Here is a 111,827-nt window from a genome sequence, read left to right on the forward strand (position 1 = left end):
GTGGGAATCAGATGCTGAATTTTTGGTTTCTGATACAATAATGTCAGCAGCATGGGTTCAGTTCCTGCACCAGCTGAGGCTACTGTGAAGTTCCTGCCTTCTTAACCTGGCTTTTGGACAGAGGCATGGTGACCCTTACAGCATCTCTCTCTCTTTCTCTAATGGGAGAGCAGCCCTATGATCCTCTGGGACTATCACAACATTTGCTTTACTGGCTTCAGACCCTGATTCCCAAAATTCATTTTGTAGCACATGAAGTTCTGATTGAGTAATCTGAATTAATAAGATTCACCCTTATGTTATGGAAAAAGAAGAAATCCTTCAACAGTGTATTTTGTATCATAAATTTCAGAATGCATGCGAATACAGACTGTCAAACAATTTTAAAAATGACCAGTTTAGAAAAACATAATTCCACTTCTGTATTTATTAGGTTCTTTGGGAATCATTTAGAATTTGGAAACATTTTTCAATTTTGACTGCAAATCGAATTACCTATGCTAATTAATTTAGGCAGAGCATTGAATGAAACATTTTCCCGGGGTAAAAGCATTCTCTGTAAGCTTTAATTTGAGGATTCCAGAATCCTGAAATCTAAGAAATGCATCCAGAATATCACGGCACCATCTCTAACTTCAGTCCTTTCACATCCAACTGCCCTTTCTGCAATGCAGATTAACCATCGCCACTCGATATTGAGATTTACATTCAGCCAGCTAAAGGTGTTAACATTTTAGTACCCCTTTCAATTTCAATTAATAAATTAATTATCAAGGTGGTGCATAACTGACACTGCTTGGAACATCATTTTGTTCAAAAAAAAGACACACGTATTGTTTAATCTGCTTAGTTGCACAACTGAGAGGAGTTTCAGCATTATTATTCAAAACAAATCAATTCAGTTATCAAAAATACATTTTCTTAAGCTAATACAGCTTTTGGATTTGAATGAATAAAGGCTTCCTAAATATTATGTTTAGTATGTTTAGTTTTTGAAAAATCTTATCAGAATTTGTACATTAGAATTGGAAACATTTTATAATAGCCAAAGGCCACTCCCAAAGAAGGCAAGGCAAATTTGACCACAAGAAACTCCCTAACCTGACATAACATTTTGATGTTTTAAAAAGTTCAGACTGCATAATTAATGCTTTCATTTTAAAAGGAGGAGCCATAGAACTTGCAGATATCTATAGAATCTCCTCTATATAAATACAGCTGTACTCATCACTGGAAAGCAAGTACTGTATCCCACTGCCATACTCTACACCAATTCAGAGGTAATCTGTTGAGGAATCTTTACGGAAGGAAGGTCCTGAAAGCAACATATACTGGTATGTTCCATTTAAAATTGTGTTAGCATATGAAAGAACAAGGATATCAGAAGAAGCATTCACTGATTCTGCTAGCAATAACATTGTTTTGTAATTTTGTTAGAAGTGATCACATTTGTCATAACCAGGAATTGCAAACTTCCTTTGTAAGCATGGAATCGTGTTATTTAGCAAGATGCAATTTGAAAAACTCATGAACAAGTTTTAAAACTAATCTCACTTAACACTTTTCAGCTACAATCATGAATAATATTTTAAATTTAAGAACACCACACTTTGACCGAAAACATTTATGCAAGTTTTACGTTCAAAAATTTGAAGGGGACCACCTGGAATGTTCTTGTCTTGTCAAAGATGTTAAGGGAAAATATCACTGTAACCTTGATACAGAAAACTTATTATCATAACAATTTTTGCGAATGGAAACGTGGACAAAAACAGTCTCCCCATTGCTGCACCTTTTAACATCTAATTTTTATCTAATTTGTGTCAAAATCAAAGGCTTTGAATCCTGTTTTACATTGGTACTTATACAATTGCTTTTTTTTACATTTTAGTTGCAACATGGTTTCTAAGGGAATTGGGGCACTTATACTATCGCTGTCTTTGAACCTGGTTTACGGAACAGACTTTATCAGATATGTCTATCCAGCCTATAATATAAAAAGTTACGGAGGTAAGTTCATATTTTGTTCTGAAATATTTAAACAAGATGGCTGCAGCTTATTCAACATGAGATAACACCAACAGATGATGGTGACGATTCACTTCAGTCCAACGTGATCATGCGCCAAAATGAAGCGTGATTAAACTTTGTGCTAAAGTTTTGAAAACTGTTGAAAATTTTTCAAAGAGATGACAAAATTCGTCCAGCTTGAAAGTGGAAAACAGAACTAAAACTTCATTCTGAACTAGTTCATATGAAAGCATATGCACCATATGCACCATTGGTTATCAAGGTCTCCAACATTCATTATTGTAGAAGTATTTTGAGAGATCTCTGGACAGGTTCCTTGTGTGGGAAATCATCAAACACCATCTAAGCCTAAACACCTCAAAGCACATTGTCTCATTGTATGAGCATTTGCACTAAAATGATAATTCTACACCAGACATTTATTTATGACATGCACAATGCCTCTAATTGATAAAAGGCAGTCCAACAATACTGTCAATCTTGCTGAAGGGTATCATTCACCTCAAAGTCAAAGGGGTATCAGTTCAAATGTCACCTCAGCAATTGCATATTTGAGTAAACAGTGTAGCACTGTGTAAATGTTACATTGCCAACAGTTTTGCTTTTTTGGATAACCTGTTAAAACTAGGCTCCAGCTGTCAATGGAGATGGATATGAAATAAGAGTCGGGGTAGTCGATACTACCAAAACAGATAAATTGTTCATCCCCACTTGGCAAATTGGTTCCTACAGTTACCTACAAAACAACACTTTAGAAGCAAAATCTGTGTGATATGCTTTAGGACATCTTGAAGATATGAAAGATGTTATTTTAACTTTAATCAACTGGGTTTGCATAATTCCCAATCAAAAAAACAAACTGCCATCAGATTACTTTGTTCAGATGTTGCATGTTAGCACGCAGGCTCTAAAATGCACTAGAATTTCTAGTTTGCTTAGATGATATGCACATAAAATGGACTAAATACAAAAATATCCAAGAATTCTTGATCTAGAATTTGGGAGCTATTTGCTGTTGGAGTTTTTCATTATTACGCCCAGTGAATCTGACAGCAATTTCAACATTGAGTGCAAATTCAGATTAACAATAACGCTGGACCATATGCTGTGCCATTAACTTCCATTCACCCCAGTTCGAGCAATCAGCAAAATCACTTTATCAGGCAGAAATTCCCCTCACCCACCCCCAAAACTGTTAGTTCTATATAAAGTAAAATCTTCTTCGAAGAGATGTAACTGAGTTTTTAAAAAGATCAGTTCAGTAATAGTTACTACTAATGAGCTGATGTGGCCCTGAAAATTACAGATCAAAATCACATATCGTATGTTACACGTTGAATGATGTTACATATCTCCATCATAACTAACAACTAGTTTAACTTTTTTTAAAATTCAAAAAAAGGCATAACGCCTGGACAAACTGATTTCCTTGCAGACAGCAGATTCCTGCCTGTGAATAAGTGTAGCTTCCAGCAGGCATAAGTAAGTAACAATAGTTCCTTGGCAGATTGTCTTTGGAAAATCATGACCAGATTGTCATTTGCAAGGAAATCCGAGCACTCTTTTCATGCAATATAAATTGTTGCCCCCTTTGAAATTTGGCATTCCTATGTCTGAGTTGCAAACAATGTCCATTTGGTTTGTGAGGTATTGCTGAATAATTCTGTATGTTTCAGGCACGTAACAACTTGGTTATTGCAAAATGGAATACAACATGCGTTAAAAATCCATCACTTCTGCATAATTCTATGATCTTCAGAATGAAAAGTATTAATGCTTGAAATGGAACTTTCCCATTTCAGGCATCCTTCTCTGCCAACACACAAATAGAAACACTACATTGAGATGCGGAGCAAGGTTCCTTCTACGTTGCCCAACAATTCAACTCAGAACAACACTGCTCACTAAATCTATTTTGCCCTGATTATACAAATCACTGGAACAAGATTGACAACTTAATGCCTCAAAATTGCCTGGACTCATTTCACATTGGCTCCAAAAGCCAAACAAAAGAAAATCCAATATTTTAGAATAGGCTGGATCTGAATCCAGGTCCAACAGGTGAAGGACTAGTGTGCTATATAAAGAAAGCATTGCATGACTGCAAAATAGCGTTCTGAACCAGAAATACAAGTTAAAATCTGATGTTCAACACAAAACGAGATATGTCGTACAGAATCTAATTATCAATATTTCTTTTGAACATTGCAACAAAATGATGTTGTAATGTTGTCTTACAGTGGGTGTTTGGTAACTTTCACATGTCCAATTGAGCAGTGGTTGGAACGCACAGCTTGCCACAATTGGATAAACTGCTACAGAAATTTGAAAATATTCTGGCAGGAAACCTTTTCTAGAAAGGAAAAATGTTTCTTTAAGAAAACAATTCTCAAGGTAATTGCAGCAAAAGTAATATCACTGAGACTCACACTCTAATTAAGAAGAGAACAGTTAAGCAGCAGCAAAGAATAAATCGTACAAGTCAGAAAAAAGAACAGGAACCTACAAAATCTACAGTAATGTTTGTGTCTGTTACTGATTAATGCATAGTTTTTCTATTTCTCAATCAATTCATTATTCAACTTACAACTAGTTCACTGGTGCAAATGCTACAAGTTGAAGGATTATAATCAACAACTTCTAGCCAAGTAAAATGGCATTACTTTCAACTGTAAATTGAAGCTTCAGTCTGATATTTTCCATATTTAAAGTTAAGATGCAACTTCTAACTTACATGAAAGGTGAAAATCCAAAATCAATTTAAATGAGTTCAATTTAATTAAATTTGTCAAAGTACAAATTTTCAACAATTTAGATTCAGCCTTATGGACCTTACTTTTAAAACAAAGTGTTCTACTGGTCAAATTAAGACCTTTTCAATTTTTTTTTAAATGAGTGGAATAAAAATGTAGCACTCCAACTCAAAGATTGATGCCCTTTCATTTGAAAGGAGTTGCAAAGCATTTGATTTCTGGGAATTTCTGAATTTTCCAACGACAATTTTGCTGGTGCAATATGAAAGTATTACCCTTGCAGTGTGACAGCAGGAAAGGATAATTAATCACGGGAAGGGAAATTTATTATCCAGCTGTTACCTCAAACGTAACGATGACAAATTAGCCAGTTCTATAAAGAGCAAAAATGTATTTCTAAGGCAAACAAATGAGTATATACTCAATTCTGCAGTATTGTTGTTTTGAGTTTTACGAGTACATGTGCCTTCACTGATGATCTAGAGATTCACTGCAGTCTCTTACAATGAAGATTTTAAGATTTACCATAATCACTAACCATTTTCAGCCAAATTCAAATCCAAACTAAAATAATCTTGACAAGTAAAGATTACACCTCACTTCTGTGACACAGAATACTGGATGTAGATTTTTCTTTATCTCAACATCAGTGCGAAAACACCCAGCATAAATCAATTAAAATATTTTGTTTGTTAGATTAGTCCAGTCTTTGCAGGAAAAATAAGTCCGACTTCATATCATTCACCATTATCACCCATGCTCACCCAAATATGCAACTGCCCTTTCCCAACAGTCTCGATTTTAAAATTCTTATTCTTGCTTTGAAATCTCTCCATTATTTCAGTTTTATAGATCTTTGTAAACATCTCCAGCTACACATTTCTCCACTTTTCTTCTATTCATCTAATCCTTGCATATTGATCAGCCTAAATTTTAATCACTCAATCACGTGAGGGTGCCCTCAATTTCCTGGCCACTAAACTTAGGAAAGTGCTCCCTATAATGCTTTATTTCCTAATTCACCTTTCTCCTTTAAAATGCTCCTTTAAACACACGTCTTTAACCAAGCTTCTGGTTAAGCTTGGTAATCTGACGTAATACCTCTTTATGAGGCTTGGGGCCCTAAATGCCCATGTGAAGCAAGCTGGGACACTTAAGTTGAATAAATTAACCCTGCTCAGGTGTTGTCAGCAATTTTGAGAGACTAGGATACGCCCGAGTTGCCAGTGGCTTCACTGTGAACCTTCCCATGAATGTCAAGAAACTGATGGTTTTGTGCCCTGAATACAAATTAACAGTGACACAGTTATTTCAGGCTGCTTTTACACAGCACAAATCCCTGACATGGTTTTGAATCTTGGAGGCCTAGGTAAGGAATAACTGAAACCATGGAGGCTCACTATGCTCATCAGATCACAAATGGCTCATGCAAACTCAAGAACAAAACCTCACCTTCCCTTCTGTCTCTTTGTACTAATCCATTAATTTTCCTTCCCTTTCTTAAATTGATTTTTCTATATCTCATTTAATTCAAATTCACTCTCTCTTCCTCTGTCATTCAGTCCATTTCTTTCCTTTCTTTCAATTTCATTGGCAAGGAGTTAGAATGTTTGTCATGATGTTTGAGCTTCCAGATGCACCACTGACCTCAGACTATTGTTACCAGTTCACATCTTCAAAATTTTATGGTGCAATGTTTAAAACATAAAAGTAATCTGAGGAACGATGAGGGGGGCAATGGAATGATGTATTTTTTTTTCCCCAAATGCACTAATCAAAACAACACCAATGCATAAAAAAAAATCAGATGAACCAGAATTTGCAACATGATTTGGTAAAATTTGCTTATGAATGGACAACCCATCATATGTAACTTTCTGCTTTGTTATACAGAAACTAATTTCAATTATAATTAAATTTAAAAGATAATAATTTTAATTTCAAGTTTTTGTTACTAGTAGGAAACCACAGCAAACAGTTACAGAGGTACAAGATCATGAGAATTACACGTGCAGACATGTAGATGATATTGGCACTTCAATGTCATTAGTTTTTACATGATTCTGTTGATTATCAGTTGCAGCCCCAGAGATGCTAGCATTAACGCCACTTCTCTAAGAATTCTATTAATCTTCCTAAATTACGATGGACAATCAAAGGAAGCCCACCTCCTGCAGAATTTCAACCCTATCTATCTTTAAGAATTTGTCTAAGGATCTTTGAAGTTTACATCAGTCTTATGATATCAAAATGTCTTTTCTTACTCTTGCAAGTTAAGTTGTTCAAAGGATTGAGCGCGGTTTTCACTTACTTGATTCGTTTCAGTAATCCTGCACATCAAATTGAATCACTTATTTTCATCCTGACTTCTTGTGAGCAAAACATGTGGGAGAAGGGGCTAATGAAAGGTGACACTTTCAGTCCAATCTGGTATGAGTTGACTTTCAACAGGTTATTTTTTACCTGATGCAGCGATGCTTATATTATCTAATGAAATATAGGAACCAGTGTTGATATTGTGATACTGAAGTATCCAACAGACATTTATTTCAGATAATTGCGTACAAACATTATATCCACAGGAAGAATGTCTGAGCTACAATTAAACTAATAGTTACAATATAGCAGCATGGTTTCAATAGCACTATGCATCAAGTGATCCAAGATAAGATCGACTATGAGATATTCAAAGCCTCAGATTACATGCTAAAATAGTGATGTCATCTCTTCAAAATTCCCCCCTCAATCATAACACAACATAACCAATGCAACTTATGCTGAAATAATCTGATAACTGTGACAAGCTGACCTTTCACATTTCGACGATCAACCAAAGAGAGGAAATGTTGGAAAACTGGTAAAGGAAGCATTTCCTTTGTACATCTGGATGTCACCAACTTCAGTCTCAAGCTGCACCTGAAGGCCCATCTGACATTCCTCAGAGTTCAGCCAGCTCTATCAAGAGTGGTACCTCTGAGTCAATTGCGGGGATAAACACTGAAGTATCCCACCCAAAGTATATTCTATCCCCTGTTGCCCTTCATACTCCTTCCAGTGGTGTTTATTATGGAGGAATAAAATTGTTACCTGTTTGTTTAGTGTGTTACTTGGAACAGGAGATGCAAATTACAGTTTAAATTTACAGCAACTGAAATGCTCTGAAATTTCTACTGTTTGTTGGACAATCTACAAGCCACATTCATATTGCTAAATGCTTGTTCCTGGATTTTGAAGTTAAGTTTCTGTAAAACTCACTTAAGAACTATTTCCAATCTGTATTACGCTATAACTCAGTTTTTGCCACACTTTAACTGAATCAAATAATTCTACTAGCATAATCTGTTTTACCACACTCTCAATGTTAAACTGAGAAACTCAAAGAACAATGGCATTCCTTCCAATGCTTTTGATGATCATTACTGTACTTCTACAAGGAAAAAAATGCAGATTTAGACATTAACTCATTTTGTTTTTCCTAAACTAGGTAATGAAGTAAACTTCCCTCATTCATTGAGCAATGAAGACAGTGAACACAACAGCAACTCAAAATCTGCAAGTAAGCTATACTCAGTATTTTGACATAGGGCAGTATTGCTTTTTAAAACAGACACAAGCTGAAGTGAACAATGCAAACTTACACTAAATGTCACGGGCATCTTGTTGTTATTGACTGCTCATGTTTTAGACAGTGAAGAACTGAAGAACTATGCACGTGATTCTAATATTTCCTCATATCTGTAAGATCTACTTCCATTCCTAATTCATATTTTCATATCTGAAATGAAAATTCAAATATCAAGGCCATTATAAAACATAAAGCAAATGCCTGTTGTTCACACAAAGCACAAAATCATTTTCATGTTTGATCAATCTTAAAAGAAAATAGAGACCAATTAGGAACCAATGAAGGGCCCAATTGTCAGTATCTAGCTCTGTTCTTAGATGTGTCTATTTGTCAACATATGCCTTTAATAAAAATGCTCTTTATGCCATCATTGCTAACATTAGTGGTCTCAAAATAAAGTTACATGCCCATGACCTTTTGTAGAACAGAGAAGCAGATTTCTAGTTATTTTTTCCAATCCTCCTTAATTATACAAATTATACTACGGGACATGAGTAGTTACTATAATACATTTGCTCTTTTGGAAGAGTTCAATCCTTTGAGGTGTCAATAATAGTTCTATTGGTACACTTGATGATCTCAAAATCCATAATGTATCGGCATGTGAATATCCATTTCAGTCATTTTAAGTCAAGATTTTCAGATCTTTGCAAAATAGGAGTCTCGTACAAGTACGGACATGATAGAATAGGCTTGTGCACACCCCGCACCCACCCAGGTCTTAATCAATCATGTTCCAGTAATCATAACTCTTCGTTGAGTGCATACACTTTCACAGTTTAATTTGTGTTCACCTTTTAATTTCCCAACAGTCTGGCCACTGAATCTATTTTATGTCTGCCACACTAATTAGTCTAGCCTAATTGAGGGAAAACTCCCAGAATCTATAATTCAATGTAAATTAGTAGACACTGAGAAGCACAACTTTGTTTAATCTTCGTTTACTTCTAAAAATGTAGAGGTAGAGGCGCTGCTTCGGTTAAGGGAAAATTAAAGAAACATTTCAAGCAGCCAAAGACTTAGGGGCAGTGGGGTTAGTTTTGGATTACTGTAGCATAGAGCATTACAGACATCAGTCAACGGTTTCAAAATTTTATCGTTTTATGAATCCATCGTCAGGGGTCCGGAAAAAAAATGAAGTAAAATCACCTTACGTTGAAAGTGATGCTCTGATCTATATTGTCAGGACTTTTATGTACTGCAAATGGCTTATTGCTCATTAAAGCCATGGACAAGACAGAATTTGAAGATTTATATCTGAAAGACTGAATCCATCCTGTTTGATGCTTGCTCAAAACTTAATGCTTTCACCTTTGCCTTTCCTACTCCTAACTGAAACTGACAATATGTAGAGTCCCTTGATCCTCAGACCTTCTCCATATTATGGAGAGGCAATGTCCTAGTAATTTTATTGCTAGACTATTAATCCAGAAACTCACCTAATATTTTGGGGAAACGAGTTCAAAACCTGCCATGGCAGATGTTGACATTTGAATTCAATAAAGGGTCTAATGATGATTAAACCATTGTCGATTGTTGGACAAAACCCATCTGGCTCACTACTGTCCTTTAGGGAAAGAAACTCCTATCCTTACCTCGTCTGACCTACGTGTGACTCCAGACTTCAGCAATGTGGTTGATTCTTAATTGCTGCCTGGGCAATTCAGGATGGGCAACAAATACTAGCTTAGCCAAAGGCACCCACATCCCGGGAGTAATTAAAAATTCACTAAAATAATCTGTGACCTTATCACTACCATGACTGAAAAACATTTATGCCTTTGACCTCTTAGATCCAACTTTCCAAGGATATTAGAGGATTAGCAAACTAATAGTAGACAGAGTTTGGATGAGGGGATATTTACAGGATGGCAACCTGTAACCAGAAGAATGCCACAAGGATTAGTGCTGAATAACATTATGGAGAGGAAGAACAGAGGAGCTGAATATTATTTAAATGGATAAAGACTGCAGAAAAATACAGCAAAGGGGAATTTGGGAGTCCTTGTACGTAATTCATGAAAAGCTAACATACAAGTTCAGCAGCTAATAGGGAATGCAAATTAAATCTTGGCCTTTATTTCAAAGGCAATGAATTACACAAATAGACAAGTCATGCTAAAACAAGTCACAGGCTGGATCACACCTAGAATACAATCAACAGTTTGGCTCTCCTTATCCAAAGAAAGATACAATAGCATTAGAGGCAGTCCCGACAAGGTTCATTAGGTTAATCATGGGTATGCAGGGATTGTCTTATGAAGGGCCTGTATTTATTGTAGTTTAGATGAATGAGAGGCAACAAGATTCTCATGGATAACAGTGTGGAGCTGGAGGAGCACAGCAGGGTAGGCAGCATCAGAGGAGCAGGATGGTTGAAGTTTCAGGTCAGGACCCAAACGTCAACTATCCTGTTCCTCTGATGCTGCCTGGCCTGTTGTGCTCCTCCAGCTCCACACTGTGTTATCTCGGACTCCAGCATCGGCAGTTCCTACTATCTTCAAGATTCTTATGGGACTTGACTGGGTCGGTACTCCCCTGTGGAAGAGTCTAGGGCCAGAGTTCAGAGTTAAGGGTCACCCATTTAAGTTAGAGAGGAGGAGGCATTTTTTCTCTCAGATGGCAGCAAATTTATGGAATTCTTTACTGCAGAGTGCTGTAGAGACTGAGTCATTAGGGATCTTCAAAGCTGGGATAGACAGACTTCTACTCAATAAGGGAATTGATGGTTACAGGGAAAATACAGAAGAGTGAAGTTGAGCATTCAGATCAGCCATGATCTCACTAAATAACAAAGTAGGGTCAATGGAATGATAGGCCTATTTCTGCTCCTACATCTTATGGTCTTTTTTTCACTTGACCCCTAAGATCCATCCAACTCATAATGCTCAACCACCTACATCCATGTTGCCCAAATTCCTGCTCACTTGATTTTCACCTACTCACTTTTTTGCAGCCTCTCTTCAAGTTTCCAAACATATCCTCCACACTGTTAAACTTCATGGTCCTGCATGTTTGCCCTTTGCCTGATCTACTATAGTTAATACAGCCTCCGGTCAACTTTACCGCATATTCTGAAAATATATCTTTAGATCCTTCCCTCATGTTACATCTATTACCTCCCTAAAAACCTTATTTTTCAACAGTCGACCTTCCAACTGTTCTTCATATTCGCCACAGTCCTACCAGACCATCAGACTGCTCTCTCTCTCTCTCTCTCTCTCTCTCATTAGAGACGATTGGTGGTGGTTTAACTTGAAGGTCACCACACCTCAGCCAAGGGGAGAGGTTGAGACAGGGATCCTCACATTTTGTTAACTTGGGTGATGCATACTGTAAAACACCTTGGTATACTTGTTATGTTAAAGATTTGTCATTGGTATTAGCTGCTGCTGTTGTTGTTGCCATTTGCTGGCAAGAGTCATACATGGAGTAAAATGATTTCAGCAAGAAATTGGTGGGTGGCAGAGCTCCAGCAACTAATGTCAAAAAATGCTTTTGTAGGTGGAAGAAAATTGGCAAAGAAAAGATTAATCATTAAAACAGTGTCACGTACCTTTAGAAATGATGAATGGATTGATTTGTCAAAATAAGATAAAAACACCATTTAAGAACAACAACTGGATCCAGTTTCAACAAACTAAATTAACAATGCAGGTTTCTTTTTACATAACTGCGCTGCTGTAAATGTCTGTATTATGGGGAAATATTAAGTACTAAAATATTTTTTATTTTTGTAACAAGTCAGGTCAACAGGTTTAATTTTGTAAACAGTGGTCAACAAGATCTTGATTTATACAACATCTATGTTATATACACTGGTGGTTAATGTTTGATAGAGCAAGTCTCCATTGACCACCATAAGAACACACTTTCCCCTACCTAAACTGTCAGAAAAGATGTGCTTTCTTCAGAAATTTTCAGTTCCTGATGTTTTTTGTACATCTTGAAATATTTAATTTAAAAATATGCAATTTAGAGTATAATTGAATTGTTTGTGCTTTTTAATGTTGGTTTTAAGGTACATTGAGAGAAGAAACTATGTATGTATTTAGGCTATCTAAAAATGGAATGCTTTTCATACTCAAAGTTACTGTACAAACAGAACACAAGTTGGGAGGTGATAGTTATTCCCTATCTCAAAGCCAATATAAATAATACCTGTGGTGTTTTACATCCAACCACTGTCTTTCACTCCTTTTTGAAAACCATTGGGGAGTTTAACACGACACACTACTGCAGCAGAATCTGAGCTCGTTACATTGGGTTTCGCAACAGATACTATAACAAAACTCAACCTACTATGGGATGTTGGGGAAAGTCAAAATAAATCAATCACCACTATTTTGCACCCTATTGTTAAAGAGCAATACAAGAGTATTGTAATAGCATGTCAGCTGTCTTGGTAAGACCTAACTCTACCCTGCAGCACCATGAGTAGCTTGAGCTGTTGCCGACTGCTGGTATAGTAAAATATTCTGATCAGACAAGAATTTTTTGAGACGGAAACCATCTTATTTGGCTGTCCGTAGTCACGCCTATATACCCCTGACTCAGACCCCTTCTATCTAATTTGCTCCTTACTTTGATTTGATTTAACTTTGACGTAACCTCAGTTCCTGTCCAAACCTCATTGAGTCTTAAGCCTTATTTGAGGTTCAATGCAAAAGTCACCTTCTTCCACATACAAAATAGTGCTGACTGCAAAAGAAAAATCACACAAAAGCTTTTATCAACTCCAGGATCGATTTACCATGAGAAATAGGAGCATTAGGCCATTCAGCTCATCAGTTCTGCTCCACCATTCAATGAGATCAAGGCTGATCTGATAATCCTCAATTCCACTTTACTGCCTTTTCCCCATAACCCTTGAATCCTGACTCATTTCCCTTTGACAGCTTCACTTTTTTCAAAAGTTCAACTTATCAAGAACTCTGAAGACTGAGACATTTCGGACACAAAGTACTAGCAGAAATCCCCCGTCAACTTCACTTGCTTCGGTGCCACAGAAAATTGTTTCTCGGATCCTCGTCTAAGCTTACAAACTACTCAATAAGCTCATACAAGCCTCTTCAGCCCAATGTGTTCTGTTCTAATGAGCCAATGTCTCTTACAGCCCCAAGTTAACAAAACTGAAAATACCTCCTATAACTTGTGGTTGCAGCCAATAGGGCCAGAATGGAAGATGATTTTCACTTCCCTAAATATTTGGGATAGGTTCAACGGATTTTAAACAAACAGAAGTTCTGACACATGCTCGGCTTGATTTGAGAAGTTTAGCAGAATTGTTTTTCTCAGATTGAACAATCCATCTTCCTTAGAAATTTTTCCACCATAGGATGTCTACCTCCAGTTCTTATTCTCAGCCCATTATAAAAGGTCTTTGGAACAAGTTTTATTTCATTATATCCATCCCTTCAAACAAACCAATTCTTTGACTATGCCATTAATTTGCTTCCCATAACAAATTCATCCATTCTCTCTATATTTCGGGTGATATTTTTCCTTCAATCCCATCTAAACTTCCGACGTCTTACCGTAAATCTATGCCCCCTCGTTACCTAACACCCCCACCAAAGGGAAAAGATTCGTCCTATCTAGACCCAGCATAGTTTTGTACACTTCAAACAGGTCCTCACTCAGGATTCTCTTCTCTGAGGAAAATACTCTCAGCCTATCTAGTCTCTCTGCATAGTTAAAATGCTCCAACCCAGGCAACATCCTGGTGAATAGTCTCTTCTGCAGTCTTTCTAATGCAATAAATTCCTTCTCAATGTGACAACCAGATCTGCACACAGTACTCCGGTTGTCACCCAGCTAATGTCTTGTACAATTCCATCATAACCACTCAGCTCTTGTACTCAATACCTTAACTATTAAGAGCAAGTATCTCATATGCCTTCTTAACCATATTATCTATCTGTCCCATGCTTTCAAGGATCTACGAACATACTCACCAAGGTCTCTCTGATCCTCTGTACATTCTAGCGTCTTATGGTTCATCATGTACTCCCTTGCCTGTAAGGCCTCCTGAAATGTATTACCTCTCACTTTTCAGGATTAAACTTCATCTGCCACTGTCCTGGCCATCTGACCAACCCCTCTTTATTGTCTAAGGTTTTCCTCCTTGCTATGTATTAGTGTGGGTTCTGAGTTTCTTTTGGGCCTGATTATTTAGGCTGCATTATGATCATTTTGTCAGCACATTCTAGCAAGATTAGGAGGATACTTTGATCCAATATCTGTGTTATACCCAAAGAAGAAGCCGAAGCCAGAAATTTTTTTTAACCTAATTCTTTACCCCGATAAAATTTCCACAACTACTTCAATTTCTGCAATACTCTTAGCTTAATTCAAACTGTGCACAAATCAAGACATTATGCGAATTGAGATCATAACTTCTTGTCCTACTAAGTCTGATGCCTGAAGCAATACTGCAAATTAGGTGGACTTGTATTACTATTTTATAACCGTGCTCAAAACTTCTTTTCTAAAAAAAATGATCTGACGAAGATTAGAATGGACAGAACCACTCCCTCTAAAGTACTTCTTTTAATAATATTGTGAAAAATTGTAGATATTCACATATATGCAATCTTTTTCTTTCCCTAAAATAGGCAATGAATTCAAAGGGAATAGTGGACCAAGCGATGAAAACAATAGTGACTCTAATTCAGCAAGTATGTTCTTTTTAATAATAAGTTTCATTCAATATTTACATTAATTACGGTTATGTGAGCTATACAAAATACTTTATTGCTGCTCCTTAAGTTCAAAAATTCAAGTTACAGTCATTGAAGATGGCTTAAAATCTTTATATCAAAATTTTGCATAAAACACAAAAACGTCAGAGCGACAATAATGTTTATTATTATTTTCCAAAATAGGCTATCAAATAAAAGGGAAATACTCATGGAGGATTGATGACAATGGGCAAAATAGCGACTCAAATTCCGCAAGTATGCAAGATTTAAGCTTAATATGCATGACAGGTTTAGTTATCCAAGAAATAAGCACCCTTACACTCACTGATAAAAGCTCCAATTATCAAAGTTTGATAATGAAATCAGAAGAGCTAACTCGAGAAACCCACAACATATTGTCACTCTTGCCATAAATATGACAGTAGCATAGTAGAAGTAATGAAAAATAAGTCAGATCTTTCTTGTTACAGGTCCATAAACCACAACATATAGAAGCAGAATCAGGCCATTCGACTCATCAAGTCTGCTCTGCCATTTGATCAAAGCTAATATGTTTCTTAACCCCATTCTCCTGCCTTCTCCCTGTAACCTTTGATCCCCTTACTGATCAAGAACTTCCGTTTCTGTCTTAAAAATACTCAGTTACTTGCCTCCACAGCTTTTTGTGGCAATGAGTTCCACAAATTCACCAGTTTCTGGCTGAAAAAAAATCATTCTTATATCATCCCAGCATTTCTAGCCACAGGGAGCTGTGGGGGCAGAGTTCATATATAAGGCTAACAGAGATAGATTCTTGATCAGGAGGAGAATCAAGGGTTACAGGCAAGAGCAGGAAAGGAGGCATGAAGATTGTTGGATCAGCCATGATCTTAATAAATGGTGAAGCAGATTTGACGGGTCAAATGGCCTACTCTAGATCCTATTTCTTCTGGTCTCTGGGTGGATTTGTTTGCAGTGAAATGTTACCAAGTATTTTGATGCTTGATTTGCAGTGCCAAAATTCAGGTCCAAACCTGGGTCCTTGCATTTACTCTTCAAATAACATGACCCAATGGAGTCTACGTATACATTTAGAGTTAGGCTGCTAGAAGCAACAGTTGTTCAGATAAAACTGGCTAGCATTGTTTTTCCTGATTCCTTCAGATTTTATTTACCAGGGAGGCAGTAGCCTATTATAGCTGGACTTCTAATCTAGAGACTCAGGTAAAGTTCTGGGGACCAGTGTTCAAATCCCCAATAGCAGATGGTGGAATTTGAATTCAACAAAGGCAATCTGGAATTAAGACTCTATTGGTGACCATGAGACCAATGACAACTGTCAGAAGGAATCCATCGGGTTCACTAACATCCTTTCGGGAAGGAAAATGCTATCCTTTTCTGATCTGGCCTAAACGTGACTATAGACCTGCAGCATTGACTCTTAACTATCCTCTGGGCAATAAATAATTGCCTAGCCAGCGATGTTCACATTCTATCAATGAATCACTGAAAAGGTTTGCAACTGATTGGATTATTTAGAGCAGATGAGCTTGAAGAACCCCTAGATATGTCACGGTAGATGTTAGATGCATTACTCAATTCACCAAAGCATTCACGACACAGGAATTGTATCTTCTGGTGACGTAAATAATAGAATTGAAAAATTACAATAGAGATGGAGAAACAATTCAGGTACTTACACATTACCAATTTAACATACAATGTAAACAAGTTGCTGGAAACTAATCAGTGACACAGCAATTAAATACTTGGACAAATGTCAGTGAATGGTAGATCAAAGTCTGATTGACTGTTTTTAGTGATGTTAAGAGCACGGTGGATTAGGAGATACGATGATGCAAACAGATCAATAAGAAATGACAGAACAGAATCAGAAATAGCTACGTGTTCAGTGTCAGCAACTAGCTGAGAGATAGAAGACAGAGATCAAGGAAATCAGCTCTGTAGCACCACTGATATCAGCAAGTTGGAACGTGGAGGCCATGAATTCACCTATGAGAAACCTAGGCCATGCGTGCCCGCTCAACAAACTTGCTTGTGACTCATCAAAAAATGAATTCTACTGAAAAAAAGTACAACACAAGTACTATTTAAAAGTCCAGACACCTAACATAAAAGTAACCTAGATGACAATTTCCATACAGATTTTCTTGAAGTACAGTCCAGTATTTTTGGAGATGTGGGTGCTGAGTTATCTAACAGGGCAGCAAGTGTTGCTGTATCTTCACAAGGGAGGTGGACAATTTTGTGATCTGTTTCCACAAGGGTGCAACAGGGAGGTTTTGGAGGAGGTGGGGGGGGTGGTGAAGAGAGAGGGAGAGAGGAATCTACAGTGCAGTACTTTTGGGTGTGAAGAGGGGATGGAAATAATCGTATATTGGTTATAGCACAAGTGACCATTCAGGCCATCATCTTTGCAGCAGCAACCGAGACCCATTTCCCCGCCTTTATCTCCAAATATTTCCCCTTCAGGTAATGATCCAATTCATTTTAAAGTCATATTTGAATCTGACTATATAATAATTTCAGATCCCAATGAATTGATCGCAAATTGTTTCTTCTGCTGTTATCACTCCCCTTAAATCAGTGTCCTCTGGTTATCGATCCGTCACCAACGAGAAGCGTTTTTGTCCAGAAACCTCAGCTTCATTAATCTACCTGCCAATACACCAGTAACAGCCCAGTCAATGTTTTGTACATGCTTAACATCCTTGCTGCAAGTATGAAAGCTCTGTACAATGCCAACAATCAAACTGGAGCTCGATTCATCCATACTCCTTGTTAGTGACAGGAGACTGTCTAGAATGTAAGTCAATGCATCCAGCAGCTTGGTAAACGTTATCAATTTTCTCCTGCTAACCACCTCATTGAGGTCCTCTGTGATTGTGCGTTGGCTCTATCTATTCTTTCCTCAGGCCTGGCAGCAGCTCACACAGGCTTAGTGACTCAAACTGCTTTGATCCTAACTCCTCACTAGCCCCTAAAATGCATTCAATGCTGATATCTGAGCAGGTAGCTTCCAGTGTCAGATCAAGTGATGAGGCCTTTTATCAGCATTGTGGCATTACTATTTCTCTTCCTGCTGGGCAGGTGGTAGTTCCTGGATTTCTGAAAACAGAAAATCAAAGAAAAGGGCTGAGTGGAAAACAACAGATCCATGGTCACTCAATAACTACTTATACATCATGCCAGATTTGAACTGGGAGCTCAGAAATAAATGAATATACTGTCATCTTAATATCCATTTGTAGCACAGTCAAGACACAAAGGACACAGATTTAAGGTAATTAGCAAAAGAAACTGAAGTTGCATGAGGAAATCATTGTTTGAAAACTGAATTCGTGATTAAAATTGGAATGCACTACCTGAAAAAGGGAGGTGAACTAGATTCAATTGTGTTGTTCAAAAGAATGTTGTTTAGCACCTGAAGGCAAAGGAATTGCAGGGACGTAGAACACTGTACTAGTTAAGTGAGGCTAGGTAAATTTTTATTCCAGAGAACCAGCTAGGACTCTTTTGATTCTATAATTCTACATGAAAAATTAATAAAAGGTTTCGCTGAATAACTTGCAAAGAAAACAGGGAAGAATAACCATGCTATCCACATGCTCCCTCTGGTTAGCAAAATTCAAGCCACAGTACAAAATAACTTTACACCATAATTTTTACTACTCCCTTTAACCAATCACTTAATAAGCAGTTAACTTCGCCTTGGACCAATATATAAAAACTAATAAACGTGGATAGCAAAGGCTAGAAAGGCGGCATGGTGGTTTGCACTGCTGTCTCACAGCGCCAGGGACCCGGGTTTGATTCCAGCCTCGGGCGACTGTGTAGAGTTTGCACATTCTCCCCGTCTGCATGGGTTTCCTCCCACAATCCAAAGAGGTGCAGGTTAGGTGGACTGGCTATGCTAAATTGCCCATAGCGTCTAGGATGGGAAATGCAGGGATAGGGTAGGGGGTGGGTCTAGGTGGAATGCTCTTCGAAAGGTCAGTGTAGGCCAAATGGCCTGCTTCCACACTGTAAGGGATTCTACGAACACTAAACATAGTATGGCAAAAGCTCATTCCAAATACTTTAAATCATATTTTCTAAGGTTTTGGAGTAGATTTGTAGCTTGGGTTGTGGATGTTGAGGTTGGTTGGCTCGCCGAGAACATCAACGAACCAGCTCAGCAAGCCAACCAACCTCAATCATATTTATATGTCACATTCATTACAATGTAATGAAACAAAATGTTACTTACTTCTAAGATCCTGATTAATACAAGAAATCGTGCATAGGCTAATAGCTTGCAACATCCCTATTTTCAGGACTTGTAATTCCCTGCAGTTTTCTGAAAGTATTTTTCAGCTTCATATCAATTGCTGGTTCTTGACTATGTTCTATCAGGCTTAAATGTTTATACATTACCAACTTTAGTTAAAACTCTTTAAATCTATTTTGTATGTATGGAAAACCTAAACAGAGAGCTAATCCTAGCAACTAAATAAGTTATTTAAATTTAACCCACTTTGTAAACAGAAAATCTATCAACAAAAGGAATGGTTAATAGAGAATAAATTGTTGTGGTACATCTGGCATGAATCAAACATGTTCTCAGTAGTGAAGTCTTCTCTACTCAATAGCTTACTTCGTACAAATTGTCAACATGAATCTGCTATAAATTGTTATCTATCAATTCTCTCAGAGGAATGTCTCATGATCAACTACACGTCTTTCTAATGTCCTTTAATGCCTCCCATCTTCCTGCTCTTATATCTGTACATTTCATGCTTGAACACTTCCAGTCTACTTTCTTCACTTTCACATCCAGCAAACAGCCTTTTTTCAAAATCCTCTCTGGTGTCATCTATGATGATGACCAGTAATACTTTCTTTCCTTGTCCACTTTTGTGACATCCTCCTTCAATGAACTGTGGCATCTAAGAAATAACTTGCATTGATTTGACATTTTGTCAGAGCCTCGGGACATCCGAATGCTCTTCACACCCACTGAAGAACACTTGATGTGTTATCACTTAGATAAATTAGAGGAAAGCTGTAGCCAAGTTGATTTCAGCAAAGTCCCATACAGTGTGAAAAAAAAAATCACAATCTGTTCTCCTCATATTTGTCAAATTGATACAAAAAAAGTCCATGAAATTGCGAAAACTCGAATTCTTGTTTCTCAGAAAGCTTTAGTATAATGTTCGTCTAAAAGGCGTCATCTCCAGCCTCATCATTATGCTTGTAAGGCACAACAATTTCCAGTAGATGTCAGTGTCTAGCAATGGGAACACTGCACAATGTTCTCGCTTTGCCTGCAGGACAAACTAACAACTATTTTTCTATTTGGAATGGGAATTTACTAATTTAGCAGAATTAGTTGCTGACCCCTATCAAGGAGGTATATTTACTCAATTTAATTGCCTATAATTTTGTTCTTAAAAGTTAGTTTGAAGATTGATATGCGAGATCAATCTAATTTCATTTTTAGTTTCTTTTCCTACAATACTAAATAAAGCTTGGTATCCATAGCAATTTCTCAATTCATTCCAATATCTGCTCAGAAATACTTTTTATACCAGTTCAAGTTTCAAAATAAGCCATTTCAAAATCCATGTTGCATTAGCTTTTCTGTGCATACAGTTGCTGCCCTTGAGTTTCTTTGCACCAGTCCTGAGCAGCATAGAGCTTCAAAACAGGTGTCAAAAACATTGAATATAAGTTCACTTGAGATAATGTTGGCACAGGGGGAATTTTTTTTCCATTTTGTTTCAACTCCAGTTATGGAATCTTATGTACCTACAGCACACAAACATTCAGAGATACATTTCCTGTTATTTTTAAAAGATCAGAAAAATAGACATATCTAAACAAACAGAGGCAAAAAAAAATTTGAAATGCTCTACGCTGCCAAGGGAAAAGTATTTTTTTATCGCAACATCTATACACCTAAATTGTCAATAATAACACAAGCACAAAATAGAATCAGCACGTTTACAAAAGGTACTTTATTACCCAGATTAAACACATGGCTATTTATGAACAGTCAGTTGCACACAGTTCACATATAAGTTGATAACTTCTGAGTTTTGAATTCAGCCTATTGAGTGATATGAAAGATTGTACTTGACTAGCATAATTTTCTGTACAATAAACCCATCTCAGAAAGTCATGATGTGTGAAAATACACATTTGTTTACTTTGGCAGGAAAAATAGAAAATCTTAATACTATTCACATGGAGAGTTTGCAGGACTTGGTGGTACAGAGGGATTTCCAGAAAACCAATCATGATAAAAATTAGTATACAGGTATATAGCAAGTGTTCAAAGGCAATAAGAACGTCGGTGCCAATCGAAAGAAGAACCGAATATAGAAATAGGGAAATTTTTTTTACAGTTGTGCAGGGCCTTCAGACCACATCTGCAGTACTGCATACATTTCTGGTTTTCTTCTTTGAAAAGGGTTATAATCGCTTTCATAGTGGTTCTGAAAAGGTTCATTCAACATATTTGAGACGAAGGACCTTTCCTAGGAAGAAAACTTGAACAGACTGGGGTTAAATTCACTTCTAGTTTAAAGGAATGAGAGGTGAACTTATTGAATCATTTACAATCCTGAGGGGAGTCTATCGGGAAGATAGAGAGGATAATCCCTCTTCCAGGGGGAGGCTAGAATCAGAGGACACAGTTTAAGAACAGGAGATCCCCTTTAAGACAGTGACGAGTAAGGAACATTTTCTCTAAGAAGTTTGTTAGTCTATGGAAGACTCCTCCCTAAAAGTAGTAGCAGCTTGGTCACGGAATTTATTCAAAGCTGAGTTAGATGGATTTATGATAGACAAGGAAGTCAAGGGTTTTAGGAACAGACAGGAAACTGGAATTGTAACCACATGAAAACCAGCCACGATTTCGTAAAATGGTGAAGGCGGCCCAAACGGCCAAATAGCCTCTGAATAAAAGGAAAATTGCAAATTGACTCAGCAAAAATCACTGGTGCACATCTTAGTGTTTGGTCATAATCACAAAGGAGCAAAACAAGAATCCTTGAAGAAGCTTGTTTACTCAATGTCACCAATAGGAAAGGGCATGGCTGGACGAGATCTCAGAAGAGACCAATACAGCCTACGAAGCACTAAAATAACCAAAACAGAAATTATACTTGTTTCCTGCTCATCAAAAGCAATCGGTAAATCATTTTGATTAACAGGAACCACCAACGCGTTTCCAACCACACATAAGCAAAAAGCTATTCAATTTTAATAATTTAAAGCTATCATTCACAAAGAAACAAGCTTTTGTTGTCTATATATAATAGACCTGACAATTAAAAGTGTTGCTGGGGTTTATAATTTATAACCATTTTTAAAAACTTATGAAAGTGTTTATTTCAGGTTTTATCTGTTGATTGCAATGTACTTTAAGCAAAAGTGCTTGAAAAAATTCAATGAGGTTAATTTTATCTTTCTATAAACAGGTCATGAAACAAAAGGACAATATTCACAAAGGTCTTCTGAAGAAAATGAACAGAATGGTCATTCCAATTCTGGTACTAAGTAACAAGTCATTTTATTTGTTCTTTCGTAATACAGGCACACTTCAAATTTAGCAATGGGACAAAGACATTTTCTTTGTAATAGTAGTGAATTTGTGCATAATAAATGCAGAATTAAGGGCCATGCACTGTTAACATAAATGCTGAGCATTCAAAACTCAAGGCAAACTGTGAAACTGGACTGAGTTAACCCAGATTGTGAAAAACTAAATGGGTCATTATATTGAGTTCGGAACAGGAGACTACCATCCTTTATCAGTCTGGCATACAGGTGTATCCAGTTGTTATATTACATGGTTGACTTTTAAGTTTCAGTGAAGTGGTCAAGCACGTCAGCCACTCAGTTATAAATGAGTATTTGCTACAGAAATTAGCAATAATATTGGATGGACAGATGAACACCAGCCTTGTCACCATAATAAAGAACTGTAGGTGCTGGGAATCTGAAACAAAAACAAACTCAGGTCTGGCAGCATCTGTGGAGAGAAAGCAGACTTAATGCTAACTCAGTTTTCTCTGCACAGATGCTGCCAGATCTGCTGTGTTTCGCCAGCAATGTCTACCTTGTCACCACAACAGAGAGTGCAGCAATCTCACAGCAGTCAGCCTGGAAAAAGTCTGAGAGCTGGTAACCCGGTTGGGAGACTAGCACACCAGGGTTACAAAAACTAATTCAATGCCTAGTTTAAATCTATTAATTGGAGTAGATAGACAATAGTTACAAGTATATTTAAAATTTCCAAGTGTAAAAATTCATGATAAATTATGCTTCATCAGCAATTTTATGTTTTAATTTAAGGATCTTACTTTTAAGTAGTGCACATTAACAAATACCAAAACTGAAAAGCGAATACATCATTTATTTTGTGTACTTCCCAAACAGGTCAACAGGAGAAGGGACAATACCCAAGAAGATCATCTTCTGAAGAAAATCAACAGAATGGTCAATCTAATTCTGGCAGTGAGCAAAAAATCCTTTTATTTCTGTAGAATAAAGCTGTTCCTTACTGGCTCTTGCAAATTACAAGTTCATCAATGGTGTGAAGAAGTTTTCACTTAATTGCATGGAATAAACATGGAGTTGTGCTAATCAAAGTGTTGACTTCAAATCCTCTTTGGAAGAGTTGCTCTTCAGAAATGCATATTGAAAATAATTCAATGTCTAGCTTAAAATCTATTAATTAGAATAGACAGACAACAGTTACAACATGTATTTAAAATTCCCTTCTGTAAAATCCACAATAGAGACAATTAGTTCCGGGTGAAAGTTTTATTTTCAATTAGAATTATTACTTTTATCATGCAATATTAATAAATGATCAAACTAAAAAAAGGATTCATCATGTTTGATTTTATTGTATATTCAAAATAGGCCAACAGATCAAGGGACAGTATTCAAGGAGATCATCTTCTGAAGAAAATCAACAGAATAGCGATGCCAATTCTACCAGTAAGCTGTGTACTTTTATGCACGAGGCAAATTTATCCTTGTGTTGCATGAAACAAACATGTCAATCAAAATTAATTGACATACCATTTCTGTTATTGACTAACCTCAGGTGATATCATAGAAAACAGGGGCAAAAGTAGGCCCCATGACCTTTCAAGCTTGCGCTGCAATTCATTATGATCAGAGTTGATCCAACTCAGTACGCTGGTCCTGATTTATCTCCACATCTTTTGATCCCTTTAGCCCTGAGAACTATGTCTAATTACTTCTTGAAAAATTCAAAGGTGGAGATTTTAAAACTGCACTCATAACTTCCTTCTATAAAAATTGCGATCAGACAGAAAAAGGTATTGAAAAGTAATACTTAGAATGTGAATGATAAAATGTCAAGTGAAAAACAACAGTTGTGTTTTATTTTTACTAAAACAGGTGATGAAAGTAATGGCCACGATTTAGAAGACATTGTGGAGAACAATAACTCAGATTTTTCTTCCTCTTCTTCCTCCTCCTCCTCCTCTTCTTCAGGTGAGCTGTATGTAATTATCATATGCAGAACAGCAGAGTTTGAAAATACTATCAAGACCATATGAACATGAAAATCTATTTTTAATGCCCTTTCTCTACATATTAACTTGGAATACAGGTCTGATCAGCTATTTCATTTTGGAAACTTGTCAAGATTCGGCTGGTCATTTTGGCAAAAGAATCAATATTCAACCACTTTATATTTCAGTTGTGTTTTGAGCATGGTGTTCAACCATTCAGGAACCACATTTTCTTGCAAACATTGAAAAAGATCAGAGATATGGAAGTAAGACAATTAATACTTCAAAGTAAAATAAATGCAAACAGTCAAAACTAACAGTCTAACTGAAGTTATGAAGCTGCATTAAAAAATTAAAAGAAATTAAGCAAAAAGACAAATATTTTTTGCCAAACATTTTATTTGTATAACATAGGTTTAATGTTTAAAACAATATACAGTAAACAGGCAGGTGCAGTGGGCTGCGAAGAAAAGTTTTTTCAAGAGCAGACACAGAAGGAATCAGACCTGTAAGTGAGTAGTCAAATAAGTCACAGCAAAGTGGTCAGAGTGGCGTTATTTGTGATTGAGATCTGCCTTCATAGTCTCCTGATTTAGAATAATGAATTTCATTTCACATGGATCTCTCTGTACTCAGTGGAAATTTTTACAGATTTTAAAATATTCAGCTAACTACGGAGTTTTTACCACTATTCTCTCCCCATAAAATTCTAATACAAAATAATCATAATGAGACTAAAAGACCCATCTCACTTCTGGCATAGACCAGCTATGGTCATAAATGTGTCAGAACTGAAATATAGTGTATCACCGCCTTATAATGGTTGAGTGTAAAGGTCAGAGTTTCTACCAGACCAGAACAAGACAACTGAGAAATACCTTATTAAAGCTGCAAGATTCCCTATTTCCAGATGCTGAAAGGCCAGCTGATTCAATTGCCTAAGTATGCTCAATGGCATATATCTTTACTGCTTGGGTTCCATGCCTACATCAAGACTTGGACTGTCCTTGGAAAATACACACCTATATAAAAACATATATATTTGTTTCCTTACAAAAGAGGCTATAAGGACATTTAGTTTTCTTTTCCAGGGATGCAAGCACCTCACCTCTTTCCTGCTCACCCGTAATTCCTGCACCCCCCACAACTTCCTAGCGGTGACTGGCCAAATTTCCTGACTCTGACTAGATTTAAATGCCTCAGGTGTACCCCAATTCTGTGAAGACAGGAAAACCACTCCCAACCAAGCCATTAATGTCCACCAGGGTTACTGGCAGAGGAATTCAATTCTTTCCTTCCTAAAATTAGATCTGTCTTAATATAATCAGATCCTATTACTTGTATTCTAACGATAATACATCAACAGATACTCCTGAGCTTTAAAATGATACGTGAAATAATATTTCACCAGCCTTTCTTATCAGAAAGGGAACAGAAGAGCACTTCTTTCCTCGTGACAATGGCTTTGGTCTCCTGAGGTATTTTGTATAGCATAGACAGACAAGTACAAACAAAAAAAACAATAGAATTCAATTCTTGTTGGAATACAACGTATAGTGCACACTAATTGCATTCTAACACAACAACCTGAATGGCATTTATTTATTTTTAACAGAAGAACAGTATGGAGAGCCAGGTCCACCAGGTCCACCTGGATTACCAGGACCAATTGGTCCACCAGGATACCCAGGAAAGCCAGGGTTTGGGCTGCCAGGTCATCCTGGTAAGCCTGGACCACCCGGACCACAAGGACTATCAGCTATTGGAAAACCAGGCGGCCCAGGAGAACCAGGAAAGCCAGGTGTGCCAGGATCTCCTGGCCGAAAAGGGGATAAGGGATCTCAGGGGATGCAAGGACCAAGAGGACCTCCGGGACCTAGTGGACCACCCGGACCAGCTGGGTTATCTGTTATTGGGAAACCAGGACCTAAAGGATCACCAGGTCCTCCAGGAACACTTGGATTTCCTGGAAGAAAAGGGGATCCAGGATACCCTGGTTTACCAGGACCAAAAGGAGATAAAGGGGTTGGAAGTCCAGGACGTCCTGGTGATAAAGGTGCTCCAGGACCACGTGGTCCACAAGGACCACCTGGTCCAGAAGGTAAAGGACTCAAAGGACCCCCAGGTCACAAAGGTGAACCAGGACACAAAGGTGAAAAGGGATCACCAGGGTCCCCTGGACATCCAGGTAAACCAGGCCAAGATGGTCCACCAGGACCACCTGGTAAAGATGGAATTGGGAGGCCTGGAATACAGGGACCACGAGGAGTTCCTGGGATGAAGGGTCACCCTGGTCTGCAAGGTTTGCCAGGTTCACCTGGGTTGCCAGGTGTCGGAAAGCCAGGCCTTCCAGGACTCAAAGGACACCCAGGTTCTCCTGGTTTGACGGGAAAGCCTGGAGATAAAGGATCATCTGGAGAACCTGGACCTCGTGGCCCTGTAGGACCACTTGGGTCACCAGGACCAAAAGGCCCAAAAGGCCCACCAGGTAATGTTGGTGCACCAGGAGAGAAAGGTCATCCAGGACTAAGGGGTCCAGAAGGGCCTTCTGGCCCAAAAGGTGAGCCAGGATCAAAAGGTGAGCAAGGAAAACCCGGGCCTCCAGGAAAGTCAGGTGCAGAGGGTAAAAAAGGAGCACCAGGTCCATCTGGTGAAAAAGGCGATAAAGGGCCTGTTGGGCCACGTGGCAAAGCAGGGAGTCCAGGTCCTCAAGGTCCTCAAGGGCCACAAGGGCCTCCAGGTAAACCTGGAGAGAAAGGACATCCTGGATTACCTGGTTCAGTGGGTCTAACCGGGAGTCCAGGTTCTCCAGGACACCCAGGAGTGAAAGGAGATCCTGGGGTCCCAGGACCACCGGGTCCTCAGAGTAAATTTAATGCAAAAATTATAAAGGGGCCAAGCGGTCCACCTGGACCAAAAGGAGCAATTGGTCCACCAGGCATTCCAGGAGCCCCTGGTCCAGCAGGTCCACCGGGAGAAATTATTATACCAAAAGGAAAATATGCAGGTTATAGTGGTTACATCGATTCAGGTGGCATGGTGAGTCCTGTTCCAGCATTTACAGCCATTCTTTCTCAGCCATATCCTCACAAAGGGCAACCAATAGTGTTTGACAAGATACTGACCAATTCAAATAACAACTATGATTCATCAAAGGGAATTTTCACATGTGAAATATCTGGTATCTACCAATTTTTTTATCATGTACATGTTAAGGAAGCAAATGTTTGGGTGGCATTATATAAAAATGATGAACCTGTAATGTACACGTATGATGAATATACACCACAATACGTTGACCATGCATCAGGAACAGCTATCTTACATTTGGATGAAAATGACAAAGTGTATGTACAATTACCTGCAGAAAAGTCTAATGGTGTGTATTCTTCTGAATATATATATTCATCATTTTCTGGGTTGTTAATAACACCATCATGATGTATGCCAATTTAAAAAGGCAGAGTTGAGAGTTTAAATCTGACCAAGTCAGTTGAGATTATAAGGAAATTTATGAAAAATGGCATAAATATCCAACAAATGTCAGTGCTAAAAAAATAGAAATTTAACAATACTATGTTGATCAAAAAAAATCATAATTGCTGAAGGCAAGATTATTTAATCTCATTGCATTTGTGCAGATCGAACAAATAGTTTCTGATATACTTCTAAAAAAGTCAGTTTTTATATGCATTCTTATATGCAGTCACTGTAAATTTTTGTTTTTAAAGAGTATCTAACGATATCACAGATCATTTTATAATGTCCTCCCACACAATGTTTTTGCCTCAGGGTACTCGCTTTGTTAGCATTCCTGCAAACAATATATGTTAACGTTAAAAGTATGTTACTCGCCACAGGAAATGGCAGTTTTGGTCTGCATTTACATTACAATTGCAGCATCAGTGAAAAGCAGTTTTGAAGTCATAGTGGACATCTGGAAGTCTCATATTAACTTCACTCCAAAATTAGGACAAACCTAAGATTCTCATTACAACTTTAGAGTTGGCATGATGCAAAACTGTTTTGCACAAATGCTAGTTACAATGTAACTACAGCCTCAAGTGTAATCTTAAACTGTACTCATTGTCTTCCAACTAAAATCAGTCTACAATATCTATTTTAATTTACTACTTGAGGTTTTAGGATGTAAAGGCTCAGAATATGTTGTATAATTTCCATATTTTAGTTAACACTATTAGTTCTTCAACAGCAATAAATATTAATGATTCCATTGTTCTGTTTATAACATGCCTTTTCTTCAAAGCCAAAATAAACATCAAATGTAAACAGTGATTTTTCTTAATGACTATACTGGAAATAAGAATTTTATTAAAATTTCAAGTCATCTTACTAATAGGAGATTTTGTGTATAAGTAAATGATATCATATAACTTTGTTTATATGTAATATTACTCCTGTTCATGCAAGCATCTATGTTACGCATTAATTTTATAATACTGAGCATGTTTGTGTTTGATTTTAGAACAGAATGAACATGTTAGATGTTATACCAGCTACACAATATTGAACTGCTGGAATATAACAAGAGCAATATATTAAGAACTGCAGATGCTGGAAATCTGAAAAAAAAAGCAGAAATTGATGGAGAAACTCAGCACGTCTAGCAGCATCTGGAGACAGAAAACAGATTTAATGTTTCAAATCCAGTGACCCTTCATCAGAGCTGTTCTGATGAAGGGTCACCGGACTTGAACTGTTAATGCTGCATTTCCTCCAGAGATGCTGTCAGATTCTGCTGAGTTTCTCCAAATATTTCTGCATTTCAAGCGCTGGAATATGTTCTCACCCAATGATAGCTTGTTGACTGTGCAAGCTGAAAGTCTACTAAATCTTCAGCGAGATGTTGATCGAGCAGAACACAATGCCACCCATTAACCTGCTCATCATACTAATTTGCCAAACAACTGGTCTTCCTAAAGCTCAAAGATGTTGTCATTTAAATTTGCACCACATACACACAGGTGAAACATTTTCATAATTTCTAAGTGGAGTCCTTTTTTATCTTTAAATGTAGAAAATTTGCAACACTTGCAACCTAATTATCACATTTATCATATATAAGCATATAATTATTCAGTGTCCCAGTTTGGGGCAGAATCACCTGTGCATCTAAAAGAATCTGTACTTCTGCAGTCACATGAAATCCCCTTCTGTCTATCTGCAATATCCACATTTTAAACCATCTTTGCCCAGAACAATTAATGGAATTTAAAGAAGTATTCAAAACTGTGCAGTAAAATAACTAGACTGAAAGCCACAAAGTGTAAAATGCTTATGTTACTATTGTAAAGAGAACAGAGAGTAGGCCAGGAGGGAATAGTGTAAAAAAAGCTATGATGCACCATACATCATATTTCCCATCTGTTGTTCGACTTTCACATAATATTATTTATAACAAAGTTGCAATACAAAAACACTTGCTGGGGTTATAAAGCCCTACATCTTTGGCCAGTCTGAAATAATCATCGAAGTTGTGAAGTCAAGCTGATGATTTTAGAAGACACAACAGAACATATTATCCGCTTGTAATATGATTGATAAATGTTACTCAGAGTTCCTTCTGCAAATGTATGATTACTGAGGGAGTCAAATGTCTTCTTTTGAGTCAAATAAAGTATTTTATCAGATATTGTTAAATGATTGACTTCTAGTAAATCTTTTGCCCCTGTGGAAACTATTAGGGCTTTGCGTGAACTTGAAATAAACAATGCCCGATGAAAAAAGAAGCTGATAGCAAAAACTTTCCCAGTGACAGTTTGAAATAAGTGAAATACAAATTTTGGCAAAGGTGACGTAGGTGAAGAGGTTAATTTCCATCCGCAATATGGAAGTCCGCAACCAATCTGTGAAATTCAGTCTAATGTGAAGACTTAGAAGGTTAGACAATTAAGCTCATGGGAATTCACTGATTTCAAAAGTCCACAAACAAATTCAATCTATATTTGAATAATCTGAGAAGAAAAATGTTCATTGTGCTTTTAAATTGTCCCAATCAAAATGAACGGATCACCATCTGACAAACTAACAATAATGACTGCAGTAACCACTTTCCTTTAGGTTTGATCCAGAGGTCAGAAGTTTTGGGATATGCATACATACTTAAACTTCATGTCAAAACTATTCTTGTATGGCACAGAAAGCAGAATCCCTTTCCTCACGGAAGCCTCATCCCAACCTTACAGAATCTTTCTTTGCCTGGTCGAGGCCTGACTCCATTTCCAGCCACGTGGATGACTTAGTGCATTTGGACTTTCAGGAATTGGCCACGCATGCTGATTAGCAAGTACAGCTTGTAACCAAGGAACAAATAAAAATTATTTTCAAACTGGGCGACTAGGAGGTGAGGGCATCTCACAGCTATCAAACACCTCAGCTCATATTTTCCTTTAGAAACATTTTTTTTTCCCATCAACTCAGAATATCTTGTCACCCAAGCCAACGAACACATTACTGCAATTTCATTACAAATCAGAGATCGTCTTGTCTGTATAATATTTCAAGATGCAAATCTCCACTATTGAAATTCCAGTCATTTCAGCATAACTGATGTATTGACATTGGAAACAGTTAAAGTTACATCAGATCAGTATTTGAAAAAGAAAATCATCTTGATTTGGAAGCAAAATGGGAACACAGGATTAGTTTACTTCTCATGTGGACAATAAACACAAAAATGAACGGAATGGGCTAAACAGCCTGTTTCCACCTTGAAATTTCTATGCAAACTTTATACAAATCAAGAGGAATTTATTTAGAAAAATACACACCAAAAGTGAAAAATTCATTGCAACAAACTATATCTGCCTTCCATACTATATATACATTACATGCATTATTCAGATGTATAACTGGAAGAATTCCAATACCCAGTTTCTTTTTAAAACAATGCACAAAAAGAAAGATTAAATGTGTACAAATAGGTTACATTCTCACATTCCAATCACTTAATCTAAACTATCAACATCCTTTCTCCCTTACCACTCCAACCCACCCGCTCTGCCCACTATTGCATAAATTCTGTCCCCTCCATACTTCACTTCAGCTCTGATGACGCGTTATTTATACTCGAAATGTTAACTTGATTTCTCTCCATGGATGCTCCCTGATTGGCTGTGATCTCCAGCATTTTTTGTTTCCAGTACAGATTCCAGCATCTGCAGTAATTTGCTCCTCCATCAAATAGGTAGACTTGAATTTCTAAATTCCTGCAGATATAATTATTCCATCTCATATTTTCAAAATAATTGAATATGTGTGTGTGTATGGCCCTCCAAAATATAATGATCTCTGGCATACAGTGCTGCTAATAAAACAGTGAGCTTGACACTAAATGCACCTTTTCAAAGCAGAACAGAAAAATTTGGGTCAAGTGTAAGATGAGGAATCCTACATACTGTGAATAAGATATCCATATATAGTTGTCTGACCCAGAGATTTCAGATATTTAACAGTAAAATACATTGCAATTAAATAAAAATTTGCACTGGTATCTGATGTACTTTTCTCACTACAATATCAATCACAACCAACACCTTGTTCTTCTCAATGCATGAATTGCCAACCCATTTGAAGCAGTCCTTTAAACTTAATTGATCAATAATCACAAAATACTGGTCAAGAGAGCATTACGTTACCTGGTATTAGGGATTTGAGTATTAAAATTGAAGACGCTTCCACAAAAGCAAAGCCTCGCCCTCTCCTACAACAGCCACCTAATTTTGAAAATAATTTTTATTTGCTCCATGGGTACAAGCGGCACTTGCTAATCAGCATGCGTGGCCAATTCCTGAAAGTCCAAATACACTAAGAGTCGACTACATGGCGGAGAATGGAGTCAGGCATAGGCCAGGGGAAAAAAGATTCTGCAAGGTTGGGATGAGGCCTCCGTGAAGAAAGCGATTCTATTTTTTGTGCCATACAAGAATATTTTTGACACTAAGTTTAGGTATGTATGCATATCACTAATTTCGAACATAATTGCTTTTATTACCGATTTTTTTTATATTTAGAGTTTTGACTGAGTTTTCCATGGTTAACGCTTACCTTCTCATCTTTTAGGTTGTTTTTTTGCTGAAAAATGGATTATATTATCAGGTCTATTGGTTGCCTCCACATCATCGTTCTGGAGAAATCAGGTTTTTTTTCATATACATCCCTACCCTCTCCTTACGCTGCCTTATCATCCTATTCTAATCAATCTCTCCTTTGATAATATTTTTATGAATATTCCGAGTATGGTATAAATACAGAAGGTACTGTAAATTCATAGTTGCTCAGTGAGCATTCACAAACAGAAAAGAGAAGTTTGAACATTTTGGGAGTGCCTTAACTTTTCTCTTCACAAATATTAACCGAGTTCTTGTGCAGTTATATAAATTTTTACTTTCTTTTTCCAGAGTGTTTATTATTATTGTCAGTTTTACTGGCTTTGTACATGTATACATGACACTGATCTGTAGTCTTGACAGGTACAACTATAACTTGCATATGAGAAAGAGCAAGATTTATTCCATTCCTGTTGCAAGGGTTGCTCTGTAGTTCTTTTCTTTCTTAAAAGAAGTGCTTTCTAGACTTGACTGGAGTTGCTTTGATGGTAGTGCTCCTGCCTCTATACAAGCAAACCTGTTGGCTATGTAGAGTTTATACAGTTTAATGCAGGTCAGCCTACAAAATCCATCCAAAACTGCACACATTCTCCAAGGGAGAAGATTGAGTCATCACGCACAGCAACAATACAAGGATTCATTTTCTGACACTAAACCTACTATCATGTATCACTTATTCCTCCTTCCCCCACAATTCTTTATATGCCTAAAAACTGAAGATTTTGTCTATGTCTAATATTAAAAATGTCAGCTACTGGATCATATCAGTCTTCACCCTTAAGTGTTTCACTACAATTCTAATTTGTCAGGTTGATAAGCTAACTATGGATTAATTATTGTTTCTTTGTAGTACAGGCATTGTGCAAAGAATGTGAGCTGAGTTTGATAATAATGGAAGATAAGGAAAAGCAGAGTTTTGTCAAAAAAGCCACTCAGATAATTCCTCTAATACTGTGCTATACTTAGGAATACTATTATTTTGATTTTGATAGATTGTTGTTTCCTGATATTTATTCTAGATTTGCAATTCAGCCATTTCTCTCTTAGTCTTTTTGCATTAATTGAATATTCTTTAAAGTAATAAGATAGCTTCACCTGATCAATACCATTTAAGATTTTATATACTTTTTAAAGGCCGTATAGGCTTCTCATAGCTTTTCTTTTTGCTTTGGAAGAAGTCATCACACTGATAAGACAAATCTTATCAGTTTTGTCACTCTTTTCTCCATCCATTCTAAACAAGTACAGATTTTTCTGACATTTGTCCATGAAGGATAAACATTTTGTCAAGTTTGTTGAGTTTCCACTTTTAGTAGAACACTGGAATTTCTGGGGCACTCCTTTAAGATGTGCAAAAAGCAAAAGGTCACCCTGCACAAGGCAAGATCTCTTTTTACAGTCCCACGAATTAGGCAGCAGCAGGGAATTCCTTTCTCCGATCACGTTTTTCCTTAACAAATTCTTGCTGGATGCTGGAGAAAACATGACGTGGTCACCTCAAACGCCTACTGACCAACAATCATGTAGGGATCCTGAATTTAAAGCAAAGATTTTAAGAAGTATACCTCACTGTCTTTGAGAACTCTCATCCTAGATCTAATCAGTAGCCAGAAGTCAAACTTCTTGCATATCTGACATTAGAATATTTTCAAATACTCCAATGGCATTTCCCTTGTCCCTCGTTAGAATCTTCCTAACAAGTCAACATAATATGGAAAAATACCCCACTAAATATTGGAACTAATTATTTCACAGAATTTCATTTATTCTCTTTAGAAAAAAAAATTTCTCCAGGGCTCCTCCTCAGTCACTACTGAAGAATAAAAGCCAGTATCTTTCCTTCTTATTTATGCCCTAGTTGGTGATCATGATTGGATGAATTTTTTTGTCTCCTCCTCTTTAAAAGGTCCTGAATCCTTGCCAGGATAGGACTCCACAGATCTTCAGCAACTGGCCCAAAAGATCACCCATTCTTTTAAACTAACTCAAACCACTTTTCACCACTCCAATTAGTTAAGCCTTAAGCTTCAAAATTCCCACCCTCAACTTAAGAACCAAGCTTTTGGTTACCTTTGTTAACAATTATTCATTAATTTTCTTCATTATGCGGCTTGTTGAAAACATTTGTTTGATAATGCTCTTTGTAAAGTATCTTCTGACATTTTGCTATCTTACATATGCTATATAACTGCAAGATGCTGTTCTCAATCTCAACAACATAAACATAGGCAAAAATCACAGCCGGAACTAGCAACAGTAGTGGAGCAGCCCTGTTTCAGAAAGTTTTATCAGTCCAAGTTCATAGGGCCAAAATAATTGCTGTGACCTGGCTTCAGCATTCATTCAGATCAAGCAATACAGTCAAGATTCAAAGTAAAACCTCACATCCCCACATATACGCCTACATAGTTTCTTGCACTAAGTTGTGTGATATTATCAGGCTGGGCTGCTTTACATTTCTCCCTTTTATCAGTTTTGCTTAACACATTTTACCAAAGTTATCATATGAATTAATGATGGAAATGTCCGAAATGATGATAGAAACTTCGACACTCTTGTATCTGACAATTACTGAGTTGCTCTTTCAAAGGTCATGAGTGTCAAACATATTTTACAGAACTCCTAGTAATATGTAGGTCAGATCGCCAGACTGACTTCTTCTCTGAAATTAATAGCAGTTAGCCATATCTGCTTGTTGTGCTTATTTTGAATTTCCCTCAATTGCCTTGACTGATTCAGCTCTGTTTGATATTGTAGGCTCATGGTGGTGGTTTGGCTGCTGTCCTAGTGGCTGTGAACTTGGTTTTTGCTTTTGGATTGATCTTCACATGATGACGTCTTCATGGACAATTTTGGCATGAAAGCAGTACACAATATAATTGTATACTACTTGTTGTTTACTTTATGCTTAAAAACTTGAAGTTCAAATCACATAACTTTGGATCGGACTTCTATTAAACTGAAATTGGTAGATTAATAAGCACTGAAATAACATGATGCAATGCAATGCACTGAAAGGATTTTGTCTACTCTTCCTCTCCCAGACACACAATAAAATGAGCACTTATTCAATTCATTCTTCTTTATTTTGAAGCCATGTCAAGATTTAGAATTTGAGGGGAGAAAGGATGGGAATTTGCATCATACAAGACAACATTATGAAATGATTGAATCAGAAAGCATTAATTGTTATGAATACAAAGACAAATAAGATGGAAACATTTTCAGAACACAATAGCAGAAATGCTTAATCGTCGCTCAAAAGATTTCAAATCACGAACTTTGGTCAACCACCCCAAAAAAACAATCATAACTCTCTCCTTGGCTAAATTATCCAGCATTTTGGAGCTATGCTGGATGGTAAAGATAATCTTAGAAATTAGTATCCTTGCTTGTGATATTTAATTCTCATTGACTGCACCGCCAAAATCACTCCTTCCACAACTGAAATATTGCCAATTTCTGGTATTACCTCAATCCCAGTGAGGCAGAGGTTCGGTTTTTTCATATTTTCTAATCAACCTGTTCAGAGATGTTATGACACACCTCTGAAACAGGTGAGTCTTGAACTCGGGTCTGCTGGCTCGGAGGTAGGGAGACTACGAGACCATAACTGTTTGGTTATCTCAGGAATTATTTTCTCCTATGATCTTCACACAGGTCTCCAATAACCCACCTGCAAGTTCTTAATACAACAAAACACTGTTTTAAATCCTCCACTGTCTACGTACTAGAAAGCATCCTCCATGCTTTCTATTCTAGTTAATGTCTCTCTTCCACCACGGTACAGCTTTCAGCAAAAGCAATGCTCTGAAATTCACTGCCCTAACCACATTTTCCTTACCGCTGCTTTTCTCACTTTCAAAAGTTTTCTCAATATTTACTTCAAGTGTACGTTCTGTTACCTTCTTTAATATCTATATCTATCACATTACTTGACATCTTCCATTCCCCTTCAATTTTTTGCAAATGTAACTTTTTGAAAGACTAAACAACAACAGTAAACATTACTTTGGGATAACAACTGTTTTTGTATTAAATTTTCCAACAACGTGTACAAATCTTATTCACTATTGGATTATACTGTACAAGAGCCGATAAGGAAAACTGAATGGCAAGGGTTGAATCAAACAGAGGAAACAATCTGACAACATTTACCTAGGAAGCACTTGCAGAAATGCATAAAAATCAAAGAGATCATCTCTCATTCTTCTAAACTTGATAGTGTTCCAGTCAATCATCTTTCAGAGCAATTCTCTCATCCCAGGAATCAATTTAGTGAGCTTTCATTGCACTCTCTATGGCAAGTACATCCTTTCCTTAGGCACAGAGAACAAAACTGAATATGAGAAATCCATTTGTTTCTCTTTCCCTATGCATATTATGTTGCTCAAATCTGACCACTTCAGTCCCAAAATAACAAACGAGTTATGCTGACTCATAGGTATAAATTGTGCCAAATATCTTGTCAATTGAATATGTCGCCATGTGCACTTTTAATTGATTTTTTTTGTCTGCTCTTTATAATGTCATACTGTAGACGAACTCAAAGTACAACAATCTAAAACAATTTGGGAGATGGGAACATGCAAGTAAAATTGAATAGCATGGCTAGACATGTATAAATAAGAAATTACTGAAAACTTACGTGACGAAAACTGATCTTGAAAAATATGATTAATCCAGCCTTACAGCACACCCTCAATACTGCAATGGAGGATCAACTCTATGGAGTTGGTCTTGAATTTCAAGTCAAGAACAAAATCAGAAGTTGCTGGAAATGCTCAGCAGGTCTGGCAGCATCCGTGAAGAAAAAAAATCAGAATTAACGTTTCAGGTCCAGTGACCCTTCCTCAGAACAGTTCTGAAACATTAACTGATATTTTTCTTCACAGATGCTGCCAGACCTGCTGAGTTTTTCCAGCAACTTCTGTTTTTGTTCCTGATTTACAGATCCGCAGTTCTTACGGTTTGAATCTCAAGTCATCTGACTTAAATACACGAGTGCTACCACTGAGCAAAATCTGACACCCAAGTGAGCTAAGTGATCAGTTAATCTAAGATACTTTCACAAGTTAATACTTAATGTAATTGTGTAGCCTGCTGACTTTATCTTGCGTTTAATGTTAGTTAGCTAAGAGACAAGAGGTTAGGTATGTTTTTGTTAACATTAAAATACAAGTCATGGGATATGAGACAACTTTGTGAAACCTTGAAAGATTCTTCCAAAAATGGGAGTCGGCTTACATGGCTGATGGTCTTGATGTAGGTAGTCACCATTTTGAATTGTGCTAATAAAAATAAAACCAGTAATTCAAATTAAATCAATGTGACACATTTCAGGGCATGAATTAATTCTACGAGGATATCTTTATCCATAAACAAAATATTTAAACAACTTTGAATTTAATATCTTTGACATCCAAAATAAAGGGTTCATCAAATTCATTTTGAGTCATTTTGGTTATGATATCATTAGGATCTTACTAGACTAGAACAAATCATCCACAACAAATCATCTCACTCTCATCCATTAACTTGGAGATTCTAACTTTTCTGAAGGGTCTGACAACAGTTTGCGCATTACGAACATGCAATAATTTGATAACAGAACAAAACAAAACATGGAGGCAACATGCATATTTTCACTCTGTAAAGGTTATTTTTGAACATCTGTCCATATCTATCTATCTCCTTTAGCATGAAGATGATCCTTGAATGGCTTACTGCGGCACACATCCAAAAGTAAACTCTCTGGCATAGCTGTGACGTAGGTGTTGTTTCTTCACAAGCAGCTCTTGATCGCATTTGTCAAATGGCATATGTACATATCCCACATTGATAAGAAACTGTTTTTTTATGTGGGCCAGAGGAATGCCTGTTCCATAAATTATTAATCCATGACTTCAGTCCATTCTCATCAAACCATTGTCATGGACAAGTATAAAATTCTCAGGAAATGTGATTTTTGATATTGCCTTGTGTTAAAAATTATAATAGGCATTTATTTTGTTCTTTTAACCATGCAGGGTAGTACCACTGTGAATCTCACTTTCTCACGTCCTGTGCCTTTCAAATAAATTGCCATCAAACATTTCCACTACACCGTTCAGTTGTTGGACATAATGAAATTCATCAGCATTTTATCCATGTCACCAATGTGACATAATGGAGATTGGTGTCTTTGCACTGTCTGATAATGAATAGCTAGAACTAGCAAAATTGGCAAAGATCTTTTGCATGCGTTTGAGTGATGAGTCTTTAATCAAACTATTTTAGCTCCATAACATGGCTATCCAAACTGCAAGTTGCTCTGAAATCTTCACTGGACTCCGGGTTTGATTTGGTTTATTTTAGCACGTTTCTATGCAGTAAATTTCAGGAGATGTCATCACCATTCTGACGATTTTCAAGTAGACATTCTGATAAATGTTTCTTTAGATCTGACCAGTGGCAGGTTACTAGTATCATGGTGCATTTGGCTTGGACATCCTCTTCAAGACAGATTGTCTCCCACATTTTACCAATACCGAATTCCCTTACTGCAACAGTTACCTGACAAGTTAACAAATCTTATGACTTCTGGCTTGCAACTGCCTTTATAAGGATTTTTTTTTGCTAGAGATGATTGCTGTTTGTCACTTACTGTACCTGGTCTGCTCAGTGTGGGCCTCTCTTGAAAACTCATGCATCTTTTTGACAATACAGCACGTTGCCCGATTGATCGTACATTACCTTATAAATGTGAGCTAAACATGCATTTCTGAAGTGAAAAATAAGACCAACTCCTACTGAAAGTATAGGATTACTTAGCAGATTCGGGGGTCTCAGACTTGTATGCATAGCACAAGCCTAAACATGAATTTTGGTGCTCGAAAAATGGATTCAGCTTATCCACTGGGTCAGTTTATAATTCATAATCTACGACAATTGGTTTTAAAATACACACAATGTGCTCAATTCTCCCCAATTTGGAAACAGTGCAGAAATGATAATATCTCAAGCAGTTCATGCCTGAACTTTAGTAACAGCACAATTTACCAGCATACCTAAATCAGAATTGGCATATAATAGTTATGTAAATACGACAACTCTTCCTTTGTACCTTACACTGAGTACTTTCAAAACACATTACACCAAGGAGAGGGTTGATTGTAAAAAGGAAAAAACTTCCAGTGCAATTAAGCAATTTAAAAACTTAAGATTTATAAAACAAAAATGTCTTTCTGCATTGTAAAGGCTCATTATACAACACAAATAGCAGCATTACAAGAAACAAAAGCCTAGAATTGAAAAACAAAGGAAACGGAAGCTGGCACAACACAGTCATAACATCTCATTACTTTGGTACATGAATATAATCCAACTAGTCGTTTTGAATTAAGCAGATTATATATAATCTCATTACACATCCTGTCATGTTAAAAATCTTGCATACAGAACACATTTCCTGGTCATATTTCAAATGTTCCAAGTTAGTATATCTTCCAACCCACTACAAGCATGCTGCAAGAGATTTGTTAGCATATGTACATGGGCATTTTTTTGAAAAAACGTTCCCGAAAAGCACATCTCAGCTTTGATACGTGATATCTTAGAAACAGCCATTTACGTCTGGAAAAAAAAACAAAAGTCTGCATAAAGGAGAATGGCATTAGAATAGTTAGATGGCTGTTTCCAGCCACCGCAGATTCAACCAGCCAAAGAACCTTTTTCTATGCTGTAGACTTCGAACTCCACAACAATAACCAAAACAGCAGGTAATAAATAAATAAAACGCATTACATGGCAGAGTGTTTTATCGTTAAAAGAAACTAAGAAATAGAAGTCAGTGTGGGTCATATGGACCCTAAAGATAATTCAGTCATTTAACAAGATCATGGCTGTTTGATAGTTTTTTTTAAAGCCAAAAAGAATTAGGTGATTTAAGAAATGGAAAGTAAAGTTGAAGCTATCAATTTCAGTCTGAAATATACTTATCATCCATACATTCAAAACACTCTGGGCTAGGAAACTCCAAAAATTTCTAACTTTTGAGTGAGAAAATTACTCATCTTCATTCCCTTATCCTGAAACTATGCACCCTTGTTCTAGACTTGTTTGTTAAAGACACAATGTCACACACCTGCCCTATCCAGCTCCTGCAGAATCTTAAATGTTTCAATTAGATTACTTCACAATTGTTCTAACTTAGAGACTATAGGGCCATTTCACGCAACCTCTTCTGACAGAATAGCATTCTCAACTTTAGTAACCAATCTAAGTATACCTTAACTGCAAACTCTTGAAAACATGTAGATCCTTCCAGAGGTTCTGATACCAAATCTGTGCAGTACTCTAGTTGTGGTCTCACACAGAATCCTTCGACAAATGAAACAAGACATATTTACTTTTAACAAAGATTCTTTTGGTACATAGGGGAAGCAGTGGCATATGGTGATGCTACTAGTTGTGCTCCACAGTTTCAGGCTAATGCTTTAGAGATGACTGTTTAAATCCCATCACAGCTTGTGATGGAAGCTGAGTTTAATAAAGCCTAGAATAAAAATAAAATGCTCATCTAATGATGTCCATGTACCACCGCTACCGCTCGTAAAATGAATCTGATTCACTAATGTTCTTTAGGAACAGAAATCTGTCATCCCTACCGGGTCAGCCTACATGTAATTGACAAGCTACATCAATATGACTGACTCTTAACATTCTTTTGAAATGCCAAACCACTCAGTTCAAGGACAACTAATGATGGGCAACAAATACCAGCCTTTCCAGCAATGTCCATAGCCCATACAAGAATAAAGAAAATGCTGATGTTTTTCTGAGTACAAGCACCCATAATCTGTGAGAATTTCAAGATTTAATAGTTATTCATCATGTGAATTTCTATTCTTCTGACCAGATGTGAGTCTTTCAATTCTCTGCATTAGGCAAAAAAGTGGCAAATGGAATACATTGACATACCCTGACTAAATCACACTCTACAGAGAGTCTTTATATTCTCCTCACATTTACTTTCCCACCTAGTTTTGTATCATCTTTACACTTGAATTTTTATTATTTAATATTTTAATATTGATTGTTGTTTTATTACTCCTTAGGGCATTCCAGTTCTAACAACTTGCCACCATAAAAAAAATACACTTATTCCGACCCTCTTTTCTGGGCTTTAAACAGTCCTCTATTCATGCTAATAAATTACCACTATCACCACAATATCATAACTTGCGCAATAATCTTTAATGTGGCATCTTGTAAAGTAATTTTTGAAAATCTAAATTTACAACATTCAATGGTACCACATTATCCAATATGGCAGTCACACCTCCAAAATATCTTAACCAATTTGATAAACATAATTTTCCTTTCATAAATCCACATTGAGCAGAGTCAACCAGCTACGGTAAGAGGGACTTCCCTTGACATCAAGGAACCCGAGCAAAACAGAGGTCAACAGAAATCATGGCAAAGCTCTCCCCAGTTAGAGTCACGCATGGTACAAAGTAAGATGACTGCAGTTGTCAATTAGCTCAGTCCCAGGACATCTCTGCCGCTGTTTCTCAGAATAGTACTCTAGGTCCAACCATCTTCAGCTTCTCATCAACACAAGGTCAAAAGTGGGGAAATCCACTGATGATTGCACAATGTTCTATTTGTAACTCCTGAAATACTGAAGTGGGCTGTGTCAATACGCAGCAAGATCTGGACAACACTTAGGTTTGAGAGAGATAATAGGAACTGCAGATGCTGGAGAATCTGCTCCTCTGATGCTGCTTGGCCTGCTGTGTTCATCCAGCTCTACACCTCGTTATCTCTAACACTTAGGTTTGGCCTGATAAGTGGTGAGTGGTATTCATGCCATGCAATGACCGCAGCCACAAGAGAGATTCCAACTACTTCCACTCACTGTTCGACGACATTATCATTTCTGAAATCCTCACGATTAACATCCTAAACATTACCATTGACAAACAAATAAATATTAAGGCTACGAAGTACAGCATGTCAGAGTCTAATAATTCAGCGGCAAGTAAATCACCTCCAGACTCCCCAGAATTTGTCCAACTGCAATGCACTATGCAGGGGTGCACCGGAATACTCCCAGTTTTGCCTGGACTCATGCAGCTCCTACAACAATAAAGAAGCTTGAAACCACCCTGATCAAAGAGCTCATGTGACTGGAACTCCATACAGCCACCAATACAGTTGTGGCAGTGCATGCTGTCTTTAGGACACACTGCATCAACTCACCATGCTCTTCTGGCAGCAGTTTCCAAACCGGCAAATTCTACACCTTGAAAGGAAACGGTAGCATATCCATGGGACCACTACGACCTGCACATTTCGTCCAAGCCACGTACCACTCTGATTTGGAACTACATCACCATTCTTTCACTGTTACTGGTCTGAATCCTGGAACTCACTCCCTTACATAATATTAACTGCAACAATTCAAGAGGCAGCTCACCACCACCTCAAGGGCAGTTTAGGATGGACAATAAACAATGGCCCGGTCACTGATGTTACATCCTGTGGATGAACGAAAGAAAAAAAACACATTACTGCCACTTCCTTAATAATGGAATTCAGCATGTTTCTAATAACTGATAACAGGCAAATGGGTCTGCAGTTCCTCATTTTCTTTCGCCCATTTTTTCTTCAATTACAACACCACATTCCAATTCACTAACGCTTTTCAGAACCAAGGAAGTTTTGGAAGATGAAGACCAGTACATCAACTACTTTTACAACCACCTCTTTTGTTTGCCTACAGTTGTAGGATTCTAAGTCCAAGGGACTTGTCAGCTTTCATTCCCAATAATTTCTCCAGTACTACTTTATCAATACTGAGTACTTTGAGTTGCTCAGTCTCATTAGACAATTGGTTCACCACTATGAGATATTTTTGATGTCTTCAACCATGAAAACAAACACAAATGTTTGTTTAGCATCTCCATCTTTTTATTTACTTCTCATTTCACTTTCACCAGTCTTTGAATAAGGGACTAAAGATTAACTTTGCTACCTTCACACTTCCTACATATTTGAAATCTGAAATTCTGAAACTCCATCTTTCGCCAGTTTACTCTCATGTTCTGTTTATTGACCTTCTCAGCTTTTTGGTCCTGCCTAAAACTTCCCAGTCCTCAGACTTACCACTCCTCCTGGCAATATTTTAAGCCTCGTATTTCACTGGAATACTATCTTTAACCTCTATAATTAGCCACAGATGAATCGCTTTCTTGTGTGATGCAAATTCATTGAGAACTATGAAATACTTCTTTAAACATTCACTATTACCCGTCACATGAGTTTTCAGTCTAATTTTCCATTCCACCTTAGCCAACCCACTCTCATACCTATTATTTAGTTTCATTTAAGTCCAATACTTCAGTCACACTATAATCACCTTCCCCAAAAGATATCTTGTTGTAAAATTACAACTTAACCCTATGCCATTACACTGAACATTGTCAAAATATCTTGTGTTTGCTATCATAACTTATTGTTCTAAAAATCCACGTCAAATGCAAACTACTTCCACCCTTTTGATTAATAAGGCTGAAATACAATCTGCTGCTTAATAAGGGTTGACCAATTTATCCACCATGCTCTACAATACTGTTAAAAAGTGGATTGTTGACAGCACAAATGGTCAGCATATGAGCTCATTTACAAACCAACAAGGTGTGCATGAACAAGCTGAATACATCCAACAAGATTCTAAACAGATGGTCAAGAGCTGCAAACAAAAGCCTACATCTGGCAGAATAGGAGTGTTGCAAGGCCTTTGAGTAAAATTGGAGAACTACCATCTATGAAAGGTGATCAAGCAATAATTTGCCAAGCCTCTCCTTCACCCCATTTATGAACTATTTTTAAGCCTGAACTGTTTGAGTGACTACGGTGCAATTAAAAGCAAGAGAGTGACTCAGTTGATCACTAAGGCGGCTGCAATACAAGTGATTTTGCCCATACAGCGCGTGTCTGTTTTATGGAAAAGATTTTACATTTTGACAGAGTAATGCATAGGTAAAGTACACTAGCTATTGATAGTTTAACTTGTAGTTGAAATATATCAAAGTAAACAAAGTTTGACTTCTGTCTCATGGTTTATTCGTGTTGTTACCAAGTTAACTTCCGGAACTGTTTTTTCCCCTCTTATTCTTTCATGCAATTTACACATCAGATTGAAAAGGCATGAAAATGCATGGCACATAGATCACAAGGAAAACAGAAAACAAAAGAGGCAGCTTTTCTTGCCTTTACCTAATTGTCAATGGGTTAGTAAAGCAATTATCAACGAACAGAGCGCTTAAATGACATGCACAATGCTGTGGGTCTGGAATCACATGTAGGCTATACCAGGTATGGACGGCATATTCCCTTCCCTAAAGGGCATTAGTTGACTTGATGGATTTTAACAACAATTGTTGATGGTTTCAGAGTTACCGTTAACTGATTAATTTTTAATTCCAGATGTGATTTATTGAATTTAAACCATGGTGGGAATTAAACTCATGCCCCCAGAGCAACTGTCCAGGCATTTGGATTAACACTCCAGCAACATCACCACAACCCAGTACTCCCTAGAGTAATAAGCATCAGCTACAGATTGGAGATCCAGAAGAGACAAAAACACATGTTACAACTCAGCCTAATGAAAAACCAAACCTAGGAGAAAAAAAAGGAGGAAATTATTGTGACATGCCATGCAGACAAAATACTCTGCTGAGGGAGAGCATATATTCAACAGTGCCAAACATTCAGCACACAGGGTCCAGGAATCAATGCAGAAGCCTATTTGTAAACAGCAGAGTTAGTAACCTCCAGGTAACCTAAAGATTTGCTTAAGAGAAACTGGAGTTGAAAGCTAAAACTAGTGATAGATTGGTGGACTGATTACTGAAAAATGAAGAGGAGCGTGAAAATATGAGGAAGAGAGAGCAATATGGTGTACACACGAACAACACTTGACAGTATAACAAGTTGAGGACAAGGAAAAATACAGTTGGAAGAATGACCGCCAACTGCAATCAGCAAAAAATATGGTACATGTAGAAAATGAAAATTTAAAAGCATAAAAACAAGCAGCCATGTGAAGTGGACATTTAGACCATGCAGCAGTCAATGGTCACTCTCAGACAAGGAGCGGGTCTAAGTGACCAGGCTACAAAGCAGAAAAATGCTCATAGTTGGCTTACCAAGAATGATTGTGGAAATGTCATAGTCTTTAGATCAGGATCAACTGAAAATAACAAAATTGGCACATAGAGTGTAATCATAAATTAAAATGGAACATTACATTTTAGTTACAAGCAAAACCATACAACTGCAATAAGCAACAGGTACCGATCTAGATTAGGCAGAGTATGCACTAACAGCCCTTTTGTTTTCTTATTCCCTCATGTTTTATGTTCCGTACATCTTCATGACCTCTCAAACTATCCAAAAATGTCAGCATGGATCCAGCCTTTGGAGTTTTTCTCCATCACTTACTGCACTGAGGTCTCCCAAAGTCTTTTACTTTCTCAAAGGTAATCTGGATTGATTATTGACAAGCTCTTTTGCCTTGTAAAGGTTCACTTTGAAATTCTACCTTTGATACCATTCACCTACCATTCACTTCTTGAGACCTTCACACATACCTTCTGTTGTTGATCAAATCCGGCCCTTCCTTCCCCATATTATCTCAAACTGTTCTCAATGGCTAGTTCTAGAAGAACATTCTACCTCTAATATTTGAAATGAACTTGCAGATGTTTCAATTTATGCAGCTTGTCCACTGTCAATTACTAAGTTTAAAATTGTTCACAAGGCCTGTTAGCAAATTGTTATGATCACTTAATCCAAAATCCTTGCTTCTTTTCAAGCTGGTGAATTAACTTCTACGCTACTTTTACAACTGAAATAAGCAAGATTAAATGAAAAGCCACCAGCTTTGCAGCCTGGCTATGTTCCCACTGAAGGTCACAGACCCAAATGGCAACTTGGGCTTTTGGCCCATAGATGCTAACACATCTAAGAATTTCCAATCTATTTGGTTTTTACATAAAGACATTTACTAGGTTCAACATGGTCAAACCAACAGCCAAGAGTTAAAAACAAAATTTTATATGATGGATTTGGCCATCTGGAATATAGGTAAAGCTATGGCGCCAGATTTTGAGAGCTGCTGTGCAACAGTGGTAGGTCAAACAATCACCAGGAGCCATGCCCTCATCCCATCTATCAGCTGTGAATAGATCTGAAGAATTTTTTGTTGCACCAAGGCAAGTGTGACCTGGTCAGTCACTAAATTAAACACCTTCGAGTGTCTCTCTACTTAACGGTTGAATGATGAAGTGTTTGTTAAATTTTTATAGTGTAACATACAGACGCAATGGATTCAGAAGGATAGTGTAACTTGGGTGAAAGTACATTAACACTTGAGTGCATCATGAAGTTGAAATATATACAAATAAACTGTTGGGGTTTAAGTTCTGTCTGACTGGTTCTGTCTTGGTTTTAGTAAACTTTGAGTCCAAATATCCATATGTATAAGCATATTTGTAACAAGTAAAGGTTACAAATATGAAAATTAAAGCAAACTGGTGTGCTGGCTTTGCTATAAGCTCCTTCAATTAATAAGTTGCCTAACAGCAAAACTATTGTTAGTGTACTACAAACTACTCACATCAACATCTTCCAACCCAATATTTGTCTACAGAGTGAACCTAGTTCCTATGCCTTCAATTATTATCAAGACTACCCTTTGCTTTACAATATCTGTGTTTCATTAGAATCAAACACCTTGAAAGCAGAATTTTCCTAACCACGGCCATGATAAATGGTACCCTTTTAACTGCCTTGCTCGCTGTCAGTCTGCTGCTGCTAATCACTAGTCAGATATTTACCACCTCCCAAAAAAAGGATATGACAGCCTCCTGGATTTAAATGCCCACGTAACCATCACCCTCCTTGATACCTGTAATATCTGCACTTTTAAATCTAAACATATCTAAAGTTCCTGAAGACAACAGACAGCAGATGTGTAGATGCACGTGTTTGTCTGGGATCACAAAGATCTCCAAAAACTTCCAAAAAGAAAAGCTGTTGCAGCAGGCTGACAGCACTGCTATTCCAAAATAGCCATTGTTTCATTTATTTAATTAGGCTATGTATTTAATCAGCTCAGCTTAAAAATTTCAAAATAGATATCTGAACTAATTTAAGCTGCCAGTAGGTTAAAGTATTTATCTGTAACACAAACTACTGGATGTACAGAAGGCAAACAGTAATTCCTTCTTCCAACTGCACCCCAGTTCCTATTTGCCCAAATTCAGAACTTTTTCCCTCTGCAATGCACTGTTTTGTTACTATGCTGTATTGAATTTTCAAACCTATCTTTCAGGAAAAGAAAATCTTTGGATTCGTAACAACATAATAAAATAGGTTTTCAGTAAATGTACTTTGTTCACAAATAAAATGTACAATAACTGATGTTAACTACAGTCTGCGAACTTGGTTATTTACCCTCTACTTTAGCAATATCTTGCTCAACCAGCTGAAGTGCAGATACCATACAAAGTTGATAAACAGTAAAATGATGTCTAGGTAAAACGATCAAAAACACTGAACTGAGAAATCAGAGTTAACGTTTTGGGTCCAGTGACCGTCCTTCAGACCCTTCTGAGGAAGGGTCACCGGACCCGAAACGTTAACTGATTTCTCGTCACAGATGCTGCCAAACTTGCTGAGCTGTTCCAGTAATTTTTGTTTTTGATTCTGATTTACAGCATCCACAGTTATTCAGTTTTTTCAAAAAACTGAACTATTACTTTATAAATGGTCATGAAAAATATGTACTCCAAGTTGGTCAACATGAATGACTTAATTAATTTTAAAAAAAGCTTCCCAATTTCCTTTTTTTAATTACCTGTTTCACATTTGGATTTGAAGACCTCTACATGAGATAGCTACCAATCTCGAAGATGGCAAGGAAGCTTTCGCCACAAACAACCCACTAGCTTGACATACAAGTTTCTTGCATCAAAATGTTATGTATAAAAAAAAAATGTATAATTAGCACTTGTGTTTTGAAAGGGAGGAGTTACAAATTTTACTTGCGCAGAGCTAAAAGTTTACAGATATAAATATGATGCACAATCTGTTTAGAAGACAGTCCTTCAGCAATCTCTGCATTATTTCAGTGACTAACCCGTGAGGGATACTGAACTGAAGCAAGGCTCTGAAATCAGAATATGCTGGTATGTTTTAGCTTTAATTTTACAATAATGCTGACTTAGGAAAAGATCAAGGAAGGCAGAGGTTAACTTTTGTGTATGTTTGCAGTAAACTACCACAACAGTTTACTTTTACAGAGCACAACAATAAATAAATCAGCGCGTCCTGTACACTTCACATTCCTGTCGTGGGATGTGACTAGGTAAGATTGACAAAACAGCACACATGCAGCATTAAGGTATTAAGCAAAATGTGATCTGAATAGCATTAAATTCCTTACCCAAAATGTTATAGCTATCTATAAAGTCATACATAAAGAAGAACAAAAATACTTTCTTAATTTGTATACACGTATTTGAATCTCAAAGTAACTTCAATCATTCCACTCAAGTGTTCAGTTCTTGAAATTCTACGAAATACAGTTAAGCTAAATAACTTTTTCCATTTATGCTCATCATGATTTTATTCACTCTTTACAGATCAGATCAACAACGATGGTTTCAAAACAAATCACTGTGTTTCTGTTATTGCTTACACTGAACGTGATCCATGGAATGGGATACAATGCCGCACATCAACGTTTGAAAGGTCATGGTGGTAAGTTTAAACTTAATTTAGGGTCGCTGCCTTTACTGGTTTGTGTAAGACAACGCGGCAAAATGAGGCATGCCTATATTGTATAAGGGGGTAGCCAGCTTCATTCATAACTTATTTACATTTAAAGAATTTGTGTACATTTATTATATACTGTACATTTCTTTAAAAAGTTCAGGTGAAATGTGCAGACAAGTTTCTATACAAGTTTCTTTGATCTCTTCAATTCATTCATTCTTCTGTGCAAACCTCTCATCATGTTTCCTTGCTGCTATGTCGACCATTTTATCACACATTTTCTCACCTTATTTTGTCTTCAGCTTTTACCGTACAGTCCATATTATACACGCGTCAATTATATACTCAAAAATATAGCTCTGCAATACAAAATATGCATATTTGTCTACAAAGTATTGAAATATAGTATTCCATATCTACATTATACAGTATATATGCATACACACTAACATTTCAGAAAAGGTTCAGTTTCCAGACATGCAACGTAGACACACACACACCATACAAAAACATCATTGGATAATGGAACCTGTCTTCACTTTACTCATTTTGATTGGAGAGTAGATATCCGTTTTAACTCCCAGCTATTCTTAAATGGGAAAAATTATGGGCAGAGGAAGCCTATGCTCAATGAACTTTAACAATATATGGTAATTTTCATAAAGCAAGTGTGCACATCAAGAAAAGGGAGAATAAGGTCTTAAAAGTAGGGAAGCTGTAAGCACTTGGAGCAGGCAAATGGGTAAATTAGATGCAGCACAACCTCAGGGTGAGAGGTTTAGACTTGGTGCTGTGATTGAGGGTGCTAACAATGTGGTTGCATCATTTAATTCCACTGCCACTTCTTGTCGTCACCATCCACTTTTCAAGTTTTCTGGGCAATACTCTCAATGCATGATGCGTCAACAGGTGTGGCTTAGACCTCTTTTTAACCTTTCTTTCATGCTGCTCAGGACAGACCACTAAGTAAGGTTCACACAAATTATTTTAGTTTCCAAATGTCCCTCCATTAAAGTCCAGGATTAAAAACAAAGTTGCTGGAAAAGCTCAGCAGGTCTGGTAGCATCTGTGGAGGAGAAAACAGAATTAACGTTTCGGGTCCGGTGACCCTTCCTCAGAAAGTCCAGGATTAGCTCATTTATACAGCTGGTACCGTCCCTAAATTGATGAAGATTCATGAAAACCGTCTACTGAGCATAATCCTGGACACAATGTATTTTGATTGCAATATTTTTTCTGGAAAGGAAATTTGAGATTTCATAAATAATTCAAAAATTCACATCTCACACCTCTAAATTAAAATGTATTCGTTTCTAAGAATACAGTGGAAGTATCCATTAAAATGTTTTCCCACTTCAGGTGTTTTAATACATTGAATAAGTAGCAAGATACAAGATACTGTAACATTTACAAGCATTTTCTGTTTGAACATGCTCAGGTTTTTTATACCATCTATTTGACAAATTACCTGACTTATGAAACTAGGTGAATAATAATATTGTTAAAGTTATCCAGATAGCGCACACTGCTTGCGTCATATATATTTTCTATTAGAAATAGTGTTACACAATCCTAATCAGTCTAATTCTGACAGCAATGCCACAAGCAATCTACTAACATATATGTACAGATGAAAGCAAAGAAAAGCACATTGAATGCATGCAGTCCTTAATATTTAGGTAGAGCAAACATTTAAATCTAAGTATGCCGATTTGCTCAATTGCACATTACTAAGAAAATATCCCTTGCTTTGCATGCAAGGGAATGGTGAATACTTAAAAGTGACTGCTTATGGTTACTATTCAAATCTTATGTATGACAGCTGTATTTATTGTAAATATAAAGATGGAGCAATTTATCACTAATGTGGAATAGCATTCAACATAAAATAGCATTCATCTTGAAAAATATTTGATTACCAACCTCGGGGTGAAAAAATGTGAATATTGAGATCCAATGAGCAATTATTTGAAGAAGGATTTGTTTCTATAATGTTAAGCAGTGTACAAAATGTAAAGTTGCAAATTTTGTGGTGACAATGAAATCTATAAAAGTGATTTAAATAGTACAATTAAACAATGCAGTCAGGAACACAAACTCAGGCTGCTTAGTAAGTTCAGTTTTCCTGCCTTCAATCAAAACAATCTATTTAAAGTAGCTGTAATAAAATGGTATAAAAGGGTGGGCCACAATTGGCAAAAGGAGACAAGGTTATGAGTGAATCAAAGCTAGGTCGGAGAATAAAAACGAAAACCTAATTTTCAACCAAGTCAAAAAATAATCTTGGATCAAAATGACGCATTCACTCAGATGTTAATAGGTGTGAAAAAGTAAAATTATTTGAAAAGTGGTTTTTGTATGGCTACTCTATAAAATAACTAGAGATCAGACATAATATTGAGTTAGGGGTAGGAGAGAGAAATCGAGATAATGTTTTGAACCGAATATGACTGTTCTTCAGAACTGGCAAAAAGAAATTTATAACGGAACTTTATCCTGATCAGCCCATACCTGGGTGACAATAATCTTAAAAAGAGGCACTGAATCCCAAAACAGCAAACGTATAAGAAAACCTTCATTCCCCAGTGGCATCATCTACTTGGTTTCAAACTAAAATAAATATGTGTAACCAACTTAATTTTATTAAATTGTTATAAGAATGATCCATGTTGGCATTTTAGTTCCTGTAGATTTGTACACAGTAGTAGTAGTAAACAAAACAACTGTTTAGTTTTCATAATTGCCTTGTGATGTTTTGCATGATAAAAGCGGCTGGATAAAGCAGTATTATGGTGAGAAAGAGGATCTATGACAACAGGGTGAAGGGGAGTCTGCTATTGCTGCCTCAGTGTTTTCATCCCCAAAATTTCACTTGCAAGCCCATTGGGGCCTGATCTCACCCCACCGCATTGCCACTTTGGGAAGCCCCGATTTAAAAAAAAAAACACAAATTGTTGTTTTGATTGCAATTTAGTTGAAAACTTCCATTGAAAATGCCAAGATTAAATGTCTACTAAATATTTAAATAGAAGTTGTGCTTAAACATGCATCTAATCTATTCATTTTGCTTTTTCTGCTATTTTCCAATACGAGTTTGATAGTGTTTACTATGCTGTTTCCTAAAGCTCTCTATGCACCTAATGTGCAGAACAGTATTGCAATTAATTAGAGTAGGTGACTTTGGTTTTCTGTTATAATTGTACGCTTTAAAGAAATATCTGATGCAGATGATGAATCTTGTTGCAAAAACTTCTTCATCTTTTTAAATGTCAAATTAAAATCATTAAACTTTAAGATTCATTGACTATGGTTATTGATTTTTTAAAACAGGGAGTGATTCAGACGGAGATGATTCCGACAGTTCTGAAGGTAAGTAAAAAGATACTATTGGACCCTGAGGCAAATAACAAGGATGATGCTGCAGATCCATCGAATTTCATATTAATTTGTTATGAATACTGAATACATCACAAAAGTTTTAACTAAATAATAAAAAACTCAATTAATTCATGGTAGAATAGTCCAGAATACTGCAGTGTACTTAACCAATTTAACTAATAATCTTTGAAGCCCCAAAGAAAAATTACATTTGATTCTCTTACATGGTGCTTTAAATCTTCCTGATAAAGCAAGCAGGGTAATTACTGCCAAACATCCAAGTATGGATTCAAATACATATCAAATGTAATCAGTGACCATTGAATTCTGCTGGAATTACAATGTGTTGAATGTGACACCTTTTTGAAAATAGTTATAATACTTCCACACACCCTGTAACTCAAGTAATTTAGGATTCCGCACTTATATGAATTGTCATGAATCATTTGTGCAATTGGTGCAAATACACAAAATTCATCCAAGTAAATCCATTTCGATGAAATTAAATAAAAATTAACTTCTTCACACGTAACATTAGAAATCATAATTCTTCACCTTAATTCCAGTATTTTTTTCTTTACCAGAATAAAAAGGTTGTTGTCAATTTTGTCCAGAATTAGGAGAATTTGTTTATACTATAATCGGTAATCAGAAATATTTGAACATGAATAAAAAATTAAACCAGATAAAACATAAAAGTAATACCTTTTACATCTTTATTTCTAATAAACTGCATGAAGTGTGGGAAGAAAGTGAACTGAATTAAATAAGACAAACTTGAGAATCTTAGACAAAATTTAAAAATTTAGAAAATCTGCAAAAAATAAATTGAACAAAGACATGAGATAAATTATCCAACATGTCTTGCAGAGTAGCAAAATTAAAGAATGAGCCTCAATGAGGAACATTAATCAGTAGACTAGTTTCCAGCAGAAAGGGAACTAAAAATATACAGTCCCACTGGAAAAATAAAAGCAAGTTTTTGCTAAGCTTTAATTTCAGCACCATGATTAATGACTGTAGAACAGCCACACAGAAATGAGGCTCACTCCAATATGGGACAGATGACAACTGCATGCAGATATGAATTCAGTGCAAGCCACAACCTGTTAATATATTGTAGCAGTTATCATTTTATCAGATAAGACTGAGACATTTAGTACTAAAACTAAACCAAAGTATTACCTACAAACGTAGTAGGTAAGTTCTGACATTCAACCATTCACAAAACTAACTTATTCAATTTTAGTTAAATTGCTGCAGTCCATGTATTTTATATACAGAATCGAGAGCTTTCTGGTGTAAAGCAGTACATTATGAAGTCTCTCAGTGTCAAGCTATTTTATCACAATAGATATTATATCTGTGTGCGCATGTGTGTCCACACATTAAGAGAACAAAAGATGATTAAATAAATGTAAATAGTGTGTAAGGGTACAGATAATTCTACTACAATGCATGTTTCGTTAATGTGAATTGGCTGTAACGCAATTGATAAGTGATGGACGCTGTTTGCACAACGCGAACTTTCTGCTGTACAGGTGTAGCAATTTCCCTATAACTCTATATTCTATAGCGCAAGGTCACACAAGAACACAACTATCACATTATAGAAGGACTACCTGTATGGGGAATATGCAGAGAATAACACTAAGCCACGATGCTCATTTGGAGAGCCAGTGTAGACACAATTGGGCTTAATGGCTTCATTCTATGCCATGACATTTCTGTGATTTTTCAATAACAAAAGATAGGCTTTGGAGGAGGATGCAGCAGACCAGTGTCAAAGATTGCACAAGTGTGAAAGGAGGGACAATTGACCATAGAAACATAGAAAATAGGAGAAGAAACTACTCAGCCCTTCAATCTTAGTCCACCATTCAATATGATCGTGGTTGGCCATCTAATTTAGTACCCTGTTGCCATTTTCTCCTCATACCCCATGATCCATTTTCCCTCAAGGATTATAACTCCTTGAAAACACTTCCACAAAAATACATGATTTTTGTTGCAACCATGTCAGTGTTGTAAACGGGGAAAAATATGGATTTGAAAGATTCAGACATATAGCTAAGGGGAAGATGAACATGGATATTTGAAGAGGAAAAGCAGGTTAGAGATGGAGCAGCTATTCAAGGCTAAAGCTGTCAACCATCATTTAAAAAGAAAAGTGGGAGTGGTACTAATTTTGATGTCGACGTGAGGACAGATCTGGAAGAAAAGGTAACACTTGCAATGTCAGCTGCCATGGAGGCCTGGACAGGTAGATAAGTGGTCAACCCACAGAACCCTGACTACTACTCATGATACCACACATCAACAATTTGTACTTATAGTGTGACTATCAGTGCCAATATTCTGGAAAAAAACTCATTAAATTTGAAGACTAATATTATAAATAATATTTTACATCACTATACAAACTTGAGTGATCTAACATTAGTGATCCAAATGTAGTTAGGCTAGTTGTTATGACATCAAATGCATAACTTGAACAGATTTAATCAAAAACGTTAACATAATAAAACTAATATTTGAAGAAAAGAGTTTGGTGGATCTAATTTACTGTTTGTTTGAAATAATACAAAGTGAGATCCCAAGAAATATTAGGAATTAGGAATAAATTAGAATAGTAAGCAGTCAAGAAAACACAAGAATATCCTGACCTTTATTAATGGAGACATATAGTAAACAGCAAAGAGATTATGCTGAACAATTCCTTTATGTTAAATAGAAATATATAAACTTCTGCTTGCTCCTCACAAGGTGACTGCTTGCAAAATAAATGCAATGTACGTTTGGATCACTCTGAGAACGAGAATCAGTATCATGCCAGAGCCGCAATGGGTTTGTGATTAAGGTACACTTTTAAAGCAGAATAGGTGTCTTCTTTTCATTAAAAATCTGAGTTTATGCATGAAAAGAGTGCTTGGCATTTGATGAAAGACATTTCACAGACCATGACACCCACCATGGTCAATTAAAATTAAAGTAGCCAAATGAAATGAATTAGCATGAAGAAAGCAAATTCTAAATCACGTTTTTCTTTTTATTTTGACTAAAAGGAGTATCAAGAGGGCCACGAGGTTACCCAGGTCCACCAGGACCACAAGGTCCACCAGGAGATCCAGGAATCGGACCGCGAGGGGCTCCTGGCAGCTCCGGGCCACGAGGACCACCAGGACAGTCGTCTGCTGGGAAACCAGGTGCTCCAGGAGCATCAGGAAAGCCAGGTGCAAAGGGATCTCCCGGAGAGAAAGGTGACACAGGAGCTCCTGGGAAACCAGGAGAAAAAGGCAGTACAGGACCAAGAGGACCTCCTGGCCCATCTGGATTATCAATTCCTGGTAAACCAGGCTCCCAAGGGGCACCAGGATCACCAGGAGCACCTGGACCGAAAGGCAAGTCAGGAAGTCCAGGTCAACCAGGCCCAAAGGGAGAAAAGGGATCTGGGGCTCCAGGGGCACCAGGTGAAAAAGGTGCTCCAGGACCAAGAGGGCCACCAGGTCCGTCTGGACCAAAAGGAATTGGAAAAACCGGGCCTCCTGGTAAACCAGGTTCCAATGGGGAGAGAGGCGCGCCCGGTTCACAAGGAAAGCCAGGAGCACAAGGCCAGAAAGGGCCACCAGGTCCACCTGGACAATCAAGAAATGGATCCCCTGGACCTAAAGGAGAACCGGGATCACCCGGATCTCCTGGACCAAAGGGCTCACAGGGTCAAAAAGGTTCGCCGGGAGCACCAGGAATGCCAGGCACTGGTAAACCTGGAAATCCAGGACCCAGAGGAGAGCGTGGCCCTGCAGGCTCAAATGGTTATCCTGGAAAAACTGGGAAAAAGGGAGAGCCAGGTCAACCTGGACCACAAGGACCACGAGGACCACAAGGCCCACCAGGCCAGGAAGGTCCAAAAGGGAATCCAGGGCAAAATGGTGCACCAGGACCAAAAGGTAATCCAGGGCCACCAGGTCCACAAGGGCTTCAAGGACCAAAGGGACAGCCAGGGCCAAATGGTGCACCAGGAAAGTCAGGATCTCCAGGACTTCCAGGTAGACCAGGCCCAGAGGGTCAACAAGGAATTCCTGGTCAAAAGGGTGACCCAGGACTATCAGGATCACCTGGTAAATCAGGTAGCCCAGGTTCTCCAGGGTCACCTGGGTACCCTGGAAAAGAAGGAATGAGAGGGCCTGCTGGACCACAAGGTCCAAGAGGTCTACCTGGATATCAAGGATCTCCTGGAAATCCAGGCGAAAGAGGGGAACCTGGCCCGCCTGGTCCCCCAGGTATGCCAGGTAATTATTATGGAAAAATATCAGGTGATGTACCTGATTCACCTGGACGGGAAGGACCTCCAGGTCCACCAGGACGTCCTGGTCCACCAGGACCACCTGGAAAAGTGGTTGTGCAATCAGAGAAGCATAAAATACCAGCATTTACAGCCATTCTCTCTCATTCATTTTCATCGACAGACCAACCAGTGGTGTTTGACAAAATATTAATCAATTCAAATGATAATTATGATCCATCAACTGGGATTTTTACATGCAAAATACCTGGCATCTATCAATTTTCTTATCACATACATGTCAAAGGAGCGAGTGTTTGGGTTGGATTATATAAAAATGAAGAAGCCATAATGTATACATTCGATGACTATAAAAAAGATTACATCGATCAGGCCTCAGGTAGTGCTATAATAAGCTTACGCAAGAAAGACAAAGTTTACATTAAGTTACTGTCAGAAGAATTCAATGGTTTGTATTCATCTGAAAAGAAAAGTTCTTCCTTCTCAGGGTACCTAATTGTTCCATCTTGATGCATATCAACTGAAGCAAGTGCAACTCGAAATGGATGATGGAACCAAATTTATTGTGGCTTTGATGTGATTGAAAGACAAAAGAACTTGATTAGAGATATTTAAAAATAAAACAACAAACCTAAAAGCAGTCAAATTATTGTGAGTTTTCACAGATAATTGAGTTTTTAAGAACAATGTTTGTTCTGCTACCATTATCCATGTCAATAAAATTACTAGAAACAGAATTCTCTGGTTATCATAGTAAAGTTTATTCAATGTAATTTTAATCTAAAACTTAAATCAATTATAATTATAAAGTGAGTTGAGAAAGCCAATCTAAAGTCTGTGATCCCTTACTAGTTATGAAACAATTCCAGGTGCAAGTATCACAGAATTTACAAGTTTCACAGAATTTATTAAGTTTATCACACTTAGTACACAAGAATGATATGTACAATAGGCAGTGGATCAATCAGTTCACTCAGCAACACCAGCTCAAAAACTAAAATAAAAACAGAAATATATTCCTTGGGCATTGCAAAAGTGTCATTTTGGACTGCCAACAACTTTGGTTTCATTTCAGATCTCCAGCATCTGACATTGCTTTTACCAGCTTATTAATCCTTACTACTTACTTCTCCTCTATATGGTCAGTGGTATCTCTGAATTCCAAACAGCTTCAATGAAAATTACGAGGCACCACAAGAATTATTTCTGTTAATATAATCTATAGTATTACATTCTAAGGATTAATATCATCTTATGTCTATTTGATACACTGAAATGTTCTGGAGGATTCCAAAACTCCTCATATGTTATTTAAGGAACCACTTGTTACTGAACGAAAAGAAATCAGTCAGAAAATTTAGTTCTGCCCTCCTTTACTCTCCAAAGAGAAAAGGGTCAAAATTTCCAACAATCAAACCATATCACTGTACTAAATCTGTAAAGCCTAGGCTTGCCTTCTAAAATTACACAAAACAAACTGCAGAACTTAATTCCAAAATTAATATGATGTATTTAGGCTTGTCAAATTTTTTAGGGCATAGAACAATCCAGCTATGAAAGAAATGAAAGCTATTTCATTTCAAAATGGTCTTCCGGTTTAGTTTAGCCATCAAAGTGTGTCTCTTCTAACACAAAGCCCATGTTCGCCTGGTTGCATAAACGCAGCACTGAAACCATAAACCCATGACAGAATTTTGAGTTGAACAATATAGCCATTCTTATAAACAAAAGTCCTTAACATCTCACTTGCATGATCGTTACACAAAGTTAAATATTGAAAAATAATTTTAATACTACACAAGTTAAAAAAGATAAAAAAAGAAATGTGTCATAGACCTACCAGACCATAGGAGTGCATTTCTTTGACAGTATATCTTACTTTAGGATAAATCACTGTCAGAAAACTATAGCTGGAAGTTATTCCTTTGTCCAATTATTACATAATCACAACATACCCTCACCAAATTTCACTTTTTGGCATTTAACAGCGTTGCCAATGCTCTTTCTTAAATCAACAGCTTAAATTTATGTAACATCTTTCCCAAACTGATTTACAGGAGCATTATAAAAAATTTAGTACCAAGCCAAGATAACATTGGACGAGAAGATACCAAACAATTGGTCAAAGAGGTAGGTTTTAACAAAGTATCTTAAAGAAGGAAGGTGAGGTTGACAAGCAGAGAGGTGTAGTTAGAACATTCCATATCTCAACACACCGATCGAAGGAGGCACGGCCACCAATGGGGGAGTGAATGAAATTAGAGGACTTTAAGAGAAACAAATAAGAGTTTTATTATAAGAACTACAGATTTTCAGAGGATTTTGGGAATGGATGAATTTAAAGGGAGGTACAAATCCACGTCAGGATTTGAAAATGGGTTAAAATTTTAAAATTAAGACATTGCTTCACAAGGAGTCATTGTAGACTTGCAACTAGGGAGGTACAACGAACAGACCGAGTTGCAAGTTATAGTACAGACAGCAGAGGTTTGGATGACCTGAAATTAATGCAGAGCAGAAAACGGGACATGAGTCAGGTGTGCTTTGGAAATATCAATTCTAATGTTTATAAAGGCATCAGTGAGGGTTTCAGCAGATGAGATGAAACAAGTCAAGTCAGGCATACTGCTGTCAACGGGTTCAAGGTATTTTTCTCAAGTAAAACTGTGTAGATGAATTTTAGTCATTTCTCTTATTTACCAAACTGGGAATTGCAACAGTACAAAATAGGTTGCAAAGGTCATCATCTTCATGAATCACAGCAAAAGAAAAAACTTTCATTCTTCAAATTTCATCAAGATTGTTAAATTTTTTTTATACAAAAGATCTCCAATTTCTTGTTAATCAAATGAACAAAGTATGCAGTTTCAATCGAATAGGCAAAATAGCGCATTTGCAATTTATAGTTGATACTTGTATTGTATCGCATGACACTTGCATTATATGTTGCATCATATAATGCACAATGGCTCAGTGGACAGCACTGCTGCCTTACAGTGCCAGGGACCCGGATTCGATCCCACCCTCGGGTGACTGTTTTTTGTCTGCGTGGGTTTCCTCTGGGTGCTCCAATTTCTTCCCAGAGTCCAAAGATGCGCAGGTTAGGTCAACTGGCTATGCTAAATTGCTCATAGTGTCCAGGGATTTGTAAGTTAGGTGGATTAGCCATGGGAAATGCAGCGTTATAGGGAGGGGGTGGGGAGAGGGGTCTGGTTGGAATGCTCTTCGGACGGGAGACGTGAATCCGTTGGGATGAATGACCTGTTTCCACACTGTAGGGATTCTATGATACAGCTGGAGGGCAAAAGGTGCCAGTAAGAAAAGTCCAACTCCAATGGACACTAATTATATCAGAACGCATCTCCAGGCTGCAATGACCAATTACTACACATGATAATTCTAATCTTGATGCTAGTACTGCAGACATACATATCCTCGGTTTAAATCTCTGAATTATTACACTATGGCCCTGATGATTATTTTTTTCAAAACCTTTACGGAAGGAGAAGGAGGGAGGTGATGAAAGGCGAGGAAGAGTGGGCAAATCTCTCAAATGACTTCCAGGAATTAAGGAAGCATTCACAAAGAAAGAGTCTTCATCAACTCAGATTATATTTTTCAATGTGCTTCAGGTTTTGTATTTTATTGTAAATTTAAAAATATGGACAGCCGCTTTAAATTGCCTAATGCCTGTATCCAGCAGGTCACTTGTTAAAAGCACGTACTTGGAAGACTAGCTCCACCAGACAACCATTTAAAATATATTACAGAAATACCAGCCACCTTAAAAGGGTTAAACCATTATTAAGCTATTAATTCCATATGAAAGGTTCCTGGATGGTACCATGAGAATTTTCTTTGAGTCATACAAATCTTTTGTAATGATATGATTCAGTCCAACTTACTAGGATCCATGTTGTAGAAAAAGTCAGAAGTCTTTGATCTTCCCTGTGATCCAGCCAAAACAAACCAGAAATTCTAATATTTTTCAATGGCACAGTTAAAATGTCAGAACATGTCAGGTTAATCACATGAATTTTATTTAGATTTAAATTACCACCAGTTTCTTTCAAATGATTAAACACTATTTTCCATTAAAAGTGTCATAACCAAGTTTACACTTAAACATGCAGCTATTGAGAGCTGTGACTATGTGAAGATCAAGTGTGATGGGCAAAGGTAGGCTCAAAGTGAAGTTATTGAACTCAGTAAGATCAACTTAAAGTTAGAATATTAGGTCTAAAACTTGACTGTGACTGATCAGCCAGTCATCCAGCTACACAACTTACTCGGGCTTCATTCTTCTACACAAGCGTAACCTACTCTTTATTTAAATAATATTGGTGTTATGTCTTCCTTCTAGATATTTCCACAGCATGTCATATTGATGACAATCATCACATGCACCAGACATTTGGCCCTCTAGCTCCAAAGCATATCCATAGAATTAGGCAAACTTCTTTCTTATCCAGTTTCATATTACATGCTCACATCTAGGAATGATTCCACCCTTGCTAAACACTGACATTTCTAGACTGCCCAAAATTCTTCCTCTATCATTTGCAGGTTGCTGTTCAGTGACACCACCTACAGGCATTTTCAATATGCACAGAGGACACAGATCAAACTATCCACCATTTTCCTAATTGATGTGGCCACATCTGTGCCCTCAAATTTTAAGGAATGAATCAAAATTTCATCCAGTTGAATATGAGGAAAGTTAAAATCATTGCTTTTCACTTCTGCCAAAACCACCTCTTGTTGCAAATCAGATTGGGGACAATTTCAATGTCCTCTTCGGCCCAAGGCAAGTGTTCATCAATCTGCCTACCATCACTATGAACGGGAGAATTTTACTTAAAATTACCACCCACGTTTCCTTCTGTTTTTCATGACTATACTACATTTGGTTCAATTTTTCTCTTGTCCTCTTAGTCAACTTACACACTCAAAAGGTGACTTCAATCTCCACTAAAGAAACCAACTTATTCAGTATTGCATGCATTTTGTCCATTTGAACACCATTCCAAGTCTTCTTTAAAATTTGCCTGGATTCCCTGCCATCCCCCACCCATCTCCCAGTGAAATGCATTTAATAATTTGATGCATGTCTAATAAAATCCACTCCTGTAATAAGTCCAAAAACTTTAAGCAAATATTTGGCACTAATAGGTTGATGCAATGATCAAATAATCTTAAAGGGATGAAAGATTGTGTTCTTTCATCTTCACTGACCAATAAATTAACTTTTAGCACTATTCGCAACAGTGAAGATATTATCAGGTATGACTGCCACATAACACTTGCATCACAAATGCTGACTTAGTGTTATATTAATATTCGAACAAAGTGCCGAGACATCTTAACATTTGTATTTTCAGAGAAACAAACAGTCTGCAGTCCAATAACAAGTGCGACATTGACCTCAAGTGTTTAAACACCTGTATAAATATCACATTTAATAAACCAACTGTATATAATTTACAGTTTAACTTGCACTGTCACATTATACAGAAGTGGAGAAAATTGTGACACTGACATCAATTTCAGGTGGCAAATCATAGTAACACAAGGGTCCTGTTTGACCCCAACCAACATTACATTACCAGAAATGATATGTATATAGACAAGCTTAGCTTAGTGGGATCACTTACAGAAACTGTCTTTAAGTACTGACTACAACAGAAAATGTCTACTGTAGGGCATTTCCAAAAGAAAGCATTTCGATTACTTTCAATAGATCTGATCAAGTCTATGAATGTCATTAACTTCTTAACATGAAGGAAAAAGAAAGAGATGTAATGTGGTTGACAACTAGGAGGGTAAATTATTCATCATTAAAGTATCTTGTATTACTGTCTTTATGTTATATTTGAGAGAGAATAAATTACTTCACTCCGCTAGAATCTCCCTTGTCATTAAGCCATTGTCATTAAAAATATGACATGATAAATGATTGAGGGGTGAAAACAAAGATCTAATTTACTACTTCTTTATTTTATTCAAAATATGGCACAGCAGGAAGAAAAATCTCATCAGTCTTAACTTGATAAGTAATCAAAAGAAATTCAGTTAAAGGATAACAAGGTGCAGAGCTGGATGAATACAGCAGGCCAAGCAGCATCAGAGGAGCAGGAAAGCTGACATTTCGGGCCTAGACCCTTCTTCAGAAAATTTTCCAAAGAAGGGTCTAGGCCCGACATCAGCTTTCCTGCTCGGCCTGCTGTGTTCATCCAGCTCTGCACCTTGTTATCTCAGATTCTCCAGCATCTGCAGTTCCTACTATCTCTGATTTAGTTAAAGGATGTTTGGTCATTCCAGTTTGAGCAGTTACAATTATGGTTAGTATCAGGACAATTTGTTATGACTGATCATGATTACGCATGTACCATCATAATGCACTCATCCACGCTGAAAAATTACGTAGCAAAGTAAAACTAATTCAATGTGTTTACATAATGAATAGCAACAGTCTGAGGTGGCGTTTCTTCAGGGCATGGAAAGTGACACCCATTGTGTAGATGTCTACTTATATTGCTATTTCCTGTCAACTACCAGAAAATAAATACAAACAATCAAAGACCAAAACAAGCATTGAACCCATACCATATATTCCTTCTTTAAGTCTGAAAATTAACGATTCTAGAGTAATTATCTTTCATGAACTTTAAAATGTAAATATCATGAAAATGTTTAAAAACATGAAAGCATGGAAGATTTTCAATTTCATGGTTATATATTTTAATGCCACAAAAATAGGTTCAAAGAAACAAAGTATCATGCTGTTTGCAGAGACAATATCCAGTAAAAACGGCTTTAAAATTTTCAATCTAGCACCAAAAAAATGACTGTTTACCATTTGACAACTGATTCAGGCTTCTTTTTACACTTACTTTGAAGGATGTGCCCAGTGATTTAACTCAAGAGTAATTCTATGAGCCAAGATGCATTCATATACAGGGGGTGATAGACAGATGTAACAAAAAATGGAAAAAATTTAGATGTAATGCAAGACAAGCTGAAGTTCCTCAAACCTTCACATTGGAAGTGGACATTTTACTACTACGAAATTATTCTCTGGCAGAAACAGGTAGGACATTCTACTTGAATGTTGCAGCTGCATATTGGTAATAGACTGTAAAAGCAAACTTTATCCACATTCCTTCTAACAACCATAGTCACATGCTTAAATACCATCTGGATGGAAGAAACTTCAAAGTACTTTTTTAATGACTGGTAAAAAGGTATGTCCATATCGTAACAGCATGTTCGTTAACACAAATGTAAGAACATTCCAAAATGGAGATTAAAAAGAAGAAAATCCATAACAGACATAACAATGAAGCTTCACGTTGCCTACAATTTACTGGATGACAGTTTTACAGGGGGTCATCATGAAGTTCCAGAAGCCTTTACAAGAGTTGGCAATCTAAAATGATGAGTCCTACAAATTTCTATAAAACTCTGCATTAAGAATCACAAAATAATGACTTACCTTTGAAGGCAGATGCTTTGTAATTGTATTCTATGGAAGCAATCACATCCTTCCAGAATTCATATTTCTTCACAGTTCTATTCTGTGAGAAAGCAATGGTTTAAACACCCCAAATCACATCAGTTCAACTGCTTTTTAAAATTTTTTTTTTTTTTTTTAAAAAAAGGTGTGTGCAGCTAGAATCAATGTAATTCTGTAGGTTATATTTGTATATGGAAAAATTATCTGGAGGACAGAAAGGAAATTACTATACCGAAACATAATTAGCATGTTTTAATTGTTGCAGAAGTTAAAAATTGTAACACTCAGCAATCAATGTACTTGACTTTATGCATCTAATAAATAATAATAAATCTTCTGTATCATGCACACTTCCTATTATGTTATGTCTGCAATACTTAGACTCACCTATTCAATAGGCCGTGTATAAACGTGCAAAATTCGAGTTTTTGGGACCACATTTTTGGGCACAAAGTAGTGGCTTAACTTAAGCTCGAGTAATATTTTCAAGGGGATGAAATCCAGTTTGGGGAAACTGCTGATAGTGACACTGTCTCAGCGATTGTTGGCCATGTTTCTGAATTGTGCAGCGAACTGCTGTGCCAGTCTATTTCTGATAGTTTAAATGAGAAGAGAGCAACATGAGAAAGACTCACCAGATTGTTCCCACCAATCCTACTCCCAAATTCAGCACAAGGTATATGACAAGTTAAGGATTGCTGGCATTAACATTATGCATGCAATACAAGGAAAATGAAGGATTTTTGCCAGATCAAATTTTACTCCTGGATATACAGAATATATAGCTTCAAGGCACTACAAAATTGGTATTCTAGCTTGAAGAAAGCAAAAAAAAAGTGTTGAACATTGCTTCCTCTTGTGTCTGCCTCTATTTTTCAGTTTCTAGCCAAACGGCAGTTTTCTCAGAAAGTCCTCTTACCTGCATTGCCCTTCCCTATTCCTCTTGAGGAAAGTTCAACATCTGCACTGTCAATTCATAACCTGAACGATAAGTTTAAGTTACTTAAAGTGTTCGACACACTACTGTTGACATAGTAGAAGTCCAGAAAGCACTTTATGAAATTGCAACTGGTTCCATGATCACAGATGAGAACATGCAGTTCTAAATTTCACAGGCTGACATTTGCTATTTAATTTAAGAAACATGATTTGTTGTTGCCACAAACCTTATGTGGTCTACAATTTGTATGTACTTTGACTGTTCAATATCTAGTTAACTACCAGCAGGACAGAGGCACTCTTCTGCCCACACTAAATACTGTGGTCTTTATGGGATGGAGAAACAGAATGCACTTTAATCAAATGAAAAGGTGTCAGTGTCTTATCAGACCATAGCATTGCTCTCTCATTAGAGAGAAACAACTGGTGGTGGTTTAACCCAAGGGTCACCATACATCAGGCAAGGGGAGAGGTTGAGGAGGAGATTCCTTCATGGTAACCTCAGCCAGTGCGAGAACTGAATTCATATTGTTGGCATCACACTGTATCACAAACCAGCCATCCAGTCAACTTAGCTAACTAACCTCCAAAGACCAATCAGATAAAGCTTGGAAGAAAACCAACAAATTATTTAATTTTCCTGAGGTATAAAACTAAACAGAATGCAGCTTTCAGAGCAAGATTTGGGTACTTTGAGAGTTGAGTCATAAAATACAATAAATATGGAACAAGCCAATCCCTGGTCCAGCATTACTTTCAAACTAAATGCTCATGGCTGTTTTAAGCTGTATATGTTTATACATTAGCCTGGAGCATCTCTGTTTGAGGGTGAGACACACTTGCTGAACTGTCAGAGTAAGAGAAAGAAATTAAAACAACATCCTATAAGTAGAGAATCACCCTTAGCAGCCCACCTTAACTCAAAGTTCCCTTGCAAGCAGCAAACAAGTCATTCCTTTAAATTATCTTTTTATATGGAACTATAAAAACAGGTTAAAGATTGTGTACAATAAAAAAAAGTTGCATTCTGCACCTGAATGTTTGTTCAGCAAATCTCCAAAAAAGATGCAAAGAATTAAAATCATCTGATCATAATGGTGTGAAATATTTGTAAAGGATACACAGTGTAGGAACTGGTTACTCAAGCCAACTAGTTCATGCCAGCAATTAGGCTTCATTTAAGTTTCCTCCTGTCATTACTCATAGAACTCTGCCATTTCTTCCTCAAATAATTATGAAGCCATCACTCAAATACACTATAGTATTCGATTCCACCACTTTCTTTGGTGATCAATTAATATTTCCTCCAATATCCGGGTAAAGAAGTTTCTTTGAAATTTGCGAGTTGATTTCTTGATGACAATTAACACTGTCTCATCTTGCTTATCCCCACAAATGAAAACATTCTCTCTCTTCATAACTTTAAAGCCCTCAATTAAATGACTCACAGCCTTCTCTTTCAAAAGGGAAAGGTTTTCATTTCTAGACAATCTCCACTTTCCCTACTTCTTTTTCTCACTGTATAAACCAGAACTGTACACAGGTTTGATCTAACCAAGATTAGATTCAAGGAGAACTTTTTTAGATTCCACCTCTCTAAAACAAATTCTAATTCCTACTTTGCTTATTTTTTAAATGGAGTTATTAATCGTTGTTGTTACTTAGAGTGATTTATGCTATTATACTCTCAGGGTGTTTTGCGTGTTTGCAAATTTACCACACCTGGAATACTATTTTCCAAGTAATATGCAGCCTCTCAAATTCTCTTATCAAAATGTACTACCTCACATTTATCCATGCTGAAATCTATTTGTATTTATTTGTATTTTATTTATGTCATTGCCTCAAACTAGAATAACATGCAAAGAAATGTTTTAGGGCTGTTCTATTTCTATTGTAGCATCACACCGCCCTACATGCTAAATAAATTAAAAAGAGAAATCAATTTATTCCTTACAATGACAGTGTAACAAATTAAAACAAATGCTGACAAATCGTGTCGGGAAAGGTTTCAAAATATAACAATGTTACTAGAATAGTAACTCACAAAAGTCTTCACAATTAGAAGTCAATTCTAGCTACTTGAATTGATAATGGTAATCACAAACAGGCAACAACAACAGTATAAAGAACACTGGTTTTAAATAACTAACCACTGCATCAGCTTACACAGTTTAGTGCTGTGGGAGGCAATATCTGGGGGAAGACAGAAAATAATGTATAATTTTCATTCTTTTTCTTACCATCCCAAATACACTATTGGACCTGAATTAACGTCAAATCCTAGTTATCCAATTTTTCCAAATAATCCTTCAAACTTCAAAGACCCAAAAACTTAAGTACACAAAAAAGAAAAGAGCAGAAAACGTAAACATGGGTTTCTTAGAGACAGAGATAAGAGTGATGATAATGAGAAATAAAGAAATGACCAAGAACTTAGAAAAAAAAAATTGAGGTCTGTCTTCCTAGTTCAAGGTACAGTAAAGCAAGAGAAAATGCAAGCCATGGTCTCAGGGTAAGGCATTTGAAGTTATTAATATTACTAAAGAAACAGTAACTGAGAAATTAAAAGGACTGGAAACCTAACATTTCCCTGGACCTGACAGCCTACGTCATAAGGTTCTAAACAGGTAGCTGAGATACTGAGAAACACTGGTACATTCTTCTAAAATTCTGACGTTTTGGAGTATCCCAGTGGACATGTAGGTGACAAATGCAAACAACGCTTCAAGAAAGGAGACAAAGGCAAAGCAGGAATACAGGCCAATAACTTTGACATTAATCAGGAAAATGTTGGAATCCATTATTAAAGATATCGTAGCTAATCACTTAGGTCATTGTTATTTGATAAGGCAGTTAACATGGCTTTACAAGAGACAAATACTGTATGACAAACATAGAAGAGCATTTTGTAGTAGTTGTACTGCAAGGACCAATGTGTAGGCCATTGTGATTGATAATCTACATTAATTGCTTAGATGAAGAAACAGAGTCTATGATATCCAAGTTTGTCAATAACAAAAATAAATGGATAAATAAGTTACAAGAAGGACACAGAGTTTGTAACTTGGACAATTTAACAAAATGAGGAAGATGGAGGCAGATGGGAGTATAATATGGGAAACTGACTGTTGATTCATTCGATTAGGAAGAATACACTTTTTTTAAAAAGGGTGGAGAACTGTTAAGTATTGGTATTAAGAGAAATTTAGTTGTTCTTGTGCAAGAAAAAAATTCTCATGAAAGTATAATTAGCATGTCGGAACACAATGGTATATTGCAATTTAACGCAAAGGGGATGGAGTGGAAGAGTAGGGAAGCCTTGTTGCAACTGAACAGGGCACCGGCGAGTCCATTCCTTGAGGACTTGTACAGTTTTTGTCACTGAACCTAAGAAAGAATAGCCTTCCTTAAAAGAAGGCTACAACAAAGGATCACTGGATTGATTCCTGAGATGATAGGATTATTTGTTAGAACAGGCCGAGTAGAATGAACCTATACACTGCAGGTTAGATGAATGAGAAACGATCTCAGTGAAACATTACCATTTTCAGGAGGGCAGGGTAGCCGATGAGAGGATGCTTGCCCCAGAAGAGTCTCAAAGTAGCAAGTACAGGATAAGGGATGGCAACATTTGAATGAGTGAAGAAATGTCTGGCTCAACGGCAGTTGAACCATTGGAATTTTGTACCTGGGAGGGTTGTGGATGCTTTTCAATATATTTAAGGCTGAGTTTGACAAGATCTTTCAACTCAAAGAGAATCAAGAGATAAGGGCGCTGGATGGAAAATGGATTAGATTTTTGGTGGAGAAGTCTCAACTTGTTCACGTGGGTTGATTCAATTTGACAGCATCAACAAGTCCAGTGAGATTTATTTTAATAAAACTAAACCAAGACACAGGAATTCTCATCACCGCAATGTGGTTAAAATGTATCCAACCACTTCATTTTTATTTTCTACAGTATTCATTTGCAATTGTCTCCTCTTGAACTAAACAGAAATCTATTTATAGCAACTGTAAATTTGGGGTTACACTACTGTAAATTTCTTTATAAGAATATCCTACTTTGCAAACTTAAACTTAGTTTAAAACATTTAATCTGTAGCATCCTAGATTTCAACTCAACCAAATCAAATTCCTACAGATGACCAGTGAAATCAAGGGCTTAGAAAAATTAAGCTGTGAAAGCTTAGAAAACTCCTTTGTTTTAATTATTCATGGGGTGTGGCTGTTGTTGGTTAGACTAGCATTTATTGCTCATCACAGATTGCTCCGAGAATGTGGTCTTGAGCTGTCTTCTTGAACCGCTGCGTTTCATATACTGTGGGCACACCCAGTATGGAACTCCTGGATTTTGACCCAGCGACAGTGAAGCTAAGGCAATATTTCCAAATCAAAGTGGTGTGTCACTTGGAGGGGAACTTGTAGGTGGTAGCATTCACATGTGTCTGCTGCCCTTGACCTTCTAAGTGGTAGATTCTGCAGGTTTAGTGCTGCATAACGAACCCTTATGCACTGTTGCAGCGAAACCTGCCAATGATACTCACCACTGCTATTTTGCATCAGCAATGGAGAAAGTAAATGTTGAAAATCGTCAATGGGTTCCAAATAAGCAGATTCATCCTGGATGGTGACAAGCTTCTTAATTGATATCGGAGTTGAACTCTAGGAAAGTGAGCAGTATTTTATCACACTCCTGACATGTGCCCAGTAGGTGGTAAACGGGCTTTGGGGAGATGAGTTATTTGTTGCAGAAATCCAAGCCTCTGACCTGTTCTCCTAGTCAGAATATCTGTTCAGGCTTTAGACCTATGCACAATTCAATTACATCAACATTTTTATACTGTTATTAAAAACTACTTGCTAAGCATTAGCTTTTTGATCACAATAATCAGTGGCCTACAACGCTGACTGCCCTGACTCCATACTCTGAGGTAAATAGAAAATGCTGGAATTATTCAGTCAGGCACCATTTAGAGAATATTTCAGGCATGGCCTATTTAATGTTTCCAGCAATTAGTTTTGGTTTATGATTTTCATCTTGCTGTTTTCTACTTCGGCTTATGTTCCAAATTTTAACTTGCTCCAATGTTTATGGAAAAAAAACTGCAAACATTTTATTCTGAGTGTTACTTTTACAGCTGACCAATTGTGGGCTGACAAAGCTAAGAAGCTGTAACTGCTTGCTGACAAGCACAACACCCAGGGTTTTCAGTGCCACCAAGGCAAGAAACGGAACCAACAGACTTGGCCTCAAACTGGTTCGGAGAAAGGATCAAATCCTTGCTGAGACAGAGAAAATATCAGCCTCTTCAAAGAGCTGCTAAACTGTAATGCAACTGATATTATGTTTGAGGAAATTCTCCGAATCCCCGCCAAGACAATCTTGGAATCTGACCTAGTATGGGAGAAGTTGAACCTGCCATCAGACACGTGAAGAATGGAAAAGTTGCAGGGGCAGATAGGAATTCTTTTAGAGATTTCATGTTCCATCTCCATCAACTGTTCCTGAAAATATGGGACAAAGAAGAAATCTCTGTCGAGCTCAAAGATGTGATCATTGTCACTGTTTTCAAGAAAAAAAAAGACAATAAGGAGTGTGGAAATTATAGAGGAGTCTCCCTACTTTCCACTGCTGGGAAGATCATTCCCCGCTAAATCCTCGCTAAGCACATTCGCCCAATCCATGAGGAAATCCATCCTGAAAGCCAGAGTGGCTTCTGACGAAACTACATTACCATGGAGTTCTGAGGAACGGTCACCGGACCCGAAGCATTAACTCTTTTTTCCTTCACAGACGCTGCCAGACCCGCTGAGATTTTTCAGCAACTTTGTTTTTGTACATAACTATGGACATAATTTTCACTGCTCAAGAACAACAAAAATACCAGGAATGACACCAATTACTCAACGTGGCCTTCCTTGATCTGATCAAGGATTTTGACTCAAGGTAATTGGGAAGTGCTGTGGAAGACTCTGTCAAAGGCCAGCCATCACAGAAATTCAACAACATCCTGTCTCCTCCTCGACAAGATGGCAGCAAAGGTCCTCACTGATGGGAATATGACAGAAATCTTTGAGGCCAACACATGGTCAGGTAGGGACTGGTCATCATCCCCCATCTTTTCTCCATCTTCATTACCACCGTTCTTCCTCGTGGTGTGGACATCGTGTACAGGATGGACGGAAAACCTTTCAACCACAACCAGTTGAAATCCAAGAAGAAACTAACACCGACCTTGTTTGTGGATCTTCAGTATGTGGATAACAACGTCATTGCCGTGCTCTCGGATGATGATTTTCAAGCCTTGCCTAATGCCTTCATGGAAGCATACCAAGAATTGGTCTAGGCCTCAACTTTAATAAGACTTAAAACCCTAATCTCCCTGACTCGATCAAATTCCAATTCATCTGTCCATTAACATCAATGGAGAAATCCTCCCAAATGTGGAACTTTTCTCCTACCTGGGAAGCTACCTCTCATTTGTGACTGACATAATGCAGAGGTTCAACATTGAATCAAATATGCGGAAACCACTTTCAAACACCAAAGATGACAGTCTTCAACAATGTTGACATCATGCTGATACCAAGATCCTTGTGTAAGGGCAGTCATCCTTCCAATTTTACCATACTACTCTGAAATATGGACTGCATATATATGTTACCTCAAGGCCTTTCACAAGTACCATCAACACTGCTTGAGATGGATTTCCTGCATCAGCTGAGAGGACAAGTGCTCTAGCATCAGCGATCCTGAAGCAGCTAATAGCACCAGCATCAAGGCTATGGTCATCCATTGGGCCAGCCACGTGCTTAGCATGGTGGAGTTCTAAGTGCCAAAGAAAACCATCTTCACCCAGCTCAAGGAAGGCACTCAAATGAGAGGAGAACAAGTTAAGTGTTTCAAGTACTCCCTGAAGGCTTCCATCAAGAAATGCGTTAATGCGTGGGAGACCTTTGTTCATAGGAAATCAATATGGAGGAAGCTACTGTGTGGAGTAATATGAGGCTTTGAGAACATTGGTCAGCAAGAGGAAGTACAGAAAAGGAACTGGAGAACAGAACATCAGCAATTTTAAGGCCAAGGATCAATTTCACCACACCCCAGAAACACCTGTCAAATGTGGGTCAGAGATGTGGATCCAGGTTCGAGCTCACCAGCCAAAGACCCACAGCACATAAACTGTGTGAATTTCCTGGATGGACAATTATACTTGTTAGTGAGTGATTCCCGATAACAAGGGGAAAAAAAACAAATTCCAATCATTTCGTTCTCAGAATTACTTTCATAGCTAACTGAAATATTGCTGCAACAAAACAGAACAAATAAAGCCCTTTCTATTCAAAATAAAACTTGTTGCTCTTTCTGAAACAAAATTACATGCAGGGATAATGGAGACTCAAGTTGAAATAAGTAATTCCACTTAGACTTATCAACCAAAATAAATACAAATCTGATAAATAACCGTTTCTGGGCTGTAATTCCACTAATTAGGAACACAGAAATAGTAGGACATTCAGCCCATTAAGTCTGTACTGCCAATCCAAATCATGACTGATCATCTCAATTCCATTTTTCCATATTAATGACATTAAGGGATAATAGAGCTAATCTATAAAAACCTGTTGCTGTGTGTGTTCACAACTTGAATGTTGTCAATGACTGAGAATTCCAACAATTGACTTACCCCGTGTGAAGAAATTCTTCCTAATCTCATTCTTCAATGGCCTGATACCTATGCTGAAGATTATGTATCCTGGTTCTAGAGTTCCCAGGAAACACCTCTGTCCATCTTGTTATGTACTACAAGAATCTTATAAATCTATTGAGATTACCTGTCATTCTTTGAAACTCTAGAGAATACAGATCCATTTGCCCCAATCTCTTCTCTTAAGAAACCCCACTATCCTAGGGACTTTTCTATGTGAAAAAGCATTTTTGACTCACCTGATCTAAAATATCCACTACCCGAGCACACAGCAAAGCTCCTGGCAGGTCAAAATAATTATCATAGAAATGATATTTGCCTGACAAAGGAGAAAAAGGTCAGTTAAAATTTCGAAGACTATGCATTATATTGATACAACAAAAGGCAATTACTAGCATTAGAATTTTCTTAATTAGAATCACAACTTCAACAACAATGGTATAGCACTATTGCTAATTAAATTTTACAATTCAATGAATAAATTCAACATTTTGAACACTTTCAGAATTGCATGCTCTTGCAGCAAATGCATTTTCCTCCAAATAATAACTAAATGTAAAGACAGCATTTCAGCATCAAAAGGACTTGCACATATTAATATCCCAAAAATGCAATTCAGTCATACACATTGATGTTTTTATCCATTTCTTACTCCATACCTGAACGTGCAAATGTTCCATTGATAGTTTTGAAGTGTTTCCACTTTCTCTTCTTTCCATAGGTTTCCAATATCTCTTCTCCTGTCAAAAGTCTAGTGCCATGACTAGCCCTAATTGAAATATCAAATGTTGGTGATTCATTGAATTATACTTAGCTAAAAACAGTTTGCTACAAATTGTGATTGCCTGTTCATCGAATTTTTTAATACTATAATCCATACACCAATACAAAACTGGTTGTATATCATTTATTTATCAAATTCAATACATTAATGATGCAAACATTTCAAAGTTTCCTACTTTACAATTGTGGCAGAAATGGCCTGAAGAAAATTATTTATTTGTATTCAATTTATTAAACAAACATTCCATGGTAAGCCTTATTTCTAACTTAGCACCACCTAAAAAATGTACCTGCTCAAGTAATGAACATAATTCAGCTCTAACTTGACATTTCATCACTAGAATAAATTATTAACTCCAAAAACCACCAATGTACTTTTCAATTAGGACCAAAGGAACTCTTAATTAAACAAATACAATTTGCTGGCATTCACATCATGATTTGCAAGTCAAATTGAAATAATGAACTTCATATTACATGCAGCTGACAGGCTTCCAGCATGGAGACACGTAAAATAGGGTGCATGCTCAGTCTATCACGTTCCTTTATTCTTCATTCGTGGGATATGGTGCTGCTGGCTGGGCCAACACGTATTGCACATCTCTAGTTGCCCTTAAGGTGGTGATGACGAGTTACCTTCAGGAGCTGCTGCTGTCTATTTGCTGCACGTAGACCCACAACGTTGTTAGGCAGAAGTTCCGCGATTTTGATCCAGCGACGTTGAAGGAACAGTGGTATATTTCCACATCTGATTAGTGAGTGGTTTGGAGAATCTTGCAGTGGTGGTGATCCCATGTATCTACTGCCCTTGTACTTCTAGATGGTAGCTGTTATGTGTTTGGAAGGTGCTGTCTAAGAAGCCTTGGTGAATTTCTTCAGTGCATCTGTAGATGGTACATACAGCTGCTACTGAGCATCGCGTGAAGGGAGTCAATGATTGTGGATGTGATGCCAATCAAATGGGCTGTTCTGTCCTGGATGGTGTCAAGCTTCTTCAGTGTTGTTGGAGCTGCACTCATCCAGGCAAGTGGGCAGTATTCCATCACACTCCTGACTTGTACCTTATAGTACAGGCTTTGAGGTGTCAACAGGCAAGTTACTTGCTGCACGTTTCCTAGCCTCTGACCTGGTTTTGTAGCCACCAAATTTATACAGCTAGTCCAGTTCAGTTTCTGGCCAGTGGTAACTGCCAAAATATTGATAGTGGGGAATTCAGTGACGATGCTACTGATAATATCAAGGGGCATGGTTAGATTGTCTCTTGTTGGAGATGGTCATTGCCTGGCATTTATGTAACAAGAGTATCACTTGTCTAGGTCTTGCTGTACTTATACATGGGCTGCTTCAGATCTGAGGAGATGCAAATGGTGCTGAGCATTCTGCAATCATTAGCAAACATCTCCACTTAGTCACAGTCATGCAGCACGAAAACAGACCCTTGGGTCCAACTCATCCATGCTGACCAGATCTCCCAAATAAAGATGGTCCCATTTGCCAGCATTTGGTCCATTTCCCTCTAAACCCTTCCTATTCATATACTCATCCAGATATCTTTTAAATGCTGTTATTATACCAGACTCCACGATTTCACCTGGCAGCTCATTCTAGACAAGCACCACCCTCTGCATGAAAAAGCTACCCCTTAGGTCCCTTTTAAATTTTTCCCCTCTCACCTTAAACCTATGCTCTCTAGTTTTGGACTTCCCTACCCTGGGAAAAAGACCTTGGCTATTCACACTATCCATTCTCATGATTTTATAAACTTCTATAAATTCACTCCTTAGCCTCTGATACTCCAGGGAAAACAGCCTCTCCCTATAGCTCAAAACGTCCAACCCTAGAAACATTCTTGTAAATTTTTTCTAAACCCTTTCAAGTTTAACATATTTCCTATAGCAGGGAGACTAGAATTAAACACAGTGTCCCAAAAGCGACCTAACCAATGTCTTGTGCAGCCAGAACATGACATCCCAACTCCTATATTCAATGCAATGACCAATAAAGGCAAGCATACCAAAGCCTTCTTCACTACCCTGTCTACCTGTGATCCACATTTATGACTCTATGAACCTGTCCCCAAGTTTTCTGTGCTCAGCAATACTCCCAGGGCCCTACCATCAAGTGTACAAGTCCTAGCCTGATTTGCCTAACCAAGATGCAACACCTCACATTTATCTAAATTAAATTCCATCTGCCACTCTTCGGCCCATCAGCCCATGGCCAGCTCTCCCAGAAACAACTTCCTTGAGCAGAGGATGAAAATACTGAGGCCTCAGAGGAAGCATCAACAAGGAACCCTCCTGTATCCCCAAATGGCTGAGATACGGACTCCTCAGTGGGTACTTTAGACTTGGAAAGTGTGGGACCACAAGCTGGCCAAGGAGGACTGCCAGAGGGCAAGAACCTGCTCAGCACCAAGTAGGAGAAAACTATGTGGTGTTGGCAACCAGAAACTTTGTCCACACTCACAGGAATGAAAAGGACCAGCAGACAAGTACATGGGATGAATGACCCTCATTGCCCAGAAGCTGCTGCAATGTAGTGACTGATGCAATCTTCTGGCTGTCTCGGACAGGCTGGCAGCTGCCATGGACAGCAAGGTCCAGTATCCTCAGGATCTGCTGGAGTGATGTTAACACCTATACTCCATACCTCAACCATTGGTCCTCAGGACCAAAGGCATGGCAATGGGATGGGAGTTTGGGGTTGAGGGAGGGTTGTTGACAGGCAACATGGCTCACATTCTGACTGCTCTTTTTTCAAGGAGGCATCGAGCTGGAGCAGAAACCACAGCTGCCACTTCAGAAGTCACCACTTAGAACACTTCTGAGGTAGCTGTGTCTTACACCTTCAAACTACATGCCCCCACTCATATTTCAGAAGTTCATACATTTCGGTCTGCTTCCAACACCCTCATGGGCCACACATTCCACATGATTACCACTCAATGCACAGCAAATTTCTTCTTTTGCTTCTCCTCAATTCCCTTGCCCAAAACATTAAATCTGTGTTCCCATAGGTCTTGTACCATCAGCTACTGGGAATAACTTTTCTTCATCTACCTTATCTAAACCCATTATAATTTGGCATACATCAATCAAATCTCCCTTCAATGAGTGGCTTACTTGGTCATTTTTAAGAAGTCATTTCAGAATCCATCACATTGCTGTGGCTCTGAGTTTATATATAGTCCAAGTCAGGTAACACCAACAGATTCTCTGCCCAACCAGATAGAGTTTTAAAGTAATCAGTGATGGTCTCAGTAATGGTGACCATGATGCTATCTTTTAATTCTTGATTCATTAATTGAATTGTAGGCTATGTTGGCTGGGCCAGCATTTATTGCCTGTTCCTAGTTGTCCTTGAAAGGATGGAGGTGAGCTGCCTTCTCGAACAGCTTCAGTCCATGTGCTGCAAGTACATCCTGTTGTGGACCAGGCCAGACCCGCTCAAAGTATTTTAAGAAGGGACCAAGACCCTAACATTTTCTTATTTTTAAAAGGTAAACGTGAAGTTGCTGTTCCAGATGCAATGTGATTGGTCAAACTACTCGCCATTGTGTTTTGCTTAATATATTTAAATACTGTAGTTAAAATATAACCAAAGAAAGAGGAATTTAGAATAACTTAATTCTATTGGAAACTTAAAAGAATATTAGATATAGTAATTACCAACTCATCACTACTGTTCCAAAATAGCAACATCCCATACACACACCACTTGGCAAAAAAGGAAAATTCAGACAGATTCTTACCTCAATTGCTCAATGAAGTTATCCCTTTCCCAATTTCAAAGTTCTATATCAAACTATTACTTGACCTTCTGCATTACTCATCTCAGTTTCATGAAATGATGATCACTGTTCGCCAAATGCTCCCCACAATGTGCTCAACCAACTCAAGCCACCAACACATGGTACAGTAACATGCTATACAAGGACTTCTGCTAAACAGATGTCAGAAATTCCTCTCCCTCCTTTCATTTAACTCCAACCTTACCTCTACCAATATTTAGGTAACTTATGTTGCCACAATAACTATTCGATAGCTTTGCATATCTGTGATTTCTGTAGTGATGTGTTCCTTGATCTCTCTCACTAATTAGAGGCCTACACAGTATTACAAATCTAAAAACTTAAATGCTCACCTCAGAACTGTCCCATCTTCACCCAGCTTCAGTAAGTTTCCATCTTCCAAGTCCAAAAGCAAGCCTTTGAAACTGCCAAAACCAAAAAGATATTTGGAGTAACAATTAATATTGAAATTCAGAAGTTCACCGAAAAGATCTGTTGATCTAAGTCTGCTTACTATTCAGCCATGCACTGCGCACTTTTGCCCCTTTTTTGGGCCAGTAATCATGGCATGAATTGCACTCATTTAAAGTATTTAGACATTCAACTTAGTTTCTTGGCCCACTGAGGATAGATTGGGAGGCAGAAAGGCTGACACAATTACAGAAGACCAATTTCTTCCCATTGCTCTGGCATATTGGTAGCAGCATGATCAGCAGTTGAGTGACTAAAAGGTACAATTAAGGTCTGTGTGTCCATGTGGGGTCCATCAACCCCCAAGCTGAGAATGGTCATGCTGAAAACTGACAACCCTCGCCCCACCCCAGCCACCTGCCCCATAAAGACAAAACTAGTCTTCGAGAGTGCCTTGCACTGAGGTTCAGCAGCTTTAGGTGTGGGTTGCCATACTCAATTGAACAGCAACCTCCGTAGGGATGGAAAAGTGTCATCCCAGTGTCCCACCACCTGGCAAAGTACTGGTAGGGCTTCAAATGTCCCCAAAACTGTTGAGCCCAATGAAGTTACCTTTGTACAAAAATAATGTTATTGGAAAGTTGTTTAAGTCAGAACAGACCAGAATAAGAGATTTCCTTGGCACTGCAAATCTCATTCTCCTTCATTTCAGGCACAGATCAGGACTCATGGGCAGGACCTTTCAGGGCTAGAAACCCAGAGACCGGATGAGTCAGTAGGGAATGTATCCCCACAAAAACTTTGCAGCTATTTAACATTTGATGGAGTGTCAACTGGCTATGGATGAGATTTTCATCCTGTGTGGGGAAAAGGTTTCAACTTAAAGAGCTGCCAGTCACTTTGATTGGCTACTAACTGTATATCCCCACTACAGCAGGTTCAAACAATGGTCACTAGTGTGACCACAGCAATAAACTGAACAAGAGGTCATGAAGGCTAGTCAGAAGACAAGTTCAGGGTCTCTAACAGGAACTAGCTGTTGGGCCCCAGTAGGGAGGGGTGGTCACTTGGATTTCAGAGGCCAGGTGGATAGGGGTTATGTTCCTGCCGCTGTCATACCCTGGCTCACCGAATAAAAATTGGTGGCTACATACCTGGCATGAGCGTCGCCACGCCACAGGTAAAACTGCAGCCGGGGTTAAATTAGGAACTTAGGTGGCAACTAAATGGCTACATAAGGGCCTCAAGGGGCCCAAGGGTTGACTGGCCATTTATACCTTCACCACCCCATGTGCAAAATAGGAGACAAGTCAGGCTGAGTAGGCAGAAGGAAATCCACAAGCTGCATTTTATGGGCGACAGTCTCAAACTCGCTGACAGGGGGACTAAAGTTTTCCCCTATAATTTTCTTAGTTTATTAAGAAATGACTTTTCCACGATAGTTGTTGCAAAACAAGAGTATGCACAAAATTTGTGCTTTTTGCCCAATTTAATCGGGTGAAACTTTTTTTTTATTTTAAAAGACGTGTTTTCTACTTCTCTATTGTTCTCCAAATCAATGAAGTGTTAACTGTTACACAACTGATGTTGAGCCCATTATGAACCTGCTTGAAGAAAAATCTTTGGACTCAAACAGTTAACACTTTCAATCTCCACACATGCTGCCATTCTTGCTGAGTTTCCCCAATATTTTCTTTTCGTGTTTCAGATTTTCAGCAGAATTTTCCGTAATTTAACTCTTACAAGTTGCTGGTTGTAAAATATCTTTTTTTCATAATTTTTCTTTAATTTTAACTTCTAGGGTATCTAAACGCTTCAGTTAGAGATAGTAGGAACTGCAGATGCTGGAGAATCCGAGACTTTTCTGATGAAGGGTCTAGGCCCAAAACGTCAGCCTTTCTGCTCCTATGATGCTGCTTGGCCTGCTGTGTTCATCCAGCCCTGCACCTTGTCGTCTTAAATGCTTCATTTGTTTCTTCTTGAGATAGTAGGAACTGCAGATGCTGGAGAATGAGATAACAAGGTGTAGAGCTGGATGAACACAGCAGGCCAAGCAGCATCAGAGGAGCAGGAAGGCTGACGTTTCGGGCCTAGACCCTTCTTCATTTTCTGATGCTGCTTGGCCTGCTGTGTTCAGCCAGCTCTACACCTTGTTATCTCTGTTTCTTCTTTGCTCCTTTATATTTAGTAGCAAAATGATGTAACTTACTTTTCATTCTTCCTTATAGGTCAGAAGTCACACGACACCAGGTTATTGTCCACCAGGTTTATTTGGGAGCACAAGCTTTCAAAACACTGCACCTTTATCAGGTGAGGTGAAGGATTGCACACAGGCACTGAATTCATAGGCAGCAAGATCAAAAGGTTATACAAATGGTGTGAGTGGAGTGTCGATAGGCTGAATAATATGTCTCTGCAGGTGATCCAAAGTGTCAGACGGTCTGACAAGTTCTAAAAGCTTGTGACTACAAAAAAAACTGGACTATAACCTGGGTGTCATGTGATTTCTGACCTCGCCCACCCCAGTCCAACACTGGCACCTCCATATCATTCTTGCTTATAACCATCCTTCTGAAACCACAAGTAAAAAAGATCAACACTTTGACTTACAAGCTGCTAAATAACACAGATTCCTTGTAGTGTTCCGCACATTCAATTAGGAACATTACATTATTACAACTAAGACATGACTGATAAGAAGCTGCATTTAAGGTTATTAGTCCATGACTACAATGATCAATTGCGTATCATAATGATAGTGTAAAATATAGGCTATTAATTTAATTTACTACAATACCACAAACTGGTGATTTTTAAAATGGATCATGACATACAAATTAGACTAAAGACAGTCTCAAGTGAGATTAAAATTTTCCTTAAGAACATTTAAATGTCATTTAAGCCCAATGGGAAGCATCAGAAGTTCCTTGTCTGCTATTTGATTCACAGTTTTCTTGATCTCTCTTACAAGCATCAGAAAACCAAGAACTTAAATGATAACTGTAATACTAGCTACTAATGACAATCTCCTAGAAATCAACCAACCATGGCCTCAGGTTAAAAAACATTGCTCAAGAACTCTGAATTGTTTACAACTGTTTATATCTGTATATAACATTGTCATATTCCTTTTATTGGGCACTAACCCCATTTTACTTTGTATTGGTGTCCGTTGTGAAAGCAGAAATGACTGCATGAAAGCCATTTGCTTTGTATTGTGTCTTTAATTTTTCCTCAGGATTAGCAGGTATATAACAAGAGCAATATAACTGCTCCTGAAGAAAACCGCAAGATTGGCTCCTTATTGTATGCTGTAAAGATATCAACTACATTTTAATCAGAGTTAGGGATAGTCTCATATTAAACTTAACCTTTGTCTGAAAAACCAAGACAGTTGTAAACCTGGAAGCCAGTTCAAACCTTCTCAGTGGTTGTAAAACTATGAACTCAGCTCAAGTTCCCCAACTTCTTTTTGTAGGGAATGATGCAGATTTGAATATTCAAATTGAATATTGAATTTCAATTTCAGGCTGGAGTTGAGAAGCACAGAGAATTTTAAGATATTTCCTCTGTAGGGGGACAGAGCTAGAATTTTCTGGATTTTAACAATATTATAGTGGTGTCTTGAATACATAGGTCAGCTAATTTTGTTGTATTAGATAGGCAGATTGCAATCAATTGATTACTGCGCTTATATTTATTTAGAGGATTTTTTGTGTGGTGTGCGCAACATTAATCATTACCCTGGGAGAGCTGGGAAGAAGTAATGCATTGCTATCAATGAAAAATCCATACGACAGTGGGGAAATGCAATCAAACAGCGATCTGTGATAGAATTTAGAGGTGAAATAATAATGAAAATGTAGGGAAGGGTCATCAAATGTTTCCAAAGTAGAAGATGTGCAGTTCCCCTAGAAATTTAAAAAGAAAGTATCTGCAATCATCCATGTAAGAGGAAATAAAGGTAAATTAAAAGAACCAAGTGGAAAATTAAAGTGCTCTTCAATTTTTTGAATTTTACCATTCTGAATACCTTTCCTGCAACGTGGTTGTTCTTCATAGAATCCCGACAGTGTGGAAGCAGGCCCTTCGGCCCAACAAGTCCACACCGACCCTCAGAGCATCCCACCCAGGTCCATCCCCCATAATCTACAATACGGGCAATTTAGCACGGCCAATTCACCTAGCCTGCACATCTTTGGACTGTGGGAGGAAACCGGAGCACCCGGAGGAAATCCGCGCAGACACAAGGAGAATGTGCAAACTCCACGCAGTCACCCAAGGGTGGAATTGAACCTGAGTCCCTGGCGCTGTGAGGCAACAGTGCTAACCACTACGGTACCGTGCCGCCCATAAAGCCTACTGCACCTGGTAATCCCAGGCAGTCTCCCATCCAAGTACTAACCAGGCCTATCTGTTTAGCTTCTGAGACGAGATGAGATCAGGCGTTTTCAGACTAGTATAGCCGTAGGCAAACAGTGAGAAGTACTGTCGCCACTATAAATCAGTAGAAGTGAACTTCTAAAATGTTTAGAGACTCCCCAGTGGGAAATTGAACCCCGATCTCTCGCATGACAGGCAAGAATGCTAACCGCTATACAACCGAGAACGGCAAGTAGTAACCAGTGCTCTGCGAGGCACGGGTGGGGATCGAACCCACGATTTCTGGTTTGAGACCAATGCTGTCCCACTTGGCCATCGTGGCCTTTTGAAGGCTGAATTTTAGCTAATATGTGCAGGGATCCGATGTAGTTTTTGGGGCTAAAGGGATCAAAGGCTATGGGGAGAAAGTGTAGTACTGAGTTGGATGATCAGCCATGTTCATATTGAATGACAGAGCAGACTTGAAGGGATGAATGGCCTATTCCGGCTGTTATTTGCTATGTTTCTAAGTTGCTCCAGTTTGCTCCGAGATCTCACATGTACTTAACAATGCAGTTTTTTTTTCCCCTGATGCTTGGGATTCCGTGTGCTCAGTGAAAAGGATGTTACAATATTAGCCTGACCATTACAAATGTGGCTGAAGGATTGCAATGCTTTATACAAGTGCTGCATCTTTATAGCCTCTTGGTTAATATCTTTAGAATTTAACTTATTTAGTCATAATAAATTAACGCTCCAGTTAACCCAATTAACGCTGTATGATGGGATATTCTTGCATTTCATAAGCAGAGCATTCTCTGATTCACTGAGCAATATTTAAGGACATGTGTCGTTAGAATGGTCATTCCAAAGTACGAGGCACTTTAGTTTAAAATGTTTACCAAAAGCAAGTAATTTCTTGACAGTTAGGAGCAGGAATAGGCGATTTGGCCGAAGAGCTGCCTGTAACCCTTCAAAGGAGAATGAAATGCATCTTTAAGACGTGTTTCAATTATCCACTTCTTAACTCCACTACTATGTCATAGCAACAGTAACAACTTTTTTTTTGCATTAATGTATAATAATTTACATAGGAATGTAATTTTACGCAAGTCCATCGGCACCACATCATCCAAAGACCTGCACATGTGCTCTTAACAAACAGCTCTAATATTTTTACCTTCCAAGCATGTGAATGATTTTCAAATTACATGACTGGAGAAATAAGCTCTATCAAAACAATTGTAAGCTCTCGTCCTGAAATCAATTCTAATATCAGAGAATTGTGGTCTGTATAAATAACAGTTTCTTCCAGGTTATTTCGGACGTATATTTTAAAATGATGTAATGACACACAAGACTCAATGTCTCTTGTCCAACGGATGAATATTTTTGCGGACATGCTCTCTTTGTCATTTCACAGTAAAACAGCACCTACACCAGCCAGCTTGAATGGTTTTTCACAATTCAGCATGGTTGAAACCAGTGCAGTTGTCAGCAGAGCTTCTACATTTTCAAGGTGCTTTAACACTTCTGACAGTTCAAATTGTCGGACTCTTTGCAACAAGTGTGTTAACGATGCAACAAGTGCTAAAATTCGCACCACACTTGCCATAGAAACCACTCATGTCAACATAGACTAACATTTCTTGTTTCATCCTTGACACGGGAATCCAATTTGCCCTTACTCTTACTTCTCAAGGTGCAACTTGGCTTTGTCCCATAATATGACCCAAATAAGTCACCTTTGCTGTGGAAATTTCACACTTAGTCAATTTTATAACCAAATAGGCTTTTTGTGACTGATCAAACAGTTCAGTCGAATGACATGAATGTTCATTTGCAGGTTTGGACGAAAACAGCCAAATCAACGTAAACAATATAATTACACAGTCCATGCACAACTTCACTGGTTACCTTGTTAATTAACTCTTTAGAAGCACAAAACCTATTCAAAATTAATTCTTAATTCAAATATCCAAGCTTTAATTAAATAGTGAAAAAATTACATAAATTACAGTATATATCAAAAATTGAATTTGATCCTATAATCAGAATCCCTACAGCATGGAAGCAGACCATTCAGCCCATCGACGCTGATCCTTCAAAGAGCATCCAACCCAGACCCACCCCATCCCTGTAAGCCCACATTTCCCACGGTTAACCCACTTAGCCTGAACATCCCTGAACACTACGGGGCAATTTAGCACGGCCAATCCATCTAACTTGCACATCTTTGGATTCTGGGAAGAAGCTGGAGCACCCAGAGGAAACCCACGCAGACACAGGGAGAAAGTGCAAACTCCATACTGACAATCATCTGAGGGTGGAATTGAACCCGGGTCCCTGGTGCTGTGAAGCAGGAGCGCTAACTACTGAACCACCGTGCCACCCAGAAGAGACTGATTATGGGATATGTACGAAATGGAAGGTAAATTGAAAAGGTACATTTCATCGCTCTTCACTATAGAAAATGCAAGTAACATTCCAGAAGTAGCACAAATCTTGAAGGGGTAGAACTCAAGACATTTAGAATCACCAGGGAGGAGGCATTGAGCAAATTGCTGGAGCTGCAAGCTGACAAGTCCCCAGTTTCTTATCCTACAAACATGAAAGAACAGCCTCATCATACTGTTGATGCGTTGGTTTTAATTCTACAGACTACCCTAGCTTTGGGGAAGGATCCACTACATTTGAAAAGAGCAAATATAATTTATTTATTCAAAAACAGGAGACAGAAAGCAGGAAACTACTGGTCAATTAGCTTAACATCTGTCATGAAAGAGGTTACAGCAGGGGATGGAGAAAAATTGAGGGTGATCTATCAGACTCAACATGGTTTGGTGAAAGAAACATGTTTAACTAATTTTTTTTTTGGAATTCTTTGGGGACTAACACACACTGTTGTAAAGGGGAGCCAGTGAATTTACTATATTTGGATTTCAAGAAGGCATTTGATAAGGTGCCACAAAGATTATTGTAGAAAATAAAAGTTTATTGTGTAGTGAGTAACATACTGGCATCAAAAGAAGATTGGCTAGTTAAAGGAGAAGAGAGATTAAGCACAGATAGGACAAACTGCAATACCCAGAATAGCAAAGAGAAATTAAGAAACCAGAACATCAAAGAAAAGCATCCCAAAACAGGAGAGCAAAGAGCATTTTTGCCAAGAGAAAAGGAGAGTGAAAGGGAAGACCAGCTTAGAAGGCTGAAATTAAAAACAGAATACTTCCAACTCTGGGAAACAAACAGTTTGATCAAGAAAAAACTGAGTTCTAAGCAAAGACCCATTAGGGAGCTGGTTAAATGTATGCAAGCCCTCTCATAATTTGGTGAAAGTATATCAAGACATTTTTTGACTTCTTTTGAGAGATAGCTAAGCAGATGAGAGAGTCAAAAGAAAATTGGACATTGCTTCACGTGAAGCAGACTGATGGGAGTTCATGAGCTTTGTGCCTTGCTTTCTAAGGAAGCTTCTCAAGATTATGAGGTAGTAATAAAGGTTATCATCATACAAGGTGGGCCCTGAGGTTTTTAAGGCAGATATTTCAAAATATCTGGAAGCAACCGGGGATGACAAATAAAATTTGAGGGGGTAAATGAAAACAACTTTGTTAGATGCAGACATTAAAAATAAAAATGTAAAAAGTTGATTTTATGAATTCATACAAAGTTACAAAGAAATCCAAAGTTTGTAACAGCAAAACAAGCAGTCGAATATTTCCGGTAAGATAGTGGTAGAGTAGGGCTTCCGAGCCTGAGAATCATCCCATCCATCTGCTTTTCTTTGTGTTTCTTTTCTTCCCTTTTTGGCTCCTTTTTTGTCTCACTTTACTTACCTCTTGTTGAAGAGCTCAATCACAGCAACGGCATTGGTGGCAAAAAGGCCCAGTGCGGGGACATGGTGGTGGGCGAGCAGACCCGGGACTACTGCTAAGTTCACAATGCCCAGCACGTGGACCGAAGGAGAGGCCAAGACCCAGCACCTGGATCAGGGCTTTGCTTGTCCGGTGTGAGACAGCGGCTAAAGGCCCAGATCAGGACTTTGGCAGTCTGTGATCCCAGGAGCGAGCCCAATGCAGCGATGGAGGTTCCCCCAACATCTGCAGCGATCACGAGTGCAGGGGAGATCAAGCTAGTGCATGGAAAGTGCGCCAAAGTGGAGGAAATTGAGCTTCATAGGACATGCGGTCCCAGCATGGCTATGCACGTAAGATAGACTGTAATGGTTGAACTTTTAGCTTTATTTCTTTATTTTCTGATTTAATACCAAGAAGGACAATAATTTTTAATTTTAATTTTAATTTTTAAACTTTGTTTTTATGTTGTACTGAGAGTGATGTTAATGTTTAACTTTTAACTTTGTTCCTTATTTCTTTTTAACTTGTTCTTAGGTACAAGTAACTGAAACAAAGTTGTTGGAAAAGCTCAGCAGGTCTGGCAGCATCTGTGAAGGGAAAAACAGAGTTAACGGATGAAGGGTCACCGGAGCTGAAAGATGCTGCCAGACCTACTGAGCTTTTCCAACAACTTTGTTTCAGTTACTAGAAGTTCTTATCCAAAGGAAAACTGCCTCCTTACATAGTCAAACCCAAACTCAAATATTGACAAGAAACAAAGGATAGCTGAAGAAATTCCTGTGGCAGTATCTGGAAGACCTAGAACAAATAAGGTGACATTTTTACTAACTAGGTCTTCAAACAAAGATCCGATTCAGTTTTTTCAAAATATGCCATGTGTGCCACATTGTGGGAGAATTAAAACATACAATCAAACTAGCAACCTGAATTCCCATACCAGCATTTTTTTGGAACATATTACTATGCAAGACCTTTCCCTAAAACAAAAGCATGACACCAGTGCATCCTTGCAATCTTAGATATGATTACTCAATTCCCAGAGGCCATACCATAAGAACATAAGAAACAGAAGGAGAGGTAAGCCAATCAGTCCTTTTGAGTCTGTTCTACCATTCAATGAGATCATGAATGATCTGATTCTCTAACATTATACTCTCTGGTCCTAGACAATCCCACAAGGGGAAACAACTCTCGGGATCTAGCTTGTCATATCCCCGTAAGAATCTAATACATAAAACAAGGTCTCTGCTCCTTCTAAATTTCAATGAGTACAGGCCCAAAATATTCAAGCCCTCCTGATAAGAAAATCCCTCGAAACCCAGAATCAACCCTGTGAACCTTCTCTGCAGCGACTTCATATCCTTTACAAAGTCATTTCCTAAGATGCAATGCATTAACCTAAAGGGACCTATCGGACTTCAGCCTCAATAGATCCCTGGTACTTTGCCTTTAGTGGTATTGTATTGTATTATTGTACTTGCTTCCTCACCCTTTAGCCCCTTGATTGTTTTACATTTTTGGAATGCTTTGAGAGTCTTCCACAGTCAGTTCTAATATAACGCGGTAGTTCCATTCTCGTGCGATCTCACATAAGAAGATTGTGCAGTAGCTGCGCCATTTAAACTAACATGGCCAGAATTGCCTTATAGCCAATAAAGGTAAGGAAAGTTCGCGCTCTACAAATAGCAATCTAAATTCTTCAATTGTGTTAAAGCCAATTTGCGTTGAAGAAACACGTTATGGCAGAACCGAATGATGCAAATTATTTGTTCAATTCTTCTGCCATTTCCTGATATTCCCATTATCATTTCCCGGAGACCTACATTCACTTTGGTCTCTCTCTTCTTACACCAATATTTAATGAAACACTTGCTGTCCTTATTTTATATTACTTGCTAATTTACCCTTAAAAGTTTAATTTTCCCACTATTTGGTATTTCCATCATTTCTATTCCTTTGTTAACCGTGGTTGGTTTATCCCCATCCTGGAATCCTTCTTCCTCACTGGGCTATGTCTATCATGAACTATTTTCTTAAATGTATGCCATTATTCCTCAACCATCTTTTCTGTTAACTTCCTTCCCCCGTCTACTCTAGCCAACTCTGCTCTCATTCCTTTGTAATTATTCTTATTTAAGTTCAGCACAGTTATGTACGAGAAAATTTGCTCACACTTAGACTGAACACTAAACTTTACCATGCTTTCATTTATTAGCCTGCCTCATTACACATTATCATATCTGAATTAATCGGATCCCTGATTGGATCCGCAATCTTTTTTTAATGAAACTATTCCAAATATAATTTCTGAATTCTTTGTTATGGCTATCTCTGCCAACTTGATTTTCCCAACCTACACGAAGATTGAAGATATCCATGATTAAAATACAGACTTTTTTTTAACATGTTCCAATATTTCCTCATTTATTCTGTCCTATGGTATAGCCACTGTTGGGGGTCCTATAAACAATTCCCACCCACCAGCGTCTCCCCCACCCCTTATATTTGTTCATCTCAACCCACATGGATTCTATACTTTCCTATCCAAGATCATCTTGTGCTGTCATACTTATTCCACCTCGTACCAATAAAGCTACGTCATCATCTTTTCCTTCCTGCCTGTTGTGTCCAAAAAAAACACAACCTGAATATTTAGTTAATTAATATTGACCACGTTATAACCACGTCTCCTAAACGGCTATAAGATCATATTCATTAACTTCCATTAATTATTTTTTTTTTCTGAATACTACATGCATTTACCCTTAATGACAATCAGCACCAGTGATGGAAAAGTGAATCCAGTTCTTCTCATGATATGAATTGCTCATAAAGGACCATACGGATCAAGTTTCTATTTTCATGCCTCAAACTTTTCAGGAAGTTGTCAGTCGTCATCTGGATATAACAAAGCTCAAGTTTTCTGCACGCTATCCACAGATTCACGGAACTTTAGAAGGTATCAGCACCTCAAAATAACAATGACACATAGTCATCGAATCAGTCTACTTGTTTAGGTCCTTTTGAATTAGTTTATGATAATGGGATAAGGGAATCTGTGAAACTAATCAAAGAAATGTTTTTAGGACTGAAAGATAAACCTTCCAGGTCAGACTAAGTTACTTTACTCCAGAACAGTCAGCAGGAGCCAGCAAAGTAGCTCAAAGATTATGCATTACAAATAACAATGGAACAATGAACCATCAAATGTGCCCAATCCTCAACATTTCAACCAGGGGATAAGATATTCATAATCATCACCTTTACTGGATGAACCACTAAAAGCATGATTCAGTCATCCATATAGAGTAGTCAAAAAGAATTGGTAAAGAATGTTGTCTAATGGACACCCCAAGTTGCCAGGAAAAGAATTTGCTCTCTCATCGCTCTGTTGAAGCATTATCACTGTCGGGAGGAGGTTAATTACAAAGTGTCAGTAGCATGGTTAGTGGAAGATGAAAGGGATAATGTGGATGAGGCAGGAGGATGACTAGACAAGTCCTAAATTGAATCACCTATCTAGTTAGCTAAGACTGAAAGGTTTCAGAGCTTGGGCATCATACTTTTGTGTTTAGAGGACAGAATGAAAAGAGTTAACAAAATTATTCACTGGATTTAAAGGACACTGTTGGGACCCACCAGAACATACAACTTAACGATGAGTTGATGTGCGGCATTCAGCATTAATGTGAAGCAGAGAGGGAGTGTGCAGCAAGTCACTATTGTAGTGAAGCAGACACAAATGATAACATTTTCCGGTCCATAATCTACTCTGACTCAAAGGGGAGCTAGTTGAAGTCGCAGCAGAGTAGTGCAAAACAAACCTCTGGTGAATTGAGGCAGTAGAACTTCCTGATGAAAGCCTGAGGGGCCAGGCCAGGCCTAGATCGAGCTCAGTTGGAGCAGCAGCTAAACCCTAACAGGAACCTTGCCAGAATTCAAACAGGTAGGCAAAAGTGACAGCAGTGCAAAGCAGTGAGCTGATCGGTAGGCCGTGGATGTGCTGCTTTGTCCAGTTTAAATCTGCATTTATGAAAAGTAAAAGTTCGAGCTTCTTTATTATAATAGAAAATGTAATTAATTTTCTACTTGGCTTAAATTTAGGATTTTTTTTTAAAATGAAGGAAAGGGAGAGGAGCTTAGTCCTGTGTGTTGCATGGCATGCAGAATACGGGAAACCTTTGATGCACCTGGCAGTTTGCATCACAACATCTGCCGGAAGCGCCATCAGTTTATTGGCTCGAGTACCAGGTTTTGGGAACTTGAGAGTTGGCTGAAGGCACTTTAGTGCACTTGCGAGAAAGAGTTACGTATATAAACATATTTTTAGACAATCACCCTGCAGGTTAAAGAAGCACAATCAAGGAAAGAACGGGTGGCCATCAGTCGGAAGAAGGGAAGCAGTCAGGAAATTTCCAGAGCACATCTCATTTCAGGATAGATTTTCTTTGCTGATAAATGAAGAGAGTGACACTTCCTCCAGGGAGCACTTAGCTTGTGGGGACATGTTAAAAACATCAACAGTTGTGTTTTGTGGCTGAAGATGAGGCCAGGATGGTGAGTTAATTTACTGAGGCCAGGATTAAGAATATCATTGAATGGCTACAGGCAATTCTGAAGGAGTCGGGCAAACAACTAAAGGTCATGGTTCCAACACAGTTAAAAGGAAGATACGGTCTTGAAACGAGAATTTAGGAAGCTAGACAGCAGATTGAAAGGCATGACCTCAGAGGATGTCATCTCTGGATTATTCTCAATGTCACTTGCGATTGAGTAGAAGACTGGGGAGATAAAGCAAATGAATATGTAGCTAAACAGTTGGAGCAGGAGGATGGGTTTTCAAATCCTGAAACACAGGGTCCATTTCTAGTTGCACCTTAACCACATTGGGAACAACATTCTTTCCAAGGAGGGGTGAGGTGGTGCTGATGCTCTTGGTGAAGGAGCTAAACTAATTTGACAGTGGAATGCAAAATGGTCTGCAGGCGCAGTGGCGGGTGATGCACAAACAAATGTAGAGGAGAAGCCTAGATACACTTGCACACAGAGCATATATAGTGAAGACAAAAGGGAGCTCAGCATGATTGGATGGCATTTACTACAATTCAAAGAGTCTCATGAGTAAAGCAGAGAAATTGAGGGTGCTGATTAACATTAGGGGATATGATATAATTCTTATCATAAAGAGATGATTGAAAGAGCGATAGGACTAACAGCTCAATATTTTGTGTGTAGAAACTTCAGGCAAGACAGGGACGAGTGTAAAAGAGATGTCACAATATTGGTCAAGGAGTCAACTCCTACAGCAAGGAGGGTTGATACTTAAAAAAAAAGGTGGCCTCATTATGGCCATATGGCTGGAACTTAAAAACAAAAATGGGGGTAGAGTGAACTGTTGATCCACAGGAGAGACAGAAGGGCAGACATGGAGACAAATTTCAGAGAAGTGTAAAAATAATAAGAGTACATAGTAGAATACAATAGGGGGTTTGAAGTTACCCAATATTAACTCATAGACAAAAGTATCAAAGGCTTAAAGAGGGTGTGATTAGTAAAATATATTGAGAGACAGCATGAAGAAAATACTACAAGCGTACAAAGCACTGGGCCTAATTTCACCAAACAAAGCTGGGCAAGTGGTAGAATTTACAGTGGCCAAGCATTTTGGTGGAAGTGACTATAACACAGCGAGATTTAAAGTAGTCATAGAAAACTGGGAACCAGTGCCAAAACTGGAAGAGCTGTCTCTCAGATTAATCAAGCAACAGCCTAACAGTTATACTTCGGGAAGCATACCTGACAGAAAACGTTCCAGATGCCACCATTACCATCTCTGGATATATCCTGTCCTGCTGAACAAGACAGACCCAGCAGAGGTGGCAGAACTGTGGTACACAGTCAGGAGAGAGTTGTCCTTCAAGTCCTTAACATTGACTCTGGACTCCATGAAGTCTCATGTCTTGAAGTTAAATAGGGGTCAAAGAAACCTCCTTGATCACCATGTATCGACCTCCATTGGCTGATGAATCAGAACTCCATGTCGAGCATCACTTGGAAGAAGCACTGAGGGTGGCAGGGACACAAAATGTATGCTGGTGGGGGATTTCAATGTCCACCACTGTAGGAGCGTGCTTTTATTTTAATTACTGCTGCTTCTTTTGGTTAAGTAGCTGCAGCCATTAGGTCCTCGACTAGGTTCTCATGCTGGATTACACTGCCACTCAAAGTAACATAACCTCGCCTTGCCCATGCCATCATGTAGTCATGGACTATGCCAAAGGCATACCTACTGTCTGTGTAGATATTAACCCTTTGTCCTCTTTGTAACTTCAGGGCTGCAGTAAGTGCTGTTAGTTCAGCTACTTGGGCAGAGTGACATCCTTCTATCCTCTCCTCCTAAAAGCTCCCCTTTCAAATTAAACACGGTCTCACCATCATAATACTTCCATGCCCCATCCACAAACATGCATTTCACATCTGGCCCTTCACACTCTTCCTTAACTCGCCCTGTCTTTCTTCTTCCTACTCCATGAGGGGGATACAATCATGTCTCTCTCCTCGTTTCTCCAAATCTTTCACAATTTCTTTAACTGCCTCAACTGCTTCAGGTGTGATGGGGTACTGCCTTTTAGCTGGATGTACATTTCCAGGTATTTCAATCAGTTTTATATCTCATCTCCCGAACTCTGTTTTGGTGGTTGCCCATAACTTGGGGCATATCATTGTCAACTTTATGGTAAGGATTCTCAGGACCCCAATCCCACTCAATTGTGGCAGCACAGACACTCTTAAGGAGGCATGCAATCCTTGACCTTCTAGATTTAAACCGGCAATCCCAATCAACCTTTGCCTCTCGCATGTTAATCACAGCTCTAAATTGTTCCAACAAGTCTATTCCTGACATACTACCTTCAGTATTTTTACACACATATATACAAGCATTGATCACACAATCTGCAATTTTTATTTCAATCCGTTGGCTGAGGTGGCCGGTTGAATCCCACCGCCCACAGCCTGTTACAACTGCTGCTGTTTCTTATTATTCCCATGGTTATTTTCTGCTTTCATAGCCCAATTGAGTACTTTATTAATTTGAGGTTTTTTTTTTTTATCCTCCACTTCTCTATCCACAATTACTTCACCCAGGAGCAGTAAAACATCATCATCCATGGACTTAAAATTTCAAAGTGTCCATCTATCCCATGTCAAGCAGAATGGGTTAATTAGTGTTGAACCATCTTCTCTATTAAGTTTGCCTTTTCTATCAACTTTCTCAGATTTTAGAACGTATCAGAATTTTGTTCAAACAGAATTGCATTCCCAAGATTCCAAATTTCCTATAATTTGCATACTTGCACATCATAGTAGCTTTACAATGTGCAAATCTTATCATCAGGAGTTAAAGATTCATTCATGTGTTAAAACAGTTTTTGGAAGTTCATTTCTGGCCAGTAAATGAAATTCCAAACATGGTAATTTCTGAAATTAAAACTTACCCAAAGTCCAAACAAAATACACAGCCAATTCTAAAAGGTAAATTTTTACCAAGCTTTACAACCTAACTTTTTAAATCAACATTGATTATAGACTTCTGCTTTGCATAACCACTGAGAGTTTCTTAAATGGACATCACATTATCCATACATGTCCCATACTTACACAAGCACACCACACAAATTCCAAAATGCAAACTAACTTCAAAGCATCCCCAGATCTTGAGCTTTAGGGAACAAAAACACAAATTGCACGAGACAACATTTAGCAAACAACAAACAAAGGTACATTCAAACCAGGCCACAAAGAGTTAACACCTCTGCAAGATTCAGTGAACTAGCACGGAGAGCTGTCTCACGCTCTCTCTTTCTTACATACGAACACTGTAGTTATTACGTTTCTGCACTTTGTTTTTATACACAGTGTAGAATGGGCCGGTCTGGACCCAGCCTGTTTTTCCACAGTCCTTCCCTGCCATTTCCCCACACTCTCTCCCAACTGTGTCTGCTTGTATTTTATTGTTTTATTATTTCCTGAACCCTTGTTCTTTTCCTACCTCATACCTCTCTTGTGCCAGAGATTTCTGTTTATTCCCTAAAGTTCATTTTGTGTCCTTACAGAAGCCCCTCACCAAGTGCCACTCTAGCTAGAAAGAGTGGTAAATAAAGTCACCCAGATCGTGGCTCAAGGTGTGCCGGCTTCAGGCAGTGCACCCTGCTTGCAGCGCCAATCTGTAGGAGCATTTTTCCTGACCCAGGACAAAGACTCAGGAGGCAGGCAGGATTCAGGCAAGTGGAAGATGTTTTTTCAAGCAGGAACCAGTTTATGCAGGGATAGGGCCAAAGGATCTTCCCCGAATCTGACTTGGGAAGATAGATCAATGACACACCCTCTACTTTTACAAAGGAATACAGCACTTTTATACATTTTGTGTTACAATAAGCAAATGCAACATATTCACGGTCCTTCCCCTTAATCCAAACACCTAATCCCATGGGACACCTAATCAGTGATGAGCACTTCCATGAACAGGCCCAGGTTCCCATGATCTAATCGTATTAGCTAGACATTGTAACCTCCAGGCCTTGGGATCCTTCTAGGCATCCTATTCATTCACATTCCAAAAGTTTAATGGCTATACTCCTTTGGGTCTTTCTCAGGTTTGTTTATCTCTAAGGACAGCTCGAATTCTATTACCCATTGTATTTTGGTACTGTCTTTTATCAAATGCAGTTACTCCTTTCATTTTCCCATTGTCCCAATTACATAATGTAAAAATAAAAAGTCAGTTCATTTTAACTAATTGCTATCAGGTTAACTTCTGTTATAAAGTTAATTATAAAGTGCAATGTTTTACAACTACTTCTACAGTTAACATTTTGTAATTTATGGGTTGTGGACTATCTTGTTCAGGGCATAAGAGAAGGAGTCTCCTAAGGCTAGTTAACCTTCACATCTAAGCTTAAATTTTTTTTAAGGCTTGTACAATATCTTGGTTATATATGGAAACCAAATTTTATGTTTAGAGCATTTTTAGATAGAAACTATTTAATATTGCTGGTGGCAATTTACTGCAAAATAACTTTAACTGTTATCCTTGCAGCTGCTTAAGGACCTAATCTAGCACCTGATGTTATTCATTTACTGGGACAATCATCCTTTCATTAAGGGTGGAATTGGTCATTTATCTGCCTTAAGGCATCCTTTTATCAGAACTGTGTCAGATGGGAACATACAGCATTCTTTTACTGCTGCTCAGTTTTGCTTAGCTTCTGTCTGCCATCTTGTAAGCAGGCATAGGCTGCTTAGTATGATCGGGTACTAACCACCTGACATAGCCAGGTACAGGTCATCCCTACATCTACCAAAAGTGACTCGGCAGCAACATTACTGATCAAGCTGGTTGCGGTAAGTGTTGAGGGAACCAACAGGAGGGGAAAAAACACACTTGACCTCATCCTTACCAATCTGCCAGCTGCAGATATATCTACCTACAACACCATCAGGAAGAGTGACCACCCCACAGTCCTTGTGGAGACAAAGGCCTGCCTTCACATTGAGAATACCCTTCATCGTGTTGCGTGGCACTGTCACTGGGCTAAATAGGACATACTGCAAACAGATCTCAAAAGTCAAGACTGGGCATCCAAGAGGCAGTACAGTTCATCAGCACCAGCAGAACTGCACCCCAGCACAATCTGTGACTTTGTGCCCCGGCATACCTCCAACTCAACCATTACTATTAACTAAGGGTTCGATGAAACAGTCAAGAGGCCATGCCAAGATCTGCACCAGGCATACCTGAAAATGAGGTGTCAACCTGGTGAAGCTACCAAACAGGACTACTTGAACGCCAAACAGCATAAGCAGCAAGTGATAGACAGAGCTAAGCAATCCCATAACGAATGGATCAGATCTTAGCTCTGCAATCCTGCCACATCCAGTCATGAATGGTGGTGGACAATTGAACAACTCAGGGGATGAGGCGGCTCCACAAATATCCTCAACCTCAAAGGTGGAAGAGCCCAACACAAAAGTGCAAAAGACAAGGCTGGAGCATTCGCAAATAATCCAGATTTGCCAAGTGAATAATCCATCTCGGCCCCCTTCAGTGGGCCCCAGCATTACAAATACCAGTTTTCAGGCAATTTGATTCACTCCATGCGATATCAAGGACCGCTTGGAGGCACTGGATACTGCAAAGGCTATGGGACGTGACAACATTCTAACAATAGTACTGACGACTTGGGCTCCAGAATTTGCCACTCCCCTAGCCAAGCTGTTCCAGTATAGTTACAACACTGGCATCTATCAAACCATGTGGAAAATTATCCAGGTATGTCATGTACACAAAAAACAAGACAAATGCAACCTGACCAATTATCATCCCCTCAGTCTACTCTTGATCATCATTATAGTGATCAAAAGTGCTAGAGAAGCACCTGCTCAGTTGAGGTGACAGTGAGAGCCCCTGATATCAAGACTGAATTTAACTGACTGTGGCGTCAAGGAGCCATAGCAAAACTTATAATCAATGGGAATCGGAGCAAGCTCTCCACTGGTTGGAGTCACACTTGTCACGTAAGAAGGTAGTTGTGGTTGTTGGAAGTGAGTCATCTCAGCTCCCGGACTTCTCTGCAGGATATCCTAGGCCTGACCATCTTCAGCTAGTTCAATAATGACCTTCCGTCCATTATAAGGTCAGAAGTGGGGATGTTCACTGATGATTGCACAATTATCAGCATCCATTTGTGACTCCTCATGTACTGAAGCAGTCCATGTTCAAAAGCAAAAAAGATCTGGACAATATCCAGTCTTGGGCTAACAAGTGGCGAGTGACATTCACGCCACACAAATGCTCGGCAACAACCATCTCCAATATCAGATAATTTAATCACCGCCCCTTGACATTCGATCATGTTACCATCACTGAATCCCCCACTATCAACATCCTGGGGGTTACCATTGACCAGATAATCAACTGGATTTATCACAAACACAATGGCTACTAAAGTAGGTCAGAGGCTAGAAATACTGTGGCAAGTAACTCATCTCCTGACTCCCCAGAGCCTGTTCACCATCTACAAGGCACAAGTTCAGTGTCAAGAATACTCCCCACTTGCCTGGATGGGTGCAGCTCCAACACTCAAGACGCTTGACACCACCCAACATAAAGCAGCCCATTTGACTGGCACCACATCCACAAATATTCACTCCCTCCACCACTGACACTCAGTAGCAGCAGCATGTACTATTTACAAGACAACTGCAGAAATTCAAAGATCCTTAGACAGCACTTTCTAAACGCACAACTACTTTCATCTAGAAGGCCAAGAGCAGCAGATACACAGGAATACCACATGCAATGGATGCTCTCCTCCAAGCCACTCACTGTCTTGACTTGGAAATATATTTCTGTTCCTTCACTGCCGCTGGGTAAAAATCCAGGAATTCCTTCCTGAAGGGTATTGTGGGTCAACCTACAGCATGTGGACTGCAGCATTTAAGAGGACAACTCACCACCACCTTCTCAACTAGGGTCAGGTAATAAATGCTGGTCAGCCAGCAAAGCCCATGTCCCACAAATGAATTTTAAAAAGGACACTTGCCTTTATTAATCAATGAAAATTAGCCATTAATAAAGACAAGAGCAGAAAGACTATGATGGAAGTGTAGAAGATGTTAGCTGGAGTACTGTGTGCTGTTTTGCTTGTCACACTGTGATTGTATGACAGGGTACACAAGATATTCACCAGGATGTTGTCAGGGCTGGAGCAATTCAGCTGTAAAGAGATAATGTGCAGGTGTCTTTGTCTGACTAGGGTGAAGAAAGTCAGAAGTCACACAACACCAGCTTATCGTCTAACAGGCTTATTTGAAAGCACCAGCTTTCAAAGTGCTGCTCCTTCATCAGGTATAGACTTCACCTGATGAAGCAGCACCACCACTCCGAATGCTTGTAATTTCAAATAAACCTGTTAGACTATAACCTGCTATACAGAGAGAGTAGTTAGACTCGGGTTATTTTCCTTTAAGCAGGAATGGCTGAGGAGGGATGAGTGAAATATAGAAAATAAGAGCATAGATAGGGTAGATTGGAAGAAGTTTTCCCTCTTAGTAGAGTGATCAATAACCAGGGGACACTGATTCAACGTAAAGGGCAGGACATTTACACAGGATTTAAAAGGAAAAGAAATTTCATCTAGTGCACGCTGGCAACTTGGAACTCACTGTCTAAAAAGGTGGTAGAGGCGAAACCACTACAACATTTCAGAAGTATTTAGATGATCACTCAAAGCACCAAAGCATAAAAGGCTATGGGCCAAGAGCTGGAAAATGGGCCTACAGTAGGTAGGTCCTGGTAACCAGAGCAGGCATGATGGGCCAATGAACCTCTTTCCATGCTCATATGACACATACATGCAATGAATGAGAGAGAATCTTCTTGGAGCAAACAGCATCCTTTAATGGACAGGCCCACATGAAATCCCATGCTAGAAAACCACCTAATTCAACCCAATCAAAGCAGCTTAAGTTGCCCCGTCATGTTAGTACCAGAGCCTGAGAGTTCAACCAGAATCTCCATTAATGGCCAAAAGGTTAATGAAGTAACAAAGGGAGATTCTAACCTAATTACTTTGCTTGGAAGACTCTATTGATAGGATTGGTAGTGCATAAATACATAATCAAAATAGATTTGTTAAGGCAATACTGACAAATTCCTTTGACACCTATGGCTAAAGAGGTATCAGCTTTCGTCACACTAGACTGTTTTTTGCAGTGTTGAGTCTTGCCATCAAGCTGAAAAATTCTGGCAACTTTCCAGAGGCCAATGAACTACATGTTAGCCAGCGTTCCTTACCATGTGGAGTCAGAATCATACAACGGCCCAACTCATCTATGCCAACCAGGTCCTAAATTTAACTAGTCCCATTTGCCTGCATTTGGCCTACATCCCTCTAAATCTTTCCTATCTATGTACCAATGAAAATGTCTTTTAAATTTTGTAACTGTACCCACTTCTACCACTTTCTCTGGCAGCTCATTTCTTATACGCACCACCCCGTGTGTGAAAAAGATGCCCCTCTCCCTTTTAAATCTTTCTCCTCTCACCTTAAACCTATGCCCTCTAGCTTAGGGCTCCCGTACCCTTGATAAAAGACTTTGACAATTCACCATATCTCTGCCCCTCATGACTTTGTAAACCTCTAGAAAGGTAACCCCTCAACCTCTTACGCTCCAGGGGAAAAAGTCCCAGCCTGTCTACCTCTTGTTTTAACTCAAATCTTCCAGCGTCAGTAACATCCGTGTAAATTGTTTTTGCACCTTTTCCAGTTTAATAACATCTTTCCTACAGCAGGGCTGCCAGAATTGTACACAATACTCTCCAACAGCAGGTACAGCTATAACATGACATGTGTTCAACTCCTGTACTCAATGCCCTGGCCAACGAAGACAAGCGTATCAAATGCCTTCTTCACCACCTCTGTCTACCTGTGGTATTACTTTCAAGGAACTATGTGCCTGCACACCCGAGGTCTCCCTGTTCAACAACACTCCCCGAGGCCCTATAATGAGCCGTCTAAGTCCTGCCCTGGTTTGTCTTACCAAAATGCAACACCTCACATTTATCCGAATTAAACTTCATCTGCCATTCCTCGTCCCACTGACCCAATTCATCAAAATCCCGTTGCACACTTGGATAACCTTCTTCACTGTCCACTATACTACCAATTTCAGTGTCACCTGCAAACTTACTAAACTTGCCTCTTATATTTTCATCCAAATTGTTTATATAAATGCCAAGCAGTGGTCCATCCAGCTCTGATCCTTGCAGCACACTGTTGGTCACAGGCCTCCAGACTGAACAACAACTCTCTACCACCACACTCAGTCTCCTACCATCAACTTGATAATGTACAAGTGTAGAGTGACACTTGGAACAACTAAAAGCTTCATTTGGAAAATTATACTCTTCTGATTTGGTAATAAACCTTGCTAAAGTGGATTTTAAATAGCCTGATTAATTTCCTGCAGTCATTTAGTAGTGCAAGGACAAGTGTTGCCACGAACAGATGTACGAGCATTAATGGAGTTTCCCACTCCTAAAATTAAATTATGAGACTTTTGAGCACCTGTTATATTTATTGTAAGTTTGTACTGAATTTCAATAGCTGCTTCATTGACATTTGCTCCAAAAAAAAAACCAAGGTTGTGAGATCAGGAGTGTACTCAACATATTTTGATCAATGAATCAGTCTCATTTAGCCCTTCATGGGAACAATGAATGCTAGCGATTTGGGAAAAGTGCAGATTTGTTCAAAAAAGTTTGGATTGGGCATTGAGAAGCCAATGCAATACTTTCCAAAACACTAAATCAACAAAGGGAATACCCAACGCTGGAAGAAACAACTCCGGGATGACTGGTTCTTAAACATTTTGCAGCATATATACATCATGGCTACAGAAAAAGTGTTATATGCAGCTAATAACCTCCTGAACTTTTGTGGAAAAGAATGACAACATTAAAATGTCAGATTTTGATAGTGCTTTCTATTGTAGCCGTACCTTTTAAAAATATTCAGATTGTGAGGGTGTTTGAATTGTCTAAGTAATAAGATTCCAGATGTAACTCCATAGCTTACATGTAAAAAGTGAATGAAAGTGTGTGTGAAAGCATGTCTTTTTCATGTTTACACAGTTTATACTTGACAATGAGACATTTAAAAATAGCTTTCATTTGCGCAAGGTAAAAGCATTACAAATACACTTGATATTTAATATTGCTCTGAGGAGTTAACTTTTGAAGAATTGTGGAAAATGGGCTCATTTCAAGTCTTCTGGAAATGTCTGAAGTGGTTTCTTTAGAAAACACTGAAAATTCACCATGGTTTTGATGCCTTTTGTTTTAAAAAACAAGCTTTCCTGTAAAACAGAGGTGGGTGTGGGTGGGGGGTTGGGGAGGGGGTGGGTCGGGGTTGGTCGGTGGGAGGTGGGGGTGCGGCTTCGGGTTGGGGGGGTAGCAGGTTGGGGAGGCGGGGACGAGCTGGACTGGTTTTCACAAGCTTCAAAATCTCCCCTCCCCCTACCACATGCCAAGACCAGTCCAGCTCGTCCCCGCCCCCCTGGCCTGTTCTTCCTCCCACCTCGAGCCGCGCCCCCATCTCCTACCGACCGGCCTCATCCCGCCCCCTTGACCTGTCCGTCCTCCCTGGACTGGCCTATCCCCTCCCTGGCTCCCCACTTACACTCACCTTTGCTGGCCCCGTCCCCGCCTCTTCGACCTGTTTGTTTCCTCTCCACCTATCCTCTCCTCTATCCATCTTCTTTCCGCCTCCCACTCTCTCCCTATTTCTTTCAGGACCCCCTTCCACTCCCCCTTTTCTGATGAAGGGTCTAGGCCCGAAACGTCAGCCTCTCTGCTCCTATGATGCTGCTTGGCCTGCTGTGTTCATCCAGCCCTGCACCTTGTTGTCTCGGATTCTCCAGCATCTGCAGTTCCTACTATCTCTGACTGTTGATAACGGATTGCTTTACTCTAGGTGGCTGTAGGGGCTATTTCTAAACAGCAACTGGCTTAGACAGGTCCGTGTTAATCTGCTACAGTCGGTGGAAAGCCTGAGAAGAATAAGATCATAGAGATGCACAGCACCAAAACAAGCTTTTTGGTCCAACTCGTCCATGCTGACCAGATATCCTGGATAAATCTAGTCCTACTTGCCAGCATTCGGCCCATACCTCTCTAATCTCTTCCCATCCGGATATCTTTTACATGCTGTAATGGTGGCTGCAAAGCAGATCTTTCCCATTTCTGAAAACACTGTTGTTGAATTACAAGATTGTATTTCTTAAGCAATCTATATCCACAAGACTTTTGAATCAACTATGCACGATTAGTGACTTGACCACCAGTGCGGGAACATCGTTTTGCCTTCAAGAATTATCCATTGGCAGAAGAGAGTTTTCTCAGAAAGTCACTCCCTGAAAAATAGTTTTCCTTTTCTCTTTTGTTAGAGTTTCTGTGTTTGCAGGAATTTATTAGAGCCTGCAATGATTTTTCATTATTATTATTCTTCAATCAACTATTAAGTTTGAGCTGCAAATGACTTGTGGACTTTGACAGAGTTGATGGTAAAAGGAAAAAACAGACTAAACAAGCTTTTGTTTATTTGCGAGGCTTGGACTGGAGTGAAATTGTCGACTGATTTTTGATTAAAGAGGTTCCAAAAAACACAGCAACCCACAGAACAGCACTGTGTTTAAACAGATAGCAGAACTTCGCTGTTAATAAGGACAGAACCTGGAAATTGATTCTGGCAAGTCCGGAAGAAGCCCTATGTTCATGCAGATGGCAGTGACAGAATGGTAAGCAAGACCTTGGGAAGAGTCGATCAGTCTATCAGGGCAGAGCAGGAACTAAAGTTGTTTATTTGAACTATGTTTTCTGAGGAGATGGTTCTTGGCTGCTGCTGGAAACAGGATGAAGATTTGAAAACTCCCTATCTAATCTGCTACATCAGCTTCCGGAAGCCCAAAGAGTTAAAACCTGAGTTAGAAGTATTGCAGACAACAAGGTGCAGGGCTGGATGAACACAGCAGGCCAAGCAGCATCATAAGGAGCAGAGAGGCTGACGTTTCGGGCCTCGACCCTTCATCAGATACAAGCCAGTGTCTGGAAATTAGTTATTCAAAAGTCTGGTCAGAAACCATTGGAGTGACTATTTGGGGTCTTCGACAGATTAATTTGACTATGTTGCAGCTACAGAGGTAGAAATACTGATTTGGTTCGGCTGCCTGTCTTCACGTTATAACACAGAGGAATAAGCATTGCTTACCAACTGCTAATCAAGTATTGCATTTTTATTGTACAAGTGTTGTTTTAATAATAAAACAATAATTATATTTGAGGATAAAAACTGTACTCAGCCTTTCTGGCAGCATCTGTGGAGAAAGCGAGTTTTGAGTACAATAAGTCTCTTCTTCCAAGAAAGCGACATATTGGACTCAAAATGTTAACTATTTCTCTCTCCACAGACCTTTTTCAAACACTTTGTTTCTATTCCAGATTTCCAGCATATGCAGAACTTTGCTGTGTTTGAATGTCCATCAAGAAGCCTGGTTGATTGATCTTGTTGCTTAGAACCTGATATAATTAAGGGTATTTAATTGGCCATCTTGGTAACTGGGAAAACTACTTTTATGATGTGCCCATGAAGTAACAAAAGGGAATTTTTTCACCCTCAGCTTTAACACAAGCTAATGCAAACCTAACAAATGCCAAGTCCTCTAAAGTAAAACAATTTCCTCAAAAGAGACAGTTGTATTTTTTAAATTGATTCCTACGTTTTAACTTCAAGAATGTAACAGGCCAGTCGATATTAGGTTTGTATGCTTATTTTGAGCTTTGTGCATTTTACTGTATATTGCAATAGTACTTCGAACCTCGGTTTTAACATACTTCAAGATGGTGATACGCAACATTCACTCTAAGCAGCATAAACATACAGCCACTGGGAAGTTTTGCATATGTTGACTGACATGTCAATGAACGGCTTTTGCTTCTGGAAGCTGCTGCTGTGCACTGACCTCCAGTATCTGTGCAGCTGCAAAAACCTTACAGGGTGCATTGATGATATGGTGTGATTCTTGCTAGTGTGACTTTCATTTCATCTGGAGAACATAAGCCAGTATGGCTTTTTGAAAATGCCATGAGTTAACTTGTTTCTGAAACATGCAGTTATAATGGAGTCACATAGTTCTTTTCATTGAAAGATTCTAATAGGGTTTGAAATTTTCTAAGACACTTAGTCGCATCAGTTGGGATATTTAGCTTATCATTAAACACAAGGTGTGATGTGAGATATTCTCAAATCAGACAATTTGCTGGTGCCACATTACCTTGATAGAGACTTGTAAAGTTAGTGAGACGAGAAAGACAAGCTGTCATAAAAAGAACGATCCTATAAGTGATTGCTATTTTAAGCAATAAGCCAGAAGATAAAAGGAAGATATATCAGTAAGATGTCCAATTTTGAAGAAACTAATCAAAAAATGGGCATATAATGCTTAGCCAATCCAAAATTGATCCACTGCTTCTTTTTACCTATTCTGCTTGTTACTTTCTCAAAGGATTCTAATAAATTTGTCATGCATGTCCTCCCCTTCATGAAGCGGACTCCGTTTGATGATGTTATACATTAATAAATGCTCTATTACATCCTTCATAATAGGCTTTATCATTTTCACAATGACAGCCCTTTAGTTACCCTCTTAATTAAGAGAGGGAGACAATAAACAGGTATCATTCTGGCAGTTTTCCATTCCTCTAGGACTTCATGAAAGGTTATTGAGTATTGCAGGATTGTAGAGTTAGCTTGCAGGGAGCATACAAATTGAATGCAAAAGATTTAGGTATATAAAGAGAAACAGATGCGTGAAGACAACTACTAGTCCCTAACAATCAGAACTAGGGGAGGTTACTATGGGGAGCTAAGAGATGCTAAACCAATTAAATATATACTTCTCTTCTGGCTTTACAAACAAGGACAAAATCATGTCCCAAAAGTGTTGGGGAACAGGGAGGGACTTAAGGAAAGCAGTGCTAGTAGCAGAATAATCTTGATGGGATTAAAGGATGATAAATCCCCAGGGCCCAATAATTTGCAGAATACTTGTCCTAGAGATAGTGGATGCATTAGTCAACTTTCAAGATTCTGTACACTCTGGAACAGTTCCTATGGATTAGAAAGTAGTAACACAACTGCACTATTGAAAGAAAAGGAAGTAGACAGCAAACAGAAAATTATAGATCAGTTAGCCTGACCTCAGTAGTGGGGAAAATGATAGAGGTTGTTATAAAAATATAATAGCGAAGAACTTCGAAATTATTGACAACATCATGTGGAGTCAGGATGGATTTAAAAGGGAAATTATGCTTGACACATCTACTGGAATCTTTCAAGGATGCAATTAGTACAGTTGATAAGGCAGAGCCAGTGAATTTGGTTTAACTTCGACTTTCAGCAGGTGTTAAATAAGGTCCTATAAATGCGATTAGTGTGTAAAATTAAAGTGCATAGAATAAGGAGTAGTGTACTGACTGGTTGGCAGAGAGGAAACAAAGAATAGGACTAAACAGGTCTCTTTCCAAGTGGCAGCCAGTGACTAGTTGGGTACTGCAGGGATCTATCCTTTGATCCTAGCTATTCATAATATATATTAATAACTTAGGTGACAGAACTAAATACAATGTCTGCAAATTTGCAGACAACACACAGTTGGGTGGGAGGGTGAGCAGTGAGGAGGAGGCAGAGATGTACAAGTGTGATTTGGACAGCAGAAACTGAAAGTATCGAGTAACCCTTCATCAGACTGGAAACATTAACTCTGCTTTTTCTCCACAGATGCTGCCTGACCGGCTGAGCTTCCCCAACGATTTCCGATTTTGTTTCAGATTTCTAGCATCTGCAGATCTTTGTTTCATTTTTGTTATTTGGATAAGTGGAGTGAGTGGACAAATGCACAGAAGATGAAATATAATGTGGATAAATAGCAGGTTATCCATTTTGTAAGTAAAAATAGAAAGGCAGATTTGTATCTGAATGACAATAGATTGGGAAAGGGGGACGCGCAACAAGACCCTGACGTTCTTGAATGCCAATCGCTGAAAGTAAGGGTGCAAGCAGTGGAGAAGGCAAACAGTATGTAGACTTTCACAGTGAGAGGATTCGACTACAGAAGCAGGGATTCTTGCTGTAATTATAGAGGTACTGCACGAGACCACACTTGGAATGTTGTGGGCAGTTTTGGTCTCCTAATCCAAGGATGAATGTGCTGATTATGGACGGAATACAAACAAGGTTCACCAGGCTGATTCCTGGGATGGCAAAACAGATGTATGAATGAGAGACTAGATCAGTTAGGACTATATTCACTGCAGGAAAATGAGGACAGATTTTATAGAAACTTTTTAATTGAACTAGAAAGGGTAAATGCAGCAAGTATATTCCCGATGGCTAGGGAATGCAGAACCAGGGGTCACAGTCTAAGGATATAGAATTGAGATGAGGGGAAATTTATTCAACCACAAAATTTTGAGCCTGTAGAATTCTCTGCCACAAAAACCACAATAAGCCAAAACACTGAATGGTTTCACAAAGGAGTTAGGTATGGTTCTTAGTGCTAAATGGATCGAGGGGAGACAGCAGGAACAAGGTTCTGAGTTGGACAGCCATGATTATATTGAATGGCAGGGCAGGCTTAAAGGGTCCAACGGCCTACTCCTGCACCTCTTTCCTATGTGTCTATGTTTCATTCTTGAACAGAGTGCCATTCTGGACCCCAAATGAGTTTACAAACAATATCTGCTCCACTGCTTATCTCCAACTCCAGTGCCATCTCAGCTATCTGTGGAAAGCCTCATTCATGCCTTTGTAATATTCTACTTGGCTTCTTATATTCCAGCTTCTGTAAATTTGCATTCAGCAAAAATTCTGCTGCCCATTCCCAAGTCACAACGAGATGTATTACTCCAACCATCCTTTGTTTGCTGACCTACATTAAGTTTCCAGCAGAGAAATGCTTCAACTTGAAAATTCCCTGACGGACTAATTCCTTTCTATTCCGTTAATTTCCACCAGCTCCTCCACCCAAACAATTATCAACGCTTTTCCATCCTTCTATCTTGAGCATTCTTTGCTTTCTACTGCTTTACTTCTGGCAGCAATGCACTTAAGTGCTGAGGCCAAAGTTCAGGAGTTCCCTGCTTTGTTCATTACTGCTCATCTGGGAAGGAAATATACCATCCATACTTGATCTGGCCTACGTATGACTTCAGACTCCCACACAATGTGTGGCCAATTTTCTGAAATGGTCACTCAGTTGTACCAATCCACTTCAGATAATGGTTGAGAGGACTTAAAATATTAAAACTTTTTTTATCTTACTTTTCGTTTTGCTATTTTATCTCTCAATCTTTCCTTCCCCCGTTTTTTTTTTTTTTTCTGTTCTGTTCCTTCAAGTCTCATGCTCACTTCACTCTCCTATTTATGTTGCTACATTGGTTAAATACTCAAGTTCTTGGTCATCAAAGTTCCAGATGCCTTTCAGATCTCACTGTCATCAGCTCACACTTCTGGAAGTTTAAGGCCCAAAAGATTGTCAAGCTGAAGGGCGAGGGGTGAAAAGTTGAAATGGGCCCTGATTATTTTTAGAATTCAATGTTAATGACATGGAACAAAAACTGCCATTTTTTGCAACAAGAAATAATGAAAAATAAACAACTTACCAGAAGTCCCAACAGTCAGGAGTCAAAGTCATAAGTTCCCGATCATAGCCTCTCTGTTCAACTAAGAACTGAGCAAAGCTGTCATATATCAGCTGAAAAATTCAAACAAAACACAACATTGGTTTACAATAAGTATCAGAAATAGTATGTTTCCTCTACTACAAAGCGAAGAGCATAGTGCAGAGGTTCTTCAGAGGAAGTATTAATTTGAATTACAATGAAAATACTTTATTTTCTATTTGCAGCAACTCTACTGATAAGCTTTATGTAGCTACAGTATCTCAGACTGTGGCAATTAATATGTAAAGCTCAGCAAGACAAGAACAAATTTTGTTAATATGTTTGTGAATTAGTTTGCAGTTCTCATTTACCCATACAGAATTTTGAGTGACCTTTGTTGATCAGTGCACAAATGTCATGCTGCTGCTGTACAGGACATTTGTTAGGTCACTTTTAGAATACTGCATTCTATTCTGGTCTTCCTGCTATCGGAAAGATATTGTAAAACTTGAAAGGATTCAGAAGAGATTTACAAGATGTTACTGGAAGAGGTTTAATAGACTGGGGCGATTTTCCCTGGAACATCGGAGGCTGAGGGGTGACCTTATACAGGTTTATAAAATCATTTGGGGCATGGGTAGGATGAACAGCCAAGATCTTTTCCCCAGGGTGGGGGAGTCCAAAGCTATAGGGCATAGGTTTAAGGTGAGAGGGGAAAGATTTAAAAGTGATCTAAGTGCGTTTGGAATGAGTCGCCAGAGGCAGTGGTGGAATTACGACATTTAAAAGGCATTTGGATGGGTACATGAATAGGAAGTGATTACAGGAATATGGGCCAAATTGAACTAGATTAATTTAGGAGATCTGGTCGGCATGGAAGAGTTGGACCAAAGGGTCTGTCTCCACACTGTACATCTCTGACTCTGCGCACAATGCTAATAAAATATTATATTCAGTGCTTCACACATTCCCAAAGTTGAACACAACTGATTATTGTTTCAAAATTGTTCAGTCAAGCATTAATTGTTCTTTACTATCATTAACCTGCAAACCCATTAGAAGCATCAAACCTGGGTATCCTTACATTTTAAAAGGTTTTTTCCCGATTCCCTTCCACAACTGTGCGACAGTACCGTGGCTCACTGGTTAACCCTGCTGCCTCACTGCACCAGGGACGTGGGTTCGATTCCAACCTTGAGTGACTGTGTGTAGTTTGAAACATTTTCCTCATGTTTACGTGGGTTTTCTCCAGCTTCCTCCCAGCAGTTTCCAAGAACATGCAAGTTAGGTGGATTGGCCATGCTAAATTTTCCCACAGTGTCCAGGGATATGCAGGCCATGGGAAATGTAGGGTTACAGCAATAGAGTGGGGGGTAGGTCTGGATGGCTGGATGGGATGCTCTTTGGAAGGTCAGTGTGGTGTGGACTCAATGGGCCGATTGTCCTGCTTCCAAGACTGGCAGGATTTTGTGATTCACATTTTCACTAATATTTACAAGATCAGGAGCTTGAATGAAAGTAGCCTGCCTGCTGCCAAGGGAATGAATTAACTTTTAGCAGTGCATGGGGCTTAGGCAGGTGTCTGGAGGTAGGCCACACATCAGCCATGATCTCACTGAATGATGGAACAGGCTCAAAAGGCTGAATGGCTTACTCCCATTCCAATGTATTCAACTGACAATGAATGGCAATCTCACAAAGAATTTAAGGAAGGATGCATTGGATAACTGAATGTTCAAACTTCTCAGTGAATAGATAATCTACTAAGATTAATGTTAGGACATTGCTGCAGTAGAATAGAGGGATGTCAGATTAAACAAGGGGGCACTCAACTCACACACTCAGGCCAACAAAGACCAGGCACTGACATCCTGATAAATGCAAGCAAAAGTTATAAAAATACCAATTTAAACAAAGTGTACCCAATGCATCAATGGTGTACATTTTCACTGCACATATGCATTTTAAAATGATATTTTGAACAACAATCCTAAATACCTTTTACATCTAATGGAAGGTACATTTCACTCAGCAAAGTCAGGACAGCAAACAACTTTATTGCAGTACCATGAATGAAAACTTACCAGTGACATTTGTAACATAGAAACATACAAAACAGGAGTAGGCCATTTGACCTTTGAGACTCCACCACTATTCAATATAATCATAGCTGATTGTCTAACTCAGTAGCATCTTTCCACTTTCTCCCCATATCCTTTGATCCCTTTAGACCTCAGAATTATATCCAGCTCCTGGATTTCTCTAATTCTAGAATCTCTAAGATACCTGATTTTAACGACAAGAGCATGGTAGCTGTGCTTTCACTCACCTAGGCCCTAAGTTGTGGATTTCCCTCCATTGCCTCTGCCCTTTATAACTCACCTCCTTCTTTTAAGGCACTAATTCCTGCCTCTTTGAGCAAGGTTCCAGTCATCTGGCCACATATCACCTGATGTGGTTCAGTGTCACGTTTTGTTCCATAATGCTCCTGTGAAACTTTGTCTAATGTTTGATTACATTAAATCCACTTTACAACACCAGATGCTGTTGTCTGGTCGATTGCAATGAGTGCTGCTTTCATTCCTACCACAAAATTCTATTCAAGGTTATTCCTCAGTAACATCACAGGGGTGTAAAAATTTATAACTTAATGATACATTGCTCATTTCCTGCAAGGAAACCTCAGATATGCAGAAGTATAAAGTATCATAATTATTATCTTGAAGATATTAGTCACATGTATCCATGCTTTAACATAGTTTGTGGGACATAGTTCTAAATAAAAGGAACGCACTGCTAGGGGTGGTAGTGGAGGAGGCAGATAAATGAGAGGCATTTAAGAGGCTTTTAGATAAGCACGTGAAATGCAAAGAATGGAGGGATATGGACCATAGGTAGGCAGAAGGGATTAGTTTAATTATGGAGTCACGTTCAGCACAACAACGCGGGCCGAAGGACCCGTTCCTATGCCATACGGTTATTTATGCTAAATGTTCATTTGCACCAGCCCGTAATTAGAATAAACTGTTGCACTAGGGTAAACAATTTGTTAAGACAAAATATACCTCCCACAAAATGCTGCAAGAAACCTGTATGAATTGCGGATGAGTATCAGTTTTGCATACAGTACCAACATGATCACTAAAAATACCAATTTCCGAGCTGATTTTACAGCAATTCCTGCAACAAACCATTTTTACTACACTTCTTAGAATCTTCAATCACATTCCCAATCAACATGCATCACCAAACCCCTGACAGCAATTATAACTGTCAGAATACAAGGATACAACCCCTAAAATCCCATGCAATTCAAGAGTGAACTTCATTTATTTAAGGAATGGCCCTGTTAATCGGATAACAATTTCTAGCTTCATTGACACAAATATTGCACTTTAAAAAACCTAAAGGAGAAAAAGAAAATCTATCAGCTTCAGTTCTGATCTGAGACTTTCGTACAGGGCACCATTTGAAGTACAGTGTTCATCCTCAGGTTCACTAATACAGATCACTTGCCATTTGAGTGACCTTGCAGTGCGCAATGTGCTCGCTTTGTTTTGAGTACACCTGAAAAATAATTTATTTATTCATTCACTTGCAAATGAAGCATGGAGTGTCCTGTAGATGTAAAATGAGCTAAATGCCTAACACCCAGTCCATGTTGACATCCACAATCGCTCAAAAGATTGTCCAAAATGAACAGAGAAGACAAAGATGCTACCAAAGGCTGGGGAGCCGATGTGGAGAACAGGGGAAGGAGTGGGCCGCAAGCAGGCACTGGGGTTGCAAACGGGGGTGGGGGGGGGGGGGGAGAAGAAGAAGGGGGGGGGGGGGGGAAGGGGAGGGAGGGTGGGGAGGGGAAAAGAGGGG

General features: G+C 38.4%; 3 protein-coding genes and 1 pseudogene across 3 annotated transcripts; 2 read left to right on the forward strand and 2 right to left on the reverse strand.

Annotated features, from left to right (window-relative positions):
* The first annotated feature begins 1,898 nt into the window (after positions 1–1,898).
* LOC109914588 (collagen alpha-1(X) chain-like) lies at positions 1,899–28,093 on the forward strand. The gene is made up of 7 exons (XM_048597025.1): positions 1,899–2,010; positions 8,269–8,340; positions 15,027–15,089; positions 24,030–24,107; positions 24,537–24,632; positions 26,268–26,840; positions 26,997–28,093. The coding sequence occupies exons 1-7, from the start codon at positions 1,899–1,901 to the stop codon at positions 28,091–28,093; spliced, it is 2,091 nt and encodes a 696-aa protein (XP_048452982.1).
* A 7,787-nt stretch (positions 28,094–35,880) lies between these two features.
* nt5dc1 (5'-nucleotidase domain containing 1) lies at positions 35,881–110,050 on the reverse strand. Its single transcript, XM_048597026.1, has 8 exons — positions 110,042–110,050; positions 107,958–108,049; positions 78,398–78,469; positions 74,128–74,237; positions 73,708–73,787; positions 64,794–64,875; positions 38,029–38,072; positions 35,881–37,100 (listed from the first exon to the last, which is right to left on the reverse strand). The coding sequence occupies exons 1-8, from the start codon at positions 110,048–110,050 to the stop codon at positions 37,080–37,082; spliced, it is 510 nt and encodes a 169-aa protein (XP_048452983.1). The 3' UTR covers positions 35,881–37,079.
* LOC109919583 (collagen alpha-1(X) chain-like) lies at positions 49,500–57,808 on the forward strand. The gene is made up of 3 exons (XM_048597404.1): positions 49,500–49,602; positions 52,948–52,986; positions 56,061–57,808. Exons 1-3 carry the CDS (start codon positions 49,500–49,502, stop codon positions 57,806–57,808), a joined length of 1,890 nt encoding a protein of 629 aa, XP_048453361.1.
* Positions 82,812–82,928, reverse strand: LOC125483239 (annotated as a pseudogene).
* Positions 110,051–111,827: the final 1,777 nt, after the last annotated feature.

This window comes from Rhincodon typus, chromosome 5 (assembly GCF_021869965.1).
Source record: "Rhincodon typus isolate 14 chromosome 5, sRhiTyp1.1, whole genome shotgun sequence".
NCBI lineage: Eukaryota > Metazoa > Chordata > Chondrichthyes > Orectolobiformes > Rhincodontidae > Rhincodon > Rhincodon typus.

Coding starts and splice junctions, on each gene's coding strand:
- LOC109914588 (XM_048597025.1), top strand. CDS start 1,899: ATGGTTTCTAAGGGAATTGGGGCACTTATACTATCGCTGTCTTTGAAC. Junction 2,011..8,268: donor TAATATAAAAAGTTACGGAG/GTAAGTTCATAT, acceptor TTCCTAAACTAG/GTAATGAAGTAAACTTCCCT. Junction 26,841..26,996: donor AGGGTCCCCTGGACATCCAG/GTAAACCAGGCC, acceptor TCGGAAAGCCAG/GCCTTCCAGGACTCAAAGGA.
- LOC109919583 (XM_048597404.1), top strand. CDS start 49,500: ATGGTTTCAAAACAAATCACTGTGTTTCTGTTATTGCTTACACTGAAC. Junction 49,603..52,947: donor ACGTTTGAAAGGTCATGGTG/GTAAGTTTAAAC, acceptor TTTTTAAAACAG/GGAGTGATTCAGACGGAGAT. Junction 52,987..56,060: donor TGATTCCGACAGTTCTGAAG/GTAAGTAAAAAG, acceptor TTTGACTAAAAG/GAGTATCAAGAGGGCCACGA.
- nt5dc1 (XM_048597026.1), bottom strand. Junction 64,876..73,707: donor TAGTGGATATTTTAGATCAG/GTGAGTCAAAAA, acceptor GCTTTCTCACAG/AATAGAACTGTGAAGAAATA. Junction 37,101..38,028: donor ACATCAAGACCATCAGCCAT/GTAAGCCGACTC, acceptor TCTGTGCCTAAG/GAAAGGATGTACTTGCCATA.